Source organism: Mustela nigripes, chromosome 8 (genome assembly GCF_022355385.1).
Source record: "Mustela nigripes isolate SB6536 chromosome 8, MUSNIG.SB6536, whole genome shotgun sequence".
Lineage (NCBI taxonomy): Eukaryota > Metazoa > Chordata > Mammalia > Carnivora > Mustelidae > Mustela > Mustela nigripes.
In genome coordinates, this window is record NC_081564.1 from 64,607,958 (window position 1) to 64,749,029 (window position 141,072).

Sequence of the window (141,072 nt, forward strand, 5' to 3'; positions counted from 1 at the left end):
CGTCCCCCTCGGTGTGTGCACGTTCCGTGCGCATGCCGCCCGGGTGTGTGTGCGGGGCGCTGCACGCGCGCGCTCCGGCCTGCGGGCGGCCAGGGACCCGCGCCAGTCTCCACGCGCCCCGCGGGGCTGACCTCCCCCCCAACCCTCTCCCCGCGCCCGGCCGCGGGCCTAGGCGATTGGCCGCCCGCGCCCTCGCAGCCGTCACCCCTCCCTCCCCCCCGCCCGCCACCCGCGCGCCCGCGGTCCCCGCTGTCCCCCGCGGTTCCGGCGAGGCCGCGCCGCGCTGCGCTCCGCTCCCATTGGCTGCGCGCGCCTTTGTGTGGCGGCAGCTGCGGCCCCAGCGCCTTTGAATGTCGAGAGGGGCCGGGAAGGGAGCCTTTCCATGGGCCATCTGTCTCCCCGCCAGCCGCCGCCCCACCGCCGCCCGCGCCCCGCGCTCCGCCTCCCGCCCCGGCGGCTCCCGCAGCCCCGCCGCCGCCCGCGCCCGCGCCCCGGAGCCGCGCCACAAAGGGCCCGCGCGCAGCCGCCGCCGCCGCCGCCGCCGCCGCCGCCGCGCGAGGAGCCAGGATGGTCCTGGTCCACGTCGGCTATCTCGTGCTTCCAGTGTTTGGCTCTGTGCGAAACAGAGGTATCGCTTTTTCCTTTCGGGGTCCGCTTCGGAGCGTGGATCGGCGCAGGCACCGGGGCGGGGGCGGGCGCCGCGGGCGGCGGGGGGCTTAGGGCACACCCGCGGGGACGCGGGGCGAGCGGTGGCTTCTCCCCTCTCCCTTTTGGGGGACCCCCAGTGTGGGGGTGGCCGCCCTCGTGGGAGCTTTTGTAGTGAAGTTAGGGTTTGGCGAATTTGGGTCCCTCCCAACCCCAGCCCCATTTTTTCTTCTTTGCGGTGGACGCGGTTCTCCCAGATCACAGCCCCTTCCCCTAATACCTAGCCCTGTATGATCGAAAGGAGGAGAGAGATACATGACTGTATGCGTGCGCGCGCGCGTGTGTATGTGTGTGCAAGCGTACTTGGCTTTCTGTTACTTGGTTTTTTTGAGGCATATGTATGTTTTTGTGTTTTTTTGTGTTTGTATGCCTTCATCTTTTGGTTATTGCTACCGCTGGCTGGTTAGCTGGGATCTGGTTATCTGCCCTATCCCGTGCCCCAGCCCCCACCCTCCGGTGGGCACTTGCACGATTTCCCGTCCCGTTCCATTCTTTTCTCCCCTTTAACCCTTTTTTTTTTTTTTTTATGTCGCCCTTTTTCTACACCCCCCCGTTGTCTTTGTATGACAGTTGCATTTATGGATTCAAAATGCTTGGGTGTGTGTGTATGTGAGAACGTGTGTAAGTGTGTGTGCGCCTTGGAGTCAGACGTGCACTGCTGTGCACCCCTGGTCCCGGCCGGAGCGGGGTGCCCGGCCCTCGGGTGTTCCGCTGTGTGCGGATGAAGTGGGAAGCCGCCCCCCACGCCAGGCCTTTGCCCTGGGCAGGCGTTGACAAAGCAGCAGGCCGGCGCCGGCTTTGTTTTTAACTGTGATATATGGGGTGTGTTTGCACGGTCCCCTTCCCCACATCCCCTTTCCCTTACATTCTGCTCCAACAATAGCTTGGTTTCCCCCTCTTCTCCCCACCCCCCCTCCACATTTCTTCCATTTTCTTTTAATCAAAAATTCCCACCTCCCAAAGCGAATTCGAGATGCATTTAGATTCATTTTTTTTTTTTTTTTTCCTTTTTGTATTCTGCCTCTGGACTCACATTTCTCTTCTTGGAAATGTTTCTGCTACCCTCTCCCACTCCAAGTCTGCTTAAATCCCTGCTGGCTAAGGCCCTCCCCCACTCCCCCCTCCCTCCCGCCCAGAATGATGTCTTCCCTTTGCGACCAGGGCTGCTCCACCGAGTCAGAGCAGGGGGTGGGGTCGCGGGGCCAGCGCTGTAGTGCGCCCCAGGGGCCCGATTGGGCAAGCAAATGAAAGCCCAGCCCTCTTTCTTCCAGCCCAGCTGTCCCCAGCCCCACGCCTCTCCCCAGAACCTAAAAGGCAAGGTTGGCCCCCTTAGGCCTGTTTGAACCGCAGTTTTTTTTGTGTTGATGATAGAATGATGACATTCTGCATTTATCAAATCTTTTTTTTTCTTCATTGTGTAGCTCAGTGAATGGTCAACTCGCTGCTGTGTGCGCTGTGACCCTTCTGCCTCCGCATTTAGCTGTATTGTGACACCCCTCTTAACCATCTCCTGTCTCCATCTGAGGAAAGCATTGCTATTTAAGCGGCAGTATCCCTATCTCAGGCCGGCCTAGCGGTGGAGGGGGTGTGGAGGGGGTGTGTGAGGAGTAGGACGGGGGCGGGGGCCGGGTGAGCGCTCCCTGGAAATGCCAGCCCCCTCCCCCAACACACAATTATTATGTCTTCTTACTTGGCATTTCCTCTCAAAACGGGTGTGGAACATTACACTAGGCAGAAATTCAAAAATGATTAAGAAGGATGTTGAGCCTGAAAGTATAATTATCCTGATTAAATCATTATCATCCTCATTAATACCGCGGATCTCTAAATACCATTGCAGGATGCCGATTTTACGGTTTGAAATTCAAATTGCTCCGCTGCCTTTAAATTTTATTTTTGATATGTTCTCCTCCCCCCAAACCCCCCTCTCTCGCCACCCCCCAATAAATTCTGCCCCAGTCAGTCAAAGTTTACTTTCATGGCAAACACGCCCACAGGAAATTCGAGGGTGGAGGGTGAGTTGGGCTGTGGGTAAAATTTAGCACAATGAGATAAGAATTCATGACCTTTCGATAGAGGATACTAATGCTTAACCCAACAAGGTCCTACACCACAATCTTCTTGTAAAACTGTTAGATAGCTTGCCAGCTTAAGTCTGTTCTTTTTAGTTTCCATTGTAGTAGTATAGGATGTAGGCCATTTCAGAATAGATGTAGAGAAATAACCATTTTTGTATCTTCATCTTGTTTAGCTGAGTACATTGCACTGTAAATCCCTGTTAAGTGGATTCCTTTTGCCTTGGCTTGGAGGCTCCGGCACCCCATTTCCCACTTACCTGGGTGACCATCAGCTGGTTTCTTGGCAAGCACCCAGGCATAAGTGAAGAGAGTACATTTAGTCGGAGGCAAAAAATACTAAGTATATACATATATATATATGAAAATCTCTGATGAAATGACAGTTGCCGCTACTCCGTAGCCTCTGAAAATTTGGTGCAGCAAGGTCCCTGGCTGAAGGGGGAGCCACGGCCATGGCATCTTAATTATTTAAGGGTACGATGTCAAGAGCATCTCTGGACATCCGCCCCGGCCCTCAGAACTGCCCCTTTAACAGCTGGCTCCCTTCTGCTGCCTCACCGGCCCGGACCTGCTTGAAAACTGAAACAAAACGACGGCAGTGATGTAAGAATAAGGTCCCTACTTCAAGGGCCCTTCCGAAATAAAGTCCCAAGTGGCTGCCCCAGATTGCCACTTGGCAATCTGAAAAGGAAGAGCCAAAAAAAAAAAAAAAAAAAAAAAAAAAAAAAGAAGAAGAAAGAAAAACGAATCCCCAGCAAAATGGTTTTCCATTAAACAGGGATAGCGTGTTCTGCTGTGCTGAATTACTTCCTGTTCTTATTTTGTGGGTAATTTTTTCTGTATCAAATATCCTTTTGGTTGTGTATCTTTTTCACCTTTTCTTGTACTAAAACTAAAGCATGATCTGTATTTTTTGACATCCCCCAGTTGACAATGTACAGCGCTCGGTTAGAGGTGTCACCCTGCTGAAACGTACTGTGGTCGTGTAGCCCGGGCCATCTGCTCATTGTACGCTGCTTTTGTTCTGTTGCTCCCTCCGAAGCATGGTGGGCCCAGCCTTTTTTTTTTTTTGTATCGTGTGCATGATGACATTGTTACACACAGAATCCACTAATACTAATATACAATCTCTCAATAAAGAACTAGTTTTCCTATATTAACCTAGTGTGCTTTTTCTCTTGCTGTTTTCCCATTTATTGTCGTATCCTGCTGTTTAGATTTCCTCCCCTTGCTTTTCTATCCCCACCTGCCCACCACTCCCACCTCCCATTGTAAGATTCGAGTGAATGCCTTTTTTTTATCACTTTCTTTTATTTTTTTTCCTTTTCCTTTCTTTCCTTTTTCTTGTCTTCTTTTCTTTTCTTTTTTTTCTTCCTTTCCTTTTTTTTTTCTTTCTTTCTTTCTTTCTTTCTTTTTTTTTTTTTTGGTGGTACAGATATGGTGACTTTAATACCAACTAGTCCATATCTTTTTACAGTAGACATCTGGGGCCCTGGGGAAGGTCAGTTGCCCTGCCACACCGAAACAGCTCAGCTGTGTAGAGACAACCGCTATCTTTGGTCACCTGTGCAGCCTGCGCATTTCACCATAGTTTCAAAGTTACAGGGCTCTCAGCTTGTGATGCTGGGGAAGAGGTGGGGATGTGACACTTAGGTTGAGAAAAGGGATACTGTTCTTAACTAGCAATCTGTAGCATTTCAGACTCGCCTGCAAAACCCATTTTTAGTTGTGTTTTAACTTTTCCTTTTACTGTCTCATTGATTTACTGTCCTTACAAATCATGCCAGGGGTAACATGTTACATGTAGTTGAAGCCATGGTCTAGAATTTTAAAGCATCTTCTTCTATGTGCCTCTTTAAGTTCTTGGGACCTGCAGTGTAAGTTTTGCATTGAGATCCTGCATAAGGAAGATGTTGGGAACAACCAACTCAGACCACCCCCACATTTATCCCAGGGTCAGCAGCCTGACCTGTTACCGTAGAAATAAGAGGGTCTGTGTCCTCTGTAGGCTGTAAGCCAGTCAAAGCTGATTATAGCCTAGTTCCCGGACAGCTGCCTCATCTGTGGTCCTAGTGCCTCACTTGAGAAAGAAAGCCAGATCTCTGCCATTGTCTGTGTGTGTGTGCGTGTGTGCGTGTGTGTGTGTGTGTGTGTGTGTGTGTGTGTGTAGGAGGTGGGGTGGGGATCAGGAGGGAAGTCGGGACCTACCCCCAAATTAAATTGGAAGAAGAGCCCTTAACGTGTATCTGTTTTCCATAATTACATTTGAAAAGTCAGTGGAGAGGTATTTTTTCCCCCAGAGTGGAACCCAAATTCAAGCATTTGTCAATTACACCTATTCAGTTTCAGCCCAGAACAAGTCTTGCTAAATGAGGCATTTTAGACACGGGGGAGCGGGTTGATTAAAGAAATTCATGATTCCCCCAAAGGGTCATCATTTTGGAGCTGCTCTTCCTTGGGCCCTACCTCCTCCTCCCTCCCTGGGGCTGTGTCCCAGGGTCCCTCTGCCCCTCTTCTGGCATTGCTTCTCCACATAGGTGCACCCTGCCTGGCCAGTGCTGCCTTGCCTTCTTTGTGGCTTGGTAGGACTCTCCTCTCCTCCCATTACTGCCCTTTCTGCTCTGGCCCTTTGTTCTGGTGCTCTCCCCAGCCTGGGTGGGAGAGCTGAGCTGATTTACTGTGACACATGGACACACATGGACGTTCCCAGAGGAGGCTCCTGCTGTCGTTGGTGCGAGAAGAGCTCTGCAGGCCTTCAAGGATTTTTTGTTTTTGTTGTTTGCTTCTCCTCCTCCTCCTCCTTCTTCTTTTATTTCGATTGACATGAAACTTTTAATTTGGTTCCTATTTGTGAAAGCAAAAGCAACCATTCTCCCTCTCATCCTCAGCAGTGGTAAAACTACCCTCCAAATCAGGTGATGACCCTCGTTTTTGTCCTAGAGAGCAGTGGCTTTTATTACATTGATGTTAACCGGCTCTAAGATTCTCTTTTTCTCGATTAGTGTGATGTATGTCAGAATTGCAAGGATGGGCTCGTAACCTAGTAATAATATAGAAAGCTAGTGGGGTTAATGGGAAGTCCTGTTTCAGCAATTTATCAAATCATGCTCTATTTTCACCCCGATTGTCAGAAGAAACACATTCAGATGAAGAAGCCCTTTCCCCCTTGACTGGATGATACAATCGTTACAAAGCCATTGTACTTTGTGTCTACTCTCTCAACCATCTGACACATATCCGTTTTAATAACTTTTGACTCCAGGATTTTGGAAAAGCCATCTGTTACTTAGATCCTACACCACAGACCTTGTAGCGAGATGAAGCACAGCTCTCGTTTGCCAGTCATCTTTTCAAACAAAAGGACTCTTGAAACTAGCAGCAGATAAGGGCCACTTAAATGATGAGTTTTCTGAAATAATAGTTATCAGTTATCCAGAAACCAGCCAAGATTAGGGGGAAAGACCATCAAAGGCCTCAGTGCTCTAAGAGGCAGGTGACACAGAGTGGGTCACCTCTCTTTGTCTTACAGTTTGCTCACCTCCTGCCCCAGCCTTGCCCCCCCACCATCCTTCCCATCTTTAAATAAACAGCCCCAAGGCATCCCCCTGAACAGCGTACTGGTTTCCTTCCCTAGGAAAGCAACAAGTCCCTGTGGATCCAGGTGCATTGTGAGGTCCCTTCCCTGGCCAGGAGTCTCAGGCCCCTGGACTCCCTGTCAGGGTGTGACTCTGGACCTCAGTCCTACTTGACTACTGTTTGCATAAATGTGCAAGACATTTGTGCCTTAGTTTTTCTGTGGGTCTAAATAGCTCTTTAAAAATTCCTGGCTAAATGTAGTATGTATGGGAATCAGTATTTATTAGCTTCCATTATGGCTTAGCCACAGAGGAGCTGATCTATTTCCAGGAGAGTTGGGGGAGAAGGGTGGGGAGGGCTTGCCTTGCAGAGGCACTGAGGATTTTCTGGATGACTTAAGAACTAAAGGCAGACCTCTGTAACCCTGTAGTGGAACCCACTCGCAATGCCTGGGACTTCGTGTGCTCAGTCATTTGTCCATTCGCTCACTCACTTGTTTGTTCGTGTGGTTAATGGGTGTTTAACTGAGTACCTCCTTGGGGATCAGTTAGGGGGGATACAAAAGGATCGGGGTGCCTGCCCTCCCAAGGGCGGCTTATGCTGAGGCTGGGAGATAAATGCTTCGGAAACTGGATGCTAAGATGTTTTATGCCAAAGCACTGAAACAGACAGCAGAACATCCGCACCAGGTGAGGGGGAGAGAGCCTAGGGCCATCCAGGGGTTAAGTCCCAGCCCCATCTTGGCCTTGAAGGGTGAACTTAGACCACTGTCTGAGCATCACCTGAATAGTGACCATCCTGATACCTGATAGGGTGTGTCTAGACTATTCAAAGGCACTTGGTGGATAGCAGGTGCCTAGGGCCTGCGAGGGGGCTGGCCTGTGAAGTGGCTGCCCTCCGTCCCCCATAACTGTAGGAATTGAATCGTGAGGGATCAGATAAAGTCTCAGAGATGACCTTGCTGAGGAGGTGGGGTTAAGATGAGCCACAAAGGGTAGTGTGCTTCAGCAGGGAGGAGGAGGGAGAAGGGCTCTAGGTGGGGGTGGGGAAGGAGTGAGACTTTGGCTAAGGCCAAGGGGCTCCGCTGATGTGGTGAGGGTAGGAAGTGCCTACAGGGGGGGCTGTGTATGTGCGGGGTGTGTGTGTGTGTGTGTGTGTGTGTGTGTTCGTAGGGGTATGTGTGCCTTGTGTGGCCTCAGGAGGCACCGGGACCAAAGTCTGTCTTTGAATGGTTCTCTCCAAAGCATAGCTCTAGGAGTTAAGCAGCACGAGGTCTGGAGAATGTGAGAGAAAGGGCCGGAAGATACTTGGAAGCCAGTTTTGGAAGGCCTTGAGAAGCTCTGGGAGAGTTTGAACTTGTCCCTTTAGCCATCGGGAGCTCTCTGGGGAGAGTGGGATTTCAACAGCTCATAGTAGCGCTGATGACAGAGTGGGGAGCTTAGGGGCTCAGGCTAGGGAGGAGGCCACGACATGCTTCCAGAGGTGATGGAAGCCTACATCAGAGATCTGGGTGATGGCAAGGGCCATTCTCATAAGGGGCCTTACCATAAGAAGTGAGCAGAACCAAGTCTGGCGGAGAGGCTGAAGGGCAGGGAGGTCTCAGGGTGTGGGGGAGTGTGTAAGACCATGGAAACAAGCCGGGAAGATGGGAGCACCAGTCAGTCTCAGGGAGAGATGAGCTCAGTGAGTTTGAGACGCCAAGAGTGACAGAAGGAAGGGGACCATGGCCCTGTCTTGGGATTAAAGACTTCTAGTAAGTACCTGGTGGGGTTAGGAAATTCACTCCAGGAAAAATTCTTCATGTTTCCATGACAACTCCTCAAAAACCTCTCTCTCCAGTCTTGGAAACCCCTTATCCGGTTGTACACACGCCGTCTTTAGTCAGGAGGCTGTTCTCTCCGTAGCCTCTCTTGTGATGTGGACATCCTGGGTTCTTTGCCCCGCTGTGCCCCGATATCTCAGTCTGAATGGTTTTCACCCAGTCTCACCCTTCTAGAGAAGACAGACTCCAAGGCAGGCAAGTGTTAGGTTCACGGCCTCATGGGTTTGCAGAAAAGGTTGGCCCTGCGCATGTGAGGGAGAGGAGCTTGGGCACTCAACAACTTCCATCTAGGTTCCATCATGGAAGGACTAGAATGACTTTTGGAAGATTTAGAAAATAGACCAAAGGGGGAGAAAATAAATCTCTGAGGTGTCCCCCTGTCTGAGATCATGCCAGTGAAGTTCCTCCCACATTTCTGCGCATACATGTGTATATTTTTCATCAAGCTGCAAACACAGTAATGTCCAACCCTATAGTCTCCTTTTTTTTTTTTTTTAAATGTAACGTGTCACAGCCTTTCAATGCCTCCCTGTGTTGTTTTGACAAGCATCCCTGTTACTGGCTGCACTGTATTCCCCGTGAGCCGTGGCTAGGCGCCAGGGCTCAGTGGCATGGAAGGCATTCCCGTAGCCCTGGGTTACAGGGGTGCTGGGGGCCACCAGAGAGGAGAGGTCTGGGGCTGGAGCTGACAGCTCTGAAGTCTTTTTGCCCCCCTCAGCCCCTCCCATCAATAGGTCCGAACAGCTGGAGGGGAGGGGAGGGCAGGTCAGAAGGGCCTTGGGGAAGGAAGAAGGTTTGCAGAAACTATTGAGAGCTGGGTGCTGGTCTTTGTTCTGCCATAGACTTCTGTGATCTTGGGCAGGTCAATGTCCTCCCCTGGGTCTCAGTTGGCCCACCAGTCAAGTGGGGAGGTTAGACCCATGGTGTCTGTCTTACAGGACTTGTCCCATGAAGTGATGGGTAGGAAACAGAGCGAGAAGCCTGCTTAAGGCAACGGTAGCAATAGTGAGTGGCATTTCTCAGAAAGGCCATGTGGCGGGCATGCTGGGTGGGGTGGGAACAGCTGGGGCTCACAGTCCTGCCCTGCCCCGGTGACTGGCCACCAGCTCTGCGCACTCACTTGCTATCTGCCAAGGGAGCTGACGGCCTCATGGCCCCTTCCTGCTTGAAAACACTGGGTTTTCCCCTAGATGAGAGGCACCTTCCATTGCCTCTTTGACTTTCCACAGGGGCAGCAGCCGTGCGCTCTTTAACGCCCAGGAGCAACTCTGGGCAGCAGGTCGTACTGTGGGAGGGCAGGGAGTCTGGCCTGGCCCAGGGCCTGAGCTCAGGGGGCGCCTGCTCTGCTGCCTGGGTTTGCCCTCCAAGTGAGAAGTTCCCCTTGTTCCCTACTGCATCCTTTCCCTGGAACATCCCCCGGGGTGTGCCAGCCCGGACAGGGGGACTGGTGCTCTGGGAAGCCACCCATCAATTGGCCTGTCCCATCAGGGCTCAGCCACTGCGCCAGGTAGCGGGGTGCAGCTAGGAGAGGAAGCCTGACTGCTGACTCAGCACCGGCCTGCCACGTGGAGAGGGGGTGGAGGAGCCCTCCGCTGGGAGGAAGTGAGAATTCGGCCAACACCTGTCTCAAGGAAGGGCAGGAAGCTTTGCAACAGCTGCTGCTCCCAGTCTGGGGCTGGGAGTGGGAGGGAAGCATGTGCGGGTGGGGTGGAGGCAGGGGAGGCGCTCTCCAGTGTCCTCCTCCCCCCCACAGCCAGCTTTGCTGGCGCTCTGCTCCCCCAGAAGCCAAGTCCTCCATGCTTCCTCTCCTGTCTCCTGGGACCACCTCTCCTACAGCAATTCTCCTGCTCCTGAACTCTGTGATGGTAATGAATTCATGCCCTCTCCCCCGCCGACCCCCTGCCCTCAGGGTTGGAGATACCAGGAGTCTTCCTTAAGCCAAAGGATGGTCCTCCCCATAAGGCCCTCAGCCTCCAGGATATTCCCTGGAGGTGGAGAGGGAACCGACTGGCCAGGAAAGGGCCCTGCTGAGCAGAGTTGAGAAATCTGGCTCTAGGGAAGGTGAGACATGACAGGGAGAACATCGGGGTGCACAGACCTTTCTTCAAGGCTTCCCGCACTGCCAGTCACCCTTGGCTCAGCAGCCTGTGTGTCCAACTTGGTGCTGAGGTAGCCGGACAGAACCTTGGCCTCAATTTAGTCAGAGCTCACCAGAGCTCCTCCTGAGCCCCGGGTTAGGTGGCCTGTGGCCCTGGCCTCCCCTTTGGCAGGCCCATGTCTCTCCAGACGTAGGTAGAAGTCAGACCTAAAGAGGGAGCTCGGTCCGCTGCTCTGGAGGGAAGCTGGGCCTGGGAGGCGGCACCTGCTGGACTTTCTTCAGCTGAAGGGATGGATGCTGAGGCTGCCCCCCTCCGCCTGGGAGGCCAGGCTGGAGCCAGGCCAAGAGGGGAGGGCAGCAAGAGGCTGTGGGAGGGAGCTTGGGCCCTGCCAGAGCCAGAGGAGCCGAGAGCCTTCTCCCTGCCAGGAGGAGTGGGCTTGCGAGAAGGGGGAGGGGGAGAGAGGTCACAGGTGGTGAAGGGAAAAACAGCCAGGCGGCCCTCCCTGGCCAGGTGAGCTGGGAGTGTGATGGAGAAGGTGGGGGAGGAGCCCAGACAGGAACCTGGGGGGCATTTTCCCATTCTGTCCTCACCACATCCTGAAGGGTCCAAGCTTCCCCCGGGAGACAGGCGGAGGAGAGGAGCGTGGAGGGTGGGAAGACGGAGGAAGACGTTAGAGACATGCCCTGTTGTCACTGTCCCCACTCCTCAGCAGGGGCTGCGCATCCTGAGTACACACCAAGCCTGTGTCCGTACCTGCACAGTCCTTCCTTGGGCTCACCATGACGGGGTGGGCCTGGCCTGCCCTCTGGGAGTATCCCTGACTCCTGGCAAAAAGGGCCTTGCCTTGCCCCAGCGTAAACATAGCGTGATTTCCAGCTTTACTGCTAGATCTGGGGGAAAAGGGGGTTTTATATTAGACTAGACAAAGAACTCTTAAGTCACCAGTTACAAACGTTAAATGAACTTTTGAGTGAAAATGTAGGACTCTGATGACGTGTTTCATGCGAGCAGGCCATATTGTACCCCCGTGCTTGGGGGCGGGTTGTTTCATACTCCTCTGTCATTCGGGTGCTGCCCTGGAAGATAGGAAGCATGCCTGGTGAGGCAAGATCTCTTCACAGAGCTGGAAACCCAAGCCAGTCCAGTGGCTAGAGTTGCAAAGCCAGCTCCCGAGCACCGCAGTCAGGATTGGGACCTGGGTCTCTTGACTCTGAGGGGCCAGTGGTCTCTTCTTGGGTCTTAACTCAAGTCTAGTGGGAAGTGGCCCGAGCTCTAGCAGCTCCAACAGGGGTGGTTGAGGAATGCTTTGTGCTTCAACTGGACCCAGTTGAAGGCACAACTGGGTGAGGCTGAAGACCGTGTGGAGTTTGACTGGGTGGAGAAAAGCATGGTATTTCAATATGGCTGCCAATCTGCCATATTGTTTCCCTTGCCTGGAGAGCCAGGACTGGGAGCAAGGGTCCAAGTGGGGAGGTGGACATGAATCCCATGAGGAAGCATGTGAGGGAGGCTTTACTGTGGCGGATACCCAGCCGGGCTCCCCTCAGGACTCTAAAAGACTCTCACTGTTCCTGTAGTAAATTGTACACAGCGGCTCACCCTTCTCTCAGGTTTTCAGTTCAGGGTTTCAGTTACCCACTGTCAACTAGAGTCCAGAAACAGATGATCCTCCCTCTGGCGTACGGTCAGAAGGTCAGTGACAGCCTAACCCTACATCTTAGGGCCCTGTGTCCTTCACCTCACTTCCTGTCCTCACGCAGGCCTGGTACCACCTCACATCATCACAGGAAGAAGGGTGAGTACAGCACAGTGAGATATTTTGAGAAATAGACCACATTCGCGTAACTTTTATTAGAGTGCATTAGTACCAGTGTTGTAATTTATTATTAGCTATTGTTAATGTCTTACTCTGCTTTATTTATAAATTCAGTTTATTCCAGGTATGTGTGTGTCGGAAAAAAACACAGTTATATATAGGGCTTGGTGCTATCTGTGGTTTCAGACATCGACTGGGGGTCTTGGAACATATTTCCTGCAGATAAGGGGGAGTTAGAGTAGAGCATGAAATTTGCTGTTTGAACCATTGTAAACCAAACAATTCATGGACGCTGAGTATATTCACAACACTGTGTCACTATCACCACTTTTTCCTTTGAAAACTTTTTCATCGCCCCAAACAGAGGTCTGCCTTGACTTTGAGACCTGCTCCTGAGCAGGACAAGCCTCTGCTGGCTGGTCCTTGAGGACAACCGGGGACAGTAAGTGGTAGCAAGAAGTGCACAGATGTCGACATCCAGAAATCCCGGGTTCAGTTCTGGCTTAGCCAGGTGACTCTGGGCCTTCCCGAGCCTCATCCCTTCATCATGACAACTGGAGATGATGGTGGTGGGTGTCGGCACAGCGGGGAGGTGAGGGGAGACGTACAGATGAAGTACAAGGCACCTGGAACCCGGTGCTTAGTCGGCAGTGGTGGTTCCCAGCTCCCCCGGTTCCCTCTGAACACACACTCTGTTTGTTCGGGCCTGGAACCCTGGAACAGTCTAGGGGGTCCTAAGGGCCAGGCAAGAGAGGGCCAGGCATGTTTCAGCATCACTATGGAAGCAGTTAATGAGAACTGAGATGGGCACTCAAAGCACCCAAAGCCAGAGAGCTTTGGCTCCTGGCCTCGCTGGGGAGACCCCCGAGCACACCTGAAGTGGGTGGAGAAGGCAGACTGGGCTCCACGGAGGGCCAAGCTGATGGTCATGCTGGCTAGAGAGCATGGCCCAGCCTGGAGGCAACTGGTCAGGGCTGGCACACAGGATGGGGAGAGGTCACGGAGGCCTGAAAAAACCAGGAGTGTCTCCCGGAAGAGGCAGACCTGGAGCTTCTCCCCAGGAGGGAGATGGGAACTCTGCGGCCTGGGGGAGCCATCAGGTCGGCCTGCCTTCCCTCCCCCACGTGCCCCCCAACACAAACCCCGATCTGATCCAAGAGGTGAAGGTTCAGACCCCTGTGCCTGCCACCCCCGTCTGTTTTTTTTTTTTTTTTTCTTTTCTGGACCACTGGGTTCTCTCATTTCACTGTCATGCCACCCATTCCGGTCCCTTCCTCCCTGCCATCTCCCCTGGCCCTGGCCATTTCCCTGGCAATTCTCTGCCTCCTCTCCCACCCCCGTCTGGCTGGGCTGCCCGAGGGCCTCAGTGGGTGCACATGCCATCCCTTGGATGCACCTGCAGAGGGTGAGGCCACCTGAGCAGAGCTGGGGGCTTTGTGGCCCCTTCTGAAGTGGGCAGCCCATTCAGGGCACTCGTTCTGTTCTCTGCAGAATGGCGTGCTCGTCCGACCCGCTGGGCTGAGTGAGAATGGAATGAGGGGGATGGATGGTGTCCACCCTGACGCCCGGCGCGGAGCATGGGGCTACTCTTGTCATATGTGGCTGTCTCCTAGGAAGTTGTCACATGCAGAACCCTCTGCCTGCTTTTAGAAGGCACTTTGAATTTGGTAAGGGGAACAAAGGGGAGGAGGAAAAACTTCTTTGAGCCAAAGTGTTCTCATCTGTAAAATGGGGACAGTTCTGATCACCCTCCCTGCCCCTGCAGTGGCCCCCAACAGGGTTACAATGATGGTGGGTTTGTTCAGCTCCTCTGACAGCTGTGCATGGAGCATGTGCCCTGGGCACTGGAGACACACACAAGAGCAGAGACAACAAAAGCACCAGCAAATGCTCCCATAGCACTTACCTGTGCCAGCCACTTTCCTGAGCTCCTTTCCTACCCGAAACAGACCCAGTATGCAGGAAGGTCCCAGGGGGTACTGGGCGCTCTCTCTGCCTGGGGGAGGTGACCCCGAGCTGAGTCTTAAGGGGTGCCTACAGTCGCCCAGGAGAAGGGGTGGGGGCAGCAGGGTGGGCTGAGGAGCAGAGAGCCACCCGCCCCACAGGTCTGGGAATGAGGACCACGTCCTGTGGGGGGGAGCTGGGCTTTGTCACTCCTGGGTGTTAGCATAGCAGTGTTGCCCGTGAATCAGCATGGAGGCTGTCTGGCTGGATTTCATTGGGAAGGAGGGGTACCCACTCTCCGCAGAGGAGTATGTCCTGAGCTTAGGGCTGAGGGCGAGCCCAGGGCTCTGCCCTTGAAGGCCTAGGAAACATGGTTGACAGCCCTCTCCCCGGGAAACCATGAGGGGGCAGAATAGCTCCCCCACCTTCTGGCCTGCTGGGAGGGCAGGAGGGGTTCAGAGGAGGGCAAGGTGAGGGGGATGTGGTGAGTGTGGCGGGGGGCTGGAGCCCACCTTTGCAGTAGGGCCTGGGCTCGTGGTTGCCACACTATCCACCCAGACCCTGGAACCCCCTGAGCTGTTCAGAAGAGTCCATGTTCCACCAATGAGCAAACTACTCAGCGTGTCACCCCTGTGGTGGGGAGCACCAGTGCATGTGAGCCTGCTGAAGGCATTGTTCAGGAGCCCTTTGGTTCTGCCTCCGGAGGATGTCCCCACGCTCCGTGACCGCGGACCTCTGTGTGTATGCACGTGCGAGTCCTAAAACGGCCCTTGAACTTGGTGCATGGAGACTGTTTGGGAGATGCCGGCCCGGGCATTGAGGTCATGGAGCTCAAGGCTGGCCCCCAGCAACTCCTTATACAGAAGGGAAATGGCGGCTAAGAAAGGTCGTGGAAGGTGGCCCATCGCCGGTGACTGCCCATCTCGAAGTCCTTCCCCGGCCCCGAGGCTTCCTCATAGGAGGGCTGTCTTTATCTGCCGAAGAGATCTCTGAGACTCTGAGATCAGGAGGTCAGGGGTGAGCTGGTTACTCCCTCCAGTGACACCCTTGCAGGCCAGCCCTGGGGTCAGCTCTGCCAGTGGCCAGGGAGTGGAGGGGACCCTGGAGGGACTGGCCTTTCACCAAAGCCTTACTCTCCCTAAGACTTCCCTCCTAACTTTTTGTATTTATGACCTTGTGCCAATGCCGCAGGGTGGGCTTTCTCCCTGCCCGGCTGTGAGCCCCCTTGCCCCTTGGCCGTCAGCTGCGTTTGACACACGATCCACATCACACTTGCTGTTCACATAATAGTGCCTCCAGATGCTCAAACCCAGCACACTCGGCCCCCGCACGGTCCCCGCGTAATGCACAATCCCTACACCCTTAGGACACAGCAGACACACTCAGTCACACTCACTAACGTCCGTACTGGATCAGAACGTATAGTACCCCCACCCCCATAGATGTAAATAAATGCACACATAACCACGAGCGCACCCCCCCCGCATAGGTATACCCGTGACACCTGCTCGCATTCTCTGACAAAAGGCAAACTTGAATGTCTCCAGATGGGACCTCTTCTCCTTCCTGTTCCTGACACGCCACCTGGGCCCGAGAAGGCCCTCATCCCACTGTCACTGAGTTCGCACAGTTAATAGTCCAAAAAAGGAGGTGGAGACCTTCAGTCGGGATAAAGCCACAAGTCCTGGGTGTCTCCATATGCCCTGGTCAGTCTGGCCAAGTTAAGGGACCCAGACCTGCCTCAGAGCTGGGCCTTGCGACACCTAGTTGTCCCCATCCTCGGGGCTCTGCTTTCTCCACGGGGCATTGCTGAGGCCCAGGAGGGGCTGTGTCTGTGTGGGCTAATGCGGGAGGCACAGCTGAATTGATGCGTTGTCCACTATAGCCACCTGGTGATGGATAAAGCAAACCTCAAGAGCCCCTTTTGGATGTCAAGTGGCCTGGAGGGCTTCCTGGAGGAGGCGGGGCTCGAGCTGGGATGAAGGCTGAGGACCATGCCATCAGGAAGCAAGGGGTGGGGGACAGGGAGGTGGGAAGGCCACGTGAAGAGCATGGAGAAGAGTGAGCTTGGCTGGCAGAGAACCCAGAGAACCCCAGGGGCGATTATGGGAACAGTTTGAGCAGAGTTGGGAGAAGAAGCAATGAGGCCAGGAAGTGGCCAGTAGCCCTACTCTGCTGAGGTTACCTCCTGCCGCTCCGGGAAGACCCTTCATTTAGTGCTCAGTTTCCGCATCCCAGTGGCTGGGGGAATTAAAGAGACCATGCAGTATTAATGTTACTGCCTTGTTTTATGAAGTGTCCTAACAAGCCGGGAAGCCAGGCATACTCAGCCTTATTTACAACTGCTATTATTTCTCTGACATGGAGATTAATTTGATGATAGCTGTTTATAAGCTCTTCTATCATCAGATGGGCCCGTTACCTGGGAGGAGAGGAAGGCTGGATTTAATTTGTGAACAGTGCGCTGGGTTTTCCTGCTCCGAAGTGTGTGTGGGAGTCACAGTCATAAATCATGGAAGGCAACAGCAGCGCTGAGACCGGAGGCCCGGGAGCTCCCCGAGCTGGCGCTGTGTGGGTGAGGGATGTCCCGGGAGGGCCCGTCTGCAGGCCCAGGGAGCAAGGTGGGGAAGCACGACCACTTGTGTAGGGAGAGAGACACTGGAGAGGAGGGCCGGGGGTTCACCCAGCCAAGGAGCTTCAAACTCATCTATGCCAAGTAAGAATCACCTCGGAGCTTATAAAAATGCAGATTCCCCCAGCCAGGGGGTAGGGCTTGGGAATGCCAGAGTCTGGAATGTACACTCTTGCCTAGATGAGTATTGGTCTGTGGGTCAGCCAAGGTGGTTCCCTCCAGGTTCCCCCTGCTCCAAGCAAAGGCTTTCCTTCCCTGGCTTTCTGGAGAGAAAAGGACAGGAGAAAGTCTGGCAAAGAACGAGGTTGGGTCTTGAGCAAAATGGAAAAGTTTGCAAAGGCTGTCTCTCTGCACCTCTGGGACCCGCCAGCATTGTGAGACCCTCCTGCCGAGTAGGAGAGAGGCATTAGTTCGCGAATGCTGTCCCTCGGAGGGCTGCATGGGCTTTACCTCTCAGGCATCTTACGTGGATCTGTGGGTTATCTTTTATTAAAGCCAAGTGAAAGATAAGAAAACCGAGGTGTTGCAAGAAGTGGTTTTAGATTTCATGGCCTAGAAACAGAGGCCTGGGTTTAAATGCGGCTTGGATATGGCTGTCCTTTCTATGACCTGGGGCAGTATTCCCAACCTGGAGGCAGGCTGGAGGCACACGGACACCGCAGAGAGTAAGGCTACTGCGTATGTTGGGAGGGATCTGTAAGAACTCGAGGTGCTCAAGGAGCCCTCATGCTCCATGGACCTAAGCAGCATTCCTCCAAGGGCTGGCTCTAATTTTGTGGGGCGGCGGGGGTGGGTGTGGAGCGGGTACTCTGGAACAGAATACAATATAGATCTTTCTCCACTGGTAGCCTGGGAGACCCTGTCACTGCAGGTCAGTGGGGGAGCTGTGTTGTGGAGGACGAGAGCCTATCTGACTCACACAAGGAACCCTCATCTTGCTCTGATGGGTGGCAGGGGCCCATGGGCGGTGACCTTGCCCCTTGCCTTTCCCCTTGCATTTCGTGGGCCTGTCCCAGGATGGTTGCTTTATGGCCTCTGCCTCCCAGGCCTGGGCCTTCCCTTCTCCACCATCGGCTCTTGGCAGCTTTTGCAGGGTTCTGCTGGGGAGACTTCTGAGCCAAACACCCTCATTTCTTTGGGCCAAACTCCCTCATTTCCTTCTCCTCGGGGGCTGTAGGCCCCATCCAGGACACTTGCTTTGATGAACTCATAAAAGCTCACAAAATGGGAAGGAAACCAGCATGGACTCCATCGGAAGCCCTCCCCTAGTCGAGAATCCACACTTGTGTTAATGCAGTCTACATTTGTATTAGCTGTTCTGAGCACACAACTCCCTTTTATGGAGCTTAGTTCAGGTGGACCAGAACTCTCAAATCTGCCAGCACCTGCTATGGAGACATTTCTGTCTTAGCCGAGTGGAGCTGGTTTATTCGCTAGGGTGTAAGTTTGGCTCTGGAGGCAGCGATGCAAAATAAAGGGGGTTTAAAGGAGGTAGCAACTCTCTAGAACAGCCTGGAGTTAGTGGTCCTGGGCAGGCATGGTCTGTGGGTACTCTATGTCAAGCATCAGTTACCTTCTCTCTTGTTGCTCCACCCCTCCCTAGGGTGTGGCCCTTTTCTGCATGGTCCAGGATGGTTCACCCCCACGGCCACTTTCCAAGCAGTGGGATGGAGGAAAAAAGGGGACACATTAGGCCAGGCTGCCCAGCACCCACTCTCATCCCATTGGCCAGAACAGACCCACATGACCATGTGTGGCTGCAAAGGAGGCTGGGAAATGTAGTCTTCATTCTGGAAGGCCATGTGCCAGCAAATTTGGGGCATTCTGTTACCAAAGAAGGAGAGAATAGATGTTGGGAGATAAGTTGCCTTTGCCTCAGTTGGTTCTTAGACCCGTACATTAGGCCTTGCTGTGATCCTCATTAAAGATTGTCCTGTGTGTGCACTTCTCTACTGAGTGTGGTGGGTGAGCTAGCACGCCCCCCACCTTGGCTTCATAGAGCCTCAAGGTGGGAAGGGAGAAGACACCCTCCACGCTGGCATCAAACCCCTGTGCCATATTGATGGGATGTATTCATTCATTTAATGACAGATTCTTGTGGTCCTGGTGACTAGCTCTCATTTTGTCTCTTGTCCACAAGAATGTAGTGAGGTGTTAGAGCAGAGGCTGAGATAGTGACTGGAAGTGCCCAGCCCAGGGGGTGGTGTATAGTAGACCCTCAGCAAGCGCTGTGCATCCTTGGGCAAGGTACTTAACCTCTCTGTGCTTCAATTTTCTCATCTGAGAAATGGCAGTGTAATCATGGCCGGCCCCTGGGGTTGTTGGGAGATTCAGTGAGAGCCCGCAGGCAGCACTGAGCTGTGGCAGGGGCAAGGCATGGTGACTGCCCCAGAGGCAGGCTGGCCTGGGGGTCAAGAGCACCGCCTCCACATCAGGCTGCTGGAGAAACTCAGTGAGAGACAGGAGATCCCTAGAGCTTTCTGCACAGGTGCCTGGTAAATAGTAGGTACTTGGTGCATGCCAGCTTGCTCCCTAGGCCTCAGCCCACTGTCCCTGGTAGGGGCTGTCACATACCCATCCCTAAATCCCTCCCCATCCCTAGGCAGGTGGTTGGGGGGGGGGGACATGGGGAAGGACTCTGAGAATCAGAGTGGAGGTGATGGGGCCTAGGAGCTGCTTGGGGGTGTGCATAGAGGACAGGTCCCCCTTCCTGCCTCAGACTCTCTGCTGGGGGAAGTGGGTGTGCCTCAGAAGCAGTAACTAGACACAGACTTCCCACGTTGAGGGCTGGGAACATGGTTCCTGGGGCTCCTGGTGGGTGGCCTATCTGTACCCCAGGTGATTCTGTCTTCCTGTCCGTCAAGACTTAGCTTCCTGGTTTTCACTGGAAACCTGGAATGGCAGGGCTGGAAGGGACCCAGAGATACCTGGGTCATCACCTCACCCCCCCCCCCATCTTATAGGAAACAGAGCCCAGGGAGAGGCAGGTGCTTGGCCAAGGGCCCTCAGCCAGGGTGAACACCCGGACCCACCTCTTGGTCTCTGTTTTTGCTCCTGAATCAGGAGGGCAGGAGCCACAAGCCTCTGGGTTCCCCAATTCTCTTTCCTCTCCTCTGCTTTCTGTTCCTGATGATGAACTATTCTGTCTTTTTCCATGCTGCGGTCACCTATCTGGGGAAAACCCAGGGAGAGGCACACCCATTAACAGAGACCCCTGTGGAGTGGGGTTTGGGGGACAATCTCTTGCGGGAGCAGTCACGATGGGGAAGGGGCATTGCAGGATCAGGGATTGGGGGTTTGGGCTCGGTACTAGCTCTGAGGCTCACGGTTGTGTGCCGAAGGACGCAAGAGGGGGCACCATGGGACCTGCCTCCGAGGTCCCAACACAGTTTGTGACCAGTGAGGGGCTATTCAGGTTCGAGGGCTTCTGACCGTAGAGACAGTAAAGATGAGGTTTCTTGGGGGCACAAGGCACATGATGGGAAGAGGAAGAAGCGTGGTCAGAATGCGTTGGCACCAAGATCTAACCATGCTATTCACAAACAGGAGAAACAGGAGAAATCTTGACAAGAGTGTCCGGCATTGGTTAGACTCTTCCTGGGGTCTCTGCCCCACACTTTAGGCTGTTCACACAACATACTGCCTTTATCAGTGTCAGTAGGCTCCTGAGCGGCACGCACACTTGTGCATTTCACATCTCTGACACTGGAGTGCAGCTGATCAATGCCCACATGTGCTAGTTTAATTGCCTTTTAAAAATCTTTTCGTGCTTGATAAAGGGATGGTTCACCATGCAGTTGGTGGCCTCCTAGAACTGATGAAATTTGGCAGCTTTTTTCACACAGCTTTGGGGGCCACAGATCAGTCTGTAGAACCCTCAGGGGCAGACGTCAGTGTCCAGTTTGTGATTAATAACATCTATGTTCCTTTCTCAATATAGACATCCCCCTTCATTTTGTTTTTAACATTTCATGTTCCCTCTCACCCCAGGACCGAGAGGGATGAGCACATTGGGGAGGGCTGAAAGTCAGCAAGTTGGGAGACAAAATTCCTGGGACCCCTTGGATGTGGACCAGCCTTGTTAACAATTCTGGGGCCTTGGGTTCTTTGCTGGTCTGATGGGAGGTGCATTATCTTCTGCTTTACTCTTCAGGGGCTAGTGAGGACCACGGGGCATACTTGTTGTCTAAAAGGCCCTGGAAAGGACAGACATGCCCAGAGCTAATATTCTAGGAAAAATGTGAACTTCCTTGACATTCCCTCTCTTTAAAACAGCTATCCAAGCCCCCTTCCTGTGCCTATCAGAGGACTGCCAATCTTCTGGATAGTAAGACGAGCCTTCAAGGATGCTGACGCCTCCCATTCCTCCCCCAGCCACTGTCTCCCAGTGCCTGGGAGGTCCCTTGCCTGTCCTCTGCTGGGCTCCTGGCAGCTCCCCTCCTTGTCTCTACCCCTTGTGAACTCACCTGTCCCCTCAAGACCTTCCCTAATCCCAGCTGCACGCACGTGAGCCAAAGCCTTGCATGGCCCCATGATGCTTTTGGGACCCCAGCACCAAAGTACCCAGGATGGCCCCGCCACATGAGGGATCTGATTGGCTGTTGATGATGGTGATGATGATGGTGACGATGATGATGATAAAGATGATGGTGAAGGGCCTCTGTGGTGGGCAGCACCGTGGAGGTATGGCCATGTGATGGGGCTGTCGGGCCAAAGCCATGGGCCATTCCTTGGCAGGGTTCCCATGGCGCTTGGCCCTAGACCAGGATGAGTTTGGCTCAGGGAAGGTCCAAGCTTCTGCCATTCCGCCCTTGTTGCCCCCTTGATTTATTACTGAAATATTTATTAAGCCCCTACTGTGTGCCAGGAACTTGTAGAGGCTTGGTCTATCAGAGACCAAAGAGATGGCCTTATCTCTGTTCCTTTCATTCATTCACTCACTCACTCATTCCCACATGTTGACTGAGCGGCTGACCCCATCGCAGGCGTGTTCTAGGCACTGAGGTTGCAGCAGTGAGCCAGAACCCTCCAGCCCGGCTTCCCTGAGCTGACGCTCTAGTGGGGGCTGCCCCACGGTGAATAAGTAAGCAGGTCAGCAGCGTGCGAAGGTGACATGGGCTAGGGGGCAGAATAGCTCACGACATAGGGGTTGGGGGGTGTTCAGGGGTGCTGTGGCAGCGGTGCCGGGAGAGGCAGGGGTGCTTACTTTAGGTCCACACCGGGGAAAAGCTCTGTGGTCAGTGGGATGTTACCAAGCCCAGCATGGAGGGCAGCGAGAGAGCTCTGGAGGCTGTTAGAGGCTGAATCTTGTCTCCCTTGTGAGCACAGCTGAGCCTGGCTGCTTCCCCTTTACTGGGCACTCTGAGCACGGCCTCACTCCGTCCTCTTACCATCCCTGGGAGGTAGATCCCGTCATTATCCCTGGTTTGCGGATGGGGAAGCTGAGGCACAGAGAGGTCGCCAAAGCCCACACAGCTTGTAGCGACCGAGCTGGACTCAGACGCAGGCAGGGAACCCCAGAGTCTGAGTTGTCACCCCTCTGCTATGCTGCCCTCTATGTCTCGGTCACATCCCTGAGTCCAGGGGGTTCTCGAACCCTGAGCCAGACGGCTGCCTTTCCTGCCCTCACCCCTCAGGGCAGGGGTGCTGACTGGCCAGGGTGGCACCCAGCATGGCATTCAGGGTCTTTCTTGGTGCTGGGCTCACTGTCCCCTTCTACCTGTGAGGAAATTGAGGCCCAGAGAGGCAAACAGACTTGCTCAGAGCCACATACTGATTAATGACCAGATAGGTTCAGGGAGTCTTCTCTCCCTCCTCCTCTGCCTTCTGTCTGGTATTTTTTTTGCCTGAGAGCTTCAGGGCTGGTGGCAAGGCTGCGGGAGGGGGAGGCAGGGAGGAGGTGGGGGCACCGTGGGTCTGTCCATCTGCTCACAACAGGCCAGGTGTGTGCCTGCACACGTGTGCACATAGGGGAGGACTCACATGCCTCCAAGGACGCCCATGAATCAAGCCCAAGACAAAGGCGGTTGAGAGAAGAGTGGGTGCCCAAAGTCTTGGTGCCCCTTCCTGAACCCTGTGTCCCCAGGCCACTCCCCGTGGCACTACTGCTCCTCTCATGGTACCACCTCTTGTCCCCGTAACTCCCAGCCTCCCTTCGAGACCTTGGTCAAATCTGCTTGTGGTGTGGTGACTTAGGCTTTACACTAGGGGAGCCTGAGACCCGGAAGACTGGGGAGGCTTCCTCCAGAGCCCGGTGGAGCCCTGGCGGGGGCGGAGGGCAATGTTCTGAGCTGCAATTGTGGCCTTGGGTAGGGACAACGGGCTCTGTCACTATGGTTACCTGGGGAGCTGGCCCAAATCCATATTCCCAGGCCCAACCGCACAGATACCTTTCTGAGGTAGGAATCTGTATTTTTACGGATCTGTGACTTTTACAAGCAAATGAGTTGTTTTGTCATTAAAGAAGAGCCCTAACCCTAACCCTAACCCTAACCCTAACCCTAACCCACACACTTGCCCCTGGGAAAATGAGAGAGGTAGGGAAGACTCGTTGCTGAGAGCAGGCTCCTTTCCTGCCCCGCAGCCCTCTCCCCAGGGCTGACGGTTGTTAATTCTCCTTCTGGGTTAGGCAGCAAGGGTGACCCTTGACAGAGCATACTGTGTTGAACAGAACCCTCTGTCGGACCTTCCGGGAGCACAGGGTCTAGTTGAGTGACAGGGAGAAACAGATGACCCACAAATATACACATCCTCGTGAGAAGGGACAAGGGCCAGGATGACCCGACGGGGTGTTGGGAGGGAGCACGGCAGGGATGACCTCATTTGGCGGGGCTGTGCTGGAGGACATGGTGACTGATGAGCGAGGATTTCCTGGTGTCCCGTCCAGGGTGCCAGGGGGTTTTCCTGCAACCCTCAGGCTCCACTCACCTCTTTCCCTACGTCTGGGTATAGATGGGAACAAGACTCCTCCTGATGTTTCAGAGTCACCTTCTGCTTAGGGACACAGGGCATCAGTCTTGATAAGGAATGTACTGGCTGCCTTAGGCTTGTCCTAAGGCTAAATGAGTGGCTTAAAACTACAGAGATCTCTTTTGTCACAGTTCTGGAAGCTAAGAGTCTGGAATGAAGTTGTTGACAGGCTGTGCTCCCTCTGAAGGCTCTGAAAATGACCCTTCTGTGCTGTTTCTCTCTTCTGCTGGTGGCTGGCTGTCCTTGGCTTGTAGGCACCTCCCTCTAATCTCTGCCTCTGTCATCACGTGGCCTTCTTCCGGTGTGTCTCTATGGCTACACATGGCCTTCTTATATGGACACCAGTCTCTGGGCGAGGGCTGGCTCTCTATCAGTGTGACTGCAGTTGAGCTTGGTCACATCAGAGAAGACCCTATATCCGAATAAGGCATAGGCATGGGGGTGGGGGGGGGCTTCCACATCAATATATCTTTTTGGCAGGACACAACTCAACCCACAACAAGGATAAAACATGCAGGCCCCGGAGTGACCCAGCCCAAGAGGGCGGTGAGGATTACAGGAAGGGGGCCTGGGTGGGGTGGGCGGGGCAGGGCAGGCTTCAGGAAGGGGAAGGGCCGGATGGCGGATGGCCGGGGAGGCTCCAGGTATGTGGGGAGGAAGGTGGAGCATGAGCAAGTGGACGAGTGAAAGACAGCCCAGAGGCGGGAATGCACAGAGCACACACCGCCACAGGAGAGAGGCGCCAAGGACCTCCTCAGAGCCGCCTTCTAGAACTGTGAGTCCTGGAAAATGAGGCCATGGTAGTTACGAAGCCTGTGGCATATCCTGTGGGTCACTCGTTTGCTCCCCCCTTGAGGGCCGTGAGGGGTGTTCCGGAGGTGTCCTCTGTGAACTTTCCCAACTGCTGGCTCTGGTCTTGAGGTATGGTGTCAGCAGACAGAGGAGAAGTGAGTGTCTCTTGGGCTCCTGGGATGAGGTAGCACGTGTCCCCAAAAGCCCAGAGCCTCTGGCCCTCGGTGACAGGCTCCAGACACCCAGGACCATCCCTTCCTCGCCTTATGCCCACACAACCAGCTCCTTTTTCTATCTTTTCCCTTTTCACGCGCTCAGGGAGAAAACTGCAGGGGGACGACACCCACCTTGTTCCCCGGTGTCTAGAAAAGGATTCGCTCGGAGGATGTACTCAAGAAATATTCTTTTGATTAAAAAAAGGCCACCGCGAGAAGAGAGACTCCTGACAGTGACATCTCAGAGCCTGTCCCTGCAGAGACGCAGACGACCCCCAAGCCCCCACCCCCCAAAAGCCCTTCACGCAACCAGTGTGTCAGGAGGACCGGGCTCCTGTCCCGCCATGGCTGCTGAGCCGAGGTGAAGCTTGGGTGAGGTGCCTCCCCTGCCCAAGCCTCAGTGGTCCTCCCTGGAAGGCGGAGACAGCAGTGTTCACTTCACAAAGCTAACATGAGAAGGCAGTGTGGCCAGCCGTCCCGAAGCTAGACTCGGGCACTTTGATTCAGTCTGACAACCTGAGCCCTCTCCCAGGCCCAGGGGGTTCGGGATGGGCAAGGCAGGCTACGCACTGCCTGCAGGAGGTATGGACGGTCTGCTGGGGTGGATTTCAGCGGATGCTGGGGTCAGGTAAACCCCTTCCCAGGAGGTGGCACATAAGGGGAGTAGACCGATGAGGAGGAGTCAGTCAGACAAGGAACGGGAGGACAGTGCTCAGCAAAGGGAATGGCATCTTGGAGACTAGAGCTTAGGGCCTATCCTAGAAGCGGTCTGGTATGGTTGGAGCGTAGAGAGCAAAGGGGATGCCAGAACTGAGGCCAGAGGCCCCATGGACTCCACCTGAAATATCGTTGTATTGGTTGGCATTTTCTTTGGTTTAAAATCCAGATTATTTCTCTCACCTGTGTAGAAGTCTGGAGGGAGCCATCCAAGGCTGGTGTGGTGCTCCAAACTGTCAGGGAATCAGGCTCCTTCTACTAATTGCTCTGCCATTCGTGACTTCCATTCCCAAAGTCACTTGTGGCCCAAAATGACTGCTAAAGCTCCAGCCCTGGTGTTTTCATTCCAGCAAATACGAAGGAGGAAGAGGTGAGGATACCTTATCAAAATTAAGGCATTTCCTAGAAATCCCATGTGCCATTTCCATATAAATCTTGTTGGGGAGCTTGTAGTTGCTGAATTATATTTAGCTTCAAGGGAGGTTGGGAAACAGTCTGTATTCCAGATAGCCATGGCCAGCTGAAAACGGGGTGTTCTGTTACTGTCGAAAGAGAAAGATGGATATTGGGAGATCAGTCATGGCCTCCACTGAAGTCGGTTGATGAGGGCACTCTGGACCGGGAATAAGACGACACGCATCATGAGTTTGGGCACGGGCTTCACTGGGAGGCTTCCACTTCACTCCCCCAAACAGAGCTAGCCTCATCCCACCAGTGTGGTCCATTCAAGGTCGGTGCTCCCCTCCTCCCTGGAGCCCTCACTGCTGGGATACTGAGGGTGCTGGAGGTCTTCACTCCTGCGGCTAGGTAGGGAGGAGGGATAATGATTTTGTGGCCGGCCAGGGAGAACCACAGGGGGTTCTGTCAGACAGCAGACTCCAACAGGTAGTCAGACCCAACTGGCATAGCCATCCTACTGCTTCTGTGGGCTAACCTGGGAACCCAGCGTTCCTGAGAAAACGCATTTGATATTCTATCACCTCGTTTACAAACAAACCTGGAAACCCAGGTTGCCTGTGTCCTATTCTCAAACGTTTCCATGGCAAATCCCTGCTTTCCAGCCTTGCCCTGCTCTCTTCTCTTTGTGGGCCCAAGTGCCAGGTAGCACCAGGCAAAGGACCCCAAACTGAGGAGTTATCAGTGCTTCCCTGGGGGCTAGGAGATGGGGGCTTCGGGAGAACCCCTCCCAGCCCCTAGGACTGCCCTTGGCAGGCATGTGAGGAAATTTGTCTGGGCTGCTGCCAGCATTCAGGCACTGGAGGGTCAGGCTGCTCTCAGGACCCTGCGTCGGGAGGGAGAGAAGGACCGTCCAGCCTGGGGGGTGTTCAAGTTGCTCTCGGGGACCCATGGGGACCGCAGTGCTATGGAAAGGGGAGGAACCCCGGGGCTGGACTCAGCACCCCAGCCAGAGACTTTTTACTGGCTTTCAAAGGGCACTTTCATGGGACTGGCATTTATTTTATTTTTTTAAAGATTTTATTTATTTATTTGACAGAGAGAGATCACAAGTAGGCATAGAGGCAGGCAGAGAGAGAGAGGAGGAAGCAGGCTCCCCGCTGAGCAGAGAGCCCGATGCGAGGCTCGATCCCAGGACCCTAAGATCATGACCTGAGCCGAAGGCAGCGGCTTAACCCACTGAGCCACCCAGGCGCCCCGGGACTGGCATTTAAAGGAAGGTCTCGGTGAACAGAAAAATTTGAAGACTCCAGCTAGCCCCTCAGTGAGCAGCTGATGGGAGATGGGAGATGGACTGTGCAGGGAACAGCGATTTGCCGGAGAACCACACTGCGGGCTGGCAAAGCCGGGGTGTGAGCACCTTTTCCCCACACCCATTGTGAAGTGTCACCACTGTTACCACCCCACTGCCTGCAGTCCAGTTGGATTAGGTGCTCGATTCTTGACCTTCTGAGAGCCCTGGCTCCAGGCGGGAGATATTTTATTTTTTGATTTATCTATATTTAATTGTAGTGGAGTTGACAACAATGTTTCAGGTGTACACCATAGTTCCAAGGCAAAAATTTACCTCAATCCTTATAAACTTGCCCTTCTAAAAAACAAAAAATAGTAATTACACATTATGATATGGAAATCATTATTACATATATATATATCATACATATATGCATATATGCTTATTAATATTTGACTGGGCATCACAGGCACATGACACAGTACCCAAAAGGCAGAGGGTGCATGCAGAGAAAGGGGGCTCCCTCCCCTGTGTCCAGCCAGTGGCCCTCCAGGTTTTCCTCTGGACCCTGTCAAGGTCTGTCATGCCCGTTTTGGTCAGCCCTGTTGATCCCTGTTGATGTTATGTTCAGTGTGGTTGTTAAGTAGACACGATTATGGAAGGAGAGGGGCAGTGGGGCCGACTGTCCAGGAAAGGGCCTGCCTCAGTTAGCATGGGGTAGTGGTCTTGGTGTGAAGGCCTGTCTTCCACCCACACATGAGCCAGCAGACCCTGAAGGCCTCCAGCCCCACCTCTGCGGGCTCCTGGGAGAAGGACCCTCTTAACTGTCCTTGGACCCTAGTCTCCTGGGCTTGCAAGCAGTGGTTGGGGGCGGGGAACAGATCTCCAAGATGCTTTTCAGCTCAAATTTCCCTGAGTCTCTTATCTGCTTCATGGCCCATTTCCCCACTTAAAGACATGAAGAAATAGGGCAGCATTGAAGATAATAGCTCACTTATGTCCCAGAAGGATTTCAGAGCATTTACAGAGCACGAGCAAAATGGAGCTCAGATCCAGCTGTGGTTGGCCTGCCAAAGGCCTTCCCCTCCTGCCCCATCCCTACTCAGAAATGATGGGGGTTGGGAGGGAGGCCCCAGGCCCTGGGTTTGGGAACAGGTCCGTGGTGACAAGGGGTTGGAGGCAGTGGCTTCCCTCCGAGGCCAGTCTTCTCTCCACCAGGCCATGAAGTGGGCCCCAGTAGGCCCACAGGATGGATTCTTGAGGACACCATGATTCCCTTCAAGGCGTTTCGAGAAAGTTGGTTTCTACCCCAGATTCCTTAAACCTGAGTTTGTTGTCTTAGGGTCGGCTGGGAGAGTCCCTCAGGGTGCTCCTAAAAGGGATAACAGACTTTTGACAAGATGCTGGGCTTATTCGTGGGTCGCATGGGGGGAGGGGTGGGAGGCAGGTGGGGATGCGTTGTGGGGAGAGGTCCCACCGGCCCCAGGACTTTGGCCCCCTCATTAGCCATGCCCGCAATTCCATCCTGGGTATCCTCCTCGTCTTCAGAACTCTGAAGAGCGCCACAGAAGCCCCCCAAGCAGACAGGGGCACAGCCATACCTCCCTGACTTGAACCCGGGAAGGCCTTGGAGCTCTGTGACTTACAGACTCAGGGGAACTCAGCCTTGGCCAGCAGGGCTCTGGGAACTTGTTCTGGTGAACAGACAAGAGGGAGCTCTGCTCACCGTCCTAAGGTTGGGGTGTTTTAAGTGGGGGTGTTTGAAGTACGTGACAAGGTTTTCTTCCTGGCAGTCCCCCTCTGGCCCTTTCCTTTAAATGACGGTAACCCAGCATCCTCGTGCTGAAAGGCTCTTGGAGGTGTCTTTGCCCAGCCCTCCACGTGGCACAGACAGAGGCCGAGCCTCGGTGGGGGGGGGGGGGGGGGGAATAAGGCCGAGGTGGTGGCGAGGAGCCAGCCAGACCCCAGGGCTCTTGTGTGGAATGGACCCAGGCTGCCAGCGTCAAGCTCACGAGGGCACGGGCTTTGTCCGATTCCTTCCCTGCTGGATCCCCAGGGCCTGGTCCAGGCCTGACACTCAGTAAATGCTCAATAAATATGAGCTGAGCCAAGCAAGGGGAAGCATAACTCACACTAAGTCATAGGGGTCTGAACAAACATGGCTTTGCAGTACTGAGCCAAGAAAATCCCTCCTTCTCGGGGCTTTGAACCTGGCTCTGAAGCTGAGCGCTCTTCATCCGTCCGTGTCCAGCCGGGGCTGAGGCGGTTTGCAAAGCTTGGCTTACGCGGGGGGCTGTGCTGGCCCTGAAGTGGAGTCTGTCCCTGCTTCTCAGTTTGACGCACCCTCTAGTCAGGACTCCCCCTTTGGTCTCTGGGTCCCCTCCTCACCTCAGCACACCCCGCATCCCCACCCTTGTGCTGGTTGATACCTCCTCTGAGTGCAGCCCTGTCGTGGGTGCAGGGGAGGGGACGTGGGGGAGAGCAGATGGTCAAGCCGCAGCCCAGAGTGGGGGGCTTATGGGTGGATGGAGGCCTGTCACGGTCCTAGGGAGCTGGCCGTGTCTCTCCATCCCGGCTGTGAGCTCCTTGAGGACAGGGAACTTGCCTCTTTGTCTTGGGTGACACCAAGACTGTGGTGGGTTCCACCAGTGAGAGCATGACCTCCTGACTCACCTCTCAGAGGCCCTGAAGCCTGGGCTCTGCTCCCTGGAACCTCTTTCCTAAAGATAAAAGGTCTTCTGGGCTCTTTTCTCCCCACCTCCTACCCACGTGCTTTCTTCCCAACCAGAAGTTTGCTTGGGCAAAACCCAGTTTGTTTCAGTGTGTTCTAGCAAACATCGACATACGAGCTGTGAGGACATGGAGCACGCTCTCTGAGGTGACCAGAGTGCCTCATTTTGTGCGGCCTTCCAGGACCCTTAGCAGTGTGCCTGCCTCACGGAGAGGTGAGCTGACCTCCTGGGCATGTGATCTCAGGTCATCCTCACCCTGCATCGCAAGCAGCCCTCCTCCTTCTGGATTTTAGGACCAGTTTGCAGTTGCATTTCGTTTTCTTCAGGAGTGCCCAAAACCGGGGCTGGAGACTCTGTGGAGTCTTCTTTTACAAGGTTGTCCTTAGGCTCCTTCCGACCACCTGTCCCTGTGTGTTGGTTAGGGTGGCCTTTGCTGAGAACCACACAGCCCTGGGAGTGTAGAAACTGGGGGAACCAGGTCTAGTGGATTCGTCTGAGCTCCTCCGCTCCAGGCTGCAAGCCGGGGGCTGTGGCAGGCAGCTAATGGATGGGCCATGTTTCCTGGAACTTCAGGGCAGTTTAGGTGCTGGAAAAGAGCTGTGTCCCAGATTCAGGAATGCTGGGCCCTCTGGTCCCAGCTGTGTCCCTGCCAGGCTCTCAGGTGTCTCTTTCTGTCTCTGTCCCAAGAGAAGGGCCAGTGAGTTGGGGGTCTCTGGGAACCCCCTTGCATCCAGCACTCTGTGAGTCTCTGGTTCTCCAGATAGCCCTATGTTATCACCTTCCCCTGCTTCTCCTGCCATGTCCTCTCCAGGAAGCTTCCTGCCTTCTTGTTAGAGGACAGGAAGGAGAGTTGCTCTTTGGAACCAGCCCTGGGGCAGAGGAGAGGGGCTTGGACAGCAGGAGCCTAGATGACAGGTGACCTCAGCCCTGGCCTTGAGGCTCCCAGGTGAGTTCTTCAGAAAGTCTAGTCCCCTGTCTGCATTACCCACCCCACACCCCTGACTTAAGGTCACATAGAGTCAAGGGTCTAGGGGTTCTGTTCTGCGGGGATCAATGTCTGTCTTGAGAAGTTTCTGGAGGAGACTTTTCTCTGCTAGGTAAACACATGTAGTTATTTCTTCACAAGAATGCTGGCTTTTGCCTTGAGTGTCCTGGCTTTGAAATCTGGCCAGGTACCTTCCCACGTCATGATCTTGGGCATCTCACTTCACTTCTCGGCTTCCACAGCCTCATCCAGTAAGGGGAGCTCTAAGTTCTTGGCTAGATTGTCCCGAGAGTGTAGGTAGGGTGTGAGCAAGGAACAGGAATGACTGTAGGCAAGGGGTAAAGCAAGGTGGTCAGGCCAAGGGAGGTGGCAATCATTTGCAAAGGAAATGTCACACCTTGTGAACAAACAATGGGGGAAGAGCCCAAATTGGGGTCTAATTAAGAGATAATGCTTGGGATTCTGGCATTAGTCCTCTGGGAGATTAGGGGAAGTGAGCCGGGAAGGCCTGACAGTGTTCTTTTCTCCCTGCTCTTCCCCAAGCCCAGCCCAGCCCAGCCCAGCCCCAAATCTGTTCTTCCCAAATGTCCCCTTAGATGCTGTAGTTCATTTTATGATAAGCCTCTGAGAACTTGGTGAGGGGTCATGGAGAATTGCTCCCAGCTTTCCCATGCTCTTAGTACACGAGAGTTTCCAGCAATGCCTTTGGGGGGATTCTAGAAGAACTGCTTGGGACCCTAGTGGTCATGAAATGCAGGAGTCAGGACAGAGGAATAGTAAGATTTCTGAAAAGCTTCTCTAGACTAGAAGCAAGACGGATCTTTCTGGAATGGTCAAGTAAAGCTGCGCCTTGAGATTTTTCTCTACTCTTCCTTGTCCTGGAATTAGGTTGAAGCCATTCATTCATTCACTCATTCATTCATTTACTTAGCACACACATAGGGATGGGCCACTATATGTCAGGCATGGAACTGGAGCCTAGGGAAATGAGGGCAGACAAAACAGTCCTGGAAAGTGAAATGCAAGTCTAGCAAAAAGCCTTCTGTGTCCTGCTGGAGGGAATGGATTTTCTGCAACTGGCTTGGGGCCCAGTCCTCCTATTGAGCTTCTGGGATTCACCCCAAAAGGAAACTCATCATATACTTAATTTCTAAGAAAAAGGAAATAAATCACCAGGCAAAACAACCCTGGGGACCTTATAAAGCAAACACAACAGGAAGACACTGCGGTTGAGTGGATGAAAGTCTTTTCCCAAGCTGCCCATCTGCGGGGGGCTGTGGGATCTCTTCTTACAGATGCAGGGTTTTGGGGGCTTTTCCAAGGACCTTTTGGGATTTAGCCTTGTAGTCCACTGGTTCAACCCTCTCCAGATGTTGGATAGACCAGATGACCCCTGAGGTCTCCATCTGCTTTAAAATCAACAATCCAGAGATTTTCAGGATCTAAGCCCAAACGGGAAGAATAGTCTTGATGTTCAGCATGCCCAACGGGAAATCATTTGTCCACAGCAATGACCCAGAAAGTGAGCAGGCTCCCGCTTGGAAGGAAAGTGGCTCTCTGTTCCGTGCATTCGTGCTGAAGCCTTGTGCTGACGCTCTTTGAGGCAGGGTTGAATTGGTTCGTGAGTGACAGATCTGTCTGTTGGCCCTCTAGCCCGGTATCTTCGGTGTCTTTGTAGTGAAAGAGTAGCCCTCCACCTGCGCCTGAAAACCCCTATTGTCTAAAGCTTTCAGCTTGATGGAGTGGGTTGTGTTCGAATGACCTCTGGCAACATACCCCACCAAACTGGCCTTGGCTTTTCCCCACCAGACCCCAGCTCCCCTGCATATCAGGTTAGAGGTAGGCCACTCAAGACTTCCTGAGTGTCAGAATCTCCTGGGTGCTTGAAATGATTCGGAGAGTTGGGCTCTACTTCTGTGTATTTATTCCTGCTGCTCGGCCTCCTTGGATCTCCATAACCCCTGGTGTTCCCACAAAGAAGCCCTTCCTGGGTGAGGCTTGTTGGAAGTTCACTAAGGGGGTTCCCCCTAGAGACAGAGATTGGATCTGGCTGATGTTGGCTGAGCTAGGGTTGGGGTCCTGCACAGAGAATAGAATATGTTGGCTACATCCTTTGCTCTTGCCTCCATCTGCCCCCTTGCCTATCCCCAGTCTTTGCCCTCATCACCACCCTAATCCCCCAGGGCTGTTGTGTGGGAAACCAGGACTTCAGGACAGGCCAAGTCAAGGGATAGAGGAGCAGGAGGAAGCCCCACGAGTGCCCTGGCTTCCTTGTGGTCCGGGGGGACCCAGGTCACCTTGGTCTGGATTTGTCACGGGCTTTGTCCCCAGCCTCGTCCCCTGTCTAGCCGGAGGGCAGCCAGACCTCCCCCTGCAGTGATTCTGTTCTCTTCCGGACAGCTCCAGGAGGTGGGTCTTTTCCATTGCTCGGAGGTTCTCGCGGCACTCACGGCGTACTAGGGCCTGGCCGCGAACGAAGACGGGGGCGGGCTGCACGGAGCGTCGGCGTGGCACTGGGGTGGAAGCCCCTCTCTGCCGTTCACCAGCTGCGTGACTGTGGGCAAGTCACTTAGCCTCTTTGAGCCTCAGTGACCTCATGTTTGCTCATCCATTCAACCAGTAGCTATTTATGAAGTAAGTGGGACTCGGCCACACGGCGTTTCTGAGAGCTGGCTACAGTGCCCCGGACGGACCATGTCAGGAGGCCTCTGAGGATGAGGCAGATTTCCTTTAGGGTAGAACAAAGGGACTGGTGTCTACACAGGACTGTGCCATGAGGGCTGTGTTGCTGGGCTGGGGGGTGGTTGCAGGTCCTGGAAGGTTGGACCATCTACCATGTCTCAGCAATGCCAAGGTCAGCGTCCCTCGAGAACCCGGGTCCTGCGTGGGACCCTGCAGAGGGTGCTGATTGGTGCAGTAGCATAATCTGGAGAGAGCCTGGTTGAAGAACGTTGGAGCTTAGAGTGCATCCTGAGACAGGAGCCTTGGCTTCTTCCTTCCTCAGTGCTGGGAACCATAAACGTGCCGCTGTCCCTCCCAGAGGCCCTTGGGGACTCAGTGAAGGAGTGCGCAGGACAGTCTGGTAACAGTGCTCTGGGAGGTCAGGGCATCACCGTCCCCTTCACCAGCCCTGTGGGGGGCACCCGTGATCTCTCCCAGCTCACCGCACAGTCTAATTTGCTTGGGTCCTGGGAGAGAGGGCCACTGTCTGTATCCCTGTCTATGTTTCCATGGCAACAGGCCGGCAGGGGTCTGTGGGGATCTCGGGGGTCTCAGGTTCTCCTGTGCGGGCTTGGTGGAGGGCAGACAGGGCTCCCAAGCCATGCCTGTTCTTGCTCTGACCCCAGGAATGAAAGGTTCTGTTGCCTCTGGCCAGGCTGTTTTATCCGCACGTGTTCAATCTTGTGCATTTTCCAAGGGACAAAATCCGTGTTTCCTTTATTCTAACCACACTGCAGTAGTGTTATATAAGGGCTGCGTGGTGTCCAGGAGGCCTCCTGGGGCAGAGGAAAAATAAGATTCCTCACCTCTGTGGCCTCCACTCTCTCTCCTCTCCCCGAAGCCTTTCGGGGGGTGTCACCAACCTTGCTCCAAAAACAGGAAGCACCCGTGTGCGTGTGTGAGTATGTGTGTGTGTGCACACGTGTGTGGAGGATGTACTAAGGGGTGGGCTTCCAACTCCAAAGGGAGCAAGTGCACAGAGGGCACGGACTCCCCGCATGTCCTGGAGCTGTGAACTTGATGCCTTGATGCTGTGGCTCTGGGTCTAGTGTGGCTAATGCCCAGGCTTGGGGACTGGTGATGCCAGCCAAAGGCTCAGGAGAGCAACAACGCACATTTCCGTGGAGCTTCGTGCGGCCTTGCTCAGGTTGCATTACTCCTCCATCCTGACGATCGACTTAGAAGCCCCTGGTCCCCCTGAAAAAATGAGGAAAGGGAGCACAGGGCTGCTGAGTGGCTGGGTGGGGGTGGCCAGGGAGGGGTGGGCTCTGTCCAGGCCTCCTGACTCCCCTGCGGCCCACGGGGTCCTGGTTAGGAGGACCGGCCTAGTTGGCTGCATCCCAGAGAGCTTGTCAATGTGATGGTGTCTCTGGCCATTGATGACCCAATTCCAAGGGATGTGGCGGCAAGACAGCACATGCTGGGGACCCAGGGGGCTTCATAAAACCCTGCTGACTCCAAGAACGGGGCTGAGCTCCCCAGTAGGAGCTCCACGGGCTCCAAGGACAGCCTGCCACGAATCACTAGAGTAGACCCGCGGGTGAACAGCCCTGTGTGGCTCCTTCCCAGGATCTGAGCGGGAGGATGGAGCCGTTGTATGCATTGTGAGTGAGTGCAGGCTGCGGGGCTTGGAGCCACCGTGCCTGGGCGGGCCTCCTGGGCCTCCGACCCAGCCCCGCACCCTGAGCGCTCCAGCAGCTGCCTGTGGTCCCCAAGCAGATGGGCAGTTGCTCCCACAAAGGGGATGTGTGGCGCACGGGCTGCGGTTCCCATGGCAAACTTAGGCCCCTCGTGTTTGTAATTACCCCTGGTGTTCTTTTCTTCCCTCGGTGTGAGCGAGGCCAGGCGGGGGCATTCGTGTCATCCTGGTCCCCCAGCTCCCCTCCCTACCAAGTGTCCTGGCATGGAGCCCTTCCCACAAACAGGAAAACTGGGCCCAGGCAGCTGCCGCATCAGCCAGGTGGGGTAGCTTTTGTTTTCTTAGAAAATCATTCTATGTGAGGGCCTCCTGCTGGCTCAGTCCAGGGAGCATGGGACTCTTGATCTCAAGGTCTTGAGTTCAAGCCCCATGTTGGGCATAGAATTTACTTAAAAAAAAAATTATTCTATTTTAATTGATTAGTTATTGCTTATGCTGGCAAAATAGACATAACATGAAATTGTAACCATTTTAGCTGATTTAAGTGCAGGGGTCCATGGCATTACGTACATTAGCATTGTTGGGCAAATATCACCCCCGTCCATCTCCAGAACTTCGTCATCTTCCCCAGCTGAAATTATTCCCCAGAAACACGAACACCCCGTCTGTCTCTCTTCAGTCCCTGGCGATCTCTACTTTACTTTCTGTCTCTGTGGGTTTGACTACTCTTGGAACCTGGTAGAAATGGGAATAGTATCTGTCCTTCTGTGACAGGCTTCTTTCATTCACAGTAATGTCCAACAGCCTTATCCATGTTTTCCTGGGTGTCAGAGTTTCGTTCCTCAGCCAGGTGGCTTTTTAAATGCCTTCTCTTTTGCTCTACTTCTTTGATTTTTAAACTTAAAAAAAAAGGCTCAGCTGTTTTCTTTCCTACATAAACTCTTGCCTGGAGGCCCGTGAGTAAGGCCCACAAGGGCAGAGGTTCTCTGGCTGAACTGCGGGGAGAGCCCACACGCTGAGTGCGGGGGCCCTGGAGACCCTCCCTGGGAGCTCCTGTGTCCCCAGCAGGGCTTCTGCCTCGGGGGGCCCTGCATGTCTTTGAGAGGGAGCAAGCTTCGGTCCTGGGTCCTGGGTCGCTGAGGGCCCTGGCCTCCCTCCGTCTTACCATTCCATTCCTGCCTCCTCGGCTTTCCTTCCAAACGCCCTATCCCCAGCTCTGGACCCCGGCCAGACCCCTCGGAGTCTTCTAACCCAAGCTGGGATCCAGAAAAGTTATAAAATGTGCTCTGCTGGGGCTTGGGGGTTCCTTCTTGCCAATCCCCTCTGCGTCCCCCACCGGCCCCGGGCTTATCAGCATCTGTCTCTACAAGGTTCTTCTGGGAAGGGGTGGAAGCCGCCTGCCTCTCCTCCCCACCGGCCCACTCACCTCTTCTACCTGCTAGCTCTCCTGCCACCAGAGTCTTGCTGCTCCTTCCAGGCTGCCCAAGCCCCATTCTGCTCTGCTTTCTCTGGCCTCATCCATATATTGGCTCTAGATCATTCCTTGCCCTTTCATCAAAAATTACTTGTTCTGAGCTCCCCTTCCGTAGTACAGGTGAGTCTTCATTGTCGGATTACTTGCTGCGTGAGTTTATGTGCCTCGGGGATCTCTAGGACCATCAGAGACTCTCAGTTCCTGGAAGTTTTCAGTTTCAGTTTCAGGGAAGGTCCAGAGCCCACAGGGAATTTCAGACCCCACAGCAGGAGGCCTCGGTGGGGGCGATCTTTGCGGAATGGGAGCAGCACACAGACTGGAGTCCTTTTTGAGTGTCCTGTAAATCCATCGAGGCAGCCCCCGCTTTGCTCACACCACACAGCTATGACCTGCTGGGGAAACCACAAGGCAGGCTGAGACCCCCCCACCCCCACCCCTTTCACGAGAATGTGAGTCTGGGCACTTTACTTCACCGCCTGCTGCTTCCATTTCCTCCTCTGTAACATGGGACCTTGAGGTCTGCAGGGTTATCCAGGGACAAAATGAGATACAGCCTGAGTGCTGGGGCCAGGCCGGCACAATCAGGCCCAGCGAGTGCTGGCCACCCCGAGTAGCGCTCTCGCTGGTGGCCTGGCCCTCGCCTGCTCTGCATTCAACTTTGTTCCTGTCTGGTGAAGGCACAGCCATAAAGGAAACAGAAGATGCAGCAACCTAGGGGGATATTTTTGTCCGGGGTCCTTCGAAGCCTCCCAGATCCCACCTGTGCATCGGAACTATAGGCTAGAACCTGTGGGATGTTGTAAAATCATGGGCCAGTGACTTGGGCAGGAATTTCCTTTTTTTTTTTTTTTTGGAAAGGAACATCTTTGGGGGCCTCAATTCAGCTCATTTGAAGTTAGTTCAACAAACACACAGGGTAAGGATATTTTAGGGGGGTAGCATGAGGGGATGGATGGCAGAGGCTCAAAGAGGCAACACCCAGCCCCTGCCCCAGAGGGCGCCCTGGCTGCCGGGAGGAGGCGGCTGCCTTGGGTGTGCAGGCTGAGCGGTTCAAGGATGGCGCCTCACCTTGAACTCCAAGTCAGCACGCGGTCTGATAACGGGCTGTTTTCTACTGTGCATACGTGTATAGGAAAGGTCTGAGGAAGATGTAAATTTGATCACATTTTATTATATCTTTAGTAAGTAGCCTTTAATGAAAAGAATAATGTTTCATCAAAGTGAGACTGGATATTTGAGACGAGATGTCATCCCTCTCTCCTTCTTTCCTCTCTCCTTTCTCCTTTCGCTTTCCCTCCGCGGCGCCCCAGTCTTCAACAGCTGTTTTCTGGAACCTGCTTCATGCTAGACACACGAGCTCATTCTAGCTACAGTCTGGAGTAAGGAGCTTATAGCGAGGTGAGGGAGACAGACAAAAGGGAATAGCAAAACCGTAACTGCTCTAAAAAGATCTACTTAAAGAAAAAGGCTGGGACACCAGCGTGGCTCAGTCAGTTGAGTGTCTCTCGGTTTCAGCTCAGGTCATGACCTCAGGGTCATGAGACTGAGCCCCATGTGGGGCTCTGCACTCAGCACAGTCTGCTTGAAAGACTCTCTCCCTCTGCTCACCCCCACCCCTCTCTCAAATCAATCAATCAATCAATCGATCAATCTTAAGAAAAAAAAAGGTAGTATCAGCATTGCTCCAAAATTGCTACACAGTGATGCAGGTGACGTGGAAGAGATGACTAGAAGGACAGCAGTATTTTGTCAGGGGAAGGGGTAGAGGATGAGGTAGGGAGCTGGAGAGAAGTTATCAGAGAGAGAGAAAAGCATGTATAAAGGCTCTAAGAGCCAAGTGTATGGGAAGTCAAGGGAGGGTGTAATTAAATTTGCTGGAGGGCAGAGGCAGGGGAGCTGGACAAAGCTTCAGGGAGGGGCTGGTGTTTGGGGCATTGTGGGATGAGTAGGAGTTTGATAAGCAAAGGTTGAGAGCACTTTAAGCAGAGGGGGAAGCGTGTGCTAATATATGCATGCTGTATTTAGAGGGTGATGTTCAGGCCGTTATGCCTGGGAGAAAGAACGCAAGGAGGTGGGACTTGGCATGACTGGGCATCTCCAAGAAAGATCTGGGGAGTAGGACAGCTAGTAGGAGATGGTGGGCTACAAGAGGGAGGTGGTACAGGATTGGGGAGGCAGGACCATTTCAAGGGGCACTTGGAGATCAGGTAGCGGGTCTCAGCAGCTGATGAGCCACAGTTGTTGAAGTGAGGCCCGTGGAAGTGGCCGTGGGCTTTGCATCTTTAGCTAACTTCTCTGCCAGCTCCTAGTGTGGACTGCGTTAATGCTCCAAGGGACCCCCAGCCATTTATCAATTTGTCTTGAGGGCGCAAGACTGAGGGTAGGGTTCGGAAGCAAGGTGAGGCCTAGCTCTAGTCCGCAGGATGATACGCTGTAGTTCCTCCTCTTTGCCCATGCCACAGGGGAGAAAACAGGCTGTGGGCTGTGTGGCTGCTGAAGGCACAGAGCCACCAGCGTCAGTGTCAGGGCTAGAAGCTGGGTACTTGGGGGCATGTCTTCTAGAACATTCCTCCCTCTGAACATAGTCTGGGGGATGGCCAGAGGGAGAAGGGGTGACCTTTTGTAGCCCATTTTCTATAACTCACCACCAAGATTAGGAAATCTTCAGGGAGCTTGAGGGGAAGCTCTGAGGGGTTTTCAACACCAGATGTCAACCCCCCCCTCACCCAGCATGGCTCAGATGAGGAAGCCGCTGAAAGTAACCATCCATCAAGGGGAGGGACCCCAGTGTCCTGAATGGGGTTCACCGGCTGCTAGTGAGGGGAGTGCCAAAGGCCAGCAGCTGGCATCTGGTCCCCAGGATGCATGGATGTGGGCAAGGTAGGGAAGGACAGGGACAGATTTAGGGCCTCACTGTCGCTGCTGGGAGACCCCAGGCCCCTGCCCTGCCCCCCATTCTCCTCTGAGATAAGAAGAGCTGGAAAGACTATGGTCCTGTTGAGTCACTCAGTCAAGGAAAACTCCCCTATCTCTCTTTTGGGGGCATCTAGTCCAGAAGATGTCTCCACTTTGACAAACACAACATCCTCTCCTTTAAGTTTAACTTGAAATTTAAGAAAACAAATCAGTCTCTTTGGGCAAAGTGCTGGTTTCTTCTCATCCCTCCAGATTCTTCTCGTCCCTCTCTCCTTCCCTCCCACTAGTCTCCTACCCTCTGTCCATTTTACAGATGAGGGGAATGAGCCCAGAGAAGTTGAGCAAGCTGCCTAAGGTCACACAGTGCTTTGGCCTGGGCCAGCTGTCCTGGCCCTCCTCTTTTTCTCCTGACCACAAAGGAAATGGAGTCGCTGCAAGTGCATGTGCCTTTGGGCAAGGACCCCTGTGGGAGGGGCTGCATCTCAAGTGGCCGGTCTGGCCCTGTCCAGGCTGGGGGCCGGAGGGGATGCCCTGGAGGAGCGGGTGCCCCAGGCTGCCTTCAGGGTGTGCTGGGGGTGTCTGTCGGCCTGAAGGAGCCCCAAGGAACTTGCTTACGTTTTCACTGAGAGGAATAAAGTAAAGTAATAACGATGTCAAGCACAAGGTCAACAACAGGGGTAGCAGTCTTAGCAATACCGGGCTCCTGTGAGCTGCCTCTGTGGGCCAGGTGTGGCTCTCAGGGCTCTACCTGCACGAACTCTGTCCCCCCTCCCCGGCCTGTCAGTCCTTAGATCCCCAAGCTTCTGAATCTGCAGCCTTTGGGAGATACTGCGCTCACTGCTGGGTGCTGGAGAAGCTCAGGCGGGTGTGGGCTGGGAGCTGGTAGCTTCTGAGGTCCCCCCACTCCCAGTGTCTGGAGTCCAGGAGCTCTGAATGCAGCCTACATTCTTGTGCTGGCTGCCACCCGGTGGCACCCCACTAGCTAGGGGGAAAGAGAGGCCTGAAGGTAAGGGGGTGTCCTCCTGGGTCATGTTCCCATCATCACACTCTCCCCAGCCCCTGCTACCCCAAACCCAGAGCCAGCCCCATGATGCAGAAGGAAGGACAAGGACAGAGGGGAGTCTTATACAGAGAGCAATCCCAGCCTGGGTTGGGGTTTTTTTCCCCCTCAGAAACAAATCTTCCATAAAGAACATCCTTGATTCTTTTCTTTTATTTTTTTTTAAGATTTTATTTATTTGAGTTTCGAAAGGGCATGAGTGGGGAGGAGGGGCAGAGGGAGAGGGACAAGCAGACTCCCTGCTAAGCATGGAGCGCAAAGTGGAGTTCAATCCCAGGACCCTGAGATCATGACCTGAGCCAAAAGCAGATGCTTAACCGACTGAGCCACCCAGAGGCCCCAAACATTCTTGATTCTTGCCTCTGGCCTCGTGTGGGAGTGTGGCAAAGCCTTGGGCTTGACCCTTAATGAGGTGTCAGTCTCCCCGTCTGTAAAATGGGGACAGGGCTATCCCTCTGACCCACGGAATGAGAGAAGGGAAGCAGAGCTATTGTGAAGTGAGGAGGGATTGCCACTGTTGCCGCCTGGCTCAGAGATGAGGCCGAGCATGTCCTCTACGGTCCGCAGCTGAAGCCAGGGTCTACCCCGACTCACTGATCCCGCTCTGGGTCCTGATGGACAAGGCTCCCCCAACTCAGGCCACCAGGGCAGGCCTGGCCCCTGGCGGTGCTGTGCTTCTCCGCCCCTTCCCTCCCCGCAGTCCCGGCGTGCAGGCTGTCCCTTGCTCCGAGCTCCTGGGGCTCACAACCGCATCGATGTCTGGCTCCTTTCAGCATCATCCTCTTTCTACAGGAACCTCCTGGAGGGAAAGAGAACATCTTTTAAGACTCTTAGGAACACACCTTGAGTGGTGAGATTTCAGGGACCACCCACCCCGCTCTGACCCAGGGAGAAGATATTTTTGGAGAGATGCACTTTTCCCTGGCTCTTGGCTTCAGATTCAGTGCAGAGCTCAGAGCCCCTGGCTGGGCCTCCATTGCATCTGGGTTTCTGCAAACCTGTGACATTCAGAGATGAGATTTTTTTATTTTTATGATGTATGTCATTTAACATTTTAATATTAATACATTCATCTCCTGTCAGTCTCTTATTTTCCCATCTCTTATTTTACCTACTGCTAAAGGTAAGCTCCCACACTCTCCGAGACCCCCTCAGGCTCTGGGGACACTTGCCTTGAATGAGTTTCCAGTTCTTCCAGCCATCATGGTCTCTGGTCCATCTGCCACAACCCCGGGGGACGTGGTCTCCTCCATATGCAGGGAAAGAAAGAGGCTGGTGCTCTGGGAGCATCAGGGCTGGCCCGAGGCTTCTCTCCTGTGAAGAGGCAGCAGAACCGGGCTGAGATGAACAGAGCCGAGAGGTCTGCCTCTCACGGCCCCAGGTCTGGAGCCTCACGCACACTCCAGCCTGCTCCACCAGCATGCCAGATCACAGGATCCGCTCCCCCACTGCCCCAATTTCCTCTCACATGCAAGGCCAAGGTCAGGCCAAGGGCCTGGTGCAGGGCGGGGGAGGGGCCAGGCTGGGGGGCAGGGGAGATGGCTGCCTGAGAGGGTGTCGTGGTCAGCCCCCCTCCAGCTGTGAGAAGCCCTTGGTGTTAGGGCTAAAGACAGAGGGTTGGGCCAAGATGGTGTCGTGTGGAAGTCAGCTTTTCAAAATGTTAAAAACATAATTGTCCTACAAATATATGATGAGCACGAGTCAAAGATTCATTTAAGTTGTTAATGAGGGAATCAGCAGGATGTGTATACAAACCCACACATGCTAATGGAAAAAAAGAACACTGGGGTAAAATTGCTAAATTGGATAGAAAACTGGTATTTTCCATGGAGCAAAAATCATTTGTGCCTTACCAGGTTCCTGAGGAGAATGTCTGACTTTACAGAGACTGGGTTCCGTCAACAGTCAACAGTAAGTCAGATGAAGTTATCTTGCCTGAGAAAGCCAGATGACTCTTAGGCCGGACTGTTTGTGTTCTAGTATGACTTAAAAGCATGCAGTCTCCTTTTTTTTTTTTTTTTTTTGGCTCATTTTAAGGTTTTGAGTATTTTTTTCTTAATTGCAGGCAGAAACAGCCAGGAGGTAAAACTGAAGGATTCCAGCTAAAGAGAGCCCAAGAGAGAGGGCTTTTTTACCATCCAGGGCCACTACCCACTTCTTCTGGCCCTGGCCCTACTTGGTTAACTCCTGCCTTCATCTAGAACATTCCATTCTGGTTACTAGAACAACCTGGACTGGATGGTTTATGATGGACATGAATCCAAGGCTGGAGATGCCCGAGTGCTCATTTAGGACTCCCTGTAGGAGCCCAGTCTTTCTGTGGCCCTGGTGTGTACGTGTGTGTGCATGTGTGTACACATGCGTGTGTGTGTTTGTGTGTGTGTATGTGAGATTCCACTCTCTTCCTACACATAGGGACTTTCTCCTTTAGGGCTTTGCCAAGAACTGGGCTTGAGGGCCACTTCTTTCCTGAAAGAACCCTGGCCCTTATTGTCTACTCTTCCAAATCCATTGCTCTTTCCTTGACTTTTCCCCACGGACATAATGTCCGCTATTCCTGCCCACCACAGAGACCCACACGTAGCACCTTCCACAAAAGCCACCTATCACCTCAGGGGTACTGAAGGAGCATGGCTTCCTCACAAAAACGGGGTCTGTCTCTACTTTCCACTCCTTCCCACTTGGGACTAAGACCAATCCCTTCTGCACCTTTGCATGAATTAGAAAATGCCCCCCCCCCCCACCCCTGGCCAACACCACCAGAGCCAGGGCACAAACACGACTGTCAAATCCTGCTCACTCCTTTGCAGGACCTCTTTGTGCCTGGCACAGACAGCACGCCCATATATAATGGCCCCATTCCCTCCCCTTCAGAGATTTCCAGAGTAGTCTCCAGGGCCCCCTTCAACATCCTGGTTGGCAAACCTTTCGAAGTCTTGATGGGAGATAGGCCAACCAATACTGGCGTATGTTCTCTGAGATGCTGCTCCCCACACTCGTGCCAGATCCTATCTCTTGAGCTGAAGACCATGGTTGCCCAGGCGATGTGAGGTCAGGGACCAGAAGAAGCCCCTCCTACCCCAGCAAGTGTAGGGTTTCCTCCTGGGTCCTAAATCAAATGGTACAGAAAGGAGAGTTATGTTGTACATTCTTTTGGGAATGAGAGTGGTGCCACATCTTCCCAGTTGGGTGTAAATGACTGAGAACAGATTGTCCTGTCTGGAGGGGCCCTGGGAACTAGGAAGACGTGTGTGTGTGTGTGTGTGTGTGTGTGTGTGTGTGTGTGCGTGTGCACGCATGTGCACACGTGTGCATGCATGTGCACACGTGTGCACTCATGCACAGAGGAAGGTGATGTACAAGGGTGTTGAGACCAAGACTAGGAGCTCTGATGACCCTACTGGACAGAGAACCACTCCTGGAGATTCTAAATCTCCCGGGGTTTGCTCCCCTCCGCTGATGAGTGGAAGGAGGAATAAGCCTTGTTTGAAATGCACAGAAGGAAATTCTAAGTCTAAATACAAGCCTCACAGTCCCTCGGCTGAACATGTCAGCTCTCACCCTCTGGAGTGTGAGCTGAACATCCCCCACCCCTTCCTGGAGCTTCTCCTCCACCCCAGCCTCTTGCTCTCCTACAGATTTGGCAGGACCCCCTGGAGGTAATTAATTAATAAATCAGTGTTTGCCTTTGGCTTGGAAACATGATTTTTCCCCCCTCTGTAAGTGACAAGTGTTTCAGCTGAGCCCAGCGAGGTGTCTGGGGCTGGAGGAGTTGCTTTTATTAATACGTGCCAAGAAGACTGTAATATCATCACCATTAAAATGAGGGGAGAGGGCTGGATGACGTCATGGTGGTGTCTGTCAGCTCTGACACTCTGGCAAAATGGACCCCGTGTCTCCAGGAGGAAGCTTGCAGGCCATCTGGGCCTTCCGCTCAGTTGTCTTGCCAAAAGGAGGTACTGGGGTCCACCCACAGCCTCATGGGGCCTTGGCAGCAAATGTCTTGGCCCATCAGTTCAGGGGGGAATGTTCTCCCGGATGGGAAGGGAATGGGTACCCATCGTGCCACAGCTTATTCTCTCTCCTGGCTGCCTCAGTGCCCACGCTGGAGAGGCCAGCGCAAGAAAAGGCTCCTTATCCATGTACAAGGGTCTGTGGATCGGACAACTTGGCTACTGTCTAATCACCACCGCTGTCACCGTCCTCGCCATCCCCTCTGGCATCTGTATAATCTGGTGCTTTACCAAATAGCCATCGTATACGTAGTTGTCCTGTTTGAGGCACAAATTCCTGCTTTGATGGAGTTGGGACAGATTGAGCTATCGTTATTTGATAGGAAGTTGTGGCTCAGAGGGCTTGATATCAATTTTCTCCTAAGGCCAGTAAGTACTGGGGCTGGAACTGGAATCCAGTTCTCCTTCCATGATATCTTATGACTTGACCCCAGATCCGTCCATCCATCCGTCCATCCATCCTTCCATCCATCCAATAGGTAATTACTAAGAGCCAAGCATGTGAGTGGGGTTACAACAGTAAACAAAAATAAAGCCGTTCCCTGTCCCTAGCTGCTGTAGGTTAAGTGGAGATTCTCTTTTCTGTAGATAGAAGGATCCAGGATGTAGAGTGAAAGCCTGGGCCTGAAGCTCTCAGAAAAAGATCTTCTTTTCCCTTCCTACCACTTCCTCTTTTCCTTCTGCCCACAGCAGACCAGTTTTAAGTCTTTTTGATTTCTAGAAACTTTGGCAGGGTGAGCGGGATTTGGGTAGCAGCAGAACAGCTAAACCCTAGCCAAGGGGAGCAAGGACACTGATGTTTATGGACCCTGCTGGGTGTTGGCGCTGACTAGGCATTTTGCAAACGCATCTCATCTAATTCATTTCCCACAACCTCCCCGAGGGAGAGTGGGTCAGGTTCAGAGGAAGAGTGATTTCTGGGGCCTCAGTGCCGTGATGTCCTGATGTGCCTTTTTAGCACTGGGCTCTGTTCTGGCAAGCTCAGCAGACAAGTTTCTTGATGACTTACGGTTCTCAACTTCAGCGTCCAGTCAAGGCACATGCAAACAAGACAGATAACCAGAACCCACCTCTGGAGAGTCCCACAGTGGGCGTGGGAGGTTAAAAATAAGCTCCTGCGGTAAACCAAGTTGCTCCCTCTGACCCCAACGCCGTGAGTCCAGTGCTCTAGGGGCTCCCCTGAAGTTGGGAAAGCATCTTTCCTTGAGACAGTGAAGGCCTTTGGGAATGAAACCAGTATGAAAAGAGCACTTAGCTATGGAACAGGGCATTTGTATAGAACTTGGAGGATTCAGTGCTGATAGGGGAGACACTTGTCCAAACTTGGGTGCCGAAGTCTCCTTGAGGCTGTGAGAAACCTGGGAAGTCCTGGGTTTCCAACTCTACCTGAGCTCAGGTCTGGAAGGTGGGAAGTGAGGACAGTAGCACCGGAAGAGGTCTGGAGCTGAGCGGGCAGGGTGACTGAGGGCCGGCCGAATGGAACAGATACATGTTTCCAGCAGCTTCCGTGGCAGAGGCGCAGGCTGAAGGGGAGAGGCTGCCCAGGTCTGCCATTGAGGACTTCTGAAATCCCAAGTTCGGGGATGCTGAAAACCTACTCTTGAAGCAGAAGGTGACTTTAGGGGTTACCTAGTTATGGGGACAGCCAATATGGGGCACGCAGGCTGCCAGCCCCTTTCCCAGGGGGCGGGGGTGGGGACAGCCATCCTCAGCGGCCACAGCAGCCTTCCGCCAAGCCCGGAGGCAGCTCCAGAGATCACACAGCACTACAGGCGGGATTTTCCCAGCTTCGCGCTGGCACGGGGGTTCCATGCTTGCCTCTTTGCCATTCCCAGTCTAGATGAACTCCTCCATTTGAGCCATGAAGCACAGGAAGCTGAGAGAGGCTTGCTCAATGGTTATTTAGAATTCCCACCAGGAGGTGAGAGACATAGCTGAGTAATAAGATGCCCTCGTCAAGGGGGGCTGGGTCCTGCTAGGGAAGATCGACTCACAAAACCCTAGTCCACAGTTCTTCCGGAAGGTGGTTTTAGGATAAATTAAAGAAAATTCCATCTCCCCAGAGTGAGGAGTAAACCTAGAGAACCAAGAGACATGTTTGTGTGGAGAGGTGGGTGTGAGTGGAAATTTAACATGTCACTTAGGGGCGGTCAAAAACAGAGCTAAGAACAGAGTAGAAAAGGGAAAAAGGAAAAAAAAAGATCTAAAACACTGAAACAGCTATCATGGCGCTCATGTGCTTAACTCTGGGGCATACGTTCTTGGATTTCTTTCAGTTTATTGACTCAGTTTACAAAGAGTTCTATCAGTCTCTGTGCTCCGTCCACAACAGACTGAACACACCAGCTGGAAGGGGAAGGACAGGCTCAGGGACAAAAGCCCTTTTAATGGAGACGCCTGGGTACATAATCATCCTGTATCGTAACTCACCATTGGGTAATTTGGACCACGAGGAAATGGGGAGGATACATTGTATCTAGTCACTATAAGGATCTAGGAAACTACCGGAGCCTTTAGGAAGGATTTCCGTACTAAATGATGGAGGTAAGTGCGTAAGTTTGCATCATGGGGAAAATTCACGTATGTGAATCTTTCTCAGTAAGGCTGATAAATGAAACATCGCTGTAAATTCTGAATGCTCTAGATACATTTCCCTGGGACAGACGCATACCATGTGTAGGAAGCAGGGCACGGCAGCGCCCTCTGGCTCAAGGCCTTCGTTCTGTGGGCACAGAAGGGGAGGTGGGGTGGACAGGAGCCACCCAGTCAGAGGCCCACAGCTGATGGAGGGAGGGACAGTTTAGCTCTCCCCTTTCTCTGCTAGGATTAGGCCCCACAGTCTTCCCCTAACATCACTAGACCCTGTAACTATCCCCTCATCCTGCCTGCCCATGTCCCCCCTCAGGTGGAGTTGGCCTGGGAATGGGACATTGTGGGAGATTCAGCCACGATGGGGGTCTCTCAGGAAACTGACTCTATCAGCCATCACTGGTCTGACAGCAAGTGCCAGTGGTTGGAGATGGGTCACTGCCTCCGTGTCCTCAGGTGGCATGGCTGGTTTCACAAAGCTCTGGCATATAGATTCTATTTTCAGTGGAGCTCGATTTTCAAGCTTGTGGACTTGCGGCTTCCTGTGAAACAGAACACTAAGCCTTCTCCGAGCGATGGAAATAGGCCAGTTTTTTCTATTTTTCTCACTCCAGGACAGTGAACCCATCCCCGCCACCCCCCAGCACTTCCGGTACAAACGAAGGGGACATGAGGGGAGCGTGGGAGCATGGGCCTTGGAATCCGGGGTGGCCTGGGCTCAGGCTCTCTTTGCAGCTCTGGTGAGCCGGGACCCCTTGCTCTGTGTACTCGATTGGCCTCATCTGTAGAATGGGGCTCTGATGCCTCATAGCAGGGCAAGGCCCAGGCCTGCTGCTGGGTATGAGTCATTTAGGAAGCACTCGGCGGATGGCGGTGATTATTCTATTAAAGGGGATTCTTACTGACTTGCCATTTCGGAGAGCGGTCACTGGAATTCTTGAAAGCAATGCGCACCATGGAAACACTTCTCATTTCATAATGGTCTGGAAGTGTGACAGGCTGGGTTTGAATCGGGCTCTGCTTTGGCCAGCAGGGGGGCGGCGGGTGAGAGCTGCCCCATCACGGGGCCGAGGGCAAAATGGTACCAGGCCGTGGCTCCCTCAGTAGGGGCCATGGCTTCTTGCTCTGTCATCTCCAGCGCCCCGCTCACTAGCACTTCCGTGTGGGCCATGTCCAACAGGAATTAGAGTGTTCAGTCTTGAGATGGGCGATTGGGGTTCTAGACTCAGCGCCTTCCCAGCGGCATGGAAGTCCTTCATATCCTCTCTCTGTCGTGTGGGAAGGACATTCCCGCTCCATGGCTGTGAGGAGGATCAGAGCCGAGGCTTGGGGAGCCTGGCATGGTTCCTGGCTCACTGCGTGCTCGTGTGCCCAGAAATGACAACGCTGATGTTCCTGCCGGGACTCCAGCCCCAGGGTCCTCACTCATGACGGGGGTCGGACCCACTCTGTGCTCCCCCTCCCCCCCGCGCTGTGCCCTGGGGAGACCTAGGGCTCCTGGGAGCCTCCCGGGCAGACCTTGGAGGGGCCGGGGGTGGCCGGCACAGCCATGTTCTCCCACCTCCCCTTCAACATAAGCCGCCCTGCTTGGTTTGTTGACATTTAAAATACATTTGTGCCACACTGACTGGTGGTCACTTGGGCGCTTTCCAGGCTGTGTTGTGTGAAGAGCTTTGGACGTGTCTCTTCCCAAGCCTGGCCCCCACCACACTCACAGCCACCCCGATCCAAACACATCAACTACGCTACATGGACCACACCCCACAACGCACCCCATGCACCACACCGCCACCACATGCGCTGCACATGGCTTACGCACTGTGCATACTACACACCCAACGCTACCGCATAACATACACAAAATATCCCACAAGGTCATCTCATAACACGACGCGCACAATACACACATAGAACACAAGCAACACACACATACACACAAACACCACACCCGCACGTACACACATCCCTCCTTTCATTCCCGCCTCGTGCCATTCCTCCCTCAGCCCTCAGCCCCTCCCCTTGCCTGGCCTTCATCTTCAGCCTGCCTTTTCCCCAGAGATGCTTGGCTTACCTGGGCTCCCCGGGATTCAGCTGGGGGCTCCTTGCTGCCTGTAACTGCCCTCTGTGTCCACCCCATTAGCTCCTCCTGCCTACGATCCTCAGTGTCCACCTGTGGTCACTTGTTGGCCACACTTGGTGGGAATGGACAGTGCTAAGTATCGTACCATTTGCCAGGTCTTGAGAGGCACTCTTAGAACCGGCGAAGCTCTCTGTGGCAGTTCCCCTGTCCTGCGGGCCCACCTGAGGGAGCCCATGCCTGGAGCGATGGGTCAGTACACAGAGGAGGACCCCTGGAATGAGGTCAAGGCTGGCAGGGGCTGCAGCAGCCTCGGGGCTGTTGGGAGATGCTGTCCCTGGCCCCTGCCAGATACCCAGCTTGGGACAGGGCCTGTGGGAGCAACAGCCACCCAGCGCGCCCACACCTGCATGCAGGGGGCAGAGAGGCTCCGTGGAGCTGAGGGGCAGTGAGATGCGCAGTCCTGGCCTGTAGGCAATGTCTCCTGGCCCTGTTCCCCTCTGGGTCCAGCCCCAGGAGCATAAGAACTGCCATGTAAGAGCCTGGAGGGAAACCGGAGTCCCCGAGGCAATCTCCCTGCATCATTGGCAGCACAGAGACCTGGGGCCCCCAAGCTCACACCCCGCCGCACAGCCCCTTGGTGCAGGATGGGCCCTTTCCAACAGGGGAAGCTAATGTCCTGCTCTACGGGCCTCACACATTCAGAGTTTTCATGGGTCAAGTTTGCTTCAGTTGTGGCTCTGTATTTAAAAACAGAAGCATAAAGGAGCATTGTGTTATGAATTCTAGTGTTTGTCAAGAGGATATGCCCTCTGGTTTCATTTCTACAACATCTAGTTAAGTTTGAGGAGAGCATCGTGGCGTGAGTCTTCCCAGCCCATCTGGGAAGGTGTGAGGCTAGCCTGGGGCCCTGGGCCATGACTTGCTGCGTCTGACCAGGTGGCCTTTCCTCCTTCCCAACCATTCTCTGCAGGAGGCAGGCCGCCTAACCAGAGCCTCCCGGGGGGCCGCCCCCAGTGTGCACTGTTCTCCCTCCTCCCCGGAGTTTTAGAAACACGGTCCTCAGTGCTGGGAGGTTCTCTCCTCCTTCCTCCATGGCCCTGCGTCCTGCCTGGGTCATGGTCCCCACCTGTGCCCTCCAGACCGGAGTCACCCGAATCCTGGTGACCTCACCAGAGGGTGAATTCTCAGACCTGTTGTCACCCCACTCCAAATACTTGTACCTTGTGTGCCCTCCAGCTTCTAAACCTCCCACACAGTGAAGCTATTTTGCAATTCCTAGGAGTGTCAGCTACGCTGCAGAGGTCCACGGGGTGATGGACCAGCAAGTAGAAAAGAGAGTGGACTCACAGTTTGGAGCCTGGTAGTCAGGAGAGCTCATCTTGGGCTCTGGAGTCTGACAGACCTGGGTTCAAAGCCTCTCTCTGCCATGTAACGGCTGTGGACTTACTTGAGCCTCTGAATCTCAGTAGATGTGAGGCTTAGAAAAGATAAGGTGCCCACTGTCCGGGGGTGTTGTGGATGGTCCTGGGGCACAAGCTCCTGCCACTATGGGAAGCAGGGACAGTAGCCTTAGGTGCCCCAACCTTTCCCTTTAGCTTTCTGCTGCCTGTAAGCATCCCCAGGGCATGGGGAGGGCACACTGTGCTACCAACCAGACTCTCACTAATTTCCTTCCTCCAGAACCTTCTTCTCTCTTAGGTATAACTAGGGATGGTGAGATGATGAGGGGAGTCCTGTAGACAGACAGACTCGAAACAGGGTGAGGACATGAACCTCAAGAGCATGCCCTGATTTCACCACCGGAGGCCAGTTTTCTGGGGGCATAAGTGAGAGCCCTGGCCTGGGCATCCAACATGTGCCCCAGCCCCTGCACCTGCTCGCTGCCCAACACGGAGGCAGCTCCCTTCCTCTAGGCTGCCGGGTGGCCCTGACATTCGGTTGGGTCCTGCTGGGAAGATCTCTTCCTCTCCCTCCCAGCCTGGTGGCCGACACCTAAATGGCTCTTCCAGACTTCTGCTGCTGTGGGTCCTGAGTCCCCAGGCTTCCCTGCCCCCGTCTCCTCACCCCCATTAGGCTCCTGTCTTATCTTCTCACATGGCTACAGTGGAGGAGGCTTCTGCCGAGACCCAGACTGATCAAATAGAATGCTGTCTCGAGTGAAGTGTGTCCATAACTAACTATCTTGATGGCGTTTTCCTACTTCTGTCTGTCTGGGGTTGAACAGAGCCCGCCACACCCCACCCCACATCCAAACAAGCAGGAACAGGGAGACAGAGCTTTCTCTTCACCTCCCCGACGCTGCAGATCCTGATAAATGGTCCCATGATTATTCCTGCAGGGGCCAAAGGCTTTCTCACTTAACAAAGGAAGCTTCCAGTGTATTTCATGATAAGCTAGTTCTTTAAAAACAGATGCCCTAGCGGAGGGTACAGGGTATCTCTGGGAACCTGCAACATTCGGTTAACATGAACTGTTAGGTGGAACTTTGGCTCCGAGTGTGCTACAAATCCCATGAAAGCCTCTTAGCTTGTGGAGATGGCTTCCCTTGGGCCACGACTGCCAGAAACTCTGAAACGTCCTCCCATTGTTGGGACTCCAGCTGGACCCTAAAATCCATCCAGACTAGCTGAGGTCCCATTTTACAGATGCGTGGGGAGGATGGACTCCAAGGTGGAAGCTGGGCAGGCTTTTGTCACACCCAAGGCACGGCGGCTGCTCTACTAGGGACCTCCCAGGAAGCAGGCAGGTGACCTGGAGCCCCATCTCTCCAGGCGCTGTGTGACCGTCTCCCCTTGTTGTGTGCTACGGACTGGGGCTGGAGACCTCGGGGTTTCACTACTGACAATTTGGGCGGCAGAATTTTTTACAGTGGGGCCTCTCCTGTGTCTCGCAGGATGTTCAGCAGCATCCTGGCCCCTCCCCCGCGATGCTAGCAGTGGCTCTTGTCCCCTCAACTTCGTGGCAGTGTCTCCACATATTGTCAAGTGCCCCCCGAGGGGCGAGTCACTGCCACTTGAGAACTGTGGTTTTTTTACATGTTGTCACACATACTCCTAGCGGCCCCTTGAGGGACCAGCCTGGACTGTCACCTCCACTTTCCAGATAAATTCCCCGAGGCTGAGAGACTGAGGCAGCATCTCCATACTTAGGCAATGGCAGAGCCAGGACCCCAACCTGAGCCTGCTGTCTGCCACCGAAGTCGATGGTTTTAACCATGATTCTAAATGATTCCGGCTCTGGGGGTGTCTGCTGGGGCTCACCTGGGAAAAAGCCCCAGCTTGGGTTTGGGAAAAGCGAGCTAATAGGTTCAACGCAAGGGTCCCAACTATAAATTCTCTTCCAGGGCCAGGCAGGGTGGGAAGAAGTAGCTGAGTGGTAAAGCTGCTTGCCTTCTGCAGTGGGACTGGCGGGCTTTGGATCCCATGTCTGTATCTAAAGCCACAATCAAGCTGTGTCCTGAGCCCCCCAACATCCAGTGGCTGAGCACCGTATCATCTACAGGGGCTCACGATTCCCCCAGGAGACCCTGGGAGTGCCCCTGGTCTCATGGAGGCTCAGAGGGCACAGTCATGTGCTTGTGGTCTGCTGCTCTGGGCTGGGCTCTCTCAAGCATCCGTGCTCCTGCCCAGACCCTGGGGCTGTCCTGACTTTGTCCTATGTGGTCTCGTTGGCCAGCAGCTTCGTTTTGGCTTGCTTGCGTGGTGAAGCAGGAAGCAGGAATCCGAGAGAGAGAGATGGAAAGAGGAAATGGGCAAGGCCCTCTGAGGTCGAGGCTCGGAACTGGAACAGGCGCATCTGCCTTACTCTATTGGCCAAAACAAGTCGCGGAGCCAGCCCAGATTCTCCGGCGCAGAAATAGACTCTGCCTCTAATGGGAGGGGCTGCCGAGTCACAGTGTGAGTGAGTGGAGACAGGGAGGGGGCATCCAAGGCCATTTCTGTATTCCTGCTCTCAGGTACTTCATTCTGGAAGGCCACTGGGGGCTCAGGCCCTGTTAGTGAGAGAGTGAAGGGAAATGTCAGCAGGTTCCGGCTTCTGCAGATTAATTCCAGCTGCCTGGATGCGGAGCAGGTCTCCCGTCACCTCCCAGGGAGCTGAGCTCCTTGAGCATATGGCCTTTGGTTACCCCTGAGTTCAAAGAATCTAGCACACGCCCGACACGCAATAGGTTCTCAGTTGTTAAGTTTGAAATTAATTCAGTGAGTTCACCTGAACGCAATTCAATGTAGCCTGATTTCAGTGGTCTTTGCTAAGTACCTACTGTCCAGTGAGCTGAGCCCTACTTACTCCAGGAGACTCAGAAGTCTGTCCAGTCCTTCGCCTGGCTCTCGGGACCACGAACCAAACATTGGGCACGACTGGTGGGGGCCGTGATGGAGAAGGTATCCAGAGAGCCTTGGAAGCGCTGGCCTTGCAGACCACGCCCACATTGTGACAGCCTGGGCCCTCCGAGGAAGGGCGTGAAGAGGCCCAGGTCTCTGGAAGCTCTTCCCAGGTTCTTGGCACCATGTGGGTTGGGTGGATTTTCTGCTGATTTTCCAAGTGGTTCACTTTAGCCAAATCCAGCGGGTGTCTCGGCAGCCTGCTGGCTTCCCTTTTCCTTTGAAAGCCTGAGAGCTTTGGAAGGGAAATCTGAGACTGTGCTTGAGACTCACCACAATGCTGTCTGTGTAAGGGCAGCGGGGATGGGAGAGCCTTTCAAAGCCCCAGATTCTTAGAAACAGGAAGCTGCCTTCTGCCAGAAGTCATCGAGGTTAGCCTGCCCCGGCCAGGCCTGGAGTCCGGGCTTTGTGTTGGCCAAGCAGGCCCGTGCCCCAGGCATCCCCTCTTCCTGCTCTCCAGTGTGAAGAGGAAGGAAGGAGCCTTAATGAGATATCATTCCTCTCTCTCATTTCCACCTTCAGCCTTTCCCAGAGTCAGGAATGGGGTGGGAGTCAAGTGGGATTCTCTCCAGATCAGTAAATAATCAGACTGGTGTGCAGGGTTTCTTAGTGGTGATTGACAGTGGAGAGCACTGTGTCAGGCACCAGGTTTGGGTGTGTGGAACGTGTGTGTGTGCTGGGGGGTGGTCATGGGGAGATGGCAGGGTGTGTGTGTGTGTGTGTGTGTGTGTGCATGTGGTCATGGGGAGATGGCAGGGTGGAAAGAAGGAGACAGGTAGAAGAGCTAATACTAGGAGACCAGGTATTATAGGTTGAGTGTGCATCTGGTGGCCTGTGCTTTTGCCAGAAGCTGTGGAGGGTCCAGGAGAAGAAACGTAGCCCCTTGCCTCCACAGTCTGAGTGGAGGACAAGAAGCTGGCACAGGTGAGACCATTAACCAGCAGGGTTGGACAGGGTCCCGTGAAGCATCACATGGTGCGGCCGGGACTTCAGGGCTGGAGGGACAGAGTGGGGAGGTGAGGGAAGCTTGGAGAAGAGAAGAGTGTAAGCCACAGTGACACAGTGGGGTTGGAGGGTCTGCAATGGCCGGGAGCCCAGCGTGGATGCCTGTGGTAGAACTGAGAGCATGCGGTCCAGCCCTGGGGCTCTGTGGAGCCTGATGGCTGCCATCAAGGGGTGTGGTCCCCGGTCCAGAAGAGGCCACATACCCCCAGGGCAGTGACCCCACCTTCCTCTGCCTGGTGTTCTTGGGCGGGACAGCTGTTTCCTGTGCATTTTCCCTCCTTCCCCCTTCGATCCCCATCTCACATGAGACGTTACCAATACGTAGTCATCGCGTCAACCTCGGGGAGGGCAGTGGCTCGGAAAAGGTGGTGTGCTCGAGACTGTGCTGGAAGTGCTTGGCGGGCGGCTGTCTGACATGGCGGCACCGCAGACCTGCCTCGTGGCATGGGAATCTGGATCTGAACAAAGTCCCCAGGAGCACCTGGAAAGTCCTTGCGTGTATCACAATTGCAAAATACCTTCAACTCCAGGGTTTTCCTCAGAACTCCCTCTGCCTGTGATGTGGGCTGAACCCACAAGGAGAAGCAGGGGCTGGAGGGTAGAACTGGGACGCCCTTTTCCATCAAATACTCTCACTAGACTGGGTCAGGCAGTGAGGCTTCCTGGGACTGTGTGCACTTGAGCTGGGCACAGGCCTGTGACTTCCCGTGAAGAGCCCGGCTGTATCTGGTTAGCAAATGTGCTGTGGGTGCAGAGAACAGAGTCCCGGGGGCTTGGGACATAGGATGGCTTTGCCAGGCAGAGAAGGGGAGGCGATGAAAGGAAGGGTCAGCGGTCAATGACAGGGTCTAGTGCCGCCGGAGACCAGTCTTGGTGGCGAGCACGGGCTGCCCTTCCCGTTCCCACCACTAGGAGGACCCCCGGAGTGTCCGGGCATCATGGACTGTTACAAAACGGAGGGCTTTATAGCCTTGATCACAGGTGAGGAGACGGAGATGCAAAGACAGGAGACGACTCACACGTGATGAGTCCGCGGACTGGGGCGCATGCGTAGACTGTTTGAGCTTCAGTAGGCTCCCATCCAGGGTCCGAGCGCCTTCCTCTTTTCTGGTCCAGGACCTGCCCTTGTTCTACTGACCCATCTGGGACTGTGTCTCTGGTTTTCTCTCCAATTCCCTGATATTGAGCCCTCACATTTGACCTTGTGGTTGGCTCTTCCAAAGCACTTTTGTGTACACCGTCCTGAAAGGTGGTTGGGGCAAGCGACTCACTTTACAGATGAAGAAACTGAGCCTCAGGGTTAGTGGCTCAGCTGTGGGACCAGACCCTGGCTCTTTTCTGATCTTCAGGCCCTCGGTGTTGGGCATTCTGACTCTCAGAGTGGGCACCCCAAGCTCACACTGGGACCCTCACGCTACCTCTTAGCCCTCCCCTTGTTTCATTTCCCAGGGCTTGGATGTCTTGGCATTCCTCTCTAGCTCCAACTCTGACTTCGAGGAGTGGGCTGGGCCTTTCTGACCCTTGTTGACCACCCCACATGTCTCTGAACCTTTCACCCAGACCACATGAGGGCTGTCTTTGTACTTGGCCAGTTTCTGCATCGAGGGCAGGGACCTGACTTCTCCGTGTTCCCCAAGACAGGGACTGGGCACCCAGCAGGCTCTTAGTGAATAAATGTTTATTAAGGGCTCTGATGGCTTTCTCCTGGCCTGTTAGAAGACTGCTCTCATGGCCCCGTCCCCTCTCTGACAGACTCAGATCAAACGGGGAGTCTCTGTCTGTTAACGGGCAGTTTGTAAGATTGTATGACCTACGGAAATGGGGGAAAACATCGCCTATATAATGTCATTTCTAGGCAGTCAACGCCCCCCTGTTCTCACAAGTCCCCAGCTGTTCAGAACATTCCCCAATGCGTCAATGTGCCTCTTAGTGTGGTGGGCCGAGTCAGACAGTCTGCCGGGGGTGGTCTGTCGTCTTCCTCGCTCTGAACACAGGCTGAATTGTGCCAGCTTTTCGGCAGCCCTGGCACCGTGCTCCTGAGGGCCAAATCCTGTTTCTCTGTTTGTGTTTCTCCCTCCTTGGTCTTCTGTTAGACAGAAATGTGCCTGTAAGGGCTCAGGATTAGGGCTCAGGGAGGCATGTACAAGCCAGGTCATCTGGGTCTTCTGGGGAATGCATATTCTGGACAGGCAGGTGGAAGGGATGGGGATGGGCTCCGGGGTGGCCAAAGGTGCTAGAAGCAGAGATTGCCACCATCAAAGCTAAACCTTGTATGGAAATGCTGGGAGGCCTGACTTACCCGTAAGGATTGAGAGACTTACTTTGCAGGCTGAGAGCCCCAGCGCCGTGTACATGGGAGAGGAGGGCACAGGCAGCCTAGACCCAGGTCCCCAGGGCCCTGCTTGGACCTGCTGGGAGGGAAGAGCAAAGCTTGCTCCTGCAGGCTGTGTGAGGGGGCAGTCTTGGGGTCGTGGGTCCATTTCCTAGGAAGCCGCTTCACCTGCCACACCAGCCCAGGCAGGACCCAGGGCCTCCCAGCAGCCAGCTGGCAGGACGGGTTACTCTGAACGCAGCAGGTCAGCAGACCAAATTCCAGCCAAAGTGAGAGGGCAGCATGCAGCATCGTACCCCACCTCCAACCAACTCTGTCTCTCAAGGACACTTCTTCCTTATTGTGAAGTTTTTCTGACCACTCCGTGTCATTCCCTTAAGAGGGAAGCCTCCGTGTATTTAAATTCTATAATGGATCCAAGAGCAAGAAGGCACAAAAGGAACTCAGCAAAACCCTTGTCCTCTTTTGGGCAGGTAAAATGACTTGCCCACGTCCACCCAGCGACTCAGGGTCTTGTTCCTCCTGGATCACACCCGGGTCAGAAGATGAAGCAAAGGAAGGATGAAGGGCGCTCCTCCTATCCTGCCATCTTCCCACTAGACCATCTATAAGAGATGCCCACCACTTCCAGGACTACCCTCTAAGCAGTAGCCCTGGCGGCTCAAGGCCCTGCTGGGTGTCTTCCAGGTGTTACGGGACTTTGAGTAGAGGAGGCCTTGGAAGTGACTCCTCCTCTACTCCTCGAATAGCTTGGGAAGACCCAACCCAGTCCAGGAGCCCAGCTGACAACACACATCCCCGGCCAGAGTGGGGCTTTTGCCCTGAGGGAGGGGACACCAGATTTCACCTTTCATCTGCTCTATGGGGGGTGGCGGGGGGAATCTCAGTGACACTTATTTACATAGAGAAGAACTGGAAGGTACAGATCTGATGCAGACTCACAAAATCCCTCCTTAATAGCCAGCGGGAGGCCTTGGACTTGGCTTGCCCTGTGGGAGGTCTCGCACGTTGTTCGGGACGCAATGCATTCTTTCCTCCCCTGTCACAGAAAGGCTTATTGAGAACAGGGGACGCTCCACAGAATGCACACATTTAAAGTGTAAAGTCTGATGAGTTTGGACACATATGTATGCTTATTCCCTGCTGGTTGGCTCCTCTGGATGGATTCATTTATTAGATCAGCTACTTACTGAGAACATCCTACATGCCATGGGCTTTTCCAACCTTACACTATCTCTAATTCAACTCTCTAATCCCAGTTTCACTAGGTGGCCAGTTAAAACAGGATGCTCAGTTAAATCAGAATCACAGATAAACAATGAATAGGGCTTTTTGTGGGGGAGGGAGTATAAATGTGTCCCAAATATTGCATATGGCATATTTATACTAAAAATCATTCTTTGCCTATCTCAAAATTTTTTTTTTTAAGATTTTCTTTATTTAGTTGAGAGAGAGAGAGAGTACAAGCAAGGGGAGGGCAGAAGCATGCTGTCCACCGAGCAGGGAGCCTGACATGGGGTTGGAGCCTGATGCGGAGCTCAACCCCAAGACCCTAGGATCATAACCTGAGCCAAAGGCAGACACCTAACCAACTGAGCTACCCAAGTGCCCCTGCTTATCTGAAATTCTAACTTAACTGGGCATCCTGCATTTTTATTTGCTAACTGGCGACCGTAAGCTCTACCCTCCTGTGTCATGTAGAATTCACATGTTCCCTCTGCCCAGTAACGGCTCTTCTGGTGTTTGAAGACTGATCTCAGCACTCCTGTGTATTCCTAACCTTCCCTGTGTTTCAGAGTGCTGGACAGCTCCCCTCTGGTCTCCTCGTCATGCGTTTAATTAACTATGTTAAGACGGTTAGCCTTTCTCATGTCATGTTGCATGGCCTCTGCTGACCTCCCGTTCACTTGGGTGCCATCGGACGGGCCTCCCCTCCAGCTCTTAGGTGTCTTGAACTGTCTTGGCTCCTTCGTCTATGCCAGTGTTACATCATCTTGTTGGTTTGGCCATGCCTCTAGTCCACTGCCATTTGGCATGTCGTGGAAGCTAGAGTGTGTCACCTGAGCCACAAGTCCCTCCCTCCCAGATCAGAGGAGATTCAAACCTCATACGGCTGACTGGGTAGATCCGAAGTCAAGTAATGGACAAACAGGTGGACCTGGCCAAGGCTAGGCACCAACGCCTTTGGTTGGAGATCCGCAGAGATCCTTCCCTTCCCCCACTTCCTGTGGATTGACATTTAACCAACACTCCCTGGGCCAGCTTACCTAAGCAGAGTATCTATTACCCAGACTACATTTCTCATTTAATCTACAAACATTTCATAACACTCTTCTTCAATTTTCTGATTCATTCATTTCGGGGAGTATTTATAGAATGTTTCCCTGTGCGGTATGCCAGATGCCTGGTGGAAATCAGATCCATTCCGCTCTGGTGTTCTTCATCTCCCAACTGAGGTAACCCTGCTGCCAAGGCCCATTTGTTGGGGAACTCGACGGGCCCCTACTCATTATCAGACTCCTCTTGTTCCCCCTTCCCTTCTTAAAACCTCTTGAAATCCATTAAAAATTTGTCAAGGTGTTCTATATTCCAATTTAAAGTTTCTCGATTTCATCTCTTTTCCTTGCAGGAAAATTGAAACACACTGCCCCTCCCCCCCCATTCTCGAGTCCCCCAGATTGCTCGGTAGCTCTGGCCTCATCTGGAAGCCCTTCCCCTGTGCCACACTATAATTTAACAGAGCTGAAAGACATGTGTCCAGCGAATGTGCCAAACGGCTGTCTGCCTTACTCTTCTTAACTCCTGATTCTAATGAATTCTAAGGAATTTGATGGATGTAGGTCAAGGACAGGAAAAAGGGTGACAGAAAGAAGCTGATAGACAGTAAACCTTTCTTTGGCGTCAGATATGTAATGCATTCAGAGTTGACGACAGCATTCCCTTCTTTCTCAAACTCAAGGCAGCAGGAACTATTAGTCCCATTTTTGAGCTGGAAAAAGTGAGGCTGAGAGGCTCAGAGAAGTGAAGTCAGGCAGACAGTGTGATTGTAGAATATTTTCAGAATTCACATCCAGCTCTGCTCAGCTTCGAAGTCTGGGTTCTCTGTGCTGTACGATTGAGCAGCGCTGAACTTGGAACAAGTATCATATGGCAAAGCACAGTTTTTAGAGACATGAAGTTCATCATATGATTTATTATTATTATTATCCCTATTTTTTACAAAGGATCTGCTCCATAAAGTGAGTGGACTGCTTTGCACACATCTGTTGCGCAGAGTATGGCAGACTGGGCCCGTGCTCTCTGGGACACACGGAGGTTGAGTGACTCGTTGAATGTCCCAGCAGAGAATTTCTAGCTATGGGGCCAGCTGAGAAGCCAGGTTTCTTCAGCTCTGAGGGCTCCCAGGAATAGCGGTGCCTCAGGGAGGTGCCTGTGGCTGGGGTCGGGGGCCCGCAGCAGGCCGGCGCTGTGGAGTCCTGCAGGCTATGGGTTGGGGTGTGCAGGGTGGGGCGTCCCCGACGGGAGGTGGGGCCATCAAGGGGTCCAGCAGTGGCCCAGGAAAGGGACGATGAGGGCCATAGACATACCTGAAGAGGGGGCTGGGGCAGTGGGGGGAGGTGGCAGAAATGACACAAGTGGGTGGAGGATTGGAGAGAAAGGGTGTAGGAGAGAGAGAGAGGACCCAGGAAAGGTTTGCAGGCCCGCGCCCTGGCCATGGGTCCAGATGGGATCTGTAACACCCAAGGGGTAAGACAGGTAGATGTGTGGGGGGAGGGGAGATAATCTTGACTGGGATGGGTGGTGTCAGAATTCCGTGGGGCACCCTGGCTGGCGTCTTAGGGTCTGGGGCTGGCCTCAGAGATTTGGGGTCACTTCCGGGAGGGTAGTGGTTTTCTAGACCTTCCCCCAAAACAAACCTTCCTGCAGAACCATCATTCCCTTTCTCCCACCCAGTGAGATTCCCCTGGGATTTGAGCATGTGCGTGCCCTCACACACTCATCCGCACACATCATACAGTCCCCTCACTCGTCCACACTCATGCGTACGTACTCACACACTCACCCCACACATGTGCACACCCTCACACACTTAACCACATACACACACTTATACATATCCACACACCTCCATGTGTGCATCTTTACACGCTCACCCAACACACACTCCCCTTGAACACACTCACGTGCTAGAACACATTTACACACACATTGTGTATCCCTTACGCGTTCATCCACATCCATGTCCACAATCCCATTACACGTCCACACTCCCTCCATATACACTGACACACCTGTACATATTTGCACACTGACGTACACATGTCTGTACCTTCACACACTCATCCACGCACACATTCCCCTCACTCTCACACATGGTGTGCGCCCTCCTCCCCCCACATACTCATGCAACCTGTTCACACGCTCCCCTCATCCCCACATGCTCACGCCCACTCCCACACTGGCACGCATTTGCACACTCACTCATTAGACACGCAGCCTCATACACGCGTGCAGCCTTTCTCATCTCCTTCCCACTCAGAAACGGCTCCTGCTGCGGGCCCTGCCCTTCCCAGCCTCCTCAGGGAGGGGCCGCCCTCTGGGGACCACATGCCCCGGACAGAGGACCAGCTCTGCTCTAAGGTGGCCCGCACCTGGAGGAGGTCCCTGCTCCCTGTCACTGTGAGCTGGGGGGGCGCTGGCTGGGGCAGGCCAACTGCAGCCCAACCTCTAGAGGATGGGCAGTCCTTCTGTCCCGGGTTCGAGGCCCCCAGGAAACAAGAGCCTGGAGTGTCCCTGGAGGGGAACAAGGTGTTGGAACTCTAGGAATTCATAGAGAGCCTCTCATTCTGGCTTGTTGTACAGATAAAAAGTTGGTCTGCCCAGGGTCACCCTGCCAGGTGGTGGCGGGTCAGGGACTAGAATGCCAGCATCGGGGGCAAGGAGAGCTCTCTGTGCTCGGGTGACACGTCAGATCCACAGAGAGGTCAGAGGTGGGCCTGTCTTGAAGTTTGGGCACAGAGCCTACCCACACTGAGTCCGGATGCTGCGCCACGAGGCCCCTTCTGGCCCTGTCCCCCAGAGCTGCTGTCGCTGGGGCAGGGTGTAGCGGGCATCGAGGAGGAGGCAGCGAAGGCAGGTGTCTGGCAGCTCCAGGTCCTTGCCCATCATGCCCCGAACCCTGGTGCTGACGGGGACACCCAGGGACAGGGCAGGCGAAGCGTGCTTGTCTTTCCTGGTATCATCCTCCTTCTGTCCCCGAACAGCCTAGTTTCCCTTTAAAAATCACTATTTATGGAGCCCTTATTTAAGAGTTATCTAAAACCTTCTCAAACCTGACTCTTGCCCCTGCCTCTACCAGCTCTTGTGGAAAAGGAGGACTATAAATTGCATCCTACCGCATACATTCGGGCTTCCTTTGATCTGCCTTGAATTCCCCTGTGTTTGAGATCTATTTGAAGTACTGGGATCAGTGAATGACGGCTACTGCCTCCTTTTCCAGGGAGCATGTGGCCTTTACCCGACAGCGTGGGAGACCAGCTCTGGCCCGGGCATCCTCTTCGGCACCCCCAGGCCTGGGGAGGTAGCAGGTATCCCCTCCAAGCCAGTCTCCTGACTCTTCTGATTCGTCCCCTCCCCCCGAGTGTCACCACTGCTGGTCACCCGGGGTGACAGCTCTGTCTTGCTTGCTCACATGTGCTTTCTCTCTTTGGTACATTATGACCTTTATTATTAGTCTGTGACTTTCTTTCTTCCCCCATTATAAAATCATGTAACAAGAACTTCGGAAAATATCATTCTTAATCCCATCACCCAACAAGACCATGGTAACCTGCTGGTGTCCTTCCTTCTAGATTTTCTCCCTAGGCCGATGAGGTCTGGTTTAGTTTGGTTTTTGTCTTTTGTTTTTGTTTCGAAGTTGAAGGTTAATCCCCTGTAATGCAGAGGCTGTTTCCAGATCTGTGGCTCCAGCAGTGGCTTGCATGGGAGAAATAAATGAATCAGAGCTGCTATTCATAGCTGGATTTTTTAAATTAAGGGCAGGGAAGCACTGGCTGGGAGCTGGCACTGGGCTTGACGCCTTGAGGCATGTCAGGGAACTCCTAGGCACATGCGCTCTAGGTAGGGTGATAAGATCCACCCCGGTAAAAAGTTGGGTGACATCACAGGGATTGCATCATCACAAACGTCACAAGGCTGCCTGGGGGGGACCTTGCCGACTGAGAGACACAGAGATAGATGGCGCCTTCAGCAATCCAGGGAGGGGAAGATCTGGCGAGGGGATCAGAGAAGACTTCCTGGGGGAGTTGGGATGATGGCTGAACATTGAAGTCTTTGGAGAGGGACGCTGGGGAAGGGGGCTGTATCTTGGATTGGGGAAACCTCCTGGGGAGACGGTGGGAGGCAGAAAGCTCCAGTATGGCGGCCTGGAAGTAGCTTGGTGAGGCTGAGGGGGAGGGGCCTGGAGTCTGATGTGAGGGGTGACATCTGTCTTGGAAGGAGGCGGGATCCATGGAGGTAGCTGAACCAGCCAGGCATTGTGACAGAGGTCGCTGATTCAGTGGAAGGGGAGCAGGAGGAATCTCAGGGAGCGCTGAACAGGCCCACTGAGGACCTGGAAGGGGAAATCTGTCAAGGGCTAGCATTTGCCTGGCCGTCTCTTAGTCCTACCATCCACCAGCCCAGCCAGAGCCGGTCTCAGGCTGATCTGACTGGCTGCGGCTTGCTTCCTGGTATCTCTAACAACAGCCTGGAGGCAGCAGAATGTCTAGAGAGGTGAAACACTCAAAACATAGAGCCAGAAGTCCCAGATTCAAATTCCAGATCTTTCCCATGACAGCCCAGCAGCCAAGACCACCAGGAACACACCTGCAGCCTAACCCAGTTAGGGGTACCAGCCCCAGGAAGGCAGGGCAGGCATCCTGGGAAACTGCGGGGCGCCTCCAAAGTGGGCCTTAAAGAAGGGGCGCTCATGGAGTTTGGGGGCTGGAATGAATCCCTGCACGGTCTCGATCAGAGTTTGTAAACGAGCGGGTTGCTGGAACAGTCAGAAGTCATATCTTAAGAACACACGAGTCTGTTCAGAACTGCTATCAAATCAGCTTGTCTGTGGTCTTATCTTGGAACATATGGGTGTGAAGGAGCGGGTGTCAAAGCATTGGAGCTTAACTAGTCTGCGCTGTGCCGTTTATCTGTTTTATGAGTCACTGCACGGGCCTTTTTGCAAGTTGTGGGTTCTGTTTCCAGGCTCAGTTCCCTAGTCACTGCCTACCTGCCCACAGGGCCATTTCCTTCCTGCTTGTCCTCGGGCTAGTTACTTGCCCTCACTCTGCCTTGGTTTCCTCGTTGGTTCAGAGGGAGTCATAACAGCAACCACACAGGGAGGCAGGAGCATTGCGTGAGTTAACACGCGTGAAGCACCTCACGGGGCCGGGCACACAGTGGGCGCCGTGTACGTGTCCACCGTCATAACCTCTCAGGCCTTCGAGACTGAGAAAAAGAACGTTGCTATCCTTACTGCCCCCAAAGAAAGGGTAGTCTGCCAGTTTATTTTCCACTTACGGACAAAACAGACGCCGTGCTATGAGAGACCCGGCCCATGACAGGACGGCGTCCAGCACAGCCACCGTGATCTAGAACACGCAAGTCCCGTTCGGCTGGTGTCATCTTCCGAGGAGTGAAGGAAGGGGATGGAAGGGTGCTTTGACGTTTGAGGCACAGGCGTGTGCAAATGCGGGTGGTGACACACTCTTCCTCAGGGTGGCCAAGGACAGTGCCACATGGCCAAGCCATGATGCTCTGAGGTGTGGATTTGATAAGAAAAGAATGGTCTGACTCTGGGTTGTTAAGTCCTGGGGTGGGAGCGGGAGGGTCCGTGGGCTGCTGGCCACATCTGCCCAGGGTGGACGTTGCGGTGTCCTGGAGAGGACCCCGCAATGGGGTGTCAGGTGCCTTTGAGTGGTGCGGCCACGGCTTTCTGCCTCTCATTCTTCTCTCTTGGTCTTAGCCTCCCATTGAGAAGACAAAGCATTCAGGGACCTTTCTGACTCCCTGCTTTCTTCCCCCCAGGCATTCTGGAGATCATGTTTATCCTTTCTCAGGACTGCACAATATTCGCTGAGTACATGTTCTCCACGGGACGCTCGGTTGTTCCCAGTCTTGCGCTGACAAGCTGCTGAGCACACTTTGTGCATCTGTCTCTACGGACTTGTCCACACTTAGCCGTGGGACTCCAGGGGGCGCTGCCAGGGACAGGGGTTGTGCGTTTGTGACTTTCATGGCCATCCCCAGACCCTTCTCTGCAGCGGCTGCTCCAGTTGTAATCCCGCTGCCAGGTTGGGGTCCCTGCTCTCTTCCTCACGTGGCCGGGCTGCTGGGTGGGATTTCCTGACCATCTCTCAGGGTACCTGCCTCCTCTGAGGCTCCGTGATGCCGGAGTCCTGCTCTGCGGCTGCTCTCAGTCCTTCAGGCTGTGAATGCTTAGCTGGGCTTGGCTTCTTGTCCAGCTCCTTTCCTTGCACTTGCTTTCTGCCTCCCACCCCCATTTCAGAAAGAAAAGAGAGGAGAGAGAGAGAGAGAGAGAGAGAGAGAGGGAATGAGAGATTCCCAGGTGTTCAGTGTGTCACAGTGATATGCTGGTCACCATTCCCACTTCTGCGAACACACACCTTGCTTCCCACGGCCAGAGTTGGGGAGGAGGAGACCAGCAGGATGTGTGTGTGTCCTGGGGCAGGTCAGAGCTGTGGGACTAAAGAGCCAACTCACCTTCCAGGTCTTCGGGGAGGGATCATCGTTCTTAGCTTACCAGGGCTCCCGAAACTTAATGGTAATTTCACAGCAGGAAGGAGCTGGTGGGGCGGAGATCTTGGTTGTGACCTGGAGTGATGCACGGAAGCCCTCCACACTATCACCAACAACCATCCCAGGGCTTAGCTGAGGGGGAGTGCCTCTCGACAGATAAATGGAAATCTGTCACAAAGGAAGTGTAAACAACTTGGGGGGGGCTCTTTTCCCTCCCACTCTTGTCATTGGCACTGTGCATGGTGAGCTCACTTTTATGCATCATTTCCTCGATTGTCCAGGCTGATGCAAGCAGTCCACGAGTCATTCCTGCTTCCTGCGTCCTGCACGTGTGCCTGTGTAATGTTTACTGGGCCCTCCCTGTCTCTTTCTCTCTCATACACATACACACACTCACACTTACTCTTTAATCAAACATCTCCACGGCTCCGGTGTGAGCCAGGTGCTGGCTGTGCACGAGTGACAGATGACCAAGACCCTGCCTCCACCCAGGGAAAGAGTTGCTTAGACAAGGCCTCTTGTGACAAAGGACAGGATGCAAAGTGACAAGTGTCTTAGACAAGACGGGCAAATTGCGTCCTACAGATCCCTCCTCCTTCCTAGTGACAGCTCTCTTAGTTTGCATTCCCTGAGCATCCGGTGATTTCAAGGGAGAGAAGCAGAGTAGATAGGAGAGGACAGCTCCACGGAGCAGGTGCGGTGAGGCTCGCCGGCGAGAGCTTTGGGTCTAGCGTCTGCTGGCTGCCAGGGTCACTGGCAAGCTGCTTTGGGTCGGGCCAGTTTGCAGAAAGATGAGAATGACAGTGGCACTGGCTGGAGGAAGGAAAGAGACAATATTTCCTAGGGGCCTCTACACTTGGCCTTGGGTGGTGACATAATGCCATCTGGCTATCATAAGAGGCCACGTGCTTCTGGATCAGTAGATCATTTCTCATCCGGGCCTTTGAGAGGGAGTTGCCCAGAGCCATTTGCAATCTCTTGTCAAAAGCCCTTTACTACTGATCCATTCATCTCAACGCATGTTTGTGAAGTGCCTACTGTGTGCTGGCAGCCAGCCAGCCAGCGGAGGTCCTGCCTCAAGGAGTTGACATCCTTAACTGCGATGACCCACCATCCCAGGGAGGTTAAATTTGCTCCTCCTGGGGGACTCTTGAAAAAGTCTTCACCTGCCAAAGGGCTGAGGTGATGCTGGTGGAATGCCAGGCATGGGCAGGTGTTTGGGCAGTTCACCCAACGTGAACAAGAAGGGGCGTTTTCAAAAATGAGCTCCTGCCCGTTCGGGGCAACATGGATGGACCTTGGGAGTATTATGGAAGTGACGTAAGTCAGACAGAGCAAGACAAGTCATACTGTATTATTTCACATATAGGTGGAGTCTGAAAAGCCAAACAAGTAAACAGACCAAACCAAACAAAAAGAAACAGACTTAGAGAAACAGAGAACAGCTGTGTTTGCAGAGGGGACGGGGGGGGGGGGGGGGATGAGCGAAATAGGCGAAGGGGAATAAGAGGTACAAACTTCCAGGGAAAAGTCAGTCCGTCCCAGGGATGCACAGTGTAGTTTAGGGAATATAGGTAGCAGTATCTTACTAACTGTATGGTGACACATGGTAACTACCCTTAACATAGTGATCATTTCATCTTGTAAATGTTGTACCCTTGAAACCAATCACAATATTGCATGTGATACATACTTCAGTTAAAAAAAACAAAAGGGGATGTTGTTCAGGGAAACCAGATTCAGCCGAGTAGCTTGATGTGCCTGAATAATGGCCGGGAGCTGAGCTGTGTGTGTCCATGATCTTCACATCCCCTTGGTCCCTTTCTCCCAGACTTCTGGTTGCCCACTGGGAGGAGGAGGGGCTGGGGAACCATGGCGTCCAGCCCCCTGGAGTGGCATCAAAGATGCCAAGCTCCCTGGGCTAAAAGCCTCTTGTCAGCAGAGTAATTGGATCTGACTTGCAGCAGGCGGGGAGCAGAGGTATTCAAGCCCTCCATGCTATTTTTAAACAGCCCTCTCTTCCCCAAGTGCAGATCTCAAGCTCAGCGGGAGAGAATGGCTCATCTTGAGGCTTGGGAATCAAAGCACAACTCCCCGCCTCCCCCCACCCCAAGTTTAAGCAAAGTTTAAGTCTCACTACTCTCATCCTGCAAAATCACATCTCCTAGTGGATCCTGCCATGACCACAGTTCCTGGTGTGGGCAGCGGCTGGACTCCAGGGGCCATGGGGTGCATGGGACGTACCCTGGTTTGGGCTGACTGCCCAGCTGGCCGGAGGCAGGCCAACAACCCTGGTCTCTTGGTTGCCTGGCAGCCCTGGAGGCTCAGCACTAAGCCAGCCGGCAAACATGTCCCTGCCGGTCTGGCGTCTGCCACTGTCTTTGACTCTTGGTAGCAGCTTGCAGCTGCCTGTCAGGCTCGAAGACAGCGGGAGTCAGAGCAGAGAGCAGGCGCCCTCCTGTCAAGTGTCGCTCTGGGAGCTGAGCCCCATACTGCGTGCAGCCCGGGGTGGTGGAGACAGTCCAAGGAGGCCGGCCTCTCTGTCATGGTGCTGCAGATGCCCCCTCCCTTGTCTGATTCTTCCGACTTGCCACACTTCTGCTCCCCAGCAACCCCTCCACAGCCCCATTCCACCTCTAGCAGCTCCGCCATGGGACGGCAGTGAAGTGCTCCCCCACCAGGGGATGTCAGGAAGACAGCAAGGGACTAGCTGGTGGTCCTGTCAGCTCCCCACTCTTGGAGAAGGACAAGGCCACCTCAGAGAGAGCTGTGAGGGATACAGAGCTGCTGCTAGCGGCCCTCAGGGAGTGAATGCTTCTAGAATTCACACCTGCAGGGCAGGTACCACTGTGCCCAATAATAGCTGAGACACAAGAGGCCCAAAGGGGAGACCCTGGCCAAGGTCCCTGGCAGATCCTTCCTGTCTCCTTGACAAGGAGCCTCCATCCCCTGCCAGAATCCCCGAGGCCTTGAATGTTCGAGAATTAGTGAGTCTTGGGCTTTCAGACCGCAGAGCGCTCTCAGAGGCCTGAGGCGTCCCAAGCCTCTTCCTGCCTTAGCAGTGGGTGGTGGGGTGGGTGGGTGGCCCAGTTAAGTGGCCCTTGGTGAAAGTTTGCTGCTTTGGGTTTTCAAAATTGTTTGATGGAAACACTGCAAGCTGGGAAGCCTGGCAGGACCTGTTCTCAGAAGGAGGGATTTGAGTAAGGTGGGCCTTCCATTGGCTTTCTCAGTTCTGAGTTCTGAGTCGTAGGTTCTGACTGGGGTCAGAGGACCCTCCCTGGCTATGGAGTCCTCCAGAGTCCCTAGGAATGGACCCCCAGTGCTCCTGGTGTTAGCCCTGCCACCTCGGGTGATGTGATGACCGGTTGTTTACTTACTTTGTGCCTCAGTCGGTTTATCTTTAAACTGGGGAGACAGCGAAAACTGAAACTAGGGAAGAGGAGCGGGAGACACCGTGGGCCACCCTGGGAACTGGGGTGAGGACGTTGGAGGACAGAAAGCGGGGGGCAGGACAACACCAAAGCCTGACCAGCTGGCCCATTTTGTTGTACTTCACCGACATTATCATTTTTTAGAAAAACTGCTTTGTGTATTTTGGAAACCACACAACATATACACAGTATGAAAGGATGTATAGAGACAGAGAAAACCACATCCCCCCCCTCCCCTGCCCTCAGCCACCCGCGTTCCCCCCACATGGGAACCCTGGCTGTCAGAGCTCATGCCACCTCCTGAAATCGTCCGCTGCACAGACACTATAACCGCAGACTTTACCTAACGTTACTGTAGGACCCTCAGGCTCTTCTTCTGTGGACGTTTGTTCTAACATCCTTCCTACCAGGCCTCCCTGATGTGAGTCGCTGTAATTTTTTCAAAGCACTTTCCCCCGGCATGTCTCCTCTGAACCCATGACCATCCTGGACGCCCAGATGGCAGCCTCCTTCTGCATGTCTTGCAGGTTGGGAAGTTGGAATTCAGAGAGGGCAGGCTTCTTGCCTGAGGCCACACCACGAGTAAGACTGAACTTGAATGCGACTCGCCTGGGTCCCAGGGCAGAGGTACCCCACTGTTTCCTTGCAAGAAAATACTCCACCCCCTCTTCTCATGTTGGATATAGAGCAGATATTTAAACAACAAATGATCGATCCAGCAAGACAGGGCAATGTGTACCCACAGGCAGGCCTAATTCCAGCAGGCCAGGGGGCAGGCCGTGGATCAAGGCCACGGCTGCCCTCTATGTGTGTGCGTGCACGGACACACACACACACACACACACACACTCAGACTCCCGAAGGACAAAGGCAGCACGTGGAAGCCTGTGCTCCTCATGGCTTCCCTTGCCTTAGTGAAGAGCGAGGGGTGTAATGGCGGCTGGGAAGGGCCATGTGAGAGGATACATTAGGTTCGCTGGGGGCCACTTTGTACCCAATAAACCTCTTCACTCTGTGCCGTGATGGCATTGCAGATGGGACACATTCGTGACTCAAAGACCCACCCCTAGCTTCAGGTGACACCTGGAACCCAGGATGTGGTGGCAGAGGACAGTTTCAGAGCCTGGGAGAACCCTGCGTCTCTTAAAAGTGTCCCCTTCCCTAGGCCTAGAAGACTTTGGCTGGAGTTTAACTGACATCACTTCATGCTCACAGGAGACCTAAGGCCTTACCAGTGATTTGCTGAGGGAGTCCCCCTTGTCAATCTTCTTGGCCCCATATTTTGATGGTGTAGACAATGAAAGAAAGAGAGGTTCAGCAGGAGAAAACTAGGCTCCAAATCCCCAGTCCCGGGCCAAGGGTTGTTGGTAAGTCTCTGTAACCCTCTGAGCCTCAGTTTCTTCATCTCTAAAATGGGACCAATCTCCTCAATTTGGTTGTGGGGCTGAATTTGGGAAATGCTTTCTAAGAGGGGATATGAGGCCAATTACTGTCAGCATCATAGAGGCACTGAAATAGGGTTCCGGAGGGACTCTCAAGCACCTGGCATGGAGGAAAGAGAAGCAGGGAGGCAGAAAATAGTGCCTGAAGCCCTGGAGGTGGGTGCCAACCTCGGATGCAAGAGTCAGGACAGCCAGAGCTGCACCAGCTGGCTACTCAGGGCTGGGGACTGTCCCTCAGCCTTTTTGACTTTGCTGTTGGCATTTTCCCTGCTAATTAACATGTCATGGGGGTGGAGAGCAGGAAAAACACGAAACAATTGATTTGTCTCTTTGCCAGCACATCTGGGAAAAGGCTGGGTGTGGGAGGTCAAAAAACAGGCTAAAAATCAGTGTTTCACATTCTCAAGGAAGCACATGGCTCTGCGGGTTTCAGCTCTCTGCTGCTGTTGCTGAGGAAAGCACGAGGAATTCAAGTTCAACTTCGGATTCTGGAGACAGAGAGAAGAGGCACTAAAACCTCTTTTGGCTTTGTCATGGAAAGGGTGATGCAGGGACCTGGCTGGTGCTTAGGGGGTCAAATAGTAAGTCACCCATCCATCCACTCATGCATCTATCCGTCCGTCCTTCTATCTCTCTATCCACCCAGTGTGTGTTCAGTGTGCCCCTGGAGGCCATCCAGCCCTCTCCGAGGTGCTCTGGGTGTCTTGGAGGGATGAGGGTTTTGCTCTCTAAACATCAAGACTCACCCTCAAAACAGAGCATCACTCAGAATCAAGTCCCCACATCAATAAATGGCAACATCATCTGTATCAGCTAGCTTTTTTCTGTATAACAGCCACTCTAAAGCATGGTTTCAGAACAATAACCATTTATTCAGTTCACAGTGGGTTGATAATTTGGGTTGAGTTCGGTTGGGACCTTTGGTCTTACCTGGGCTCAGTCACCTATCTCCAGTCAGCTGGGACAGACTGGTATAGGATGGCTTCAGCTAGGGGAGTTCTCCAGCTTCACATGGCTCTCATCCTCCAATGGGTTAGCCTGGGCTTGTTTATGTGGGGGAAGCAAGCGTCTAAGAGAGTGCAAATGGGCAAGGTCTCTTAAAGCCCCACCGCAGAATGCGCATGATGTCACTTTCACTACATGGCCAAGTCCAGAATCAAGGATGGAGAAGTAGATTGTCCCTCTGGATGGGAGGAGCCACAAATCACCTGGCAAGGATTGTATTTACCATGAGAGGAAGAATTGGGGCCACTGTTTTGAGCTGTGAGCCACACAGTCTTTGTTGCTCAGGACTGAGGATCTGGAGTTCTCCTTATCTTCTGTCTCACATACCATGTCCGATCCATCAGCAAATCTGGTTACTTCTATCCTTGAGATATATTTTGAACCCAACCACCCCTTCTTCCCTCTGCCCCATTCCCACCCAGGTCCAAGAAACCATCATCTCTTTCTTGGTTCCCACTTCTTCCCTTTTTTCCCTGTAGCCTCTTCTCAACACAGCAGCCACAGCAAGACAAATCTTATCACTTCTCTGCTCAGACACCCCTTTTGGCTCCTAACCCCACTCGGAGTTAAAGCCAACATCATATAACGGCCAACAAGGTTCCCTGAGTTTCCGATATCTACCTCGCCTACTCTTACCACGCTCCTCTACCTCATTCTGTTCTACCCATACTGGCCTCCAGATGGTCCTCGAAACGCCTGGCTTCTGTCACCACAGGGCCTTTGCACTGTGGACCCGTCCACATGGAAATCTCTTCTGGATATCTTCCTGCTCAATCCTCAGCCCCCTTCAGCTCTTTATGAAAACATCGCCTTCTCACTGAAGGCCCTCCTGGCCGTCCTATCTAAAATCAAAACATTCCCCCACTCATCCTCCTGCCCTGCTTCAGTTTTCTCCACAGATCCTATCAGCATCATCACTGAATGAAATATTTTCTTATCTACTTTGTGTCTGGACCAACACTGTCCAACAGAAATAAAATGTAAGACTCCTATATAATTTAATTTTTTTCCTAACAGCCACATTAACAAAGTAAAAAGAAACCGGTGAAATTTATTTTAATAATATACATGATCTAATCCAACATATCTAAAATTAATGATTTCAACATCTAATTGATTCAAAAGTTGTTAGTGTTTTTGTTTTTGTTTTTACATTATTTTGTTTGTACTTAGTCTTTGAAGTCTGGTGTGTATTTACGCTGGCAGTCTGTATCAGTTTAGACCAGCCACATTTCACATACAGAACCATCCCATGTGGTGAGCACATGGGATAATACAGAATGAGACCACCGACCCATGAAGGCAAGGATTTCCAGCTGTTTTATTCACGACTGCATCCCCGGCACCTAGAACATTGCCTGACCTGTAAGAGGCACGCAGTCAATACTGGGTGAATGAATAAGTCAGGTTTGGAATCAAATGTAAGTATGTGGCCAGAGAGTTTCAGACCCAGCAAAGGGCTACCACGCATCTAGCTAGCTTCATCCTCACGGCCGTCAGGTGGAGCTGTGAAGGGGATAAAGATAGACTTTCTCTCCCAGCGTGGCTCCCTTGTTCAGCACCTCCGTGCTTTTCCATCCTCTCTGGTCCGAGGAATACTCTATACGCTCACCTCCGCTGACCACCAGGGACTTAATGTCTTGCAGGAGTGTGAGAGAGCCACGCTTAACCCAAGGCAGTGGCCACCTGCCCCCTGAGCCCGCCCCGGGAATTTTTGGCTTTGGCAGAAATGTTGTTACTGGGCCATGAGTCTCTTTGTCGTCCCTGGGTTCACCCTGAGAGTAGGAGGCCAGCTGCGGTGCCTCCCTGGGCAGAGAGCCCTGGGTGGGGGGTGGCTAGGTGCTGGATGCCCTGGCACGCTCCCCTGCCCGCCATCTCACTCACAAGACCATGTTTGCAGCTTGATGGGGAGTGAGGGGACTTGGGAGGAGTGGGTGTTCCCTGCACCCAGGCCCAGCGGAAGGCGAGTGGCGGCTGTTCTCTGGGAGGCTCTTGCCCCAGCAGGGTCTCAGTGTTCACCCTGCAGGCCGGAAGGCTGCAGCCCAGAGCTGTGATGCTGAGTGCTTGTGTGGGCTCCCCCCGTGGGAGCGGGCATCGTCTGGGCTTGGGGGGAGAGCTCTGAGCCCAGCCGGGCTGACCTGATGGAAGGGACACTGGCCTAAAATGAGTACCCAGGATGCCAAGTGGTCAGCTGAGTGCACAGCTGGCCTGGGCCTGCCTGGGGAAGGCCAGTCGGGTGGAGGGAGGCTGGCGCTATCACACGCCAAGCCAGGGGCAGCCAAGGGGCAGACAGAGTCACTGGGGGTGACCTGAGAAGGACGTTTGCTGCTGGTGAGGCATTGGGATCTGCCAGGTGTGAGATCCCTGCAGCTCTGCTTCGCCCAGGCATCTCCTCCCTCTCGTGGTACCCCCCTCGGTCCTCCCAGCCCTCCCTCTCTCCTGCGTTCCCTTCTCCCCTCTCAGCTGGTTCAACCAAGGTCCTCCGGGCCTCCCTCCTTTGTCTCTGTCTCTGTGTCTCTCACACCCCATGCCCAGAGTACTGGCCGAGGTGCCCATGAGCAGTGAGGTCTGGGGATCGAATTAAGTGCGCCTGGCTCCTTCTGAAAGCACACGGTTGGCTGCCCACCAATGTGATCTGATTTCAGGGGCCTTGGGGAGCCAAGGACTCCCCCGTTGCCTGGACTCCCTGGCTTCTCTCTTAACCCCCACCCTTAGGACTTCATAATGGGAATCCTACCAAAATGCACCCGCTTCTGAGCGAGGCCCCGGTCTGAACTCCTCTACATGCTTCTGCAGAGGAGCGTGCAGGAGAACTTAGTGTCAGGACAGACAGAAGTGTCCTGGTGGGGAACGGTGTCGCCCGCAGCACAGTCCTGGGTGTTCGCGGAGCTGGGGCTCAGCTCTGCGTGGGTGGAACGCGTGGTCTGTGGACCTCCGGAGAAAGTGTCTGTCACGGCACCGTGCAGGACTTGGTCTGCCCACTGGGCACCAGGTCGTGCTAGGGGGACCAGGTCTAGGTCATGACCTTGCACTTCTTGAAAGTCACTGGGGTTTGGTTGCTGTTGATTTTTTTTTTTAATTTACTGGAGTATCAAAAATACGAACGGAATACTTGCACTCATGACCCGGGAGTCGCTGCACAGTTTATGAAAGCTAACCAATGCCATCAACAGTGGGGACCCTCCTTCCCCGGCCAGGGATGCGAGAGGACGGCTTCTGTTCTGGGTCTGAAGCTGTTGCTTCTCCTGAATGAGCTGGTTGTGATTCACAGCGACCACCTCCCAGGCTCAGCGCCCCCATCCCTGCTGGATTTGCAGCTGGGCCCTGTTACTCACTGGAAGAATCTGGCAGTCTTTCTGTTTGCGATGTTCCCCAGGGTAGTCTTTCTGCCTTACGCTTTATTCCTGGGCTGCCATGCAAGCCCACCGGGGCGAATGCCCGGGATGGGGGGGCAGCTGTTTCACACACTGCCAAGGTTGTTAGCGAGATGGTACTTCCTACATGTTCAACTGTTCGTTTTCATTCATTCATTCATTCATTCATTCATTCATTCATTCAGCAAGTTCTTACAGTGTATTAGGATCTGTGCCAGGCCCTAGGAATATAGGTGAATGAGACAGACCTAGGTCCTGCGCTCATGTAGTAAGGTCTCCTGACTCTAGATGCCCTTCACAAAGTGCCCTTTTATGAGTGTTCTGGGAATCTTTTTTCTTTTTTTTAAGATTTTATTTGAGAGAGAGAGAGAGAGAGAGAGAGCATGCATGCATGAGTAGGGGGCGGGGGGGGGGGGGGGGGGGGGCAGGGGGAGAAGCTGACTCTCCCGCTGAACAGGGAGCCTGACGCAGGGCTCGATCCTAGGACCCTGAGATCATGACCTGAACTGAAGGCAGATGCTAAGCCCACTGAGCCCCCCAGGCACCTGCTGGGGATGTTTTTATAGACCTCTTTGACATTGGATGGAGAAAAGGTATCTTCTGGGATGGATGCTGCCTGGAAGATGGTCCCGTTTTTGTCTGCAGTTGCAGATGGTCCCTAGCTGGCCACTCCCTCCAGCTCCCTGCCCCTACTCCTATCCCCAGGGCTATTGGAGTTAACACTGGCCTTTCGCAGCTTGCTGGAAGGATGCAGTTTACTGTCTCAGGTCCAGAGCAAGTAGGCTTTCTTGGGATAGAAATTCCCCTCCCAGCAGTGGTTTCAGAGCCCGGAATTCAGTTCCTTGGAAGAAGCTGAGCTTTTCATTAGAGATCAAAGACTGACCCTGGGGAGAATTCACAGAGCTGTTCTGGGCTGGAAAGGCCCCCTTTGGGCATATTACTTCCTTTTCTTGCTCTGTTGGTCAGGGAACCAAACCATGGAGAGGGAGGAAAGGAGATGTTGGGCAGCCCAAGAAGCCACGCTGCTGGGGAACAGGCCTCTCCTGGGGGGTAGATCAGACAGGAGCAAAAGAGGTTAAACTGATTTACCTGGAGGAGATAAGGGAGTGGGAGGCACAGCAGAGGGAGCTGGGTTCTGGGCCCGAGGCTCACTTGCTCTCTTCATCTCTGATTTGCCTCGTCTGCCAAGTGCTCAGCTCATGAGGTATACACCGGATTCCTGGTCTCGCGATTCAAGACTCCCCACAGCTTCCCCACAATTTCCCATCTTTCCTTTATCACCTCCCCAAGCGTCATGGCCTGCATCTGACTGGATCACAAAGCATGCATTTCTTGTCACAGGGAACTCGGAGGTGACCCAGGCTGGAGAAGTCAGTGTGGGCCATTGGGAGGCTCAGCGGATGTGAGAAACTGGAATCAGCAGAGGAAAGGGGAGGCCCGTGGGGGGTCCCGTGGAGTAGAACGGGGAGTCTGAGTTGGGGCTCACATCTCCTTGCACCTAGGCTCAGGCCTCCAGGCTTGGGCGCCGAGGACCCAGGCTTGCCTTCTCCTTGCTGCTGTGCCCTGCCCTCCCTTCCCCCAGCACTAAGACCGCTTCCCGGGCTGCCGCAGACCAGTCTGGCACGGGGACCGGGACCCTCTCCTGCTCCGGGGTCCACACTCTGGGGCTGGGCCGTTTGTGGGTCTCTGCATGGGTATCCCCAGTGGTGAGGAACTTTGGGGGACATAGTGACATTCTAAGAGACATCTTCCTTGTGTTGAGCCACCTCGGCCAGAAAGAGCTTCATCCCTTTTTGGGCAGCTATTACCTGCCCCAGACTGTCCTCCTCCCAGCTCGCGTCTAGCTCTATCAGCTCTTCCTCGTGTCAGACTGCCCAAGGGCTGAGACCCCCCCGACCCCATCCTCGGGGTCTAGTTTACCCACATGCATGTTCGTACGAGGCTCCCCGAATTGGTGCCTGTACCAGGGGCTTTCTTCATCCTTCATCAGTCAAACCCCATGAGGCATAGGATTTCCCAGGACCTCATGGATTCGCCCAGCTATGGAAGCCCCCAGTGAGCTAGAAACATGGGCCAAGACCTTGACCTTTACTCAGGCCAGCAGGGAGACCTGAGGCTGAAGCCCCACGGAGACAGGGCTGGGCCTAAGGAATCCCAATCAGCTTGCATATTCCTCAGCCCGTCCTGCACTCCAGAGGCACAGCAGCTGGGCCCTTGTCATATCATGGGTACCTCCTTAGGCAGGAGCACACTTTCTCCTGGGGGGCCTTTGGGGAGACGGATGGGGGTAAGGAGGGGGAGTGGGACCACCGGGGCCATGACTCGTCATTTCCACCTGGACAGGCGGGTTCCTCTCTGGGAGAACCGTGTGGGGACATGCATGGGCACATGGGGACCCAGGTGCTGGCAGAGCAGGAGGGTGGGCCCTGAGCCCTGGCCCCCAGCTCAGCTGTGACTACCCAGGAGCCCTTGGACAGGCCACCCCACATTTCCCTCTTCGGGGTTCTCCTCTGTTCAATAGAGCTATCCACTCCCCAAGTATCATTTAGCTTGAATAGTTGATGATTCCATGAAGAACTCTATTTCCTTACTAGCTAATAATGGAATCTTTATCTTTTCTGAGATAATGAGTGACTTTCTTCCTTTTCCTTCCTTCCTTCCTTCCTTCCCCCTTTCTTCCCTGTCTTCCTTCTCCTTCCCCTATCTTTCTCTTTTCCTCTCCCCTTCATTCTCCCAACCCCCCACCCCTTGCCGGAAGATTCCTAAGCCCCTTCTAAGAACAAAGGACATGTACTGCATCGTATTTGCCCTGAAAGCCCTCTTGTCACAGCTCATTTTTGGAGATAAAATTTGCCCTCGAACGAAATGCCAAGTATAAGAAGTGAGTGCCGCAGTGAAATGGCGAGGGGCGTCCCTGTGGCTGGGAAGGCCCTGGAGCGCCCCGAGGGGGACGGGCATCTGCCCTGGGGAGTCTGGGCTGCACAGGGCATGGGAGTCTGGGTAGAAAGGAGAGCAGCGCGGGGGTAGAGAGTGGCTGTCAAGGGCGGGAGGCAGGCAAGGCCCCTGGGGATCGGGAGAGGTAAGAGGGAAGGTCACCTAGGGCAGAGAGGGAGAGAGAGGTCAGGAGGGGAATCTGGGCAGGGAATACTGAGAACTGGGCTTCAGGACAATGTGGTAGTTCCTCGGAAGGTGAGTTTTGACGGTCAGCGCTGGTCTGCTCTGCACCTCACCGCTTTTAGCCCACTTCGGATGCTGGGCATCACACAGATCTCAGCAGAGGCTGGGGCAGGAGGCTGGGGCTGGGTTTCTGGGTCTGGGCCCCTGGGGACAGCGCAGCAGTCGGCTCAGAAACACCTTCCAGGGCTTTCTACATGGCTTCCCAGTGAGCAAGATGAGAAGACTGGCAGGAAGATGTTCGTGGCCTCAGACAGCTGAGAGTTTTTGGCAGGGGTACAGGGTCAGGTGTCATCATTGTGGGTCACAAGTCAAGTAGGAAACTAAGGCCCAGGGAAGTCCTACGTCCTGTCCAGGTCTGACTGCGAGGGGAGGCACGCTGGCCGCTAGGACAGGCACTCGTGCCAGATAACCCTGCCTGGCTTTGAAACCCTCTTCGGTGGCAGAGGCCTTCTTCACTGGCCTCTTGTGGACAGCAATCTGCTTTTCGAAAGACTGGTTTTCTTTGCTGTGCTTTTCAGAGAGGAGTGAACTCTGGCCCCAGCCCTAGCTTCTGGGAAAGGGCTCAGCAGGGACTGTCTTCCAGCCATTTCCTGTGCTCTGTTTCCTCACACTGTCCTGGGGCACTTGGGAGGGAGTCTGGGGGCGCCCCCTTCCTTCTGACTCTGTGGGCCCTGCCCCACATCCCTCCCCTCCCCACCGCCTGTTCTGCCACCAGCTCTGAGGGAGGGTGCCGCTGGGCCAACGAGCAGGAACCTGACACCCTGAGAAGGGTGGGACACACCAGGCTGGTGTCCCTGGAGACCTGGAGGCTTCGGGTCTGCTCTACTCTCCCAGGGTCGCATAGCCCTGGGAGGAGCTGGAGGGCTTTGGCCCTGGCCTGATGGTAGGCTCTGCAGCAGGGACCTGGGCCGTCTTTGGGCCTGAGCCTTGTGCCCCAGCAGGTGACAGTCCACGGGGACCGTCTGCATGGGCAGCAGGCCAGGCTGAAGGGATATCAGGTTCTCCTTCCCTCTTTGTCTGAGGGCTTGAAGGTGGTGCCTCAGCACCCCAGAGTCTTGAGGATGAAAGCCCCTGTACTTCAGGGTGACCGTGTTGGTGCAGATTAGAATACAGCTAGAATATGCCTCCAGCTCAGGAGGTCACCTGCTCTGAAGAAGATTCTGTTAGACCTCATGGCTCCACTGTCTCAGTCGCCATCCTAAGTGTGCTGACTTGTTGGCCTGGATCCTCTCTGCTTCCACCTAGGCCCAGCCCTAAGGCTCCCCCGGTCCCCTTGACTCGTCCCCAGGCCAGAAACCACAGACTGTCCCTGTGTGTCCTCTGGGCCTACTGGCCCCATTTCGGCACCTTCCTCCTCCTTGAGAGGTTCTCTCACTGCCACCCCTGCTTTATCAAACCTCCTAGTTCCCTGGGCCCTGGCCCCACCTTCCATCCACAGTTGGCTTTCAGGAAAAACCTCGGTTCAAACCTCTGCTCTGTCCTTTACCAGATGCATGTCAATGAACCTTTCAGAGACTCGGGACCTGGGTCCCCGTTATCCCCACCCACCTTGCCCGCAGCCCTCAGCCGCAGAGTCCTCAGCTTCTCCTTACCTTTCCCTCCCCCGTGGGGCCGTATGGTTTCTGTCCTCTGATCCACCCACTTTCCAGCTGCCAGCTTGTTCAGGCTCCCTGCCCACGAGGCACAAATCAGTTCCCGATGCCCAGGCACTGGGGGAGCACCTGCTGAGTCTCATGTGGACCAGGTGGGCATCCGGTGGGCCCCACACCGTGTGCTTCTCCTTCCCCGCCGTGCAAGGCTAGACAGGGCCTCCCTCTGCAACCCTGCACACCGCCGCCTGCACCCACCCCGTCCCCCACCCTGTGCATGGCCAGGGCCCCTGCTTGAAGGTGCTTCCCACCCCAGCCCTCTGGGCAACGCTGTGAGCACTGACTTTCTGAATTCAAAGACGCGAAGATGTTTTTGTGTCTTACACTTGATGGGTTCTTCAGTAGGGTGCTTTGTTTCTGGGCGCTCCTTGGTTCTCTTCACTCCCTCAAAACGCTATTTAGCTCCTGATGAAGCTTGCAATCGATGGCATTTCAGCCCCAAGGAAGTATGATAAATGGATAGTGTAATCAGGGACATCTGGAGATTGTTTTTTAACCCAAGGGAGTAACTGTAATGGGAAAAATTGTGGGTTGTCTCTTGATGGGGGCATTTGGGGATGTAAGCACTGTTCAGACGTCACTGATCGTTGGCTTGTCACGGGCCCAGATATTCTATGCTGAGAACTTCACTGCTCTGGTCTTAGAGACCAGATAGAATACTATTTCTGCTGCTGTCACGGACCCTTTCCACGCCATAGGATTGGGGCAAGCCTGGGGTCCCTGAATGTCTGTCTTCTGGCTTCAATTCCCTTTCTGAGCGGGGATGCAGAGACAGAATCGTCCGGGGACGGAGATGAGGGGAGAGGGACCCAAAGTCCCAGAATGGGAAGTCAAAGGGTCTTGGCAGGTAAAACTACCCGAAACAGGGCAGACACTTTGGATCCCCTTTCTTGCTGCCCGTCCCGGAGAGAGGGTGCTACTCCCACTGCCCAGTGCACCAACCGGAGGTTCCGGATGGCGGGGGAGCACAGCCTCTCCGGGCTGGGACAGCCCGTGGGTCTTCTTCCTAATGGGCCGCCATGGAAACCCAAAGGCTCCCCTCGCAGGGTGGGTCCCCTGGTGGCAGGATGCTGGCCAGCCGGGCCTGAGCGGTCCCCGGGCAAGCCTCGGCTTTCAAACCCAGAGCTCAACCGGGTCCTTCCTGCCATTCTCGTTCCCTCTGCCTTTCAAACCCATCTGTCCTCCGCCATCTCAGTATAGCCGGTGTCCCAAGCCGCTGTTTCTCCCCTAGACCCCCCTGCAGTCAGCAGCTCTCCACTGAACGCCAGCTCCCAGAGAGGTGCGTGGGGATCCAGAAACAGTAAGGCACGAAGCTCTGCCAGCTGGGGGTGGTGAGTGTGAAGAAAGAGCCCAAGGTAGCCCCTGCCAGGTGCCAAAGGAGTGGTACAGACAGGGCGTTCTCCGGGAACTCAGAGGAGGGTGGTGGGCAGGGGAGGCATTTTTGGAAGAGTGGAGAGGTGACCTTTAAAGACGGGGAAAACGGTCGGTGAGGTGTGAGCAAAGGGCCCACCGGGGGGGATGTGCGTGGTGTGTCTGGAACGTTGAAGCTTCAGGCAAAGGGGTGTGCATCTCACCTGTAAGCCACGGGGAGCTCCCTGAGGGAAGGCAGGCCAGGTAGGAAACTTGGCTAAAAACTCCGCTCTGGGGGCGCCTGGGTGGCTCAGTGGGTTAAGCCTCTGCCTTCGGCTCAGGTCATGATCTCAGGGTCCCGGGATCAAGCCCCACATCGGGCTCTCTGCTCAGCAGGGAGCCTGCTTCCCCCTCTCTCTCTGCCTGCCTCTCTGCCTACTTGTGATCTCTCTGTCTGTCAAATAAATAAATAAAAAACAAACAAACAAAAAAAAAAACCTCTGCTCTGGGTATGCAGTTGGCGGTCTTTACGGCTGTGCTCTCCCAGAGCCAAGGCACTAGCCACGGGCGGCAGCTGAGCTCTTGGCAGGTGGGGCTAGTCGGGACTGAGATGCATTGTAAGTTCAAAAGCTACACTGGGTTCTGAAGGCTTCATCCAGATAGAAAACAATGTGTAATACCTCCGTCATTTTTTTTCTCTCTCAGGTACACGCTGAAATAATAACACATTGGATGTATGGCCCATGTAACGTATATTATTAAAACTAGGTCCACCTGTGTCTTTTTACTTCTTTGAAGGGTGGCTGGCAGAAAATGTTAAGTTCTACCCAGTGGCTCACCTCATCATCCTTTTGGACAAAACAGGATTAGAGTCTTACAATATACTCTTTTTTTTTTTTTTTTTTTAACGCAATTCCCTTTCTCTGTAGTCATGACAGTCTTTTAAAGATTTTATTTATTTATTTATTTATTTATTTATTTATTTATTTATGTATTTGCAAGAGGGTGAGCAGGGGGAGGAGTAGAGGGAAGGGGACCAGCAGACTCTGTGCTGAGCAGGGGGACCAAGATGCGGGGCTCGATCTCGTGACCTGAGCCGAAACCAGGAGTCGGACTCTGAACCGACTGCGCCACCCAGGCGTCCTCACTTCTTCTCATTCTCTCTCAACAGCCGTCCTTCCCTCTTCTTGCTCGGTCTTCCTGTCACCTTGGCCTTCTTCTCTCTTGATGGTCAGGCCTGATGACAGGAGGTCCTGCTCCCCTCTCAAATGGCAGCTGGAGCCCCCGCACAGCTTGGGGGAGCCCGTCTCTCTCAGGTGCTATCCCCTATTTTTGGCTCCTCTTTCTTGGTTTGTGTCTGAGAAAGGGTGCGGTGAAGGTTGACATTTTTGAGACCCTGCATGCTTGAAAGTGTCTATATTCTATCCGCACACCTGATCAATCAATCCTTCTGCTGGGGGTAGCGTCCTAAATTAAGATCCCCCCCCCACCACGCCGCCTCCCATCCCCCCAGTGTCCTGAAGGCAGTTTCTCTCCTGTTTTCATGCTTCCAATGTTGCTCCTGGACCAATCCCATGCTATTTTGCCCTCCACACCCTTTGTGTGGCCTCTGGAAGGTGTCAGGATGATCTTGGCTCCTACAATTTGGACATTTCACCAGTGCTTTAATGTGGGGTTCTGCACCCGTCCATTCTGCAGAGCACTTGGGGAGCCTTCTATCCAGAAGCTCAGACCCTCAGTTCTGGGAAACACACTATTTTCCATAATCCCTGTTGTTTCCTGCAGCTTTTCTCTCTCCCTAGTCACATATGGAACTTCCGACCCATCTTTCTATGTTTGTGTCTGTTTTCTCTTACTTACCATCTCTTGGTTTTCTCATTCTGCTTCCTGGGAAAGTTCCCCAGCTTTATCTTCTGACCATCCTCTTTTTGGCTTCTCTTGTTTTCCTTAGCTCCTTTAAAAAAATCTTCTTGTTTCATGAATCCAACATTTTATTTCTCAGAGGATATTAACTGTAGTGTTTCTGGAGTTTATTTTTTCCTGGTCCGTCCGTTACCTCTGTTCCTCTGAGTTCCTTTTCTTTTCTCCTTTTTAAAATTTGATACGCTCTCTGTTTTCACCCTGTAGTCTTTCTCAGAGACTGGTTACCCTTGGGTTATCTGTTCATAGTGAAGAGTAGGTCACTAAAAGCTTTCCAGAAACTGTGCGTGAGTGTGTTTGTGTGGAATTTTTAATTTATGGGCTTCATTACAGAGTGGCCAATTGGAGACCCAGACATTTTACTGGGGACTCCCAAATAGAAGTTTCTGTAAAGCTCTTTCTGCGACCAGTTCCCAGCACCCTGGATGACGGTGCTTTCAGAACCAAATGGCAGAAGGGGGTGTCCCCTGCTTGCCCCCAACTGCTGTGCACCTGCCCTCCTCTATGGGAGCTTGTCTGGCCCACTTTCCCTACAAAATGTCAGGGTGAGGGAGGGGTAGGTTATCAGTGCCTTCATGGGAAAGGGGAGATGCCTTCTCATACAGACTTGTAATCGGTGTCCTCTCTCCTGCCTTCCAAAGTAGCCAGCACCTCCAATTCCTGACCTTTCCAGCACGAGTGGCAAAGATCTGTCCACTTCTCGCTGACCGCCCCTTTGGTAGGCACTGGGTTCCCAGTTTCTCAGTTCTGCTAATTCCTCCATCTGCTTTCCATCTTCCAAAAATCTGTTGCCTGTGCGTGTCACTTCTGTGTTCTCTCTGTCCTTATCTACTCATCTTCTCTTTACTCCTTTGCTCTCATTCCAACGGGGGTTAGAAGGAGCAGATGTGTGGTGAGCTTACCACATGTAGCAGGAAACCCCTGTGAATGCTTCTGCAGTTTGCCCAGTCCCTTCCCTTACTTAGTAAAGGATGCTCCCGGGTCATTCCTCATGGAGAACTTGTAAAGGCTTTCCTGTTGTCAAGGTCAATTTTATTTAGAAAAGTGGAGGAGACTAGATTAAACGTACCCTGAACCCAGCTTATTGTTGCTTTTAAATTAATTATGACATCATAACAAATTATTTAATTTTTATTTAAATAAAAATGTCTTTTTTGCATTAGTCATTGTCACAGAACTGCATGGAAAACAATGTCTGGTTGTTTTGTCTCTGGAAATTAGGGTTCCCTATGGGCTGGGTCCTCCGGGAGGCTGGACAGCCTTTTCTCTAGGTGGCATTTATTAAAACAGGAAGTCGGGCCAATGAGATTGCATGGGAGGAGTCTAATTCAGGAAAACCAAACTGCCTTCAGGGCCCTTAACTCCTTTAACAAGTGTGTTGGTTTTTTTAAAGGATGCTGGATTCTCTGTTCACTGTCTGGGACACGCCTCCCCCTTCCAGCACATACAGCCCAGAGCCTCTCACTGGCAGCGGCCAGCCAGCCAGGTGGACCTGAAAGCAATGACCTCGTGGGCTTCCAAGGAAGGCCACCTGTTCCACCAGCCGCAAGGGCGTCCCCTCCTCATGGGCGGGGCGCAGGGCGGGTCGTCACGGAGTCTTCTCTGTCCTTGCCTCTCCAGGTGCCCCTTTTCAAAGGTCTCAGCATCCTCACGCTACCTCCTGCCGTCACTTCCACCTGGGCCCCCCGCAGCCGCAGCAGCTGGCGCCCGACTTCCCCCTGGCCCACCCCGTGCAGTCGCAGCCGGGCCTCAGCGCCCACATGGCCCCGGCCCACCAGCACAGCGGCACCCTGCACCAGTCGCTGACTCCGCTGCCCACCCTGCAGTTCCAGGACGTCACAGGTCCCTCCTTCCTACCTCAGGCCCTGCACCAGCAATACCTCCTGCAGCAGCAGCTCCTGGAAGCCCAGCACCGCAGGCTCGTCTCGCACCCGAGGTGGGCGGGGCGGGGCGGGGCGGGGCCGGGGCGGGGCCGGGGGCGGGGCCTCGGGCAGGACTCTGGGCTTCCGGCTGCCACCCCGCCCCCTGGGCGGGCAGTCATCCCGTGGGGTTCTGTACGGGAGGCAGCTTTTACTCCAGTTTCAGGCGCTGAACGCCCCCTGGACCCGACACGGGTTCCCTCGGTAGCCAGTGTGTGTCCTTGTCATTTCACCCAGGTGCAGGGGCAGGGGCCGGATAACTGGTGGTTTACAGTGCTCACGGTGGAAGAAGGGAGTCCTCACGTCCCCTGGAGCTTCACGATCACCTGATTCTAACACCTAAGGTCCCTAAGGGACACCAAAGGACATAGCTGCTTCCGCCCTGCCCTCAGAGAGCCCATGGTCTGGTTGGGGGGACCAGCTATGAAACAAATGAAGAGTAAAATTATATAATACGGGGCAAGTCAGTTCACCACTCTGAGCCTCAACTGTTAAGAGAAAGAGAGTACATCAAGGGTTTGCAAACATTTGTGCCTTAGGATTCTTCACACTCTTAAAAATTATTGAGGATTACACAAGCTTCTGTTTACACACAGGTTATGACTATTGATATTTACCCCATGTTGGAAATTAAAACTGAGCTATTTAAACCACATTTATTAATTCATTTAAAAATACAAGAACAAACCCATAAAAACCAAAAAGACCAATTGTGTCTTTTTTGAAAAGAAGGTACATATACATGTAGTGAGAAGAGGGATTTTTTTTTTTTTTTTACATATTTGCAAATCTTTAATGCCTGGCTTAATAGAAGACAGCTGTGTTCTCATGTCTTCTTCTGCAGTCTGTTCCAGAATCACCTATAATTTCTAGAAAATTCACCATTCACCTGTGAGAGAATGAGAGTAGAAAAGCAAATAACATCCTAGTACTATTATGAAAATAGATTTGACCTCACAAACCCCATGAAGGAGTCTCAGGGACCCCCAGGAGTGCGTGGACCACACTGAGGACCGATAGACCTGATGAATTCTAAGGCTCTAAGAGTGTGTGACTGTGGGGGTTGGGGTGTGGGGGGCACAGATGACTGTTGTAGCAGGTCAGAGGGAAGAGAGGTCATCATGCCTGCGGTGTGCAGGGAGGCCTTCCTGTAGGTGGTGTCTTTGACTGGGGCCATGAAAGCTGGGAAGAGTGTGGAGAAGGGTGGAGGAGAGGAGAAGGGTGTGGCAGGAGCAGAGGGGTACACAGGTGTGGGAAAGTCTACAGGAGGCACGTCTGTGTCCCCTGAAGACAGCCCACAAAATTCAGAGGGAGGAAGTAGGAGAAATAGCAGAGGAGGCTGGGGAGTTTGGGTGGGACAGGTGGCCGGCAGGAGACACACCGAGGGAGAGGACTCAGCATAGTGGGCAGCCCCCAGATAACAGGAATGTTTGAATTATTGACAGCCACCAGCTGGGAAACGTCCTTGGAATTTGGGAAGAGGGACAAAACCCACTACTCTGTAAGCTATAGGCTCAGGCTGGCCAGGGCTGCTTAGTGACTGGGCTGGACCTGGGGCAGCCTTGACGCCATGGGCCCTCCTTCCCTTCCTGTGCAGGCGGAGTCAGGAGCGTGTGTCTGTCCATCCCCACCGCCTCCACCCCAGCTTCGACTTCAGCCACCAACTCCAGACGCCTCAGCCCAGGTATTTGGCTGAGGGCACTGACTGGTGAGTGTTTGGGGGCCCTAAGCAAGGGGGGGGGTGAGTAGGGTCTTGCCTGATCCATGCAGTTCCTGTTTCCTTCACGTTGAATGATGCAGGAGGCCTATCTTCAAACTCCAGGCTTTGCCTGTGCCCCCAGTCACCCTCAAGGCCACATGACCCCCACTGGGCCTGGTGAAGGCACTTAGCTCAGGATGTGCCTGGATAGCACCATGTGCCCAGCCTGGGGCTCTGTGCTCATGGTCCTGCAGGGGAGGAGGGGACAGAGACAGAAAACACTTCCCAAGGTCAATGATGCCTGGAAACCAGTGGTTTCTGGGAGGCAGGCAGAAAGGAGAGTCTCAGGAGCTAGCTAATCAGGGAGGGCTTCCTGGAGAGGGTGGACCTTGAGGGATCCACAGAGAGGAGCCAGGGCAACCCAGCAAGACCAAACACGGGCTTGTGGAGGCAGAGCAGGGTTGGAGGTAAGGACTGAGGAGAGAAGCTGGGGAGAAAGATTGAGGGCTTTGCCGTGATATCTTTGTAGGCACTGAAATCCTGTGTCTTACAATTTCTTACACTCAGGGCAGAGGGATAGAGGTCTTTGTTGCCCTGTGATGTAGTGTTGCTTGGTTTGGGGTCCTCTGTCCCACCTGCCTCTCTGGTTCTAGCTCTGGACTTGGTTCACCTACACTAGGGTGTGGTGCTCACGTCCACACACTTGAAAAAGTCGTGTAGTTCCCTGAGGCATTTGGGTTTAGAGGGCATCACGCCTGCAACTTATTTTCAAATAGTTCAGGGAAAAACCCCACGGAGAAGTGCGTGTGTAGCTGTTGTAAGTATACGCAGAGAGAGAGAGAAGGAACTAAAAATGCGGCAAAATAGTAAAACATTAACGCTTGGGGAACCTGGGTGAAGCGGGTCTGGGAATTCTTCGGGCTGGTCTTACTTATAACTTTGGGGTCAACATGTTGCTGTTTGAAAGACTATAAATGCAAACAAACAAAAACTTCTATGGAGAAGCAGGGACTATATTAAAAAAAAAAAAAAAGACAGATGTGCTCTGTGTCATTTTCCAGCTGTCAGTCAGGTGGACAGGGCTTCCAGGAATGGTTCAAAAGCGGGCGAGTTCCGGTTGACTGCGTGCAAAAGGTGCTTCCAGGCGCAGGAAATAGTTGTTCTAAGGCGTTTCCATGTCTTCCAGCCCTCTGCTCGTTCTGGGGGACGTTCTGTGAAATTGAACACTTCCTCAAAGGAGAGGCGACGCGGCGGCCAACTTCAGCCCAGGCTTTTTCTAATTAGCAGATTCAAATCAGGAAGGTTTAATTGCAGTTTGGATTGAATTCTGTCCCTCAGCAGTCAAGTCCATCCAATTTAATTCAATTCAGTACACACTGGGTGATTTGAACAAACATGGGGGAGCCAGCGCGGCCAGTGGGACCGAGGAGGTGACATGGGTGAATGGGGAGTCTTGTCCTGGGGTGGTGTCAGGAGCCCTGCAGGTGTGAGCCTCCCCAGCTCGCTGGCTTTCCACGCTTCACTCCCTCTGCCCTTCTGACCTCTGTCCACCTGAGAAACAAAGACTGATGCCCTGAGAGACCTCAGCAGGGGGCGAGGGGGGGATCCTGCCCTGAGTCACATCTGGGTTCACCCTGGGCTTTTTGTGCCTGGCCTGTCCACCTTACTTTGGGATATTTAAACCCTGCTCTACCCAGGCAGCTTCTCTTAGCTGGGCATCTTGGCCAAGAGTGTGGGGGAACAGTAGCCCTTGCGGCAGCAATCCCAACTATGCCCCCTTTTTGGTCCATACCGGATAACTCGACCCTAACCTTGAGCTCCAATGTCTCTGTCCTCATCACACTCCTTCCTTGACCCATTCCCGGCTTCATACTTCCAGCTGTGATGCTAAGGTCTGATTGCACCCTGTTCCACCACCCAGCCCTAGCCCTGGCCAGGCAGAACGCCCCCCCCCCCACACCCCGGTTACCTGGGACCTGGAGGGCAACAGCATTTGACTGTCCCTCCCCTGCCGCGGCTCTGCCTCTGCCAAGCCTCCAGGTTCACCTGCGAGATGGTGCTAGCTCTTAAGCTCTCCGGGCAGAATGTTAGGCTCAAGGTAGCCACCAGACCACAGCACACTTCAAGGCCATTGGCAGTGAGTGGAAAATAAAGTTTAGCTTGATATTTAGATGCAAATGACAAGAAACTATGCATTGAGACAATGCTCCCCATATATATACACATAGACACACGCATCACATCTGGAAGCAGGAATTCCTTAAATACCTCTCATATCTTTTTTCCTTAGTTTGGATGTATTTGTTGAAAAGATGTGGGCTGTTTTTTCTGTGTTCCCCCCAACTCGGTTCTTGCCGGTTGCCCTCTGCTGGATCTGTTCAGAGGTCCCTCCGTTTTCCTCAGTTCCTGGTGCACTGGCACTTAGATCAAGCGTGGAGCAGATTCACGTTCAACTCTTACTATTTCTTGGCAAAAGTACTGACAAGGGGTGTGTTCTCCCAGCAGAAAGCTGGTTGTCTCTCCCTCTGCGGTGTTAGCCATTGGTGATCTCTGCCCGGAGCCTTTACTTCTTTCGGGGACGCAGGGAGGGGACGGATAACTCCACCATTCCTTATTCATTTGTTAGCTATAAAGCTTTTATAAAGAGGAATTCCCCTTCATCAACCATTTGGCTACCCTCCGTCCAGTTAACAGAGGAAAGGCAGCATAAACGTCGGATTCTTTCCCTCTCTTTACTGGTTTTCAAAATGAAGCATTGGTTCCCTAATGTCCTCTGAAGGGACTGGTTTTCTTTACCATCATCTCCCTCTCATGGATCCGAACCTGTTCGAAAAGTTCCCATCTGCTGGAATGATGCTTGCTGACATGCCCCTTGTCTGAGCCCTGGCCAGTGGGAACCTCTTCTGGATGCCGTGATAACTTTCTTGCTTTCAGTTATAACAAGAGGTTTCAAATCATTTTGCACATTTTCTGCTCCAGACCTGAAATTGGCCATTTCTCAAGGAGCCCTGGTTCCTCTTCAGTTGGAATGACTGATTTTTTTTTTTTTAAGGGAGTTTTCCCTTAAAACTTGTAGGAGGCGGGGGTAGGGGTCCAGGATGGCTTTCCCAGCCTCATGGCTGCAGAGGTCCCTCTTCTGTGGTTTTCTCACAGTGGCACAAATGTGGCCTCTCTCCCCCTGCCCCTCCACTTCCACCTGACTTGTCTTCCCTTGGCTCCGTATCCCTGACCAGCTCCGTATCCCTGACCAGCTCTGTTTGGATCCTTTCAGCGTTTCTCTCAAGGATGGGCTTTGTCTTGGGAGGAGCTTCGGTGCACTCATTCTAAGGAGTTTTCTGGGGTGTAGGCCATTCCAGCCCCTTCTGACCTGGTAGACCCCCTTTCTCCTCTGAGTCTCTGTTTCCTTCACTTAAAAGAGAGGGGAAGGGGTGCCGAGTCCCTCGCAGCTCTGGTGGTTTGTGACTCTGAGTCTTGTGTCTGGGGTCCCTTCTGTAAGCAGATGACTGAATCCCTGCACCCTGTGGTTCACCGTGGCCTTGTCCCCACAGGGATCTCAGTGTGGACGCCGGCTTGAGCCCTGCCCAGTTCCAGGTGCGGCCCATCCCTCAGCACTATCAGCATTACCTAGCGACTCCTCGAATGCACCACTTTCCCAGAAACTCCTCCTCCACGCAGATGGTGAGTGCAAGGGCTCTGCCAGGAAAGAGACCCCCTGACTGCCTGTGGGTGCCGGTGGTGAGAGACTGAGGCCCACAGCTCCCCTGTGTCCTGCTGTCATGCTGTCCTCCCCTCCCCGCTGCTGCTCCCACTCTGGCTTGATCTGCTGGACAAAAGGCCTTTGTCCCTGCAGGGCTCTGTGATTGCAGAAGGGGACAGGGTGGCTCTGGGGGACCTTTTCAGTCCCTGGCGTTGCAAGCTCCATGGAGCGGAGATGAGGACAGGCCATCAAAGTGGCACCGGACTGTTGGCGAGATATTATCTCCAGACAGCCCGTGCATGTAGCTGCCCTACAACACATTTCCCCCCTTCCAGCCCTTGTCTCCGCCATTAACCACCCCATCCTCAGTCTTCTTGTTTGTACCATGAGAGGTTTGCATGAGTGATCGCTGAAGCCCTTGTCTGATGTTCTACGATTGATGTCATGAGCACCATCTCCTATGAGACAAAGCTAACATTTATGGAACACTCAGTGCACGGCAGGCCCTGTTCTAACTAAGCACGTTATGCGACTTACTCGCAACGTTACAGGGAAGGGTGTTTATCCCTGTTTTACAGCTGGGCAAACAGGAGCAGAGAGGTTAAGAAACAGAGCTCATGCAGTGAGTAGGTAGAGGAACTGTGATGGAAATCTGGGCCCTCCAACTCATAGTCGGGGCCAGGGGAGGGGGGAGGGGTAGGGGGGAGGGGTAGGGGGTAAGCAGGGCAGGGACTTGCCAGGACAGCGTCAGATCCTGTCTTTATTTAACATTTTGGTATTTTGTTCATTATGGACTTTTGGCAATAATTTTGATTTTTTAAAATATTGTATTAAAATATTATTTACCTTCATTATTGAGTCTACTGTGCTGAAATACTTTTTACCTTGATTACTGAGTCTTTTGTGCTGAAATTTGTGCTCTCACTGGCCCTGCCTGGCTAGATGTGGCCCATGCCCTTCACCATCTGAGACACCTCCTGGGGTAGTACTGAGTAGAGTGGAGGAAGGGGTCTGAGGCCCCCCAGCTGCCTGGGTTTGAAATCATCGTCTGCCACTTAGGCACTGACTTTATCTATTTGTGTCTCGTTTCCCCTACCAGTAAGTTGGGGGTAGCAATGGTAGCCACATCCTAGATCAGATGAGATCACTCAAGTTGTTACATGCAGTGCTTAGACAGTGCCTCTCTGGGAATAAATGTCCAATCAGCTGAGTCATCTTACTAATGATATTAGCATACAGTATATATATATTTACTAATTTATACTTACTTTATTAATTTTGTTATTTTTGGGGGGAGCTGATTTGGCATAGGCTTGGTTCTTGGTGAGGAGAGGAGGGTATATAAGAGCAGGAAAGAGAGCACTTCCCACTGACGAATCTCGGGGATGTGCAGCTTGGTCGGTTGTGGGGGGAGCAGCTGGATGCTGGGCTCATGCAGCCAGGAATCCCATCTGAGGTGTTTTTCTCTCCAACAGGTTGTCCATGAAATCCGAAACTACCCTTACCCTCAGCTTCACTTCCTTGCTCTCCAGGGACTAAACCCCAGCAGACACACCTCCGCAGTGCGGGAGAGCTATGAGGTACGCCCGCCCCTCTGTCTGGTTCCATCTGGGTTGGGGGAGACATCATGAATGTTCATGTTCATGGTCCCCTCTCCCTCTCTCCTGTTGGTGGGTAGGGCATGGGAGGTTGTGGGAAGCTTTGGGCTTGACCGTAAGAGAGAAAAAAAGAGAGAGTGAGTAAAGATGTTGGGGTCTTTCAGTACCAGCCAAGTTCTCCCCAGTGGTTATGTGAGTGCTTCCTGCTAACATCTTTCAGTGCCCTCCCTCTGTATTGTGTGTGTGCACATGTGTGAGTGAGGGAGTACATGCAGAATGCACATGTTCACACTTTCCTCTTTGCAGGAGCTGCTGCAGCTTGAGGACAGGTTGGGAAATGTGACTCGGGGAGCTGTACAGAACACCATTGAGAGGTTCACCTTCCCCCACAAATACAAGAAGGTGAGTCTGCTAGTGGGTGTGTCATTGAGGGGTTGTGGTTAGATGCTCTGAAGCTGTGATGCTTTCTGGATCTTCTCCCTTGTCTCTGTCAGGTGTGACCAGGAGGAGAGATGGGGGTGCCTCTCTCATGATGAAGGAGGAGGGCTGGATGTGCGTGTGCATGCAGACTTGTGAGTGGGTGTGTTAGGTAGGCATACAGGTGTATGAATGCTTGTATCTGAATGAGTGGGCAAAGGGAGCAACTGCAGCAAAGGCCAAGATATATCTTAGAAAAGAAGTCCAAGTCCAATCCCACATGGGGACAAATGGGCAACTAAGACTTCAGAGCAGGATTATTGAGCAGCAAGATCACCTGTGGAGCTTTTAAGGCCACACATCCAAAACTCCACCCTAACCCTATAGAAGTGCACTCTTCACCAATACAGCTCAGGAGTCTGGAGTAGGATTAAAATCCAGCCATCTGATTTTTAAATATTTTGAAATTCCAGTAAATAAAAAATTTGGAAGCAACCAAGATGTCATTCAATAAGTAAGAGGATAAACAACAGTGGTGCATCCATACAATGGAATATTAGTTCATGATTTTAAAAAACGAGCCATGCAGAGACATTAGGGAATCTTAAATGCATATTACTAAGTGAAAGAAGCCAACCTGAAAAGGCATACTGTATGATTCCAATCATATAGCATTCTGGAAAAGGCAAAACTAGACAGTTAAAAGGTCCCTTGTTGCCAGGGGCTTTAGGGAGAGGGATAGACGAGTGAATGGGTGGATCACAGGCTATTTTTAGTGAAACTATTGTATGACACTGTAATGGTGGACACATGACATGGTGCATTTGTCAAAGCCCATGGAAGAATGAACCCTAATGTAAACTCTAATAACAGTGTTTCACTGTCAGTCCATCAGTTATAACAAATGTACCACAAATACAAGATGCTAAAATAGCTCAGACTGTGTGTGTGTGTTGAGTGGGGGAAGGGACAAGGGAATGGGCTGTATTTTCTGCTCAATTTTAATGTAAACTAAAATTACTCTACAAAATAAATTCCTCTGTGAAAAAAAAATATTTTTTAAATTTAAGAACTAAAAGCTTGATAAGGACTGAGAGAGTTGGCATGGGAAAACACCCATTGAAGTCAAGCCAGAGCCCATCTTACTGCCTCATGAGGCACTAGGACTCAATGGTCATGAGCACTAAGTGTTGGAGTCAGATGGGGCCAGTGTTTAATTTCAGTGTTACTGCTGTCTTTGTTGGGCTGCTGTAATGAAGTATCATCAGCTGGGTGGTTGAAACAGCAGCCATTTATTTCTCATAGTTCTCAAGCCTGGGAAGGCACTGGGTTCTCTTCCTGACTTGTAGATGGCTCCATTCTTGCTGTATCTTCACAAGGCAGAGAGAGGAAACTCTGGTGTCTTTTCCTGTTCTTATGGGGGCACTGATCCCATCATGGAGGCTTTGTCTTCATGACCTCAGCTAAACCTAATTAGCTTCCAGAGGTTCCCATCTCCTAATACCATCACATTGGGGGGTAGGGCATCAACATCTGAATTTGGGATTGGGAGGCAAAGACATTCAATCCATAGCCACCGCTGAGAGCTGTGTAGCTATGGACAACTTACTTGACTTTTCTGTCCTCTTCCCCATCCTTTTTAGTGTCAAATAGGAATGATGTGTTAGTAGCAACCATAAGGGGTTCCCCAGTGGGATAATGCATGTAATAGCTTAGTACAGTACCTGGTATCTGGTGAGTGATCAGGGATGGTGAACTGCTTTCACCTTGATAGAGGGCTCACTTGTTCTAGACTTGCATGGATGCCCATGATATCAGTTCAAAGGCTATGATCTTGGTCTGTGCAGATCCTCACAGAGGCATTGAATTCATCCATACGTGATTTCAACCAACATTCATTATCTACAATCTGTCTTATATGGGTAGTATGTATGGAGGAAATGACAGTATTTCAGTAACTAAGGGTAGCATTAGCAAATGGAAGATAATCATTCTCTGCAGGGTGAGCTTTAGGATACTGGAGCTGAACATGGAAGGCAATGAGTGGTGTGTTCAAGATCCCAGAGCAGCTTCCACTCCTCTGACCAGGGTGTGCTCATTCTCGTCAGGGCCACAGGCCATGAGGGGACAGGGAGAGAATACACATGGAGGATGAAAAGAGAACATGGACCAAGCCAATAATATAAAGGGGTGAGGTAAAAGTGATGAGAATAAAGGGAGAATTAGGGGAATAAAATAGTATAAGAAAAAAATAAGAATAATTAAAAATATGAAATGATAAAGTTTAGGACCCAAACGAAATGTGAAAAAAACTTTGAAAATTCAAACTGAGAGTCAAATAATACAAAACAAAAATATTTTACAATAGCAATGATAAAAGAATAAAAAATACAAGGGAAGAATAGTCATGGAGACAATATAAAAAGTAAGAATCGGGCAAAGATATGAAAACAGCATACAGAATGAAAACCAATCACACTGACATGAAAGGGAGTGTGAATGAGGACAAAAAGGTACGGGAAGAAGAGATAAAGAAGAAATAAATGCTGAGAAGAGTTCCCATTAAAATAAAAGTTACATAGGTAATAAGGAGGCAACCCAGAAGACATAGAAGATTAAAAATACAAAAGAGGAAATAGGAAGATTTGAAAAGAGACTGATTAAAGAAATATGGATTAGGGACATCTGGGTGGCACAGTTGGGTAAGATCCAACTCTTGATTTTGGCTCAGATTGTGATCTTAGGGTTGTGAGATCAAGCCCTGAGTTGGGCTCTGTGCTCTGAGTGGAGTCTGCTTAAGACTCTATCTTCCTCTCCTTCTGTCCCTCTCCCTTCTCTCTCTCTCTCTCAAATAAATAAATATTAAAAAAGGAAAGAAATATAGATTAGATGTAGTAGAACAAGGTTAGACTATTTGGTCTATTTGGTCTTGTGGTTTTTCCCACAATTGTGGGAAAAAAATAGAAAATAGGTAGACAGTGAGACTTATTGGTATCTTTTATAGAACATCCCTTTTCTCAAAGGACCAACTGAAAGAAGGCCACTTCTGGAAACCCAGATGGGCTGTTAGGCAGGCAGACCATCATGACTTAATTCATACTCAGAAGCCATGATGATTATATGGGACTATGAATGTAATTCTGATTTTCTGGTTTCTAGACAATGGAACACTTATTGCACTGGCCATCACATGGTTTGCGTTGGAGTGGATAGGGCCCAGGGAGGCTGAGAGCAGAAAGCATAGATTTTCTCTATGTTCCAGTGAGGTTACAACACTCCAGGGACCACATCAGACTAAGGAACTCCAGAGCTTAGGACCAAGGATTGGAGTGGGGAAACCTAACATCTAAGCTGTCCCCAAAGTCAAAGTTATTTTGTGGGCAACTTTTTTTTTTTAATCTTGTGACTCTTCAGATTTTTCTCTTGGAAAAATGACCTTTAAGTCTGCTTCTCTCTGGAGAGGGGACAGAAGGGCTAGTTTTCTTCCCATGAATATTATCAGACTGTTTCATTGCACAGCTTGGAGATGGGGACAAGAAAGGTGGGCCAGTTTTACTCATTGATTAGATTCCTTCCTCCCCAGAATATTTTAAAAGTACCTATGATGTACCTTCAGCTTGCCCAAGTATGGAACTATACCCAAGAAAGGGTGAACCATGGTCCACACCATCTAAGAACTTGGAAATTTCTATATAGCAGTTAATGATTTTCAAATAATTAGCGTAGAATTTAAAACAATTCAACTAAAGTCAGAAGTGTAAATAGCGTGACTACATGATGTCCAAACTCATGTTGGAGCTAGTGCTTATCTTAAAGGAATTTTCTGGATAGGAAGAAATCCAACAATATAAAATAACTGTATGGTACAAATGATATGAGTTGAGGAATTTTGCTTTCACCTAGTTATGAATGAATAAATGAATAGAACTTAGTTGAGTGAAAGAGAGAAAAGAAGGAGGGAAGGAGAGAAAGAAGGAAGGAAGGGAGGGGTAGATGGGTAGATGGATAGAAGGGTAGATGGATGGAAGGAAGCTGAGTGGATAAATGGATGGGTGGGTGAGTGGATGTATGCATGGATATATGTATGGATGGGTGAGAAGGTAGATGGTGGATGGGTGAGATGTTGGTTGGGTAGAGGGTGACCGAGTGAGTGGATGGGTCGATGAGTGGATGGGTAGATGAGTAAATGGGTGAGTGGATGGACGGATAAAGCACGCTGGACCTGAATGTGGAGGCAGAAGCCTGGAGGCAGGGATCTAAGTAGGAAAGGACATAAAGGAGGAGTGGACAGTGTGAGGGGAATAGGAAGGAGAAGCAGTTTCTCCACAAGACATAGTTTTACCATGTACTGGTTCATTCATTCCTTTCCAAACTCTATACCTGTCAGCCAGGATAACCACCACTGTATCCCAAGGCAAGGAGAAAGAGCTGGGGAGGAGGCTGGGAAAAGGGTCTGGGATAAGCAGGCAAGTCTGGGGATTCCTTAAGATCTTACAAAGACACTGACTCCCGGATTAGGGAGGGGGCGGCTGTGGTTGAGAGATCAGGGTCTCCAGGTGAGCTGCTCCAGGTAACGGATTCTCTTCTTCTGCTTCTCATAGCGAAGACCCCAGGATAGCAAGGGCAAGAAGGAAGAGGGGGAAGAGTCAGACACAGATGAGAAATGCACAATTTGTCTGTCTATGCTGGAAGATGGAGAAGATGTGAGGTAAGAGACCCGCTCCTTCTGTCCACCCCACCCTCCCCCCCGCAGGTATTAATGATCAGTCGCGTGCTGTATGTCAGGGGTACAGTGCTTGTTTTCTCATGCATGTGCATGCTAAGTATGCCATAGATTGTTGTGTGGTTCTTCTAGGAAGGTGGTATGTGGAATGTTCTAGATGTGTGATGCTTATGGTGTGGACTGGTGGACACAGAGTGTAAGAGAACAGAGTGATATTTGGCTTGGATGGGTGTAAGACAAAGTCATGGCTTTGTTTCAGGCTGGTCTGAAGGGGCTTCATGGAGGAGGAGGGCTGTGGGGTGCCCCTCCCTGACATGACTTCCCAGCCCTGCCGCAGCCTCGCTGCAGGGCAGGGCTCCCAAGACCCACTTTGGCCCATCCCCCAGTGGTGCCAGGGTGGGCCACCCCCCACCCCCATCCTGTGATAGCCAGTATCGTGCCGCCCCTGGCCCTCCCGGGACCCCCTCCCTTTCCACCAGTCCTCTGACTCTCCCTTCTCTTCCAGGCGCCTACCCTGTATGCATCTTTTCCATCAACTGTGTGTGGACCAGTGGCTCGCCATGAGCAAGAAATGTCCCATCTGCCGAGTGGACATTGAGACACAACTGGGAGCCGACAGCTGAGGGAGGAATTAGCCAGTGGACGCCCCATTTTCCTTCACCAGGTCCTCCCCACGGCCATAGCCCTTGCAGCCAAACTTTGCCTTCTGAGCCATTTGATGTAGAGGAAAAGCCTGCAAGCACATTTTGTGGAAAGAGGAGTTGGCGGTATCCGTGTCTGAGGGAAAGGAGGGGTGGGGGGAGGACCCCCCCATCCAGAATGGTGACTGTCCCCATCCACCTCGCTGCGCGGGAGGGAGCTGGCCGTGCCCGGAGCAGGGGTGGGAAGGGGGGGCCCACGCTGCTGAGAATCTGGACGGGAACTGGAAGGTCCTAGCTGACAGACAGGCCCCTCAATCCTGTCCTTGGAAGGATTGTATATATACCTCTCGACCACGTAGAAACCATGTAGGGGTCTCTAGCTATTTCTGTGGATGGCAGCCGGAGCATGTTAGCTTAAGAAAAATGTCGTGTGTGGTGCTCTAGTCATCTGTGGTGGACATGTCGCTGTTACGAATTCGCACCAAATATTTCTCATTGAGTTCCTTGTTTTGGTGCCTGACTGAACCAACAAATGACAGCCCAAATCTTCCCGTCTTTATGAGAAAAAAGGAGAAAAGAATCAAAAGTGGAAAAAAAAAAAAAAAAACCAAAAACCGTTTTTTTGGGGAAAAGGGTTTTTTTTTTTTTTTCCCCGGGGTGGGGGGGCGGGGGGGGGTGGGGGGGTATCTTTTGGTTTTGGTTTTGTTTTTTTCCTTTGCTTTTGTTTTTCTCATGTTTACAGTGCATGGAGTGTAAAAGGGGAGCATTTGGGGAAGGGGCAGACTGGAAAAGGAGCAGATGGGGGGCTTCGGTGGCCCTTGAGGGGCTCAGCCAGAGTGAGGAAGGCAGGGTTTGAGGAGAAGGGGACATTCCGTCTTGAGGGAGGGCTCCCTTTGTATGTCTACTTTGTTCCAGCCATGGCCCTGGTTCCACGTGGGACTAGGGAGGAACGAGCCTTCAGCTAGAGTTGCCCCCCGTGTTCCTCAGAGCCAGGGTGTCCCCGCTGATGCCACCTTCTTCCTTTTGGCTGTGCTTGAGCCCTGTTACAAAGAGGCAATTTGGCCCCTGCCTCCCTATGCAAAAAATTAACTGGATGATGAAGATATGACAGCCTAGGTGGTGGACACTTGGCTTTGGCCACAGTGCTCTCAACTGGCACTCAGGGGCTGTGATCAGACACCACGGACCTGGAGGAGGGCCTTCAGCTTCCTTTGGGGTGTCTCAGATCCCGATGGGGTCCCTCAGAGATGGCCCAAGTCCTGACACCGTGTTGGCTGCGTTTGGGAGACCCTGTGTCTCTAGTCTCTGGCTCTTTCTCTGACCCTTCGATAACCGTGGGCAAGTTCCTCTCTTTCTCTGTGCCTCATTCTCCTTCTCCTTTCGAGGGGACACAAAAGACAGTGCATCTCCATGGCCACCTCTTGTACCTCCCCCAGATGTGATGAGGGTTGACACTATCCACCCCAAAAATTCATGATCCATCCTGAGAACTCCTTGGGGTTTACGGACAGGGGTGATGGGAGAAACAGACCTGGAAGTTCCAAGGGACACCACACAATGTGTCTTTCTGCACCACCCCCCAATTTTTCTTGAACCCCAAAGGAAGCAGAGAGTTGGGCAGACAGAAGAAAGGAGATGGGGGAAGATCCACCAAACTTCAACCCCAGCCCAGTTTTCTTCACTCATGAGTGGAAAACCCGGCCCAGCTGGAATTCTGTTCCCTTCCGTTGCCCCTCCCCCTCCCTTATTTGCACTGTCCTCAGTCTTCCCCTCCCTTCCCCCCTCCCTCAGTCTTAATGCCCTCATATCAGTAAGAGAAGACTAAGGAGGACAGGATATTTGTCCCATCCATAAAGAAATTCTGTAAGGTTAAGAAAATCTGAGTCTGCTTTACTACTACAAAGGGTACATCCAGCACCAATGGGCAAAAATGACGGAGAGGCAGATTTTGGCTTGAGGTAGAACCTTCTAGCACAACCAGAGCTGTGAGGCGGAGGCATGCCTCTTCTGAACACCTGCAGGCACAGATGGGGGATGTGGCCGGCTTCCTGTGGGAGGGTTACTCAAGGAGCTTCCTCAGACTGAGGCCTCTTCCAGCACCAATACTCTGGTGTTCTAGAAAATCTTTACTGAGTGCCTGCTCAGTGCTGGGAGAGAGGACAATATCCCTGCCTTAAGGAGCTTACCCTTTAGCTTAGGAGCCAAGACGCACATAATAGCACAAAAATGGTGACTGGCTGATGCAGGGTTAAAGGCGATGAGCATTAACTTGTCCAGTTCCATGGTTCCAGGGTGGGAATTGTGTCTCTGGGGGGGGGGGGGGGACATGGCTGGGGAACCCATGGTGTAGAAAGTGCTTCCGAGTCAGGATTTTGGGGAGCTACTAGTTACCAGTAGCTGCAAGAAGTGGGGACTTCTCCCCGGCCTGCTGTGACCTGGGGGTAGCCAGGGTGGTCTAGGGAAAGTCACTTCCCTCCCAGACTGGGGCTCTTGTGTTCTCTGACGCTGGGTCAGAAGGCTAGCAAGAGAAGGGAGTGGGTGCGGAGCCAGATGGCACCAGACCTGGGGTGTGGGTTCTGGTCTCGGCTCTTCCATGACAAAGAATGCTATGCTGCTGGGCCTCAGTTTCCCCAGCTGTAATGCAAGGAGGTTGGATTGGATGCTTGCTCAATTTTCTTCCAACACACATTCTCTGATCCTCTCTGACATCGACACATCTTTCAAGTCGTAGGGCCGCGCGCCTTCCGAGCTATTGCAGGTGGCTTCCGGCGGGCACCAACATCTGTCTCTGAGGCTGGGAGCCGGACTCAGTCCTTTCCTCCTCCCTGTTCTGGGCAGGCTCTGAGGGCCCCAGGCTAATGCTAGGCACTGACTGAGGTGGGGATCACCCAGTGGGGAGAGGTCAGCCACCGACTTTGGGGGGTGGATCCTGAAGCTCCCCTCCCCCCCTCCCCATCTCTCTGGGGCCCTTGCACCTTGTAGGTGGGCACAGAAGGGACCGCAGACTCAGGTTCCTGCCAGCTCTAGCCTCCTTAGCTGGACATCTCTCTGGGTGAGAACACGGGAGAGGGGTCTGTGCTTCTGTGCCCTCGAAGCCACCTCTCTCTTGTTGGGGAGACTGGGAAGATGACCAAGAGGGAGGCGTGGGCCTCAGCATCTTGTACCCACCACCTCTGGGAGGGGAGACCCCCAGTCGTCCTCCTACTGCTCAACTCAAGGGACTCAGACCCTTTCTTGACTGAGACGCATGAGTGCCTTCTGGGGCAAGAGCCACCCCAGGATTCAAGTTGGGCCTCCCAGGGTCGCCAAGGACGCCAATCCACGAACCCAACGTCACAGGCGGCTGGCGCGGGCAGAGGCCCAGCGCAGGGCTCCCCCACCTGCCGGGACCCCTGGGGCCCAGCAGCCGTGATGGGACTCAAGCTCCTTTCCTGCAAATGTTCCCAGCCTCCCTGCAAGTATTCTCAACTCTTTACGCCTAATGAACAAGCACAGTTTTTTCAATGGTGAAGACAAAGCACCAGATCTTTCTTCTCCCCCCCCCCCCAAAGAAAACCCCCCCAAGCCCCCCTGCCCCCCCCGCCGCCTGCTGGCGGGGCAAAGACTCCCCGTGTGGGGCTGTAGCAACGTCTGTCAGGTCCCCCTGTCGTGTTTCATCTCCTGCGCGTAGAGCAAATGCTAGAGCGATTTCAGCTGATAGAAAAACAAAAATGAAAAAAAAAACACAAAAAACAAAAAACATGGCACGTTGCTAGTTTACAGGGTTTTGTGAGTTTAAATGCCTTATATTTAACAATCATAATTTATGACTAACTTGTAGATATCGTGGGTTCTTATTTAATTATTTTTATAGTTGTTTTGCATTTTTAATTATAATTTATTTATTTAGAAAGGATACTAATTTTTTTTATTACTCCTATTACCTCATTTTGGCGTTGTTTCTGGGAGTGGAATGCTTTGCATGCATTGGTACGATGACAAACAACTATGAATACAAAAAAAAAAAATTTAAATAAAATTCCGCGAACTTTATTTCGTCCAAACTATCAGGGTGTGTGATTGCAAGCTGTCCTACTGTGGTGCTGGCCTCTTTGGATACATTCCATACGAAATGCAAACCTTTGATTCTGTATGCTGTGATCTAGTGAAAAACTCCAATATAGTGACTGTATTTAGCACATATATAAATATAATTTGCACTCGTCAGCAGGCTGGGCTAATCCTTTCACTTGCCCCGACCCCCCCAATCCCTCCATCATTAACCTGTTTCTCTTTCTTCCCTTACCCTTCCCGCAACCTCAGCCCACCCTGCCTCCATTCTCCCAGCAAGGCCTGGGGTCACTCTCTCCACCTGGGTTCCAGATGGCTCTGGTTCTAGAACTGGGCCCCTCGGACACTCCCCGCAGAAGCATCTGAAAGCCAAAAAGCCAGATTTATTAGAAAGAGCCCGGGACGGGGGAGGGTGGTGTCCAGGAGGCTCGGGTTCTCAGACTAGCTCTATTGCAGACTTCGCTGTGACCTTGAGCAAGTCATTTGGCCTCTCTGAGTCTCAGTGTTTTGGGCAGCGCCGAGGGAAGGGAAGGGTGTCTAGGGTCCCTTGGACCCAGAGACACAATGACACAGAAGGAGGGGGGAGGACACCGTGCTGGGCTGTCTCACCCTCTCAGGAGAGAAGGGAGAGGAGGAGAAGGGACGGAGAGGCAGAGAGACGGAGGGCATGGTGTGGGGGATGGGGAGAGGGACAGGGGGACACCTCCTGGATCAGGACATGCTCTTTCACAAGCCTCGGTGGGTCTTTCTTGGCAGAGCAACCTGAAATTCATTGCGTTGTTAGTTGTGGGGATGGGATAGACAGAATGTCAGCCCCAAAATATGGTGTTTGGGATTGCCACGCCAACCTGTCCTTTCTTGGAGCCGTTGTTGTTGGGCAGAGCCCTGCGACACAGATCTGGGACTCTGAGTCGCTCCTCCCAGGGTCTCCTCCTCCTCTGCCCTCTGCCATCGCTCCCTGGTGGCTGAGGAGGGGAGGGGCTGCTGCGGCAGGGCCCTCCGGACTCACAGCCCCTGAGAAGGAATGCTGGGGGAGGGTTTGGGGAAGTGGTGGCCTCCGCTGGCAATGCCCTGAGCCCAGATGTCTTTGAGCCAAAAGAGAGAGAGGGGAGGCCCCCGCCCCTAGGAGAGGCCTCTGGGCCCACTGGGACCCTGGCCAGGAGAAGGAGGACCACGCCTGCGCCCTCCGCGTGTTTGTCTCCTCCCTCCTGTCCTCCTTCCCTTCCTTTCCCGCTCATCCTTCCCTCTCGCCTCCGGACATCACTGCCTTTGCCTGGTGGAGAAGTCCATCCTCCACATGAGGTCCCTGGGATGGTGCTGACGGGGGAGGAGGCGGAGGCCCAGACTCGCCACCCTGCCGGCCCAGGCTTGCAGGAAGCGGCCGGGCCTTGTAGGGTCCCTAAGCCCCAACTTGGCTCCAGCTGGACCCTGGGTCCTTTCCGTGGGCTTCCTGCCTGCTGCCTGCCTAGCTTCCCCTTCTGCCTCTGCCCTGGAGCCCTGTTCTCCTGCTTTCCTTGGAGATGGCCTGTGGGGTCGCCCACCAGGGCCCACGACCACCACGCCTCCGGGCCTGGCAGATACTGCCCCCTTGGCAGGGCTCCCGGACGGACATGCCTTATGCTGCTCTGCGGGGTCAGAGTGGGAAGGGGCCCTTCGCCCTGGCCGGCCTGCGCCCCCTCCTCTCCTCCCCCGCCCTTCTTCCCCTTCCCAAGCCCGGCCTGGCCTGGACCAGCCACACCAGGCCCCTCCGGGGTAATTCAGTTGCCCCTGGTAAGTGAAAGGATTATCCTCAGTGTTGATTGTCCTTTTTTGTAACCCTCCTGCTGTTCTGTTCTGTTGTGCTGTGCAACATTTTGCTACATAGACTATTTTATAGCAGAAAGCTAGAAGAATATTTATTATGAATATTAAAGCAATAGTGCATCACTGAAAAGGCGGAGACATTAGGAATTGTGTAAATGCTTACATTCACTTTTGGTGGATTTTTTGTACTTTATTTATAACTAATAAAAATGAACTGCATTGCTAACTACACCTCACTTGTGCAGGGTGCTTATTTGTCTGAGTCCCCAGGGCGCGCCTGGGGAAAGCCTCTCCAGACCTGTCTTTGCCTGAGAAATGAGGGAATATCATCGTTCACCTTTTCCCATTCGTTTTCCTTGCTGTCTGTCCCTGCTCACCTGTTTCCCTCCATCTCCCCCCTCGCCCTCCCCCTGCCCAGCTCCTCCGCATCTGCCGCCACCCTCCACCCATGCTTTCCTCCTTCCACTTCCTCCTCTCCCTCCCCCTCCTCCTCTCTTTCTCTTTCCCCCACCCTCTCTCTTATCTAGCATCCTTTTTTTTTTTTTTTAACCTCTTTATCTCTCAAAAAATCTGTTCAATGCCGGGGATCTAATTAACCTGTTTCCTAAACTTTAGTTTATGAATCTTAAAGGGGAAAGTTCTCATTTTTTATCAATTTTCAAATGTAATCTCTTGCATTTGGAACTCATACCTGTACCCTAGCCCTAGCCCTAGCCCTAGCCCTAGCCCTAACCCTAGCCCTAGCCCTAGCCCTAGCCCTAGCCCTACCAGCTTCGCGGTAAGGGAGAAGGAGCCTGCTCTCCAGCAGTGGACCTGGATTTCTTATTTCTTTGTAAGAGCCCAGGATACCTCGTGCCATCATCTCAAGTCCTTCCCAATACAGGGATTAGTGACCTGAAAGGTGACTTTCTCTCATCACCTGAGAACAGAACCCGTATTAATAAGCCTTCTCTTTTAACTAAGAGACTCCACTTTTTGGAGCAGTTTTGGGTTACAGAACAATGAGCAGAAAGCACAGAGGGTTCCCACACTCTCTTGCCTGGGGTGGGGGGCTCCTGTTACTAACACCTCCTGTTACAACCCATGAGCCAATCTGGAGACATTATTATTCATTAAAATCCCTAGTTTACAGGAGGTTAATGAAGGTTCAAATCCCTCGTCCTTGCGCAAGTGAGATGATTCAAAATGCTGTCTGTAGCCTTCCATGTAGTTCCTTCTGTGTCTCTGGATCCAAGAACCAGGGCTCTGTCGTGCTGGCTCCCCCAACTCACCAGAAATGGGGGAGGGGACAGGGCAGGGACAGTACCCTTCCCTGCTCTTGGGCACCCTAACGATGGGGATGGCAGCCTCGGCTCCTTCCAGCTTTTGAATTCCGCAGGTTTCTACTTACAGGCCCTGCATCCCTGCATTATCCCTCCTTAGTTTCCCGTTTATCCCTGCGGTGGTGGTGACCTGGGAAGGACAGGCTCCGGGCGGGGACACTAGTTCTCCATGGATGTCGTGGGGCCCCGCAATAATGGGTCGATGCACACCCTTCCTAATCGCCCCGCCTCTCTTCCACCCCCCTTGCTGAGACCGAGTCTAGGAGGAAAGAGAGTTCTCAGAGAGCGAGGCTCACACTCTGCACAGGCCCGTGCCTCCCAGTCACCGCCAAGGTCCCCGGAGATGGTAAGTTAAGGAAGAAGAGTCTCTGTATTAACCCGTTTTCTCCAGAGAGACAGAGCAGTAGTAGGACGTGTATCCAAACGGAGACTCATCAAGAAGAACTGTCTTGTGTGACCGTGACCGTGGAGGCTGAGCGGTGGCACCTGCTGCCCGCCGGCAGGAGGCCGAGGCAAGCCGCAGATGACTCTGAGTTGAAGCCTGCGCACCAGCAGAGCCGTCGGCGAGAACGAGAACCCCAGTCCTGGGCTGGAGATCCAGGGCCAGCTCAAGCAGGTAGGCAGGAAATGGACACAGGCTCCCTTTCTCTGCTCTTTGTTCCACCCAGGGCCTTCTACTTTGAGTCAAAGACTAATCTTATGCGGAAACCCTTCGGGGTACATCCCCCAGTGACATTTCCTCTGGGGACCCCCGTGGCCAGCCCAAGGACCCATCCTGTTAGCCTCCCCGCCCCCACCCATCTCCCAGCCAGGTCTCTCCTCCCTCTACCCCCTGCGGGGCAGCAAACCCCAAGCACCGGCCAGGAGACCTCTCCCTCCCGGCCTCCCTCCCGCTTCTCCCCAGCCCGCCTGCGCCCTGGGGGAGTTCCCCCAGCAACATCCCCACCTGCCCTAAGAGCAGCCTTTAGCCCAGCAAGTAACACAGCTTCCCCACCCTTGCCGCCTTCTGTCTCAGAACCTCCCGGTGCCCCTCCCAGGCAGCTGTTCTTTCATCTGCTTCCTGTACCCAGCTTGCATCCCGCGTTTGTTTCTTTTGAGCAAAGCCCTGTCCTTGGGTTTTCTGAGCCACCTGTTAGCTGTGTGACGTTGGGCAAATTAGTTAAACTCTCTGTGCTTCAGTTTCTTCATCTATAAAATGGGGTCATGTTAGCACCTGCTCCACACGTCTTTATGAGGATTTAATGAGCTGGTCTATGTAAAGTACTTGCCATGTCTGCTATAAATACTTGCCTTCCATAGTCTTTCTCCTTGGTCCTCTTGTTCTCCACTCCCTCTCCATTTCCTAGAGAGTTTTCCAGGACCCGTCAAGGTCTACTCTTCCCCTCGGGCCACCCCAGCCATGGTCAGCTACCATGGCCATGGTCAACCACCAAAGGTCTCTGCCCTGTCCCCCAACCTGTTCCTGGTGAGTGGTGGAGCCAGCAGGACAGAGCCCTGGTTCTTGGATCAAGAGACACCGATGGAACGATGTGGAAGGCTTCAGACAGCAAGTTGGATCATCTCGTTTGCACAACGACGAGGAGAGCTGGTAACTGAGACCTTAAAACCAGACTTCGGGAATTTCACCGCTCTGTAACCAGCTTTCCTCATTCAGTTGGAGAGTCTAGAAGAAAACCACCCTGAGGTCTCTAGGCCAGAAGCACCAAACTCCTCTTCCCTCCTGCTCAGAAGGAATATTACCTTCCTCACCAGCCAGGGGCCCCTACCCAAACTTCCCCTGTTAAATTTAGGGCGAAAGGCTCTTTCCTCCCTTCCTCTCCGGGCCTATCTCATAGGTGCTCTTTACCTCCTTTGTCCAAAGCTGAGAATCCCCTTCCTACAATCTGACCCCCTTACCTTGCCCTCGAGGGACATTTGGGCACCTGCCAGTGCTTGATGCTTGGGGCTGTGCTCTGCCATGGGGCTGGGACGGAAGGGGGTACCCGTTTGGGGTGCCCACACAGCACGAGGGGTCCTCAGGATGTGGGGCACCCACAAAACTTCTGACCTCATCTAGTTGGACCCCACATAATCAGAATCCAGAATGCATGTAACTGAGCTGGGCTGAGTTTACTTTTATCAAAATCTTGGAAGAAAAGGGCTGTTCAGTCCAAGAGCCGAGGAAATAAAATTGGAAGGTTTAAGTTTAACCTACTTAAGAGCAGAAGTGTTTTTCAGGCTTTGGTGCAACAGTTTGTATGTAAATAGCTTGTGCTAACTGCAAATGAGTCTTATCTTTTCTTTGATGTGGACCCCCCAGGGATATTTATTTGGCAATACTTTATTTGCAGTTACTCAAAAGCAATACAATTAAGGTTCTCTCCAAATATTCTTTCAAGTAGGCTTGTCTCTAAAGCAGGAGAGGAAAGATGGAGAGGATAGGCAATCTTGTCCCTCAAGAAGCCATCCTTATAAGGAAGAAGTTCCGAACTGGGGAAGCTGTCGGTGTTGGGGGAGGTTCTGGGGAGGGAATGAGTAGCTCCGGTGGACCCGGAATGGAAGGGAGGTTCTGGGGGAGGCAGAGACCGGACTTTCCTTTGTTTCCTTCTCCCTGAGCCCCAGTGAGGAGCTCTGTCTTGGCTGGAGGAGGGATGGTGCCAAACATCACCCAATTGCCCAGCAATGACCTGGGGCGCTGTTGGCAGCAGGGCTTTGGGTGAACCGGGTTCAGGAAGGACCGTTCCAGGAGGAAGGGTCTGTTCACCCTCGCCCTGGCTGGTGGCTGGGTCTCAGCTTCGGAACAGACTGCTGGTGTAGGGAGCCACTGCCTGCTGTAGGGGGAGTACTTTGCGGCTTGGGGCCAGGACTAGGGGCGGCGAGGGAAGTTCGGTGGGAGCTGTATTTAAGGGGCCTCACTCTTAGCTGTGGTCTCTCCTTTGCAGGAGCCTGAAGTTGAGCGCGCCCTTAAATGTCGCACCCTGGCCTTCTTGCCGGCTTCACCCTCATCCCAACCTTGCCTTCCGCCCTCTAAGAGGGGGTGATTGCCTACAAGGAAGAGACAGGACTCGAAAAGCAGAGCGTCCTGTGCATGTCCCTCCTTCTTTCCTCAGGGTGGAGAGCAGTGGCCGGCGAGGACAGAGAACCGTCCTCCCCAGCCACCTCGGAGATCCTGCCCCCGACCTCTGCCTGCAGTCTCAGCACTAAGTGGTGAAGGCCTGTGGAACCCCAAGTGACAGGACTAGCTGAGGGTCCCAACCATCCCTCGGGTGAGGGGTGCCCAAAGAGCAGGGCTGTGGACACAGCACCTGACAGGTGTTGGATCCCGCAGGCCCCCAGGCTCCCCTGCCTAGGCCCCACCCCACTGCCACACCCCCTCCCTCTTCTCTCCCTCCACCACCTGCACAGAAGGCCTAGTTCAAGCCCAGCGGTGCCCCCAATGGCCCCAGGCTGAGTCAGAGGCTCACTGAAGTACTAAGTTCCCGTGCACATGAAGCAGGGAGGGGGGGTCTAGCATGGGGGTTGGTGATGTGGTGGAGGGGTAGGCAGGTGACAGGAGACCTCAAGCAGACAGAAGGGAGGGACTGTGTATGGGGGCATTGTTGGAGGGTCACCTGCTGCTCGTGGAGCTGTGGGCCACCTGCCCGCCATGGGGATGGCCCCGGGCCTGAGAACTTGGGGAGCCAGGCTGGGGGGAAGTGCGCCTGAATGAGCCAAAGGTGTGACCATTGTTTATGGGGTCTTCACAGCCGTAGTTCCATTAGGTCTTGATGTGCGTCCTTTGTGAGGAGAGCAGAGGAGGCAGTGCAAGTCAAGAAAGAAGATGGACTAAGGTCATGGGGTGTGTCACACCAGGCCTGCCCTATCCGGGTAACATTGGGCTGACATTGGGCCCCTGAGCAGCGTGACGACAGCGTAGGCTCTCCCTGTCCCAGCTTTGATGGGAGGCACAAGACAGCAGATGCCACATTCCACGGTGAGGGCACGCACTGCTTGCCCGACAGCGGGCGGAAAACTGTTTTCAACTTTGAACTCACCATCTTTCTCCAGCTTTAGACAGAACAGAGAGGCTGAGAAGGAGGCCGTGCTATAGGACCCTCAGAAATGGCTGTTGGTATGGGAGCACTCCCTTCCTTCTGGCTGCCCTCTTACCCAATCCTGGGGACCGGGACTTCAACAGGGCTGCCTAGAGAGGGAAGGGGTACACCTCATTTGAAGATAGAGTGTCCCACCCCATCTATAGAGACCCAGGGAAGAGGGGTGGCCTGGCTGGCTGCTGATGACAGAGACGTGTGGCCTGAATGCCCAGCGTTCGTCAGAGCAAAGGATGCCCAAGGACCTCCTCTACAGGTGTCTTAGTTCCTAAAAAGGAGATAGATTGGAGGGCTGAAGGAATGGAGAAGAACTCCCACAGGCATCCTGCCTCTCTTTCCTTCCCCAAGGGATGGGAACTTGGGGTCAGCAAGAGGGGGAGGGGGAGGGACAGTGCACGGTGGGGAGAGAGGGGAGGGACTGCGTCCCGCACCCACAGCGGTGCACACACGCATGAACACACACGCGTGCACCCCTCCTTCCCTTCTGGTCCCCCTGTGAGAGGACTGAGTTGCGGGATGAGATCAGACGAATTCTAAGTATGACTTTGGCCCTTATCTAGGAGCCGGACATTTCAATGGCAGAACGGTAGTGGGCTTTGGGACTTAAAGTGGTGGTTGCACTTTTTATGACCCACGAGAGTTCAGAAGAGCTTTGAGGCTTGGTGAAGGGGACAGGGACGGTGGTGGGGAGGTGGAGGAGGAGGGTGGAGAGAGCCAGTTCCACAAAAAGCTGTTTCATGATTACTTCTCCCCTACTCCCACCCCAGCCCCCATGAGTCCTGCTCCCTTGTTCGACATGCCGGACACACTCCCCCTTCAGTGCCGGCACTGAATCCAAACCCCCTGGTGACCTGTGTGGTGGTAGTTCAGCCTGAGTGCACCAGTGACCAGGCTTTTCCAGGCCCTGCCCCTCTCCCTTCCATTTCTCTTCAGTTCTCTGGGTCTCACCTGTGGCACCCGGCAAGGCTTCTCCTTAAACGGTGGAAAGGATCATGTACATTTTCTCAGGCTCATAAATCCCCCCGGGGCTAAAGCACTTCCTCCCGATGTTTTTCTCCATTTGCCACTGGATTTATTGGAACTGGGGGAAAGGATGCATTTCTTAGTGAGCAGACGCCAAGATGACTTCTTTGTAGGGTGTGGCTGGTAATAATTTAATTAGCCCAGCTTTTTTGGGAAAAACACATTAATTAGTTTTCGCTTAAAATACACCATCTCGATGGCCTCTTCTTCCCCACTTCTCTCCCCTGGGTGAAGCCCCAATTTCCCATCCACACTTGGCAGCAAGTCTCAGCCTGGTTTGTTGCTGTTATTGGAAAAGAAAAACACAGAAGGTTATTTCAGTACCACACAGGATTATGACACACGTTGATGGATTCCTGTAGGTCTGGGAGACTGGGGAAGGGCAGGACGCCTCAAATAGTCACCCACAGTGGCGTCCGGAGAATGTGAAGTTCCAGCCCACCCTTCTGGACCCCAGTCTCACTCCAGGAGGCTTTGAGAAAAGACTGCTGAAACCCAAGGTGGAGGTCAGGAGCATCTTGGTGAAGGAGTGGGCGGGAGGGCCTCCAGCCCCTCAGACGGAAGGGAAGAGGTCTCTCCAGGTGAGCCCGTCCCCCCGCTTCTTGTCCAGCCACCTGCCGCAGTTGAAGATGGTGGCCACGCCAGTGCTGGTGTTGGTGACTTCCACCTTATCCACCAGCCAGCCCGAGTAGTAGCCGCTGCTGTCATGTTCCACTCGTACCTTGCGCAGCTCGCCCAGCTCCAGCGTCTCCAGGAAGAAGCGGTCGGTGCTGCCGCGCTCAAAGAGGTTACGCATTTTCTGCTTCAGCTCCCGCTTGCCCGTGTCCCCGTTGGCCCCAAAGATGGTCACGAAGACATTGGCATCGGTGCCTGCCCCTGGCTCATAGCCCGTCGTCACGATGACCTCATACTTGACTGGCACCAGGCTCTGGATCTTGCTGGCGAAGCTCTCAGTTGTCTTGGTGACCTCAAATACTTTGAAGTACTTCCTCTTCCTCTTCAGGGGGATGAGGGAGTCACAGTTGAAGAAGTACCTAATGGGGAGGGAGGAGGCTCTGTGGACACCGGCCGAGGCTCCCACCCTCACCCTGGGCCCCAGGTCCATACATGATTCCTTCCCCAGGTGGCAGGATATTGGGGCTGGAGATGTCTGCATTGAAATGCGAGGATGGAGCCTTTCTTATCTTAGAATTCACAGTGAGTGGCTTCTCTATTCTTGTAGTTGCTCCTTGATTCTTTTACCCTGCCCCCTCTATATTCCATGTGTGATCCACCAGCAAATAGCATTGACCCCGTCTTTAAGATAGGTCCAGAATCAGCCACTTGAAAAAGTGTGCGTTGGCTCACTATCTGCTCTGCTGTCCCTCTGGTCCAAGTCACCAGCACCTCCCCCTCAAGACAGATCAGACCCCCAGCTGGTCTCTCTGTTTCCTGCGGTCCATTCTTTGCACAGCAGCCAATTACTCTGCAGACATGTAAGCCCAAGAATGTAATTCCTCTGCTCAGAACCCTCTAATGGCTTCTTAGATTAAGTAAAACCCACCTCCAAGACCCTTTGAGACTAGACCCTCTGCCTGGTGTTTGCTTTTCTGACCCGGCGGCTGGCTTTCTCTAAGCTCACTCCACAGCAGCCAGGCGGTCCCCTTGCTCTTTCAAAGGGACTGATGAATATTTCTACCCAGTTTTGTCACCTTCAGAGACAGCTGCAGGATCCAGAGTGACAGTCCCAGGCAAAGGCAAGTGGAAATGTCCCTGGGGAATGTGTGCTCCCAAATCCCTTGCACTGGGCTGAGTTGAACTATGAGTGTGTGTGCATGGTCTGTAGAGTGAAAGGGGTAAGAGAAAGCCCTTCTTGAAGAAACCACCATAAGCAGAAGCAAATCTAGGGACAAGAAAAATGGTCTCAGACCAAAAAGTCCCCTCTCTACCCCTACCCTACACAACGCCAATTTTAGCCTCTGGGTAATGGTAGTGAGCCCAATAATTCATCACAAAGGAAGAAGTCAGAGGGCATGGTGGGAAAATGCTGCACTGGGTCGCCCCAGCCCTGCCACCCACCACCCGTGTGACCTTGGACAAGCCAGGCCCCCTACTCCGACCTTGGTTTTCCCCTTGGCAATGCTAGAGGTTTGAACTGAACAACTGCTCTGGTTTCTTCCCACTCCCAACTGCTAGAATTTTAACAGCTTTGGAAATAAGCTCTCCTGGCACTGACTGATGACGTCAGGGAGGTAGCCCTGAGAGGGCGTGCCCAGCGTACAAAATCAGACCCCTCTTAGATCAAAATCCGTAACTGCGAAAAGAGTTGGCTTTCCTGCACGCTTCCTAAATGCCAAGCCTTTGTGTTCTTGCATCTCATTAGTTCCCACAACTACCCGGAGCTGTAGGCATCATCCTCCCATTTCACAGAAGGGGAAACTAGGTCTTGGAGGAGAAAAGTCACCACCTAAGGAGAGCCAGAACAGGGCCCGGGACCCAGTCTTCCTAGCCAGCCGAGGAGCCTGCCACTGAAAGACACGGGGAGGAAATCCTTGTTCTGCTTCAAGATCCCCCTTCCCCCAGTTACCACTTGATAAATGCGGATTGTTGTTACATGCCACATTTTCTTAGAGGGGATATAACTTCATTCTTTGTTTAGACATTCTTTAAAAATGTATTTCTTTATGCAAATCCTCACTGATATACATAATTCTATATAAATGCACAGATCATGTGATCACATGCGTGTTTTTCTAAATGCACTTTTTTTCTTCTTGTCGCTTGGCTCTCTCTCCTTTTTCCCTCCTTCCTTTCCACTTCAGCATCCCACCTTTACCTCAGATAACCCATGTAACAGTTGCGGGTGTATCTTGCCAAATTTCCTTCCATTTCACCCAATCCTGCACAGACCCACATAGACACAGACATATGCGGGACGTCAGTGTTCCCTTTACAAAATGGCATCGTATAATATGTGTTTTCCCATATCTTACTTTTCCTGGGAATTGCTCCAAGTCATCTGGTACATATTTAATTCATTATTTTTAATGGCTGAAAAATATTCCCTGGTATAGCTATAAGGAAAAGATTTCTAATAGATATAATTAAGATCCCCCAAAAGGTGGGACCCTAGGGCTTTGTGGAGTTAAGACTCTAGATGTGGAAGGACACAATCCAGGCTTTTCCCACTGGAAATGAGGACAGGGTCATCAGAAAGAATAAAGGCAAAAGCAAAGAAAAACAAATGAAAAGAAATTAAATATATTTGAAAAACATGTAAATATGATCACGCTTCTGTGAACAGTGTGTAATTTGAATTTTTATAATGACTTTATTTTTTTAAAAGATTTATTTATTTATTTATTTGAAAGAGAGATACAGAGAATGCACAAGTAGGCAGAGCGGCAGGCAGAGGGAGAGGGAGAAGCAGGCTCCCCACTGAGCAGGGAGCCTAATGTGGGGCTCTATCGCAGGACCCTGGGATCATGACCTGAACCCAAGGAACCCACTCAACCGACTGAGCCACCGAGGTGCCCCATGACTGTAGATTTTATTTATTAGAGAGAGAGAGCACACACGAGCAAGGAGGGGTAGGGACAGATGGAGAGTGAGAAGCAGACCCCATGCTGAGCAGGGAGCCCGACTGGGGACTCAATCCCAGGACCCTGGGACCACAGCCTGAGCTGAAGGCAGACGCTTAACCAACGGAGCCACTCAGGTGCCCCAAAGACTTATTTATTTATTTGAGGTTGGGGAGGAGTTGGGGGGGTAGAGAAACTCAAGTAGACTCCATGCTGAGCTTGGAGCCCAACGTGGGGCTCAATCCCACGACCTTGAAATTATGACCCGAGCAGAAACCAAGAGTCTAACATTCAACAGACTGTGCCACCAGGGCACCCCAATAGGATTGTGTGTTATATATGATATTGGGCTAAAACAATAGTTAATTTTGGTTAAAAAAAAAAAAAAAGAAAGAAAAGAAAAGTCCCTGTGTGGGTCCTCGCACCAAAATCCTGAGGATCTTAGTGGTGAAGGAGGACCGGTTAGAAGGAGGAGTCAGAACTGGAAACGGTTAGAAAGGAAATTTTGAGATTACTGTGTTTATGGGAGATTGAGATTAAACTCTTTTGTAATTCACGGAAGCCCAGCTATTAACGGGACCGCGGACGCAGACACATCGTCCCTCAGGAACCACAGGCTTGTGCCCTGCCCACGCCGGCAGGAGTACGACCTGTGAGAGTGTCCTGAGTTGGGGTCCCTGTCAGCCACCCCCCAGCACCAGACGCCAGGGAACATCCAGCTCTCTTCTCAGAAGGGGACAGCGAGCACAGGGAGGTGATGGGAAACTGCCTGTGGCCAAACAGCCGACCAGATGACAGCCCTAGTGTCGGGGTCTGGGCCCCCTGCACCTCCCTTCCCATTGGGAAGGTCCCCCACCCCATGGACATCCTTCCTACCCCTCCAGCCCTAGTGACATTGTGACAAAAGTCTACAACTCTTGAGAGTGTAGGAATGGCAGCTTCTTTCCACTGGAAGAGAAATCCTGTAACTTGGCTCCCTGGACTGTGGGGTAGGAAGTTCATGGGCTGAGCCCATGTTTTTCCCTTCCTTCTGAGACTGGAAGGTGCTGGGTGGCGCTGAGATTTTGGGCTCCCTCTCTCACAGCCAACATTGTTGGTTTAAATCAACAGGGACGATTTCATTTTATTTTCGCATTGCATGATATTGTCTTGTCTGGTTTGGTCTGTTTTGGGGGTCTGCAGAGGTGTGGCGTGCGCAGCCATACTCCATGTGGCTGGCGGGAAGTACCAGGTGACAGAAGGGGCTCTGACCTGGCCTGGGCTTGCTGGGTGAGTCGGGAACTCGTCTGGGCCTTCCATGTCCCTGTTCTCCAGTACCCATCAGTGCCGCTCCAAGCAACCGCACCCAGAACTCTGGCAGGATTTATTGCACCTGCTGTTTTTTCTCTAAAATAACAATGGCTCACAGTGCAGCCTGAAAGGGACTCAATTATGTCCCAGCTCCAAATTCCTACATTGCAGCCCTAACCCCCAGTGTATGGCATTTGGATGGGATCTGGGAGGTGAGTAGGTTTAGATGAGGTCTAGGATGGGGCCCCTTGAGGGAGTAGTGCCCTTATAAGAAGAGGAAGAGACACCTGCGTTTTCCCTTTCTCTCTCGCTCTTGCTCTCACTCTGTCTGCTGCAATGACACAGCAATCCAGGAAGAGAGACCTCGTCAGGACCCAGCCAGGCTGGTACTCTGACTTCCCATGTCCAGCCTCCCAAATGGTGAGAAACGGGTGTCTGCTCTTGGAGGCACCCAGTCTGCGGTCTTTTGGTGCTGCAGCCTGAGCAGGTTAAGACCGAAGCTTTGAAGTCAGAACACTTTCCTGGCGGATTCCCAAAGGGGAAGCAGCTTGGTCCGAGGGAGCCAATCCCAGGATGTCTGCCTGCTGCAGGGGGTGGTGGGGGACACAGGCACACATGGCTCTGAGAAGCTTGGGCTTCTGGAAGCTGGAGCCTAGAGGCCGAGCCTACACCTGGCTGCTGCTTCTGTCCGCTGCACTCACCGGGAAGGCATGGCCATGGGCAGGTCACCAGGAAGGCATAGCCATGAGCAGGTCACCAGGAAGGCATGGCCACGGGCAGGGTCTGTGCCAGGAGGGGTGGGCCACAGTTCTTGGCGGGGGCCCAGCAAGCAGGCTGGCCCTGTGAGTTGTGCACCTCGCCTGTCACTCACTCCCCAGGCCTAGCCTCCCAGAGGCAAGCACTGCCCCCGGCGGCATCTCTTTCCTCCCCTCCTGGTGCCTCCAACACTGTCCTTCCTGCCTTCGAGGGCCTCTGAGCTCTTTCTGGCATCCAATGTGGTAACTAAGTGGTTTTAATTAGAAAAACTGATGGCTGTGGACTGTTACCCAGGTAACTAAAACCCTTAATCCTCCAGAAACGCGGAGTCTCCAGAAGGCCCTGGAGGGTGGGGGTAGGGGGATGCAAAAGCTCCTTATCCAGAGTCCTCAGAGGCAGGTGGGCCATGGGGTGACTCCAGCTGGTCTCTGGTTCCCACTCTGCCCACAGGGAGGTCCAGCTTCAAAGCTGTATTTCTTTGTCCTTGCTCGGGGAGGGGAAGGGAGGGGAAGGGAAGAGCCTGCTGTCTGGCATTGTCTGGCTCACTCCGGGGGTTTTTCCAAGGAAGCATCCCTGGATTAAAAGGCTGGAGCATCCAAGCTCATCTGCTCTAGTCCCTGTCTCTGAGGGTGGGCCTATGGCTCAGAAAGCTCCAGAACAGTACAGCTGCCTCCGCCCTTCCTGCCTTGCAAGTTTCCTGAAAAAGGTGGCCTTGAAGGGGACAGCTTCCTGGGGTCTGGTGTCTTGCCTCTGCTCTAGCCCCTGTCCATCCCTGAAGAGTGAGCAGAACTTTGGGGGGGTGGGGGGGAGGTCCATCCCTGCAGAGTGAGCAGCACTTCCTGGGGGGGGAGGGGCAGAGGCACAGTACATACACATTGCCGTACTCCATCTCCGTGATGGTGATGGTCTTGACATGCCAGACCAGCTCTCTCTTGGGGATGAACCGGTCCTCCCTGGCAAGGTGGCCCACGCAGAGGGAGGCAATGTCCCCCAGGAAGATGCTGTCAAACTCAAACGTGTCTGTGGTCCCCCTGAAGGAAACAAAGATAGGCCCGTAAGAGCTGCCCGTATCCACTGAAGGAGGTGAGCATTTATTGAGTGCCTACTGCATGCCAGGCACACTGGTCTGAGGAGCAGGGATGGAATGGCAACCACAGCCCGATGTCAGGCTCACGTTCTTTCAGGGGTTTGGTCTAGTTTTGCAACAAGACAACCACAGTCATTAAAAACCCCTGCCTGGGGACGCCTGGGAGGCTCAGTGGGTTAAGCCTCTGCCTTTGGCTCAGGTCATGATCTCGGGGTCCTGGGATCGAGCGTCGTATCGGGCTCTCTGCTCAGTGGGGAGCCTGCTTCCCTTCATCTCTCTCTCTGCCTGCCTCTCTGCCTACTTGTGATCTCTCTCTGTCAAATGAATAAATAAAATCTTAAAAAAAAAAAAACAAAACCCTTCCTGGTCGCAGCACCAGGGGGTGGGACCGTCATGAAGCAGATGGAGCCGGGAGAAGGGGGAGTTGGGTGTTGAGCTGGGGAGAGTGTTGGGGTTCAGAGAGCAGAGCCATGGGAGGACGGGAAGAGGCCCCCAAGGGGAAACTGACTGGGGGCTTCGGGAAGGAGGCACAGGCTTTACTTGCGGGGTACTACTGGCTTGGCTGAAGCTGGGGTTCAGCCGGGGAAGCGGCAAGGGGAGAGGCAGGGTGCGGCCATCTGTGGCAGTCCAGAGTGCCAGTGTAAGGAGCTCAGACTTCGTCCTGAGGCACAGGGAGTTCGAATGAGAGCTATAGTGGGTCACAGGCGGGGGAGACTTCTGTAAGCACTTCTGGAGGGAGCGGGGAGGGGAAGGGGGCATCTGGGCGGACCAGAGGCGGCTCTGGTATGGAGGAGGGGAGATGGTCCCGGAGTGCCTGCCAACCAGGAATGGCGAGAAGAAGTGCCTTTACCCGAAACTCCAGGCTGATTTCCCTGCAGAGCATCTCGGAGGCTCCGTCCTCCCTTTGTCCCTCCAAGTAGAACTCATTTCTATGCTGTCTCTCATGATGACTCTCTTGCAATCTCATGGTTCAATGTTCTCTTTTTCCATGAGGCCATGAGCACCTGGTCTGCACGGACTTGGAGGAGGTCTGCAGTGCTCCCCGGTCCTGCTGCCATGAAGCCTCTCTTTAATTAGCTAATTACTAATTTTTGCTGTAGCTTTCTATTAACTTTTAAAAACTGAAATATATTTGACATAAGACTGTATAAACTTAAGGTGTATGTGTTAATTTCATACAGTTTTTATATTACAGCATGACTGCCATTGTAGCGATAATTAGTACCTCTAGTACATTACAGAATTAGTCTTTCTTTTTAATGGTTGACATAATTAAACTCTCATCTAGTAGCCTCTCTTGGAGTGGCAATCCCCTCCTTTCCCTTTTATAAGGGAAACTCCTCGGTCCTGACGAGTTTGCACAGGGCTGGCACATAGTAGGTGATCGGTAAGTGCAGTGTAGGCCCATTTGTATACTTATGGCGCCTACCAAGGGGATTGATTTTGGGGGTCCCTCTCTGACCCACCCCACCCACCATCACTCCCTTGTGGGAACCCCTCTTCTTACTTCCTAAAGGCCCGTTGTCGGGAAGAATTTTCCACGAGGAACTCTTTGGATCGGTTCTTCCGGCCTTCGAGGATGAGCCAGACGTTCTCCCTGGTTTCACCTCCGTTGCCTGTTTCAATGACGATCTCGTAGGCTGCGGTGAAGAAGGTGGGAGAGGGTCAGCTAGGGAAGCACCCCCTGCCCATGGCTTCCAGGTCCACCCTCTGATCTTAGACCACAGCCAGGGGGCAGGATGGAGTCTCTGCAAAGAGGTACTACCAGGAGAGTCTGCCCTCCCCCCTCCGCCCCCAACCCAGGCTACTGTTAGAACCTCTTCCAGTTAGAGAACAACAGCTTTGCCCTGCTGGGCGGGAAGCCCCAGCAAGCAGTGGGGGAAGATGAGTTTGGGAGAGGTGCTGGGGCCTGGTTCTCAGGGATGGACAGCCCCCAAGAGGTAAAATGGAGATCATGTGCAGAGAGAAGAGGACAGGGAAGGGTGGGCAGGCCAGACTCCAGGAGAGCTTTGAAGTTTGTACACAAGTGCCAGGTCCTGCCCGGTCTCAGTTCTCACTCCGGTGCCCTCCTCCCCTGCACTGCCCTCGCGCGCGTCAGCATGCACTCAGTGATATTTGTTATGAGGCTGCCAAGCGTCAGGATGCAGCTAGATTCTGGGGGACACTGGAACTGCCTCTACAGCCCCAGACACACAATGACTACCATAGCCCCCAGACGGAGTGTGCTACCCTGGCAACCCTGCAGCAAAGGGCTGAGGGAGCTCAGGGTGAGAGGAAAAATCAGTTGCCCATTAACTCTCCAGCACCATCTTCTCGTATTTTCTTCCTTGCTCTCTCCATGCACTCTGCCTCCGTGCTGTCCCTGGAGCCCTGGGAGGTGCCCTTGCTCCCTGCACAGCAGTGCTGCCCCCCAACCCCTTGCTCTCTTCACTCCCACTCACTAGGCTCAGCCTTCACCTTGTCCTTGCTCATGAAGTCTGCCCCAGCCCCTCAAGATTGCAACCCTATGCACCCAGCACTCCTGGCCTGCCTTCAGGGGCTCCACATTTTTCTCTTCTTTTTATCACCTGTTACCTAGGAACATGCTGTGTAGTTTGCTTATGATTTTACCGTTCATTGTACTCCCCATCCCATCTGAATGTAAGCTCCACGAGAACAGGGGGAGGTCTTTGTTTCACTTACTGATAGATCCCAAGTGCCCAGAACAGTGCCGGGCACACAGGCACTCCATACATATTTGAACAAATGAATGAATGATCCCGCCACCGGAAGCCTCACGAAGGAGGCAGCATTTGAGCCCGTGCTTAAAGAAGAGTGATGATGACCATTGGCAGAAAATGAAAGGAGGTTCTAGGCGGAGGGAGGAGCACAAGCAAAGACTGAGGAGGTGAGGAGGGCTGGGAGTTCACGTGAGCCAGCAATCCCTCCCCAGGGACCAGGCCAGAGATGGAGATTTCCAGAGTGTCCCTTGTGCATGTGGCTCTTGGAGCAGTCAAGGAATCAGAAGGTTTGGGATTCTGGATGCAAAGGACAGCTGTTTCTGCACCTTTCTCCCAGAGATGTGATATGGACAATGGAGAGAAGGCATGGCTGTGCCTACAGCCCTTGTGACTTCTCTCAAGGAGAGCGTCAGCTGTTGAGATGAGGGAAGTGAATCTGGACAAACAGGCAGGTAGCCAGTGATAGAGGAGGAAAGCCACAGAGAGCACATAACTCCTGAAGAAGACGAGGCTCTGTGGGTCCGTACAAATCGCAGCCCAGGACACTGAGGACCTACGATGGCTGAGCCATTGTCAGCTCCCACTGACATTCTGCTTTCCTCACAGAGGGTGGGCTGAGTTCTGCAGACCTAACACCTGGGAGTTGCAAGTGAATCCTGGGCTTTGTTGAGGAAATGGTTTGTTGGCCGCTGGGGAGGAGGCAGGAGCTCTAGGAACCTAGAGGCTCACTAGGTGAACTCAAGTCAGAGATTCAAGAACTAATGCGGATGGAGTGCAAATGGGCCATAATCCTTTCCCGTTGGTCCTGAGGGTAAGGAAGCCAAGTAAGGTGTGTCAGCAAGGACATTTAGAGAAATTGGGAACAAATGTTGCCAATGGCATCTGTGGTCTTTTGAGAGGAAGTTTCAGTGAACATAGTCCACCCTGTTCTCTTTCCCGGTATTTCATCAATGGCTCGATAAAAATGTGGAAGGCGTGCCTCTCAAATTTGTGTATATGTGGCTGGGGGGGAGGGGAATGGACAGAGGAGCACCAGGGACCTGAAGGAATGGGGCAGGTGGGAATGGTGAACCCAGGCTAGTGGCGATCAGTGTAAGGCCCCCCTCGAGGCCAGCACACCCACAGCGCAAGCCCGGCTGGAGAGAGGAGCACAGCAGCTCCGGCACGAGTCACCAGCACGAAGGGGGCACCAGCCAAGCCACCATGGGCTCTGGGGGGCATGAGTGGAGTTCAAGTGGCAGGACAGGAGAGGGAAGAGCAACCACCCTTGAAATCTTCCTCTTGGGCATGGCATCTGCGGAGGAAGATGAGCAAGGAATTCAGGCTGTCCTGTCATGTGAGAGGTGCTGAATAAACAGGGGTTGTCCTGAGGCAGGAACCGCAGGGGCACACGATGCTGGGACAGTGGGCGCCTGGAACTCGCTGTTCCAGATCACCTTGCCCATCTCACAATGTCAGGAGGCCTCCTGCTTTGTGGTTCAGATGGCCAGTCAGCTTCTTCCCTTGGGAGACACCGTCTTCTCTTCCGCTGAAAATGTTAAGTACAGAGCTATGGGGTTGGGACTACCAGAGACCATCTTCCCACAGTGTAGACAAAGAAGCAGAGCTGAGAGGAAGTTGAGACAGAGATGTCCTGAAGTGACTGGTGCCTCTGGAGACAACCGAGTGGAAGCCAGCTCCACCTGAGATTTCCAAGTTCTGGGAAACAACACATTTCCTCTTTGCTGGAGCCTCAAGGTGGGTTCAGACCCAGACAACCAAGAGTCCTGACCATTCCTGAAATGCTCTGTTTGACTCCACAAGAACGGGAGCTTCGAGAACTTGAGTACGAAGATGGATTTTCTGACAGAGTTGCCTGGTAAAGCAGGGAGTCCTCCGTCCCTGGGGAGCTGTCATCAAGCTGGACTATTTCTGGCCTGGAAACTTGGTAGATAAGGCTCAAAGAGCAGCCCTAGGAGGCATCAAGGGAGGGAGAACAGGAAGGGGAAGGGCTGTAGGAAGGGGGCCCTTCTCCTGCTGGAGGATGTCCCAGTGAGGGAGATCCTTCCAGGGTTGTGTGTGTGTGCGTGCGTGAGTGGGTGTGTGTACGTGCGTATGTGTATGTGTGTGCGTGCTTGTGCACACACAAACTTATAATACTACTGCTCAGCCCTTACTCTGGATTAATTGCAACAGAATCTGGGATTGGGACCCAGATGTCATTGTTATTTAAAAGTTGCCGATGGCTTTCAGCTTTGCAGCATGCTGGAATCATCTGCAGAGGCAGGTGCTTGCAGAGGGCTGGGAGCAGCTCTGGAAGCGCTAACAAGAGTCAGAGGTAAAGACAGAGAAGAGGGGCTGCGCCAGGTGGAGCAACTGACCCATCTGGAGACCAGCCAAGCCCAGTAAAGATGAGATAGCCTGCAGCAGAGCAGTGAGCCCTGGACTAGGAATCAGGTCACCTGGGTCCTACCAGCTGTGAATGGGCCTTAGATGTGTTGCTTCACCTCTCCGGGTTTTGTTTTCCTTACTGCCGGTATCGAGGTGAGAATTTACACCCAATCCAGCTCAGGGGGTGGGAGTGGAACCGTGAAGGCCTAACGAGAACAGAGGTGTAGAGTGCTTCCCACGTATGAGGCTCTGTTCGCGCACTGTGCGGGTGTTGGTTCTCACAAGCAGGGTACCTGGAAGCGCCCCAAGGCCACAAACACTGAGTGCCACTAGGGCAGGGTCTTGATTTCACCTACTGGTGTGTCCCAGACTTCAGCAGGGGTTGTGGCATTTGGGAGGCGCTTCGTAAACGTCTGCCAAGTGGCTAAATAAAGGTAGCTGAGGACTGGGATGTTTGGCTCCAGCTGTGTCCGAGGCTCTCCCCAGTGTGACCCTCCATCTGAGGACACAGGTATGGTCATCTGTCCCTGTGCCATACCTTGAGGGCACCACGCTGCCATCCGTGGCCTCTAAGCAAAGACAGATATCCAGGACAGCTCCTGGGCTGCCTGCCCCTGCTGTCCAATCTCCCATCCGTAACGTCCTTCCAGAACTAACCCAAGTGCTGCTCTCCTCGGCCATCTCCCTGCTAACCCAACCCCCGAAGGTCTTAGCAGCTGCTTGGCTGGAAATCTTCGAAGGAGACTCGGTGATTATACTCTGAGCCACACTAATCTCTCCTCCCCTGGAAGCCAATAGCCTGGAGGAGCCTCTATGGAAGGGGTTTAAGGCTTCCTATTGCATGAAGGGCTGACGCTTCTCCCTCTAACAAGATATGAGGCTCTAAGAGGAAGGACCACCACTTCTCTTCGCTGAGCACTAACTGCACACTTATTGTCCCAAAGCTTGTAGAGCTGCAGAAGGCTACAAACATGAGTGGCCCTGTCCCTGACCTCTGAAAGCTTCTAGCTGTATAGGGACACTAACCATGTGCAAAAGCTGATACAAATAAACTGGAGGTCACAGAGCAGTGTGCACCACTCACGCATCTGTCACGAAGCTGGGCAACCGGTGACTCCTCTGTAAGTGTGGGGTCTAACCTCTGCATCAGGGAGGAATCCTTGCACCATAAACCTGACCATAAACCTGACAACATCCTTTGGATGTTCCCTGGGACATAATGCTCACCATCTCTTAGAGAAGTTAAGGTCACGATTGGGTAGTTTGGATGGTGTGGCCAGCATGAATGGGTGGCTTTCTACCAGAGAGCCATGCTTCCCTTCCATGGTATACAGTTTTTCCCCTGGAGGGGCTGTCCAGCCAGGGACTACATTTCCCAGGTGCCCTTGCATCTGGGTAGAACCAAATGATTAGTTCTCACCAACAGAAAGTGAGTCAATTTGTTATGAAAGTAGGGACGCATGCCTTCTCCATGCTCTTTTTCCTTTTGCAAGAACTTTGGGAGCCCTATGTTGAAAATGGCAGAGACACAGATCAAAAGACCTTGGGTCCCTGAATCACAGTGTGGAAGGTCTCCTGCCAATGACCACACTGGACGGTTTATCACATGAATAGAAATACATTTTGGTTTGTTAAGCCATTGAGATTTGGGGGTCCACCTCTTACTACAGTTAGCATTACCTTGAAAACTGAGGTTAAAAAAATCCTTTCTTTACACTGGGCTCTGCCTTTGGTAAGACCTTGAATCTGCTGAACCCAGACTACAGGCAACTGTAATAAAGGAACATCTCCCTAGTCCTGGGATGGCCATCCACTTGGGGGATCAATTACTTTTCCCTTTAAATATCCCCTGCGGATCTAAGAAAGAGGCTGCAGGAGAGGCTGGCTCCTCCTACACATTCTGTTTCCAGAAGTCTTGATTTGTCAGCTGTTGCCACGGGCCCCAGTTGTATGGAGCCCATGATACAAAAATAAACCAGAGACAGAGCTTCCCACTCAAGTGCCCAGCCCAGTCCTCAGGGCAGGGTGAGCTTGTCCCCTGTGGTTTTCTGGCTACCTAATTAGTCCCTGTGATTGGGGCCAAGATCTGGGACCAATGTCTTGGCTGTTCCAAGTTTGCCAAGGAATATTTAGGGTATTTATTTATGTACCTTCCCAAAATTCTTTCCTTCATAGGACCTCTGAGTCCCTCCAGCTGTAACAGTCTCTATTTCAGATTTACCGACGCCCTTCCCTACCCCCTCCTGAGCCACCTCCCATCTAACACTGAAGACTCAGCCCATGAGTCACACCTGCCCCCCACGTACTGGTCTCCTCCAGCTCATCACGGATCTCATTGTTGGCACAGGCAAAGTCACGGAGCGTCTGCCTGTCTCCCTCACTCCTGGAGAGCCAGCAGTCACACTGGAAGCGGAAGGTCTCATCACGCGAGTTGTCCTTCACGTCGATGTAGCTCAGGTGCCAGCCAGGAAAGATCCCTGTGGAAAAGACTTCGTGGGGACCAGGAGCTGAACACGCTGTCTTGCTTTCTGCTGTCTGCTGCCCCCTGCCCACTGCCCGTGAGGCCCCACACGAGTTCTCTGTCCTCTCTCGGCCTGGCTTTCTTTGTTGAGGGAATGAGGACATGGGCTAGATGGTCTCTGAGGGCTCCTCTAGCCCAGGGCAGGTAATGCTCTTTGCAAAATCCTTAGTCTGGGGTTCATGAGCCCTTAGATCTGTGTATGGGAATGAAGCAGTCTAGCGGCTGGGAGAAATTGTGCTGTGATTACATGTTTCACCAGGGAGAGAGCTCATAACTTCCACCAGGTTCACAATGGGGGCCACTGACTTCTGGGGAGTTCACACAGCTGAAGGACAAATCCTATTACTTCCTGACTCCAGTATGCACCTGACTCAGGCCGGTTATCCTTCCAGAATTCGTTCTGGCATCACCCCCTCCGGGAAGCCTTCCCTAGTGTCCCCTGATTGCCCAGTAGGCCTGCACCTGCCTTGGCCACACGCTGACCTCCCCGTGTCATCACTGTTTACGTGTCTCTTCCCCTGACCATGAGCTTTTGGGGGACAGGGACCTGGTCTTATTTGTTTTTGTTTCCCTAAAGCCTTGCCTATTGCCGGTCATGTAGTAGCCGCTCCATGAATGTGGGCCGTGTCTGTTATGACGTTGAGGACCTTGGCTGTTCAGTGGTCATAGAAGGGATTTGAGGCTGCTGCTTCTTCAGGGTATATGTTAAACTTGAAAGGTCTCAGCCTAATACTGAACATACAGTTACTTCTGCTGTAACTGGCAGGGCTTCTTTCCGAAGTGCTCCCCCCAAATCACAGCTATCAAGTATAAATCTCTGTATTTGCTGTGGCAGCTATGTCTTATTTGTGCCTCACACTGGTGCAGTTACTCTCTGAGAACTCGGAAAACCAAAGCACCCATCACACATGGGGGAAATCCTGTTGTGTGACAGGTTACGAGGTGGTACCGGCTGCTCATTAGTTGTCCACAGGCAACCTCGCAAGGAAGGCACGGATATGCTCAAGTGTCATGTCTTGACCTCCCATGTCACCTGGGCCTGTCCCCACCAAAAAGCCATTCCCTAGGATTGGACACTGCCTCCAGCAACACCTGTAGATCCTGCTGCTGGCCTCAAGGGTCTTATAAGCACAAAGACACACAAAGATGGACACACACTTCTATCCCTCGGCTTTCCGGGGATGGGGACGGGGGAGTGGATGTGGAGGCTCCCGGGCTGGGCATACACACCAGCAGTCCTAGGATAGCTTAATTCTGGATTAAAGGCTCTTCATATATTTTTTAAAACATAGATCTGTACTGAAGTAAAAACCCAGGAGTCCTGAAATAATTACGTTAAAATTTAAAATACGTCTGTTGAGTTAAACAGTGGTAAGTAATTTTATCGATAAACTTAGAAAAGCACAACAATATTTTTACTTTTCCACATTGGGGCCAGTTCTGACTGTAAGGTTATAAATTGGCTGCTTTCTGAGATGATAACATCATGAAACTGATTCAACCGCTTAATAATCCCTGGTGTGTTCAGTCTGGAAATGATGCACAGGAGACCCGTTGGAGCAGTCCTTACAGACCTCCAGAGTGGAACAGAGAAAGGGAGAGGCAAGTAAAAAGGAAGGCAGAGAAAGAGAAGCCAAATGTTGGTGCCCTTGGAAGGTGTAGGTGTGTGTGTGAAGGAGAGAGCAAGAGAGCAAGTGGGAGAGAGAGAGAATGTGTTTTCCAGACCTTACCCAAATCAATTACAATAGGGTCTCTGGGGTAGAAGCCAGGCATCAGTGGTCTTTACAGTTGCCCAGCAATTTCAATGTAGAGCCAAGGCTGAGAACTAGGACCTACACTGCAATCACCTGGGCCCCCCATCCTGGAGAGTCTGATTGAGGGGGTTTGTAATGAGGTTCAAGAATTTCCATCTCTAACTAGTTCCTTGGTCATGCTGGTGCTGCAGGTACCAGAGTCACATCTTGAGAATCACTGGCTTAATGATCTCTCCTGACTCCAGGATGACGGTGTTTCAATGGCTTCATGACAAAATAATCAATGGGAATTAATGGGTAATTATAAGTGTGTGATTGTGTGTGTATGGGTGAGTGTTAGTGGAGAGGGATGACGTTAATTGGAGAGGTGGGTCATCGCAAGATCATGTCTGTTGCTGGAACACACTATTCACCCTGCTTCACAGCCCAAGTAGATTTCACTCCTGAATTACTTCTTGGACTCCAGGCAGGGTGGTGACAGTGAGCAGAGGGGAAAGGAGGATTCTGGGCTGGCTTTGACTTTATCCACAGACAATTCAGTGCTCTAATGGAGCAGTGAAAGCCACTGGAGATGGAAGAGAAGGAATGTGTCTGGCCTGGGTTGCCCTGGTGCTTGGTTGCTTCTCTTCCCACCCTTCCCCCCTTTCCCCTGTCCTCTGAAAGCATGGCCTTGTCTCACCCATCTCCAATTCTCTTTTCAAGTAGTTCTTAAAAAACAAACAAAAGCCCTCCTTCCATGATAAATAGCAGGCTAACCCCAACTCCTTTAAGATGAAAGAAACTTGTCTTCAGATCTTTTCTCATTGTTGATTTAGTTGCCTTGTTTTGGATATGTTCAGTGTGATTGAAAGGGACCCTACCACCATGAACTCTACTAAGAACCTATCAGACATGCAGCTGGAAACAAGCAGCTCTGGGGGCTGATATCACGCGGTTGGCTTTTACTGGTGAAGACGAATCCACAGTAACAGCTTGGCTAATGGTGTGGCCAGCACTAGCCTGATGGTGGAGAACCTCCTGACCCTGTGGAACAACAAGGAGCCATCTGAAAGCCACCATTAGAGAGTCCATTTCTTTACAAAGTCTCCTCTCCTAAAAAATTTATTTGAGAGAGAGAGAGAGAAAGGGATAGTGATTATGCAAGAAAGAGCATGAACAGGGGAAGGGGCAAGAGAAAGAGAGGAAAGCAGGCTCCTCACTGAGCAAGGAGCCTGATGCGGGACTTGATGCCAGGACCCTGGAATCATGACCTGAGCTGAAGGCAGATGCTTAACTGACTGAGCCACCCAGGTACCCCAAAGTCCCCTCTTTTAAAGTTTTACTTTTTAAATTTTTTACACAATGATAGTAACTCCCCACTGCTGGACACCTTTTGACTCACAGCCAATCCATATCAGATCATATCTGCCACATCCTCTTCCATAGTTGTATGGTTTTCCTTTCCATGCACACACCAGAAATCAAATACCCACACACTACCTTGTGGACACATAGTTGTTCTCCAGAATTTCACTTGCATTTTACAGAATTTATAATATTGATGCTGTACTTCTTATCCTTCTACATATATCATAGTGATCTTTTAAAATCATAGATTAAATTTTGTGGTAAAAAGTTCTTCATGGGGCACCTGGGTGGCTCAGTCAGTTAAGCGTCTGCCTTCAGCTCAGGTCATGATCCCAGAGTCCAAGGATCAAGCCCTGCATTGGGCTCCCTGCTCAGCTGAGAGTCTGCTTGTCCCTCTCCCTCTGCTTCTCCCCCCCAGTAGTTCTCTCTCTCTTGCTCAGTTTTTCCCAAATAAATAGATAAAAATCTTTAAGAAAATAACTAAAATCTTTAAAAAAAGAAATCTTTAGAAAAAAGGTTTTTCATTTCCCCAGAGTTTTCATCAGAGAAAGCAAGCAAGCAAGAAGAATTAGAAAATAAAAACAGTATGTTATAATTTGTTCTGTTATAAAAGCTATGGAGGTAACTGGAATTAAGAGGAAGAATAAATCATTCACCTTTATTTTCTTCTCTGGACAATATTTTCATGGTAATCATGGGAGCATTTTTTTAAACAAAAGAATTACAGTTAATCAGTGGCAAAGAAAGGACAACTAGAAAGGCACCATTTGTAATCCTAATTTATCATCACTGGATGAAGCCATTAGATGAACAGTTATTGGCGGGGGAAAGGTGTCAGGGTAACCAGGCTGACAGTCCCTGGATCCACTATTTGGTGTGAACATCAGGAAGAGTAGGATTGCTGTGAGGTAATGGGAAGTACACAGTTGCATTTTAAAGAAAGATGCCAAAGAAAGTTGAACCTGAATCCAAGCATGCCTTTAGAGCTGACTTCCAAATTGTAGGAAATATGGGGACTCGAGAGGCAAAGACACTACAGTAAGCAGATAAACACTAGAATCTAAACATTCTAGAATGTCCAGAATGTAGACATTCTATAGATCATTGGCCCAATCGATTCCACAAGCAAATGGCATGACAAAAGAAGTAGGCATGCTCTGCTTTTGAAGAGACTGAAGGGAGATGGCAGCTATACACGGAGTGGAGACCTTGTTTGCTTCCAGGTTCATGCAAACCCAAAAGTACAAAGGCATTTTTTTTTTTTTTTACATTAAGGAAATTGGTGTATGGAGTGGAAATCAGATGACACAAGGAAATCATTGTTTAGTGTGATCATGGCATTGTGTTTCACTTAAAAATGTCCATTTTGAAAAGTGAAACATACTAAATATGTTTGGGATGAAATAATATGAAGTAAGGGTTTGATTTTATATAATCTAACAACCAAAAAGAAATTAAGAAAGAAAAAGAAAAAGTGAGAAGGGGAAAGCAGGTATGACAACTCATAATTGTTGGATCTATGTGATGGTGATGTGGAGGTTCACTATACCATTTCCCTCACTTTTGTTCATCCTTAAAATTTTTCATGAAAATTACTGGATAAACAAAAAAGATGGAAAGATAGATTCAAAGAAAGAGATGACTGCCATGATATTAAGTTAACTAAACATTTGTAACTTATGAGGCATCACAACTTTTTTTGTGGAAGTCTCTCAAACGAAATATTTTTACCCTCATAAATTGCTATGCAAGGGAAGCATAATGTAGCTTGAATATTTTTAAACTAAATATGAAAAAATGTGGCACAGAGAGAGAGAGCTTAAGGACATATTTAGCTGTCTTGGCTTATATTAACATTTAAGTTACTATAAAGAGGAAGCTAGGCACAGAACCTGGACTTCCCTGTACCTCTCCTGACCCTACTATCCCAACCACCTGAGTTCACTGAGGATACAGATAGACATCTTCCTTTCCCTGCTTTCAGATCCAAAGTCTGGCTGGAGGGGAGGAGGCCCACTTCTCTGCCTACAAAGGAAAGAGGATAACGTCGGTGCTCGGGGTTTCTTTAAGGCGAGGAACAAGGCAATCAGATAGTCTTGAGTTACCCAAGGGACGAACCAGACTGTTTGAAGAGCTTGCCACCTAAACCACAGTAGTAGCAACAAACAGTACAGCCGAACGCGAGGAGCTGTCCACGGTGCTGAGCTGCCTCCCTTTTCTTTTGATAGTGAGGAGACACAAAATGATTGGCTGTAAAGTTTTTGTACAGAGGAAAAATGAATCAAGAAAAATGAGAAACTCTGGATATGTGCATAGTTGGTGTCGGGGACATGGTAGGAAAAGCAGTATTAGTGGACCTAGTCATGAACCTGGGATTCATGGCCAGGACTTAATTTTTGAAAATATTAAGGCACGGGGAAAAACTGATTCCATGGAGATGTAGGTTTCTTGTGACTGCGGCATGAAAAAAAATCAGGACTGAGTCTGAGAGAGTGAAATGTGGCTATAAATAAATTCCATTAAAACTATATTAAGTCCCTACTATAGTACAGGCAGTGTGATAGGCATTACGGAAAGAGCAATGACCAAGACAACGGTGTAGTTAGGAACTAAGCTTGATTTCTAAAATTTGTCTAGAAACACAGGACATTTCTAACTGATGGAAATGTCAAAATGGTGGCAACCAACAGTTTTTAGTTGTCTGCCACCTTGTGGTAGGAGGGTCAACGTGCTGCCAGGGGGATGGTGGAAAGCGGAGGTTTGCTATCCCCACCACCCTGACCTTGAGCAAGAGCTACCTTTGTTGTCATGCCAGACCCTCAGCTTGCAGAGGTGGCCCAGGCTCAGCATGTCAGGGAAGTTGAATGTGTCTGTGTTGTTCCGCTCAAACTTGTTCCAATTGGCTGACTGCTTCAGGGCCAGTGTCCCGCTGTCCCCATTCTCCCCGAAGATGATGATGAACACATTGGCATCGGTGCCTGCTCCTAGAGGGTATACAAAATAAGGGTTCTGGGTGTTAGCCTCTTCAACACACAGTCCACTTGCTCTGGTTCCCACCCTGGCTTTCTTGGAGGAGCCATCAGTGCAGATGGGAAGTTTAATGTTGATGAGGCCAGTGGGGAGGTTGGAAAGAGTTGGTTAGTTTTTTGAGACTTCTGGGTCTCCAATTTTATCTTTCATCTTATCTCTGTGTCTTCTAAATGCTATTGGGCTAAATGGAGTCTGGTTAGCAAGTATGAGTGGTCTAGTGCAAAAACTCATTTATTTCTGGGGAAATACACCCATACTTAAAAGTATGCCATGAAGACTGGTTTTTCAGGTTAGAAATCTAGGCTCCTTCCTGCACAACATGGATTCAGAATGAAATAGGAAAGTTCCTTATTCCCCAGATCTATCCCTGGTTGACAGTCTATACTAGAGCTTTGTATCATTTGCTTAAGCCAAATAGAGGTATTGACCCTAGTTAAAAAGAAAATGTTTCTGAAAGGGGTGACTCTGTGAAGGTTTCCTGAAACATACACCCTATGGTTATCATGGGATTTATCAACTATTTTCTGAGAACACATCATGAGGGGATGTAGGGGTAAAAAACATGTGGGCACTTGGAACTTTTAGCAAGAAGAGTGAAGGCTCCATTGTTAGGAGAAAGGAAGAAGAGAAGTACCAACAAACTTACCTGCTACCTGGGCCCACACTTACTCCAGAGATCTTACCATGAGAGCTTAATTTCTTTGGCTAAATGCTTCTTTGTTGAAAATGTAAGCTTTTATGGCCTACAAGCTAACCCCTCACAAGACATTTATACACAGTGCGAATGAGTTTGTATATTTGTACATTCCTTGTAACAGGTCCTGGAGAACAGTTTGATATAGAGAAGGGTAAGTGGGAGACATTGTTTCCACGATGGGAGTGTATTCCCACTCAACCTCAGGCCTTTGCACAAACTAGCATTTTTGCTTGGAAGGTCCTTCAGCTGGTGTTCCATCTACCTCAGTGGCTTCTGTTTGTCTTTCTGCACTAGACTTTGGTATCTCTTCTGGGAATACCTCCATGACCCTTGCTCCCCAGCTAGATAAAGAACCCTCTTCTGGGTCCCCCAGCTCCTGTGCAGACCTCTTCCAGAGCTTAGTTCACTGCCATTGTTCCCCTAGAATGTCAGTTTTAGTTCACTGTCATTGCTCCACTAGAATACCAGACTCATAAGGGCTCAGGGTCATCTCTCCATGCTAAGATTCCAGACCAAACCTGGCACACAGAAGATGGTTGCCAACCATCTGTGTGTCAAGGAACCCAAGGGCATCTGAGATTCACAGCAGCATGAAGACAGAGGGCCTCTGAGTCATGTTCCTGCATAGTTTTCCAAAGTGCTGACCATGGTGCCCAAACTGGTTCTCCCAGACCTCCTTGAGGGAGGAGGAGGAGAGCCAGTTCAGTCACTGGGAAGAAATACTTTGTCTGGACAGAAAGTGACACATGGTGGAAAGGATTTGTGTTTGGAAGGTCAGCCAAAGAAAAGTGAGAGCCTGACCAGAGCCCAGGGCCTGAGCCAGAATTTGAGGAAGGGCAAGTGGACTGGGATGTGGGACTGGGAGATGGGACAGATGCCCTGACTCACCCAGGATGTCACTGGTCTTGACTGAGACAGTGTAGGAGGTCCACTCCATCATCTCTTCCCCATCAATGACAGCACACATCTCACACACGAGGGTCTTCTTGCCCTTCCGCTGGGACAGCCAGTCTCCATAGTAGAACATGGTCAGGTCTCCAGTATTCATGCACTTCAGGAGGATCTGGATGAGAGGAGCCAGTGTGGGAACCCTCCCTCACCTCCACCAGCTGTCCACCTGCGAACACAGGTCCCTTTCCCGAACCCCAAGGACCCATGATTCCAGACCCAAGATGAATTCTTCTGATCAAGATTCTCTGGGAAAAAGACCCTGTGTTGTATGTCTTGCACAGGGGCCGAAACCCCTTAGTTTGGGGATTTGGAAATGGGTAATGCATTCAAACCTGTTTCTGAGAGGTACCTTCATTGTGCACAAGAAATGTTTGTTGAATAAATGACAGAAAAAGGGACCAACCAAACCACTGTCAGCCATAAATACCTCTGGTTGGCCAAGTTGTCCTTGGTGTGGGCACCATATTGTTGGCTCAAGAAAAATCTGCTAATGGCTGTAGAGGGGTAGTGGGAACCTCAGGGGACTCAGGATAGATAGCCTTTGGTGGCTGGGAGATTTGAGGACTGAATCAGAGAGAGCAGAGCCTGAGATGGAAAGAGAGGCAGCTACCTAATGTGTGATCCTAAGGCACCCAAATCTCCCTTCCATCCTGCCCGAAGTGCCCAACATTAGACCCTCTGCTATCCCGGTTGTTGCTGCTTCTCTCTCTATCCTCCCAATTGACCTCCTCCAAGAAGGACGCGCTAAGTCTGTCCACACTATACTGACTGCACATACTGAGCACAAACAACTAAAACTACGTTCTCTGGTTAATTCAAGCCAAAGGGCTCACCGGATCACTAGGTCTGATTCATGTCATAACCCTCTAAAGTGACATTTTCTCTTTAACCAGGTCCACTGAATAACCGAGAAGAGCAGGAAGAAGGGTTGGGCTGTGGCTGGAAGGAAGATATTTACCCTCTCCAGGAACCACTCGGGCCGGCTGCCCAGGCCATCAATTCGGATCCGCATCTTGGTGAACGGAGCAATGTCCAGGATCTCCATGATGAAAGTGTCATTCTGCTCCCGCTCAAATCTGGGGAAGAGATGAGGGGCGTGATGTAGGATGCTGGCTAGAGTGAGGGGTTAGGCCTGAGAGAGGATGGAAAGGGAGGCTCCCAGCGACGCCCCAGCAGTCTGTCCCTTGCACCCCAGATGTGTTCCTAAAAGACTGGGTTAAGGGAGCTTGGCTGATAGCCATGACCCTGAATCAGGCTCTGGATCCTAATCTCATTCTGCCAGCCACCTAGAGCAGTCCAAGCTTCTCTCTGGGACTTGGTTTCCTTGTCCTTATTCTGGTGGAAATGACACTGGTCCTGCAATCTCACCAAACTGTCAGGAGGACCAAAAGAATGTGACATCAACTTAAAATATAAAAGGAATTCCATATCTGCAAGGCTTCAGATGAGATTCTAGGAGTGACAGGGCTGCCATGAATGGTGGGGCAGCCTGTACACTGCTCAGCTTAGATGGTACCATTTACATTTTTCTGTACACAATCTGCAAAACTAAATGCAGAAGCCTGAGATTGGGTAATGATACCAATAACTATTAAATGGCAGGCACGTAGAGGTAATATTGCTTTTGGTGCTATTACTATTTTTCTGCTAAATGACCTCATCATCGTCTCAGAAATGCTCTATCTTGCTTTCTTACTGCTCTTCCTACAGGGCTACATGTATAATGCAACCTTCAGTGCTGATTGCTTGACTGATAACTGATTCCAGATAATGCTGCTGATAAGCCTTGGGGGTAATGCAAGTGGCACTGAAGATAGGGAGATAGGATGCCGCTAGGCGATTGGGCTTCCTTGTATATAAGACATATGTTTAAAAACAGAGGCCACAGCCGGAGGGGGTTGGGACCGAAAATGCTGCAAACCAAGAACTAGTCCTTTTCTCAGAGGCAGTGGAAGAGCAGAGGTCTAATCCTTTTTGATAACTTACTCATCTGTATTTTATGATTATTAGCAGCGAAGACATTCTCCCGGAAGTCTGCTCTAAATCCCTCCTGCTCTAATTTAAGCCCTGCCTGTTGTTCTGGTCCTGTGGAAACTACAAAGGCGTGCTCACAAGTCTCCTTGTCGCTCGTAACACTTACTGGAGATTCTCTCAAATAATCTTTCAACTAGTTGATTCCTTACCAGGTGCATAATTTTGCAGATTTAAGGAATTTTAGAATTCTTTGCTTTGAAAAAAAAAAAAAAAGAATTCTTTGTGTTTCTCTTGAATTTTCACTCTTTGAATTTAGTCAAGTATTCCCATTTTATGGAGATTTTATGGTGGGGCAGTATAAAAGGGAGAAAGAAATAAGCTTTTCTTCTAGAAGACTGAAGAGTGGATGACTGTGCCCTCTCATCCTTTATTAGAGGCTAGACCCCAGTCCCGCCTGGGTGGACCGCAGCAGGGTAAAAGGCCCACATCCACAGTGGAAGCCCCACCCGGGCCCTTCATCCCTCCACGACTCACTGGCCGCATGTTTCCAGCTGTCCCACTCCCTCACATATCTCAGCTGACATGTAGGAGGGCTCCACTTTGAGAGGCCACCTGGGGAGAGGCGGTCATCCTCCGATCCAGGTCTGTTTGCCTCTGGCTCAGAAAAGCGGGGCTGCCAAAGTGGTCCAGAGCCTGCCCTGCTCCTCTGCTCAGAGGGGCCTCTACTCAGCAGCAAAAGAGGTAGCGTTGCGGGTGTGTGTGTGTGTGTGTGAGACCTTTGGCTGCCCCTCAGTCCTTCCCTGTTCTGGTTTCCTTCCCTTCCCTGACCCCCACCAAGGGCTGTCCTTGGGAAAGGGCCTAGCACCCACTCACTCACTGGTCTCTGGGACTCAGAACAGCCAGAGAGCTAACCAGGGCCCAAGTTTTCATGTGGAAAAGCAGCTATTTGATGGAAGAATTTTAGACATTGCTAAGAAGCTAGGGAAGGTTTGTGGGTAGCCCTGCAAAAGGGCTGGCTGGAAGACAGGGAGAAAAGGTATGGGGTCCAAAGCTGGCCTCTCCGGGAAAGCTGCCTAAGCAGTCAGCCTTGGTGCCACTAGAGGCATGGCCGGGGCTCTTGGGAATGGCAGGGGTCAGAGCCTTGGCTATGGCTTCAGGCTAGACCTAGCTCTAGCTGCTTCCAGGCTAGACTTTACACCAAGAGCCATCTAGTTCATGCCCTGCCACCTCCAGTGATGGGCCCCCGTCAGGCTGGGGCAGCCCTTTTTCTCTCTGGATGGCTGGGGCCAACTTTTAATAAGGTTGGTTTACATGGAGCTGAGCCTCCCCTCACGGGTCCCAGCTCTGCCCACCAGAGCTAATGGTTTCACTGTCAACAGTTCGGCCACACCCAGTGCCATGCAACAGTCCCATGCAACTGGCCATCAGTGGAATATTAGGCAGCCGTGAAAATGAACAAATCACAGCCATCCTCAGGGGCTCAGAGAAATCTGAAAATCCTAGTGTCGAGGAAAGAAATTAAACATGAAAGAATGCCCACAACTTGTCTCACTTACATAACACTGAAATCAAGACTCAGTGGAAGCTGGTTGTTCAGGGAGGCCAGCGCAGGGTAGGGATAAAAGAATAAAGGAAAGCAAAAATGTATCTACCTTAAAAGCCAAGACAATACTCATGTCTAGGGTGGGGAGGTACAGGGAACTGGTAATGTTCTTGGGCTGGGGGATGGCTCATAGGTTTTGTTCTGTAAGTGTTTACAATTTATGTACATATATATGTTATGCACGTTATACTTGTTATATATATATATATATATATATATATATATATATATATATATATATATGAACAGATGGCTAGGTACAAATAAATAGAACTATATTCTCTAATTAGCTGGTGCCAAAGAGGTATGAGGTTATTGAATTATATAGATCATAGAAGGACATCTAACCCCACCCATACATAGTTCCTAATAAACATTAAAAAAATTGAATGTCCTTGAAACTGTTGACTATTCCTGATAAGAAAGAGATTTCAGAGCCCTGCTCTGTGGGTCAGAGCCCCTGAGGTAGGCTGACAAACACTTCCTGCTAGGGTGATGCTTAATGCAGTCACAAGTGTCTTTCTAAGGAGGAGGCAAAGAGATATTTGACACCGACATGAGGGAGGAGGCGATAGGGAGGATGGAGCAGGAAGAGGCAGCAAGATGCTGGCTTTGAACGCTGGAGAGACGTGGCCACAAGCTAAGGAAGGCGGGCAGCCCCTAGAAATTGGGAGAGGTAAGGAATGGGTTCTCCCCCAGAACCTCTGAAAGGGGTGCGACTGGCCTTGATTTCTGCTGAGTGATACTGACTTGAGACTTCTGGCCTGGGGAAATGGGAGAGAATACATCCCTGTGGTTTGAAGCCACTAGATTTGCAGCAAATTTTTATCACACCCCCAAGGGCCATGGATGGAGCACACTGGGATGTGAAGGGTGGTCACCTTGGGACCAGCATAGGGTGTATTCCAAAGATGCGTGAGAAGCAGGATGACCGTCTTAGTGGTGGTGTCCATGTCCACGGGTGCAGATGTGCCTGGGGGGTAAAAGGTGAGCCAACAACCTCTGGCTCTTCAGATCTCTCCTCGGGAACCATTAAGATAAGTGAACACAGCACATGCCCCCATGAGATATCAGGGGGTGACGAGCCGAACCCACCGGCTGCATCCGTATGCACAAGCATCCTGGTTGCGGTGTGAATGTAGACCAAAGGCAAAGAAACCTCAGATTCCAAATATCTGTCATCCCAACATGCCAGATAAGGCCCTGTGCATGTTCTAATCTCCCAGAGCCCTCGTAAAGCATGGCCTTCCGGCTGAAGACAATGTGTCAGGAGGGCTGACCCAGCAGTAGGAGCTGGGACTTTCCAACTGCCTCCCACGGGTCCCTCAAAGACAGCCTGCCTTCCTCTTCTGTCCCCTGAGACTTGCCTCCAAGCCCAACTGAGGGAAGGACTCAGCACACCCAACAACAACCCTGCCCTTGAGTCCCCAAAGATGGGCTCCTTCCATTCCCAGAGCTTTAATGGGAGTAGTGGGAGTTCCAAGTGATAAAGAGACAAGACTCACGAGCTTATCAAAGCCATGGCCACAGTCACTGGTCCAATAGTTCCCATCTGTCTCCTGAAATGGCGTCTAGAACCCTACTGGGCTCTTCACTCTGCTGGCATTCCCTTGGGCTCAGTTCCTCATCTTCTTTGCACTGGGGGCTCATGAAAGCCATGTGGCCATTCCGTTGGGCAGACCCACAGAACTCTGACTTCCTTTTGCTTCCAGATCAGGAATCTCTCAGGATATGAGGTCTCTACTGGGCCTGGGAATGATTCCTTACAGGCACTTACTTCCCTTTAAAAAGTCGCATATCTTTGTCTAAAAATAGCATCTATCCCCACCAGATACCAGCTGACTAAAATTCCACCATTAGAGACTCATTCCTTGGTTTGCGCATTACCTTTTGAGGATGCCATCTTTTTGGATGCCACATTCACTCACCAGCATCTCAGTGTGAATTAGTTTACAGAACTGTTTCCCCCAAAGTGGCAAGATAAGAAGTTGGGGGCTTCAGTTGGGGAATGGAGTAAGTGAATAGCTACTGACCTTGACCTCTGGGTCGAACATTTGACAACAGGGCAGTTGGAGCAGGCAAACCATGTATGTAGGCATGGCTCTGCCTCCTGTCTGGTCATGCACCATCTTTTGGGGGTAAGGATCTCCTTGCACAGCACCAAGCTGTGCATGTGTTGTAAGCCCAGTGAGTCTTACTACCCAAGTCCCTGATCAAGACGCTGACACTGAAATAAAGCGCAGGTCAAACAGAGCCAGTTGCTGATGAAATCAAGCAAAATTTGCCTTGGGTAAGAGGTCTGAGCTTGCAAACTAGAGGTGGTAAGGAACAATAGCTCTCAGCACAAAATAAGTCTTTATTCAGAAAAACAAAATCCTTACAAGAAGGATTGTGATAAGCGCCTCAAATCACCTACAATATGGTTGTATTATAATGTGACTCTCAAGCAAGACTTCCAGAATTTAAGTACTGCCAGAAAGGAGTCTATCTCCTCTACCAGCAACTACTTCTGTATATGTCTGTGAAATAAGGTGTGATGTTGATATGGGATCATCAATTAAAGAAAAAAGAAAACTCAACAGGACTTTGGGCTTGGGATGGAGGTTAGGGCCAGAGTATAGAGAGCATGAGACTCCAGACAGACAGGGGCTAAGCCACATGAAACTACAGAGCCAGGCCCCACCACCTCCAGGAAGCCTCCCAGGTGACCAGACCATGGCCTGAGCCCTAGCAGGCCCACAGTAGTCAGGCCTGGGTTGCCCCGCTCTCCCGCTCAACACATCAGGGGCCAGGGATGGCCTGGGGGACAATGGCTGAACACAGAAAACTAGCACAAACCCAGGACTGTCTGAGTCAGGACTTCAGTGAAAGGGCAGACAGTAAAAGCTGTGGGGAGTTCACCTTTATCATCATTACTGATGACGTAAGGGGCAGCAGAACCTCATGCTTAAGGCCACAGACCCCTGGATGCAGCTCCCAGTGCCATGTGACCTTCAACAGCACGACTTCACCTTGCTGTGTCTCAGTTTTTGTTTTTCAAAAAGGGGATGATAGAAATGGTCCTCAGAGAGCCGCAGGGAGAACTGTACCAATGCGCTCAGGGGGCTTAGGGAAATGCCAGGTCCATGGTAAGGTCACTCTGGTGTTCATGCTGCTGCTGTGGCTCCCCAAGTGTTAAGCTGTGTGGGTTCGGGAATCTTCTCCTGGTCATACTCTGTCTCTTATGTCTGAAACAGTGCCTGCCATATACTATGTGTTCAATTATTTTTTAATATTTAAAAATACTTTTGGCTTTTTATTTGCAATCATTTTAGACTTGTAGGAGAGGAGCAAAAATAGAACCGAGTTTCTGTGTTCTCTTTGCTCAGCTTCCCCTAATGTTAACATCTTACATCATCATGGTACGGGGAACGAAAGCAGGAGATTCACAAGGATACAACGCTATCAACTAATAGACAGACTTTATAATAAACATTTTTAGGTGATGGAGGTCGGGAGGGAAAGATGGAGGGAAGGATGGGTGGAGGGGGGGAGGGAGAGAAGGAAGGAAGGAAAGAAAGCAGGAAGGCAGGCAGGAAGGAGGGAAGGAGCTCGCTGTGGGCTGAGATGATCAAGGCAGGCTTCCTGGAGGAGGTAGATTTGAGCTGGCCCCTGGAAGAGAAAGGCCCTGAGACAGAAGAGAATGGGTGAGAGGCATTCCAGGAGAGAAGAATCTCCTGGATAGAGGTGTGGAGGCTAGAAGGCCCTAAGGTATGAGGGGAGAGGGAGGGAAGCAGCCGATTGAGGCAGGGTGGGACTAGAGGCTGGGGGACTGGATGTGCAGAAGGGCGAGGGGCAGAAGCCCCCTCTAGATACCTGGCCTTCTTCTTGTCCAGCTTCACTTCCTCTGTGCTGCCATTGATGCCGTAGAGGGTCATAAAGATATTGGAGTCTGTACCCCCGCCGACCACATCACCCGTCCACACTGTCATCTCATAGAGCACCTGCCGAGAGAGGGATGCTGTGAGAGCTGCCGACAGTTCTGCCCAGGCCCATGCCAGGCCTGCCATGTGCTACGGGCCAGCAAGCACAGTTCCAGGTCTGTCCCTGTGTTGGGCACAGCCAGTAGACCCTGCGAGCCTCCTTGAGCAGTGACGCTCGAAGAATAGCCACTGCTTCCCTGATTTACTCTTCAGGTTGGGGTTTGGCCCTTTTGCCTGAGGTTTGTTCCAAAGAGAATGTGTTTCCTTCTGTCTGTCTCCACTGGAGGGGGAAGGGACAGCCTGCTCTTCCCTGGACGGTGCCTCACTGGTTCTTTCTCCAGGGGCAGCCTTGTAGCAAGAGGGGCCTCCTTTGCCCATGTTCTGGAATGTCCTCTGGCTTTTTTCTCTGTTCCTTCTTGCCAGGATGCCCATCTCCTCTGAACACAGCTAGCCCTGCCTTCCCCTGAGACTGAAGCATGGCGTTCTCACCTGGTCCCCACTACCCAGAAGCCCTTCAACTCAGAACCCGAGTTATGCGTCACAGCGATCACGTTCCCGATGTTGTGCCTGTTGGGGGCTGGGGGCTAGGTGCCTTTCAAGCAGCATCGAGAATCTTTGCCATGATACCATGAGGGTAGAAGTGGTCTTGGTAGGCCTGGCCCAGAGGCCAAGTTCACTACTTATTTGCCCAGGTAGTGAGGGAAGAGCCTCTTGCTTTATCAGGAAAATCCTCTCAAACCTTAACAGGGCATCGTGGTGGCCCGAGGAGCTATTGGGAATGAAGGCAGGAGCCTGGTGCTTTTTTGCTCTTATTCAGACAGGCAGGAAAAATAGCAAGATCAAAATGAGAGCTTTGGTGACCCCATGGAGACTGGCCCCTTAAGGCTAGTGCCTCCAGACTGTCGTGCTCTCTGGGCCCATCTTTCTCTCCTTTACACAGATGTGTCTCTTTTTAGGTAATAGGTTGTTTCCAGAAAGAGACACAGAAATGGGGCTTTTGTAATTCCGCTCTGATAGCTCCTGGGGAGATGGACTGTCCAAAGAACCCTGTGGTTCTTTGCAAAGTGATAAAGCTGTGTTCTTTTATAGCGTCAATAATAGGGGCGTGGGTCTGCATTTCCACAGACTAAAGGGCTCAGGGGGAGATACAGCTGTCCTGAGTGGGGTGTGTGTGGGGGGGTGGGCGGCACGCACACAGACACACTCACACCCACATGCACACTGGGAACTGGGTCAGGACAGAGGTCCCTGGATGAACTGTGTGCTCACCCACACCATCCGTCTGGCCGTAGATGGAGATGTCTGGGTAAGGAGGGGGAGTGGATCTATGCTGTAGAAAGTTCTGCTTTCTGGCTCTC

At 52.4% G+C, this 141,072-nt stretch overlaps 2 protein-coding genes across 3 annotated transcripts in view; one reads left to right on the forward strand and one right to left on the reverse strand.

Moving 5' to 3' along the window:
• The first annotated feature begins 519 nt into the window (after nt 1-519).
• Nucleotides 520-98,408, forward strand: ARK2C (arkadia (RNF111) C-terminal like ring finger ubiquitin ligase 2C). Its single transcript, XM_059410055.1, has 8 exons — nt 520-628; nt 84,751-85,066; nt 86,647-86,757; nt 90,297-90,426; nt 91,921-92,025; nt 92,350-92,445; nt 97,062-97,168; nt 97,689-98,408. Exons 1-8 carry the CDS (start codon nt 568-570, stop codon nt 97,804-97,806), a joined length of 1,044 nt encoding a protein of 347 aa, XP_059266038.1. The 5' UTR covers nt 520-567; the 3' UTR covers nt 97,807-98,408.
• A 12,225-nt stretch (nt 98,409-110,633) lies between these two features.
• Nucleotides 110,634-141,072, reverse strand: part of LOXHD1 (lipoxygenase homology PLAT domains 1) — a 149,399-nt gene continuing 118,960 nt past the window's right edge. For both annotated transcript variants that reach the window (XM_059410058.1, XM_059410056.1), the window contains 8 exons: nt 139,608-139,735; nt 133,134-133,251; nt 132,113-132,287; nt 130,296-130,481; nt 124,182-124,352; nt 118,293-118,425; nt 116,571-116,729; nt 110,634-111,126 (listed from right to left, as the gene is read on the reverse strand). In XM_059410058.1, the coding sequence (XP_059266041.1) occupies nt 110,646-111,126; nt 116,571-116,729; nt 118,293-118,425; nt 124,182-124,352; nt 130,296-130,481; nt 132,113-132,287; nt 133,134-133,251; nt 139,608-139,735 (1,551 nt within the window). In that variant the 3' untranslated portion in view covers nt 110,634-110,645. The remainder of the gene's footprint in view (nt 111,127-116,570; nt 116,730-118,292; nt 118,426-124,181; nt 124,353-130,295; nt 130,482-132,112; nt 132,288-133,133; nt 133,252-139,607; nt 139,736-141,072) is intronic.

Excerpts from the sequence above, each read along its gene's own strand:
- ARK2C (XM_059410055.1), top strand. The coding sequence starts at position 568 with ATGGTCCTGGTCCACGTCGGCTATCTCGTGCTTCCAGTGTTTGGCTCT. Across the intron at positions 629-84,750 it reads TGGCTCTGTGCGAAACAGAG|GTGCCCCTTTTCAAAGGTCT; the intron begins GTATCGCTTTTT and ends TTGCCTCTCCAG. Across the intron at positions 92,026-92,349 it reads CAGTGCGGGAGAGCTATGAG|GAGCTGCTGCAGCTTGAGGA; the intron begins GTACGCCCGCCC and ends TCCTCTTTGCAG.